This window comes from Pristis pectinata, chromosome 2 (genome assembly GCF_009764475.1).
Source record: "Pristis pectinata isolate sPriPec2 chromosome 2, sPriPec2.1.pri, whole genome shotgun sequence".
Taxonomy (NCBI): domain Eukaryota; kingdom Metazoa; phylum Chordata; class Chondrichthyes; order Rhinopristiformes; family Pristidae; genus Pristis; species Pristis pectinata.
In genome coordinates, this window is record NC_067406.1 from 39,774,997 (window position 1) to 39,891,076 (window position 116,080).

Below are 116,080 nucleotides of genomic sequence, written 5' to 3' on the forward strand. Positions count from 1 at the left end.
GTCCATTTTTATCACATTGTAGCATTCAACCTCTCCTACTTCCACCCAATCACAGATGTTTTCTCCCCCCTTTTTCTCCTTTGTGTCTTAAAACATTTTATTCAATTCTGATGAAAGGTCTTTCACCTGGAATGTTAACTGTGTTTCTCTTTCCATAGGTGCTGCCTGATGTATTCACATTTCCAGTACTTTCCATTTGTAATTACTTTGCATGAAGGAGGCATATCGGTCCACAGTTGAAGCTAAAGGATACAGAGTGAAACACTGACTTTTGATGCATGAAGTGGATTGGTTGGTAAAGAATTATATTCCTCAAACAATATAAATTATGGGAAGGTGGCTGAAACCTTGCAAACCACTTTCCCAGTAAGATCTCACAGCAGGAAAACTCTTATTTGAATTTTGAATCTAGAGCACAGCCAAACATTAATTGCAATACATTGTCTAAGAAACTATCTCCTAAAATATGCAATTTTCCCTTTATTTTATCAATTTCATTATTGAAAAAATACTGCTTTGAATACACAATGATTTAGGAACAGCTTCTTCCCTCCGCTATCAGATTTCTGAACAGTCCATGAACACTACCTCATTATTCCTTTTTTTGCCCTATTTATTTATTTTATAATTTATAGTAATTTTATATCTTTGCACGGTACTGCTGCCACAAAACAACAATTGCATGACATATAAATCAGTGATAATAAACCTGATTCTAGTTAGGATTCTGATTAGAGCACCATAGGAAACAAGATTTTAACAGCAATTTCCAAACACCGACAAAAGTTAATTTGCTAAAAGTACTGGAGATAAATGAATATAGAGTGGGAAATAGCAGAGATTATACTTAAATACGATGAATAACCAATTGAAATACGTAGTTGCTAATTAAGTAATAAATAAATTAGGTTAGACATGGCAGGGCAGGTGAAGTACCTGTGCTATGTGGAGCTGGTGGAGACCACCATGATCCATAGCACAAGTGCAGTGTGTCTACAGTTTAGGAACTTAGGAGTTGATGATCTGGGAATCCAAGCTTTGGAAGAGAGAAGTGTGTTCCAGGAGATGCTTTGTTCCAAGAGACAGTCGAACTGCTAGGTTAAGTACTGTAGATTTGGTCAATGGTTAGGGACAAGATGATATAACCACAAATGAGTTAGGTATGGGCATCGGGATGGTAGAGATGGAGGAGCCTAAGGCTTTGCATTTGTCAAACAGGTATGAGATACTTGGATTGTCGATGAGAGCGAGGACTGTGGGGAAGGTAAGATAACTGATCACAGTACCATGGCACAGGGATTGTTAAACATGATGGAGTAAAAAGAAAAGGTAGTTGTATAAGGGAGTGTATAGTTGAGGGGATAGACACTTTCCTTTGCAGCTGTGAGAGTGAGTCCTGAATGCTGCATTGCCTGTGCAGTGCCAGGCATACCTCCTTGTGTCTTGAGAGGAACTTTGAGTGTAGGGGAAGGATCCCATTGCTGTGCCCCAATGACATAGTAAGACTAAGGAAGAAGTTCTGCTGAGGGAGTATGAAGAGCTAGAGTCCAAATTAAAAAGCAAAACTACAGAGTTGTATTTCTGAGCCACATGCAAGTTTGCAAATTGGAATGGGGCCATCAAGACTAGTTGAATGTGTGGCTCAGAGATCAGCATGGCAGGGATGGGATTCAATTTATGGGACATTGGCTCCAATACTGGGGACAGAGAGCCAGTACCATTGGGATGGGCTTCACTTTAATTGGGATAGGACTGTTATCCTAGTGACTCAAGTATCTGGGGCTTTAACTAAGTAGTGGTTGGAGGGTGAGTAGTCTTCAGGTGAAAAGAAACAGAGAAAGGACAGGTAATAGTGCATTGTAGTTCTATGGGTAATGATAATCAAAGTGTGACAGGAAGGGACAGAATGTTTGACCATAAATGATGCATCTACAGAAAGGGTCAGAGTAGAGAAAAATGGTAAAAAGATCATTTCCGAAAGCCATTGCAAAGATGTGTTTGAAAGGGAACCAAGGCTGTGAACAATATGCCTGGGTAGTGAGTATTTTGGTGGGATAAAAGGAAGCAAAAGGAGGTGGAACAACTCTGTTAATAATGATGAGATCAGTACAGTAGTGGCACAGAAGATTCAGAACTGGAACATTTCTCTTTCCGCAGATCCTCCTGACCTGCTGAGTGTTTCCATCATTTCCTGTTTTATTTCAGATTTCCAGCATCTTCATTTTTTTTCAGGTTTTCACACGTAGTGATAACATAATGACCAAACAAAATGGAGATGATTGGGTAATTCCCCCATAAATCAAGCAATGTTGTGAATAAGTATTCTGTTTAAAATGTTTCTTTGTCTGTTGGTTCACAGTTAAAAATTAGCCTGGACTGAAATAAACCAAACTTTGCTTATATGCATAACCAAGTAACAAATGTTCATGGCTTATTCTACTTTTGCCAATGACATGTATTTTTACTGTTTGCTCTGTGAGCTTCATGCAACCAAGGAATTTAATTGCACCCTGGTGTATATAACAATAATCTATTTTGTAAGAAGAATAAGAAATAGGAGCAAAGGTAGGCCATACTACACCTTGAGCCTGCTCTGCCACTCAGTGAGATCATGGCTGATCTGATCTTGCCCTCAACTCCATTTTTCTTTGTATTCCCTTGACTTCCTTATCGGCCAAAAATATATTTCAGCTATGAATATATTCCATGACTCATCTTCCACAACTCTCTGGGGAAGAGAATTCCAAAGTTAGCTTGTATGTACAACAAATAATTGGGAAGGAAAATCAAATATTGGCCTTACTTCAAATTGGATAGGGTTTAAAAGTAGGGAGGTTTACCGGAACTGTTCAGGGCATTAGTGAATTCGCTGCCAGATCTGCATACAGGCTTTATGTAAGGAGGAAGATACCTGCACTGAAGGTAGTTCTGATACGATTCACTAGGTTGAAGGAAAAGTTGAGGATGTTGGGCAAACATTCATTAGCATTTAGAAGAATGGAAAGTGATCTAATTATAACGTACAGGGTTCTGAAGAGATCTGTCAAGGCAGATACTGAGAGGATAATTCCCCTATGAGGGAATCTAGACTGAGGACATCATTTCAGAATAAGATTTTCCATCTGAGGCAGAGATGAGGGAGAATTTCTTCTCTCAGAAGATTGAGATTATTATCTCATTTTGGGTAGAGATAATAAATATAAAGGGAATGAACTCGCTGGTCGGAATAGTCATCTACACTATATGGTAGACCATAAATCAAGAAATAATGGGGCTTGTAAGAAAGGGACTGTGATAATTATGAGCAAATCTAATCTTCATATCTGTTGGATAAATCAGACTGGTAAAGATAGCCCAGAGGAAGCCTTTTCTGAAAGTTCCTTAGAGCAATTCGTTGAGGAACCACCATAGAATGGGCTGTTTTAGATCTTGTCACATGTGTAGCATTTTCCCCACTGCTGATGCTGGTCAATAATTCCCTGTTTTGTCATTACCTCCTTTTTTAAATATATAGATTATATTACATTATTAATCTGTTGAGACAGATTAGTGATGTAATATAACCTATATATTTAAATATGATTCAGAGTCTATGGAACTTTGGAAAATGACCAAAGGGATCAAAGGATATGGGGAGCAGAGTAGTGCATTTGGATAGTCAGCCATGATGATATTAAATGGCAGATTAGGCTTAAAGGGCCAAATGGTCTACTCCTCTTATTTTTTATCTTTCTACATTTCAATGTCATGAAATAAGATTGATGATTTCATAGGAAAGGAACCCCTGGGGAGCAGAGATCACAACATAATAGAATCTCATGTTGGTGTGAAAGTGAGCAAGATGGATGTGAACTTAAGATTTGCTACTGTATTTTTCAGGGATAATTTGAGATCTAATATCACGGGATGTCTTTGGCTATTCGTATAGTACCATAGGGCCTCCTGTCATGACAGTTTGGTTCACAGAAAGTCCTAATGGATATTCATTCACAGTACTACCTTGGTTTTACCTCCTCGTGTACACTTCTGAGGAATTGGCCAGATGCCTAACTTCTGTCTTGGTTCTGAGAAATGGCTGTCTTTTGTTGGTCAGCTCCAGCCTACTTCTCCACTAGTTCCTGTGTCTGTATGTTCATCGGTAACAAGGAAGGCAAGACTAGTTGCTAATAGATCTGAAAAGCCTTCAGGGACATTGGCCTGTATTCTGACATACTTATTGCTTGCACGTTACTCGCCAGTATGTTGTTGCTCTCTCCAAAAGTGCCGCATTTAAATGTCATTACTCAGTGTTATAACCCCTGCCCCCAAGCCGAAGTCAACCTCCTGCAATATTGGCAAATATTTAAATAAGCTGACACTGCATTTTTCAGTGTCATAGAGTAATACAGCATGGAAACAGGGCCTTTGGCCCAACTCATCCATGCCAACCATGGTGCCCACCAAGCTAGTCCCATTTGCCCACATTTGGCCCATATCCCTCTTAAACCCCTCCTATCCATGTACATATCCAAATACCATTTAAATGTTGTTATGCATTTGCCTCAACCACCTCCTCTGGCAGCTCATTTCCATATATGCACCACTCTCTGCATGAAGAAGTTGCCCCTCAGGTCCCTTTAATATCTTTCACCTCACACCTTAGACCTGTGCCCTCTAGTTCTTGATTCCCCAACTCTGGGGAAAAAGTCTATGTGCGTTCACCCTATCTATACCCCTCATGATTTTACCCTCTATCAGATCACCCCTCAACCTCCTACATTCCAAGGAATAAAGTCCTAGCCTGCCAACCTCTCCCTATAACCCAGGCCCTCAGGTCCTGGCAGCATCCTCATAAATATTCTCTGCACTCTTTCCAGTTTAGTGATGTCTTTCCTATAATAGGGTGACCAAAACTGTAAACAATACTCCAAGTGCGGTCTCACCAACATCATGTACAATTGCAACATAATGTCCTAACTCCTATACTCGATGCCCTGACTAATGAAGGCCATCATGCCAAATGCCTTCTTCCTCACCCTGTCTACCTGTGATACCCCTCTCCAGTGCGGCAAAACTCCTGCTTCTTACCTTCTTTGAAGCAATTGGCCTCAGGGTTTTTAAAATTTATGATGAAGATTTTAAATACCAGCGAACAAAAATTAATAATTAGCAAAATAGGACTAAGCCGAATAAGTTAGTAATAGCCTGTGGAATAAATTACTAAGAAAAGCCATTAAAGTTGACATAAATGGGCTTAGAAGGCCATGAGTTATTTCTGGAGGAGAATTTGGCTGGAACATGATGAGATGAGTGGTAGATTGTAATGATATGTGATAATGGATAATAGTGAAAGAATTATATTGAGATTAATGTTCTTATTATTCTCCTAAAAATTATTGTTATTATATAATGCATATGAAAGGTTGTCATCCAAGTGTGGATAAATGTGAATTCTTGTTGTATTAGGCAATACAGTTCACCTTTAGTTAGACATTTTGCCAGAATAAATTACATACATAAAGATGTCTTCCAAATAATGACCCCTTCTAATGAAGCAGATACTTTTGATCATAAAATTTTGGCAACCTAAAAGCTCCCAACAACTAACATAGCAAATAATATTAACATTTGGCAAATGGAGAGAACAAATTAACTTTTCAAGAGTGGACACTTCAAAAAACTTGCAGATATTCCCAAGAAACTACTTACAACAACAATGTGTATTTATCTTGACTGACAAGCAATAGATAACTGGGCACTGTCTGTTAATTGTGGCTGGTGGTGAAAATTCGTTTTAAAGAATCAAAGCTTTAAAAATCCAGGTAAACACTTCTGGTGAGTCTACACCCTAAGATACATATCTGTGTTGAATCTATTTATTTTGTGAAGATTCAACCTTTCCATATTCTAATGATGTGAGTTTGAAGATGACACAAAAATTGGTAGTGTTGTGGATAGTGAGGAAGACTGTCAAAGGATATAGCAGGATATAGATCAGTTGGAAATCTGGGCAGAAATGGCAGATGAAGTTTAATCCAGACAAGTATGAAGTGTTGCATTTTGGGAAGTCAAATGTAAGAGGAAAGTATTTAGTAAGTAACAGGATCCTTAGAAGTATTGATGTACGGAGGGATCCTGGGGTGGAAATCCATAGCTTCCTGAAAGTGGCGACACAAATAGATAGGGTGGTAGAGAAGACATATGGTATACTTGCCATTATCAGTCAGACCATTGAGTATAAAAGTTGGGAAGTCGTGTTGCAGCTGTATGAACCTTTGGTTAGACCACTTTTAGAGTACTATGTGCAATTCTGCTTGCTGGATTACTGGAAGGATATTGAATGTTTGGAGGGGGTGCAGAAGAGGTTCACTAGGATGTTGCCTGGATTAGAGAGTATTAGCTATAAGGGGAGGTTGGACAAATTTGGATTGCTTTATCTGGAGTGTCAATGGCTGAGGGAACGACCTGCTAGAAGTATATAAAAGTATGAGAGGTATAGATAGAGCAGATAGTCTGTCTTTATCCCTGGGTGTATTAGTCAAATACTAGCAGGCATAGATTTAAGGTGAGAGGGGGAAATTTTAAAGGTGATTTGTGAGGCCAGGTTTTTACTCAGAGAGTGGTAGGTGCCTGGAACGTGCTGCAGGGGAGGTGGTGGAAGCAGATATGACAGCAACATTTAAGTAGCATTTAGACAGACACTAGACAGGCAGAGGATGGCAGAGTTTAGACTATGTGCAGGCAGATGGGATTAGTTTAAATCATCATCATGGTCAGCACAGACTTCGGGGCTGAAGGGCCTATTCCTGTGCTGTACTGTTCTATGTTCTGTGTATACTATGGATATCATTTGTTGCCCTCAGTATTAACCTGTTAAAAAGAATGTATTGTGTCTGGGGCACACAGATTGGCCATTCTTTCAGCAATCTGCCAGATATTCCAAGAGTATCGACACGACTCTTTGCTTTCTACATCTTAGGTACTTGCAGGACTTCCTGAGCCTGAAACTAGCCCTTTGAAAATAAGTCACATTGTAACACAGTTACATTTAGATGCATTGAAATGTTGCCATGCAAACTGTTTTTAATGTGTTTTCCAACCAGCGCTGAAACTGAAGCCCCATTCACAATGGTAAATAAGGAAGCACTTTTAAAGCCAACGCAGCATGTTGTTCCTATTATAGTTAGTTGTTTACCGATTGAGGATTACGAATCCGTCGATTCAGTCACTGTTTCTGCTGACCGTTACATGATGTTTACTGAAGTTCCACCACCGACCTCCCCAAAGCATTAATTACAGCTGTTTAAAGACAATAGTTTCGATTGCTAACAATCACTACTAAGGCACTTAAAGATAACGCCAAAATCATTGAAACTTGTTCCTTTTCTAAATCATACTAAATCATTTTCTAAATAATAAAATTCTAAATTCTACTTTTCTAAAGTAACTTGTTTTACAATTATTTGCTACAAAATTAATGTTAGGGTGTCCATTACATTTGTTCAATTAGAAACTATTCACAGAGGGAAGGGAGTAGCTGTGGCGTATCCTCACGGCGGTGCCATATCACGATCAGATACAGCCTCCTCACCACTCAAGATCGCAGTCCCACACCGGGTAGTGGGAGCAGCTGACTGGGTACGGCGGGTTGTCAATCAAGGCCAACTCCAGCCCACCCCCGCGGCAGGTTCAGTTGGGTCTTTGGGCGAAGGGCGGGACCAGGCGAGCTCAACGAGCGCAGAAGTGGAGCAGCGGCATCGGCCGGGGGTTTCTCCTGGAGGGTCGCAGAGAACATCTGTTCATGTACAAAGCTGGAAGTTCGGAGGCGCGATTCCTTCTTCACTCACCCTGTCCTTAACACGACTGCTGATGAAGTAATTGGGGTGGAACTAGTTAAGAAATATGCAAGCATGGGTGACATAGGGACAATCAAAACAGTCAAATACATGAAAGGAAAACTTGGACCCAAGTAACAGGAAGGAGAGTGGAGTGCAATTTAAGGTTAGTGATTATTTACATATGTTGTGGATGTTGATTGACGGATGTTTTGCTCCTTATCGAGGAACACAAAGTTTCGAACAGGGATTTTAAGTTTGCTTACGTTATTCGGAGTGATAGTGGAGTTTTGGATTTTTGTTAATTCATGGGCTGTGGACATCGCTGCTATTGCTGGCATTTATCGCCTATCCCTAATTGCCCTGAACCGAGGAAGCGGAGCGATTTCATCAGTGGATCTGAAGTGACAAATAGGTCAGATTTGTCAGGTTTCCTCTCCCGAAGGACTTCGGTGAACCAGGGGGGGTTTTATGTTAGTTTCCTGGATAATGTCGTCAAACTATTTCATTTAAGTTCCAGATTTCCTGACGCTCAGTCACACACTATACAGGCAAACCTAAATGAATTCACAAGACAAGGGAGCAGAAGTAGGCCATTCGGCCCATCGAGTTTGGGAATTCTGTCCCCAGAGCATTGCTTGAGAGTGGCAAAGGGTGATTTAAGTTTCGGTTCGGTGATGCAGTACAGCACAGTGGTGCAGCTGGTAGAGCAGCTGCCACACAGCTCCAACCACCTGGGTGTAGTCCTCACCTCCCTGTGCTGCCTATGTGGAATTTGCACGTTCTCCCTGTGGCTATGTGGATTTCCTCCACATCCCAAAGATGTGTGGGTTGATAAGTATGTGTGGGTTGATAAGTATGTGTGCATTGTAAATCTATCCTAGTATGCAGATGATTTATAGAAAACAGGGAAGTTGATGGGTATATGGGGAGAATAATATGTGATTAGTGTAGGACCAGTGTAAATGAGCACTTAATGTTTGGCGTGGACAGTGGGCTGAAGGACCTGTTTCTGTGCTGTATGACTCAAAACTCGCATTTATGTTGTGCCTTTAACATAATAAACATTTCAAGGTCCTTCAGTGGAACATTATGAGACAAAAATTGATAAAGAACCACAAATGGAGAGAACAGGAGATGTGAACACAAGACAGCTCAATCAATTTGGTGTGATTTAAGGAGTACCTTAAAGGAGAGTAGGGAGTGTAGGGGTTCAGTGGGAAAAGAATCTGGATTTAGGCTGAGGTTATTAGTGGTGGTGCAGTTAAATTAAGGGATGAGAGAAGGCCAGAAACAGAAAAGCATAAGAGATTTGGTTCAAAACATTTCTTGCCCTTTGAACTCTTAAGAATAACTTTTTTTCTCTTGTTATTTTTTTTCAACCTATTCCTGGTTAGCAGTACTAAATTCCCTTTTCTCTCTTTGACTTTCTGGGAGAAGATACAGGAGCTTGAAAGTCCAGACCTACCAACAGCTTCTTCCCCACTGCTGTCAGACTCTTGAACCAGTCATCTCTTTCATGCCCCCTTCCTCGTGGTGCTGCCACATTCTCGTACTCTTAACTCTACCTCTCTCGGTTATTCTACTATGGTCACTTCACTTTTTTTTGTTGCATTACTTCAGATTTCACTACAATCTTTGCACCATTTTGCTGTTTGTGCTTGCTGTTGTATTTATTATTACCATGTATACTGTTTACTCTGTGAGCTTCATAGAAACAAGTAATTTCATTGCATCCTGGTGTACATGACAATAAACTAATCTTTTCTAATATATGTGAGGAAATAGTACATGAAATATAGAACAGTGCAGCACAGGAACAGGCCCTTTGGCCCACAACATCTGTGCTGACCATGATGCCAATCCAAACTAATCCCATTGCCTTGCATATTTGTCTGTATCCTTCCATTCCCTGCCTATACAATTAAACATGATAGGTAAATGACATACACCTTTGCTGTTTATCAATGAGGGTTTCCCAGTTTTGGTTGTAGTATTTCATTGCCAGATATTGCTGTTTCATTTTCTTTTACTGTTTAGAAAATTGCTAGACTGACTTCCTGAATGTGGAGTGCTAATTCTAGGTCTTCATGGTGGTAGGAGCTGAGTTCAGCAAAACACCTACAGCTCCAAAGGCACAATATCACAGAAGCTGCAAACCTAAAATAAAAACAGAAAATGTTGAAAACACAGGGCAGGTCTGGCAGAATCTGTGGAGGGAGCACAGAGTTAATACTTCAGATTAATGACCCTTCATAAGGATCATTGCACAGCTCTTTCCACAGATGTGGCCTAACCAACTGAATACTTCCAGTTTTTTTTTCTTTTATATTAAAACATTTCCAGGCCTTCATGGTGGTAGGAGTTCATAGCAGCATTTTGCTTTGACAATTAAATTATATAAATGTGTATCCCACCAATCTGTGTAATTTATCAAAACTTTAAAAGTCTTCTTTAGTTCTTGGTGGGAGCTTACTAAATAATAGTCCCTAAAAGATGTCTATAGTGTTATTATGGCTGCTTCTCTACAGAGGCATACGAGAATGATAGATGCTAATTAGTATAGTCTTCACTATTTTTAAAATCTTATCTGCAAAACTAATGTCATTTATGTTCCTTCTGCTCATTTCTTAGTCTCAGTTCCTAATCCGTACGCTACAAATGTTACTGTACTTCAGAAATACTACAGTGGTTGTAAAGTTCTTTGTTATGATGTATGGTTACAAAACACAAAATATAAATGCGAATTTTCTTTTCTTTGGATCTCACTTTACATAATCAGTTCTGAAACCAAGAGCTGTGTACACACGAGCCAGTCCACCTCTAGCTTTTAGGTCTTTCCAGCCACACCCACTGCTTGTTTGTTTTATTTTAAACAGTTTGGTAGATGGTTTGTGGGATTATTTTTGATTAGGGGTTCCTCAGTCCTTAGAGGCCCACAGCGCATGCCAGACCTCTAGATGGTTGTGTTGGCTTTGTAATGATGAGTGACAGGTAAACTTATTAAATTTGCCTGCAGTGCCAAGGTGTAATTATAAAGTTACTAAGTTAGCAATTTCGTTAAAAGCAGTAAAAAAATAGACACAATCAACCTTTGTTCTGTCCAGGTTTGTTGTCATGGTGAGGATATTAGTTTTAAGATACCTCCAAAACCCTTACAGTTAAGTACAAATGTAAGGGATTGTATAAATTATCATTTTCCATATTTCCCTACGATGTAGAGGAGGCAGTTCAACCTATGTGGTCCATGCCTGTTCTCAGAGCAACCGCATTCCCCTACTTATTTCCCTGAAACCTATTCTCTCTCATGTGCTTCTCGGTTGTGATGATACTGAGAGTTGATAGCTGGTAACATTTATTAAGCACAAGACAGGTGAGGCCTAGATGAGGCAATTGCAAAGTAATATCAGGACCTGGTACTTGCTTCAGTGCTGACAAAAATTGAAATGCTTATTATGTAGAATATCTCCACATCACAGGAAACAATAAGTAGAAAGTGGAATGCTATTATTTAAAAAGAAGCTTCTTGTATCCATTTAACTACATAGGAACTCAAAAACCAGACTGTCCAGTTCCAAACAAAATCTTGTATAGATTGTTCGAGGAACACCTGAGACCCCCTGTAGCTAATGAATTTGTCTTTGTCCTGGGGTGGCACATTCAGCAGGGCCTGAAGTAAAGAATATTGTGTGAAAAATATGAGGCACAGATTTATGCATGGAACATATGAAATCAAGGCGGGGATAGGCCTTGTGCCTGCTCCACTGTTCTAAAGATCATGATTGATCTTTTACCTCAGTGTCACTTTCCTGCATAAACAACATATTTTTGATTCCCTTAATATCTTAAAAAAAATTAAACTTTTTCTTGAATATGGTCAGCAGCTGAGTACATTTGGTCCTCTTTGGTAGAGAATTCCAAAGATTCATTACTACCTAGGTGAAGAAGTTTCTTCAAACCTCTGTCCCCTTAGTTTGAGATACTGTTCTGCAGTTCTAGACTCTCCAGCCAGGGGAAACATCAACTTTACATTGACTTTACTCTGTCAAGACCTAGAAGAATTTTGTATGTTTCAATGAGATTATTTATGTTTCTCATAAATTCAAGAGTACAGTCCCAGTCTCCTTACTCTTGCCTCCTACAACAGACATACCATCCTAGGAATCAAAATAAAACCCTGCAGATTCTGGAAATTTGAAATAAAAATGGGGTCTCATTATTTCTTATGAAGAGGCTTCAACCTAACATATTAAGGTTCTTTCTAAGATGCTGCCTGACTTGCTGAGTGTTTACAGAACTTTCTGTTCTTGTCTCGGGAATCATTCTGGTGAAACTTCACCACATAAAATGGTTGGAGCACAGGAGGAGGCCATCAAGCACATCATGTCCGTTCCTGCTCTCTACCAGAGCAATTCTCTAGTTCCACCCACTAACTTTCCGTATTTATCCAATTCCCTCTTAAATGCCAATGTGGAATCTGCTTCCATCACATCTGCATACAGTGCATTCTAAAGCCCAACCATATGCTGCATGCAAAATTATTTTTCCTTAATTCTCTTTCCCTGTATTTTATACCTGAGATGCTTCATAATAGTTCTTCCCTCAGCCACGTCTCCTCCAAAGAAAACAGTCCCAGCCTCTATAATGTAACCATGGTTCTTCATCCCAGAAACCATTCTCATAAATCTATTCTGCACCCTCTTATGCCTATATGTCCTTCCCACAATGAAGTGACCAAAGCTGAACACCATACTCAAGCTGAAGCTGGACCAATGGTCTATAAAGCTTCAGCATGACTTCCTTCAAAGAGTGTTAAGCACGGCCCAGTCCATCGCAGGCTCGTCATTTCCTTCCATCCAGTCCATCTTCATGGTGCATTGCTTCAGGAAGGCTAGAAGTATTGTCAGGGCTGCTACCATCCTGGACATTCCCTTTTCTCTCTCCTACCTTCTGGGACAAGATACAGGAGCTTGGAAGCCCAGACTTGAGAACAGCTTCTTTCCCACTGCTATCAGACTTCTGAACCAATCACCTCTTTCACACTGCCTTCCCAGTGGTGCTACCATGGTCTCGTAGTCTTAATTCTACCTCTCTGGGTTATTCCGTTATGGTCACTTTAGCATCTTTTTTATTGCACTACTTCAGATTGCACTGCAGTCTTCATATTATTCTGCTGTTTTGTGCTTGTCATTGTATTTATTATAACCATGTATACTATTTTACTCTGTGAGCTTCATACGAGCAGGGAATTTCATTGTACCTTGGTGTATATGACAATTAACTAATCTAATCTAACCTGCGTTTATACTCCATGCTTCTGTTGATAAAGACCAGAATTGTGCATGTCTTATTAATCACTTTTTCAACCTGGTTGGCCACTTTCAATGATTTGTGTGCCCTTACCCTCAGGCCTCTATTGCTCCGGCTCGTTTAGAACAGTATTCTTTATTCTATATTGCCTCATTATTCTTATCAAAATATATTGGCTCATGTTTCTCTGCAGTAAATTACATCTGCCATGTATCTGCCCATTCCACCAGCCTGTTTGTCTTTCCATGTGTATATTCTTCCTTGCATAGGGAGACTTGATCTGTAGATATTGTTCCAGATGTAGTCTTACCAGGGACCTATACAGTTGGAACACAGTGTCTCTTGATTAGTCTTCTTGCAATAAAGACTAATGTACTGTTTCACAAGAGATTCTACAGAGGCTGGAATCTAGAGCAACACACACAAAGTGCTGGAGGAACTCAGCAGCTCAGGCAGCATCTATGGAGAGGAATAAACAGTCGACGTTTCGGGTCGAGACCCTTCATCAGGACTGGAAAGGAAGAAGGCAGCCCGTTATTCCATGGTCTACCGCCCTCTCCTACTGGATCCCTCCTCCTTCAGCCCTTTGCCTGTTCTACCTATCACCTCTCAGCTTCTTGAATTCCACCCCCTCCCATTCCCCCCCCCCCCCCCCCCCCCCCCCCCCAAACCTGGACTCGCCTATCACCTGAACTCACCTATCACCCACCTGCATGTACTCCTCCCCCTCCCTTGACCTTCTTATTCTGGTTTCTGCCCTCTTCCTTTCCAGTCCTGATGAAGGGTCTTGACCCGAAACGTCGACTGTTTATTTCCCTCCATAGATGCTGCCTGACCTGCTGAATTCCTCCAGCATTTTGTGTGTGTTACTAATGTACTGTTTGCTGGCTTAATTGTTTTCTGTACTTGCATGCTAATTTTCAGTGACTTGTGTACACCGAGGTTCTTCCGAACATCAATACCTTTCAATCACTATCATTCAAAAAAGAAAGTATTTTTGAAAAACTATTACTGTTGTAATGTAGGAAATGTGGCAACCAATTTGGTTATGCACAGATCCTAGAAGCAGCAGTTTGATAATGACCAATCTGCAGTTATAATATTGATGGCAATTGATTGTTCAAGAAACTAGGAATAGCTTCCCTGCTATTCATTGAAATTGTAGGATCTTTCACATCTACAGAGACAGACAGAGCTTTAGTTTACTAAGTTATCCTAAAGGTGGCATTTCCTGACTGTGTAGTAGTCCCTCAGTATTACATTGAAGTTCAGCCTGGATAGGTATTGGTTGCAGGTATGGGACTTGACCCCATGTTGTCAATGTTTTCATGTCTTTCCTTAATTACTCTTGAAGGTTGTGGTGAGATGCTGCCTTGAACTGTTCCAATCCTAGTTATAAGGTACTTCCAAGTAGATGTTAAGTGAGGACTACCAGCATTTAAACTTGGTAATGATGAGTGAATGGCAATATATTTTCAAGTCAGAATGACATGTGACATGGAGCAGAACTTGCAGATGGTGGTGTTTCCATGCGCTTGTTGAGCTTGCCTTCTAGTTGATAAAGGTTGTGGTTTTGGCAGATGCCTTTGAGGTGGTAATGGCAAGTAACTGCAGGGATTTTGTCATGGTACATGCCATGGCCATGGTGGAGGGAATGAATTTTTAGGGTGGTAGATGGGTTGGCAACCAAGCAGACTATGTTGTCCTGGATGGCATTGTTGTGTTTTTGGAGCTGTGCTCACTTAGACAAATGTTTTCCATCACACTCTTGACTTGTGCCTTGCAGGTGGTGGAAAGGCTTTAGGAGACATGATTAGCAGATTTAAGATTTACCGTAACTTTCCTAGAACCATTCCTGAGGATTTTCAATAAACTACATTTTATGACTTTTGCCATTCATATTTAAACCGTCTCCATAGAGATAAATATCTTCTGTTTGACTCAAGATTCCAAAGCGTTATCTCTTCAATTCAGCTGCAGCTTTATTCCAACACTAACATCTTGCAAAATTCTCACTGGCAAGGAGGCACTGGAATTTAAATTTGACTGCTTTTGTGGGGTCATAAATGATTGGCATTTAAAATGTGTCTGTTTATTAAATGTCTGAATCCTAAATATGTTTAATGATCTTTGTGGACACTTGTACCCTAACTAGCCCTCTGCCCCCAACCTCACCCCAGCTACACAAGCATTGTGTGTTCCTTGTTGATAAATCTTTTCATTGGTTTGAAGTGCCTGTGTTTCCAATGTTACTTATTTCATTACATATTCTTAAAAGCAGAATGTTAAATTATATTCTTCAACTATGAAAATACTTAAACATGGAAATGAATGCTAGTTTTATTTTGTAGTGCAAATTTAACACTTTATTTTAATCAACTATAGCATTTTATTCTGGATGCATTTTCACATAGGCAGAAAATTTCACAGGCATCTACTGTTTGCAAAGTATACTGACTGAGACCCTAGTATTCATGACTTGTTGAGCTGATACCAGAGAGAGGATGTTATTGTCATTTATAAGTATTCCAAGTGTGACTTCGCAATCTCGTGTATACTGGAAGAAATATTAAAATGGTTGTTTCTGGTGAGTCAACCAGCTCATTTCTGTTTTGCATTGTGAGTTGATTTATGCTTGGGTGGCTTGACAAATTGGTACTTTGTGGCTGAGCGACATTGCCTTAGTTTCCTCCATGGGATTCTTTGCAATGAATATCCAGTCTCATCCAAGGCAATATTGAGTCTCACCCAAGGGAACCACCAGTGGGAGAATATAGTCAATTCACAAAGTGTTATAGAGTTACACAGCACAGAAACCAGCCATTTGCCTCAACTTGTCCATGCTGACCAAGTTACCTGCCTCTACCACTTCCTCTGGCAGCTCATTCCACATACCTACTGCCCAATGTGTGGGAAAAAGTTGCCCCTCACATCCCCTTTAAATTTTTTCCCCCTCTCACATTAAATCTGTGTCCTCTAGTTTTAGACTCCCTTACCCTGGGAAAAAGCCTGTGACCGTCCACCTTATCTATGCCCCTCATGATTTTGTCTACCTTCTACACTTCAGGAAAAATGCCCCAGCCTATCCAGTCCCTCCTTTACAACTCAAGCCCTCCAGTCCTGCTAATGCTTTTTTCTGCACCCTTTCCAGATTAATGACATCCTTCTTATTGCTTGGCGACCAGAACTGCCCACGAGGGAACTTAAACCAGAGCAGGACTTGCACAGTAAATGGCAGGGCTTTGGACAGTGTTGTAGAACAGAGAGACCTAGGGGCTGAAGTACATAGTCCCCTAAATGTGGTGACACAGGGTGGGAAGACAGTGTTTGGAACCCTTGCCTTTGTTGGTCAGGGCATTGAGTACAAGAGCTGGGACATCATGTTACAGCTGTACAAGACATTGGTGAGACCACAAAAAGGAAGTATTTTTGAAAAACTATTACTGTTGTAATGTAGGAAATGTGGCAACCAATTTGGTTATGCACAGATCCTAGAAGCAGCAGTTTGATAATGACCAATCTGCAGTTATAATATTGATTGCAATTGATTGTTCAAGAAACTAGGAATAGCTTCCCTGCTATTCATTGAAATTGTAGGATCTTTCACATCTACAGAGACAGACAGAGCTTTAGTTTACTAAGTTATCCTAAAGGTGGCATTTCCTGTACATCAGTAACATGATGTCCCAGCTCTTGTACTCAATGCCCTGACCAACAAAGGCAAAGGTTCCAAACACTGTCTTCCCACCCTGTGTCACCACATTTAGGGGACTATGTACTTCAGCCCCTAGGTCTCTCTGTTCTACAACACTGTCCAAAGCCCTGCCATTTACTGTGCAAGTCCTGCTCTGGTTTAAGTTCCCAAAATGCAACACTTTGAAGTTGTCCGAGTTAAATTCCATCTGCGCATTTTCTCAGTTGTCCTAGATCCCATTGTAATCTTAAATAACTTTCTTCACTGTCCACTATACCAATAATTTTTCTCATCAGGAGACTTACTAACCATGCCACCTACATTCTCATCCAGATCGTTAATATAGATGATGAACAACAGTGGGCCCAGCACCGATCCCAGCGGCACTCAGCTGGTCACAGGCCTCCATTCTCCGTGACCATCTTCTGACTCCTACCACCAAGCCAGTTTTGTATCCACTTGGCTAGCTTCCCCTGGATCTCTTGATATCTAACTTTCTGGACCTGTATACCATGCGGGACCTTATCAAAGGCCTTGCTAAAGTCCATCTGGACAATGTCTACTGCCCTGCTCTCATCAGTGCTCTTGGTCACCTTTTCAAAAACTCGATCAGATTCATGAGACATCTCCCATGGCATAAAGCTATGCTGACCATCTCTAATCAGTCCTTGCCCTTCCAAATACAGGTAGACCCTGTCTCAGAATCCACTCCAGTAATTTTCCCACCATTGATGTTGGGCTCACTGGACTGTAATTCCCTGGTTTGTCCTTGCAGCCCTTCTTAAATAAAAGCATAACATTAGCCACCCTCCAGTCTTCTGGTCCTTCACCCATGGCTAACGATGATAAAGATATCTCTGTTAGGATGCCAGCAGTTTCTTCCCTACCTATCCGCAATGTCCCAGGATACACTTGGTCAGAATCTGGGGATTTATCCACCTTTATGTGCTTTAAGACCATCAGCACCTCTTTTGTAATGTGGATACGTTACACACTTAGCAGATAGGATGGGATAGCAAAGACCCGAAACCTTTTAAGGAGAAATAGTATTAAGTTGGGAGAGGTAATTATAATCTTAAGGAAACTGGATTGATATTTTGCTCCATGACTAAGGCTGTCAATTAATTTCCATTAATGTGCACGATTCATATGTAAATGATTTCAACACATTGTTCATGCTGATGCTGGTAACATTGAACCAGAGCTATAAGAAGAAATACAGTCCTTCCTTCAAACATCGTCTGAATGTGAACAGTCCCAGCCTCGAGGCACGGAAATGAGGCTGTTGGTTGTGCCAGTGTCACATGACTGGGACACTGTGTTAATCCGATGGTGCTGTGTGGTCTGTGTGCCTCTTTTCCTCTCCTCCCTCTCTTTTGTCAACACCCAGAAAAATTCTCAACTGATGGGACCCTAGATCATGCATTGGCTTTTGGTCAGGTGTACACTTTCAGATTATGCTGTACTGTCCCATTCTGTATCAGTACTTTTACAGCCTGGTCTACTTACTACAGCTTAACATTACCAAGAGTCCTCTTTTTCCTGATCAATAGCAATGTGTGTGTGGTATGGCAAGTGTTTTCTTCACTTTTCTGTAAATGCCTCTGACTTTAATTGAGTAAGTACTCAGGCTGAAGTTGGGTTTGGATTGGCCATGGTCATCCTTGGATAAGCTCACCATGTTGGTTGGTCCTCTACCGTTATGGTATGTCATCCATAACCACCTCTTCCCCTGCGCCGCCCCCCCCCCCCCCATTATGTAAACCTAATAGTGATTGTAGTCAAACTGTCTGATAACGGTACATGGTTGTCAGTTTTTGGACAATGGAAACTGGGAACATGCAAAAAGCTTGAATAGGTGGAATGCAGAGGTTTGAATTTGAATTTCTAGAACTGGGTGTGGTTATGAAGATCAGGAGAAAGCCAGAGATAGTTGGAATGTGTTGAGAATTTAAAATTTCATATCATTTTTTTCTTAAGGCACAGAAGGAGGCCATTCAGCCATGTGGTCATAGAGAGAATGTGCAAGTGTTACACAGACAGTACAGTACATCAGGATTGAACCTCCATCCTTGGAGCCACTGTGCCATCCATACATCATTACTGCAAACTAAGGGAAAGCATTTTCCACTGCTTTGAAGGCAAAGGTTTTCCTTTGGCTCATTGAATAATATTGTTGTTCTATTATTGCTTAATGGTGCTGTTAAAACTGCAGTTAAATTTTTTTTTTAAATTGCTCCATAGTCCAGGTCATGACCTTTTACCAAAACCCTGGAATGTAGGGAAGGTGAAACTAAAGCAAGTTAGCACTAGTGTTCAACAGTACTTAAAATATAGAATGTTTAACAGATAATTGCCATGAACCCTGGAGGAAACTGAATAGTAGTTCTTGTGGAAATGACTTGTTGTTTGCTTGGGATGCTTTGGTGTAAGAATTCAAAGACTGAAAGGTCTGAATAATTGCTTCATTTAAAAGAGACTTTAACATAGATCCAAAGGTGACAAGATAGAAGTATATTACCACAAGAACTGTTTGGTACAGCTTGTAGAATCTAAATGGCAAGAGTAGCAGCATTCCTCCAAACATTTATGAACAGAGACAAAGGACAGACTTGTAGATAAGAGTTTTGTGGACTAAATGCCAGCGAATTGGCAATTTTCTTCTGGTGTCCTAATTAAGCAAGAGTACAGTTAAACATGTTGTGATCATTTCAATGTAATATTTAGAGAAACAAAGGACTGCAGATGCTGGAAGCTAGGTGAAAAACGCAATGATTTCCTCCAGCGTCATTGTGTTTTTCAATGTAATATTTATATTGAAATGAATAAGAATGAATTTTGCAGGAACAAGTAAACTATGTACTCATAAGAAGAGGTTGAACAAACTTGGATTGTTTTCTGTGGAGCATCGGATGCTGAGGGGAGACCAGACAGACGTTTATAAAATTATGAGAGGTATAGATAGGGTAGCTAGTCAGATGAAAAAACAAGAAGATGCTGGAGGAACTCAGCAGGTCAGGGAGCATCCGTGGAGAAAAGCAGATGGTCATCGTTTCGGTTCAGGACTGAAGGTAGGAAAAGGGGAAGCCCTATATATAGGGGGGAAAGCAGGGCAGTGATAAATGGACAAAAGAGGTGAAGTGGGGTGGGCACGTGGTGATAGGTAGATGCAGGTGTTACGGACTCAGTGAATGTCCCTTTAAGATAGAGTTAGTTGTGTGTGTGTGTGTGTGTGTGTGTGTGTGTGTGTGGCATGCTTACGTCAACAGAAGGTAAAGGACGTAATGATGTTGTTGAAGAGGTGAGTCGAAGCCGAAGGAAGAGAGAGAGAGAGAAAAAAGGGAGAGAGACACCAGTCTGCTAGTTTCTTCCATCGATGGATGAGAAACAATAACTATGTCTGCCACTGAAATCCATGTATGGAAATTGGAAGTAATCCGGTGGAGTTCACTTTGTTGCTGATCTGTAGAAGGAAACAGGTATTTGTGTGGACGACCACGATTCGGATGCTTTTCGGGGTGAGGAAGTCACTACCGAGTAAACACTGAAGTGTCATTTGGGTTCCATCGTGGAACATTTGGATTTCATAATTACTCTCTCTATGTTCTCTACATCTATGTTTTATCTTCAGACAATGGTGGTTGTTGAAGAAGCCTTTGCTCATGTTTCACCTTATGGCTTGCGGAACTGAACTTTAAGAACCATTCCTGGACTTGGAGTTTGGGACTTTGCCACACACACATATGAAGAGTTTAGTTTTTGGGGTTAATGTTCAAGGTTTAACATTTTTGAATTCTAACATACTAACATTTTTACTTCTATTTTTCGTATTATTATAAGTAGTGATTAATAAAATAGTTTTTAACACTGAATCATGACTCAGTGCGTTTCTTTTGTTGCTGGTTCGTGACACAGGTAAGAGATAGTGATAGGCAGGTGTGGGAGAGGAGAGCAGATCCACCGGGGTATGGGTCAAAGGTATGGAGGTAGACGGCATGGGGGGAGGGGAGTAGAGGAAAATGAGAGAAAAAAAGTGGTGAGGAGAGAAAAAAGAGAGAGAGGCTAGGAAAGGGAAGAAAAGAAGAGGCAAGGTGAGGCGTTGGTTTACTTAAAGTGGGAGAATTTGATGTTCATGCTGTTGGGCTGCAAGGTCCCAAGATGGAAACTGAGGTGTTGTTCCTCCAGTTTGCATTTGGACTTCCCTCAGCCATGGAGGAGGCTGAGGACATATCAATGACGGAGGGGGAGTCGAGGTGACTAGCAACGGGGAGATGCAGATCGCGTTTACGGGCGGAGCGTAGGTCTTCTATGAAACGGTCACCTAGTCTGCGTTTGGTCTCCCAAGAGTCTTTTTCCAAGGGTAGAAATATGAAATACTAGAGGATATGGCTTTAAAGTGAGAGGGAGAAAGTTTTTTTTAACACAGAGTGGCTGGAATGCTGTCAGGGGTGGTTGAGGAAGTGGACATGATAGTAGCATTTAAGAGGCATTTACACAGGCACATGCACATGCAGGGAATTGAGGGATATGGATTATGTACAGGCAGATAGGTTAAGTTTAGTTTGGCCTCATGGTTGGCACAGACATTGTGGGCGGAAGGACCTGTTCCTGTGCTATACTGTTCTATGTTGGAAAAATGTCAATTTTTGGATGGGTTGTTAAACTGACACTCCATTTGATCCTCTGACCAAGAAAAACTCTACTTGAATAGGGAGCAGAGATGTGTATTGGTTTATTATTGTCATTTGTACTAAGTACAGTGGAAAAACTTGTCTTGCATACTGTTTGTACGGATTAATTCATTACACAGTGCATTGAGGTAGTACAGGGTAAAAACAATAATGGAATACAGAGTAAAGTGTTTGCAGGCTCCTCACTTCTCCCTGCTTGCAGTATTTTATAAAGAAATTGTGCTTTGTCTGATATTCATCCTACATTTCTAAAATTGATTACCTGGCTATGATCATTATGTTGTGGGAAAATTGACCGCCACACTACTTAGGGGCAACAATGACTTGCTTCAGAAGTATTAGTTGTTATGAAAATGAGTTGAATGTCCAGTGATCCTGTAAAGCACTGCACAAATATGTCATTGCTTTCTTCACTGTGACAGCAGGAGCTGTTCTATTCGTTGTGTACATGTTATCAGAAAATGAACTTTGGGTTGGTCCTGCTTCCTAGTCTTGGTCCATATGTTTGTAGGTTATGGCAAGTGTCCTTTCAGGTACTTTTTAATGTGGTGACAATCTCTAATTTTACTTGGCTATGAATGCCAGACTCCACTACTTGTTGAGTGGGGGAAAAAAACCATTTCTTAAATCCCCTCTAATCTTTCTACCAGTTAACTTAAATTGATGCTTCTTGATGCTATCAGAAATATATTATTCCTTTTCGGCCTGTCTGGGCTCCTAATTGTATTCAATTCAATTATCTCTCTCTCTCTCTCTCTCTCTCTCTGTTCTAAAGGAAACAATCCTGAACTGAACACTTTCCTTAAGACTATAATTCTCCATCCCTGGCAATGTTCTTAAGTCTCCTCTGCACCCTTTTCAGTGCAATCATATCCATCCTGAAGTATGGTGACCAGAACAAGCACACAGTTCTCTAGCTGTGGCTTAACTAATGTTCTCTACTGTTCTAGCATGACCTCCCTGATCTTGTGTTCCATGTCTTGACTCCTAAAGGGTAGGTATCTGAAATGCTGCCTTAATACAACATTCAGGGATTTGTTCATATGCACTCCAAGGTATCTTCTGAACTTTTTTGTTATCCTGCCATTTATTATTTAATCTTTTGCTTTGTTTGCCCACCCCAAATGCATTATCTTGCAGCTCTCTGGATTGAATTGCATTTGTCAGTTTAGAGCCAATCTAATCAGTCCTTTGATTTCTTCCTGCAGCCCAGAACTTTCTTACTCTCAACTACACTATCATTTTTAGTGTTATCAACAAACCTCCTAATTGGGGCCCTACAGTTAATCCAAAACATTTTTCTATACCAAGAAAAGCAAACTGACTAGCCTGTGCACTGGGAGCCCTGCTCTGTTCGCCCTCCACTAATATTCCTGTTACCATTATCTTTTGATTTCTCTCACTGAGCCCATTTACAATCCAATTTACCATTTTCCCATTTAGTCCAGGAAATGATTTCTTGGTATAAAATGAGAAAATCCTGGAGGTGCACAGACGGTTAATCAGTAGCTAAAAGGAAAAATCAAGTTATTGTTTTAGTAGACATTAAACAACAGATTTTATTCTCGTAGAAACAATGTCTAGCTTTAAACAAAACAGAAAATATTGGAAATGCTCAGCAGGTCAAACAGCAACTGTGGAAGGAGAAAAGGTTAACTTTTAGAACCTGGGACTCTTTGTCAGATTTGGGAAAGGGAAAATACAAGCTAGTTTTCAGTGGAAGAGATGGTGGGTAGAACAAAGGGAATATCTATAATAGGTTGAATCCAAGTAGCTCAATGGGGCAGTTACCAGCACATCAAGTTGTGTAGTATGTTATTAATGGTGAGGCTCTGGGACATGACTAGCAGGCTAGATTATAAGAACAGAATAAGAAAAACTGAACCAATGTGATGACAGCAGAAATAGCAGGTTCTGATAGGGACAGAAAGCGTGAGCTAGCTAAAGTTGGAGAATTTGATATCTAGTCCAGAAGGCTGCAATGTGGCATAATGAAAGATGGGGTGTTGTTCGTCAATTTTGCATTGAGTCTCATTGTAACAACGCAGGAGGCCACAGACAGGGTGGGATGGTGAATTAAAGTGGAGGGATCTGGAAGTGCAGGGTTGCTCCTGTGGACTGAGTGCCAGAGCTCCACAGAGTGATTGCTCAATCTGGGTTTGGTTTCTTAATAGTGGAGACCACATTGTGAACACCAAATGCACTAGATTGGAAGAAGTGTAACTTTTGCCTGAGGGTAGTGAATTTCTCAGAGGACAGTGAATCTGGAATGGTGGAAGCCAGATCATTAGATATATTTAAGATGGATAAATATTTGAAAGATTGAGGAATTGAGGGTTAAGGGGAACTGGCAGAGTAGAGGAGTTGAGGCCAGCCTGGATAAGCTATGATCATATTGAATGATAGAGTAGGCTTGATGACCCTGGTAGCCCAAACCTACTCCTACTTTCATGTGTTTGTAAAAGGACTATTTGAGAACCTAGATGGTGGTAAGGGATGAGATGAAAGGACAGGTGTTGCATCTTCTGTGGTTGCATGAGAAAGTGCCTTAGGATGGGGTCTGGTTGGTGGAGATGGAAGAGTGGACTGAGGAGTTGTGAAGGGAATAACTTTTGCAAAATACTGAGTGGGGAGGGGAATATGTGTCTTGTGGTGGAATCTTGTTGGAGCTGATAGAAATTGCAAAGAATGATCCATCTGAAGGACGTCTCATCATTGGAGCAAATGCAACACAGATGGAGTGACTGTGAGAATGGAATGGAGTCTGTGCTGGAGGCAGTGTGGGAGGAAGTATTGTCAGTACAGCTGTGGACTTGTGATAGATATTTGTGGCCAGCCTATCTCCTGATAGGAAAATGGAGAGACCATGTGAAGGTGTGAGCAGGGTAGAAGTTGGCAGCACCAATGCAGACATTGATGCATAGGGTAAAAAAGTGGGAGAGTGTCCCAAGTAGGATTGAAACAAAGTTCCACACATCCCACAAATGGTCGGGTCTAATTTGGGCCCATGTGAATGACCATAGCTACACATTTTGATCTGGAGTGAGTGAAGTTGAAGGAGAAGTTGTTCAATGCAAGTTTAAACACTAAATTCATTTATTTTAGATTTCCATTTTTTTTACTTCCCCCCTTCTTGCTGTTATACCATTGTTTATGTGGTTATCTTGCTAGCTTCATGCACATCTCAGTATTTTCCATTTCTCATGAAAGGAGTTTAACTTTTGTGACAATGCCTGCTTATCAAACAGAAGTTTAATAGGTCAGGTAGTCCCATTTGTTTTAATAATCTAAACCCCATTTAGGCGTTTACTCTAAAGAAGTGTGGATTGCCGAATGGACTAGCATAATACCATTTAAAACTACAATCTGGATTTCCTTGCTGATAAGATTGGACCATCCCTTCACTGTGTACATTTAGCCACTAAACTGCCTATCTTTGTGAATATATTCAGAAAGCGCGTAAGGAGTGATATTGGAATTGGGAAATTGGAATGAAGTATGGTGATATGAGATGGGAGTGAAGTCACATTGTTAATGTAGGGATGTCTGTTTTCTCAAGGGCATGAGGGTTCAGAAGACTAATTACTTGGGGTTGGAAACCAGGGGGTTTTACCTTTTTAATAATGTTTATCTCTACCACCTTTTGTCTTTTAATAGTTTTTACCTCTACCCTAGTGATGTTGCCCCAGTTTTTATTTTTGATGTCTTCAGAACACTTCAGAACATTTTGCTCTCTGATCAAAGACTTTCATCAGCCGAACCAAGCAAGCGTGAAGTTTAACTCAAGTTGATGAAGGTTCAAGATAGCAGTAAGAAAGGTTCTAGAGCAGAAATGTTTTGACAAAACTTAAAAAGGAAAATCTTTGCCATCATCAAATTTTGCTAGTCTAAATCTGTGTTTTATGCAGCATAATGTGACAGGTATGAGAGCCGTAAAACTTCTCTGAACTGAGGTAAATTTGGATTCAGATACGCACTTGCATGTGAGGATCCTTATTGCATATATCAAAAATTTATTCCACTCTTCAAAAAAAAATCAAATTAAAGTTCTGGTTTGGCCAGGCTATGATATTAACATTAAACTAGACAATTAGAATATCATGTGCAATATGAAGTGTCGTTACAAAAGAAGGATATTTGGGCTCCAATTACAATGTAGATTCATAATAATTTTTGTTTTGAAAGGAAATAAAAGTCCAGAACAAGTTTTCAAAGTGTGGTCTTTTGTCATTTGAGAAATGTGGACTAGAGATTAATAATGTCACTTCACTCCTATCAATATAGATGTTTTAAATTGTGGAAAGATTAGACAGTAAATAGAACTGGACAATTTCTAATAGTCATGAGGTCAAGGATAAGGGGCTATAGGCACATAGCTAAATTTTTAGCTATTTAGAACAGGACTGAGGAAACTTGCATAGAGAATTATGAGGAAATGGAGTTCATTGCTACATTAGCAGAGAGGCAAAAAAGTTCAAGGTTAGATTGCATAGTGATAAAAGTAAAAAGTGTTGATGGTATAAAATGGACAAATATATTTAGAACTACTTATTGGTGTTTTACTATCCATGGCAATAGGCATTGGTTGGACTGAAATATTAATTTCAATTTATTTCCTGGAAAGCCCATCCATGCGTAATTATGTTATTTCTGCCATTACAGCACCCTTCCCCTAAACCTGGCTCTACCCCATCTCCAAACTGTTAAGTGAGTGAATGGGGTGGGGGAAGTGGGCAGAGGGGCAGAATGTCATTTAGCTACATAAATTTACATTCACAATTTTCATTGTGACTGTCTACAAAGGAAGTCATTGTGGAAAAAATTCTACAATACATTTATAAATTAACTTTATAGATGGGAACACTTTAAACATGATTTTTGTTGGTTGATTTCATTAGCTGTTTGTTGATTCAATTTTAAATGTGGCTAATATAAAACAAAATCCCTCCAGATTAAAATGACCACAGTAGAAAGATATTAATTTTTTTGTATCACATCTCGGGATGCTACACAGTTTTTAAGCTATGCTTGATGTGTCATTACAACTGTTTTGAAGCAATTTTTTTCAGTCTATAAGAAACTGCAAATAACGTGAACTAAATGACTGCTGTAATTTGTTGGCATTTTTATGTAATTTAACAACTTAATTTTTTGAATAGAAGAACTCTGTCAAAATGTATTCTATTGAATTGCTTTGAATCACAATTTGCTGTGGTACTGTGAATACAATCAGTGGGTTGGCTATTTAATGATACCCAAGTGATAAATATACATATGACATAATGATAAATCTGCATTCCTACTTATTTTGAGTTCTACACTTGTGCTAGGAAATCTGGACAATCAGTTGAAAGTTACTTGTCAAATTGGAATTCTGTTAACGGGTGTGAAATGTTTGGGAAAATTCAAAACTTTTTTCAGGAAACCTGGTGATAGAAGTACATGGGAGGAGATTTAATTAATAGCTGCTGAAAGGGAAAATAAAAATTAATGATTCTGTTGTAGATCTATTGTCTAAATGGACATTTTGGAATTGGATTTCTTTTGGAGTTGTCAATAGGGACAGAATTTTCTCAGAGGTGTTTCTGTCTGTAGACTATAACTTTAGAAAAAGTGCATGAAATCTCTGGGAAACCTAAAACTGGATTGAAAACCAACAAAGATATGAGCCTAAAAATTTATTCATACAATTCAGGGGAAGAAAAAGTACATTATACTGTGCTAACCTGATTTAAAATAACATAAAGCACATTTCTACAATTCTTAGTGGCCACTAGGAAATTTATTGAATCACACAGAATGGTTACAGCACAAAAGAGGCCATTTGGGTTATCATGTCTCTTTTTGTTTTATATACATTTTAATTTGTTTTGGTTTGCATTTCTTTTTCTGGCATAAAATTCCCCTCAATGACCTCAATAATAATGCAACACACACAATTTGTTTGCGCTTAAGTTTTCCTGGCTTCCTAAAGATTCCATGCGAACACGTGTCCCTTCTGAAACGAGCAGTACATAAGGTTGAACCTCAGTAATGCCCAGTGCAATTGTAGCAAAACTTGTGCTCCATTCCTCTTGCAATAAAGGCCAACATTTCATTTGCCTTCCTAATTACCTGCTGAAAATTTGTTATCCTTCTGCATGTCTTACTCCACTGTAAGGCAGAATTCTATCGTCTTTCCATTTAAATAATAATCTGCTTTTTTTTTAATACTTCTGACCAAAGTGAATAACATCACATTTTCCACATTATTCTCTATTTCCAAATTTTTTTTTTTGCCTACTTGCTTAACCTGTCTATATCCATTTGTAGATTCGGTGTCCTTCTCAAAACTTTCTCTCCCTTTGTATTATCAGCAAATTTGTCTGCAATGCTCTCAGTCCTTTATTTAAGTCATTATAATGGATTGTGCATAACTGAGCCTCAGCACTGATTCATGTAATACTCCTCTCTGTTTACAGCTTGCCAATCTGAAATGTACCTACTTATCTTGACTTGTTTTTCTGTTGTTCATCAACTGTCCTCTCATATGTTAATATATTAACCATGAGCTCCTCTGACAGTTTTCCAGGTCCTTCTGACATTTTAGGATTACTCTCCCCATCATTACTACTGACGAATGCAACAACTTTCTGTAGCTGGAAGTATTATTTGTGTTGTAATGTGTCCCTTTAAGTGCTGGCTGCAAAAATTGCACCTGCTGTGCTACATGCTGAGAACTGCGAGATCCTGCAACACGTCACTAGGGAATGCTGTGCTGAAGCCAGCAGTGTCAGTCTCTGCATGGTATTGCATGGGGAAGCTAGACAATGATATTCTGTGAACTTCACCATTGAAGTTCTCACTCTTTATGATTTTTGTTTTTACAAACAGGATTAGCGTAATCCGTGATGATGTTTTAATGCCAGAGAAACAGTTTCCAGCAATTACTAGGCCAAGAATGGTATTGGAATCGGCTTATTATTGTCACTTGAACTGAGGTACAGTGAAAAACTTGATTTTTGCATGCCATCCAGACAGATCATTTCATTACAACAGTGCATTGAAGTGGTACAAGGGAAAAGAGAATGCAGCATAAACTGTTGCAGTTACAGAGAAAGTGCACTGCAGGCACACAATAAGGTGCAAGGCCATAACGAGGTAGATTGTGAGGTCAAGAGTCCATCTTGTCGTGCTAGGGGACCATTCAATAGTCTTCTAACAGCAAGACAGAAGCTGTCCTTGAGCCTGGTATCTTCTTGTTTTGTATATTTTGCCTGAGGGGAGAAGAGGGAATGTCTGGGTTGGGTGATTTCTTTGATTATGTTGGCTGTTTTACCAAGGCGACGAGAAATGTAGACAGAGTTCATGGAGTTTATGCTTTCTGCAGGTTCAGTCTCTGGAAGACTGATCTGACGTGGGTTCAGGTGCATTGAAGGCTGTCAGGGTGGGAGGTGACATTCCATTCCCCTTCCGTTCAAAACATGCATAGAATGTGTTAAGCTCATCAGGAAGAGATGCACTGTTGTTGGTGATGCTGCCCGACTTTGTTTTGTATTCTGTTATACCATCTAAGCCCTGCCACAACTGGCAGCTGGTCTGGGAATCTATTTTGGACTAGTCTTGTCTCTTGGCATTCCCTAATAGCTCTTTGAAGGTCATATTGTAGTGACTCACCGTCCAAACAAGCAAACCGGCTCGGCGGTCGGGTCGTGTGTCGTCGGAGCGGCAAGGCCCAAGATGGCGCTGGGCCTTCATCTTCCCCGAGCGACGGGGAGACCCCACACATGGGAAAAGTTTGATGACGTAGCGCATACGTCACTTCCGTTTTCGGTGGGTGGGAACTGTTCCTCTTAAAAGGCCCGCGCAAGGTGGGAAAATAAATCAGTTTCGTTCTGCAGCTTATCGACTAGTGTCTTACTTTCACGTCGCGGTAGCAGCCGCTACAATATCTTGATTTCTTGTATAGGTTAAGGTTAGCTGATTTGAACCCTGTAGTCCTGGACTTTAGTAGGGAGTGGATCTCCCAGTTCATCCATGGTTTCTGATTTGGGAATACCTGGATTGACCTCTTTGATACACAGTCCTCTACACACTTGCTGATAAAGTCTGTGGACGGTGGTGATAGACTCATCTAGGTTGGCTGCTGAGTCTTTGGATATGGACCAGTCCACTGACTCAAAGCAGTCACGTAGAAACTCGCCTATTTCCTCAGACCGGTTATTGAAGAGATTGGAAAAGAATTTCTTAGTTTCTTTTCCTTTTATAGACTTTTCTATTTTTATTTGTACTTTTCAGGTGGAGGGGGTTGTGGGGGTGGGGTGCAGCTGAAGGTGTGAGTGAAAAGGGAGGGATTATAGAAATTGTCTGATCCCAGTGCTCCAGCATCCAATGTGAGCCAGCCTTAGTGCATTACTTGTAGTTAGGGATCCTCTTGGAAAGAGTGATCACAGTATGACTGAATTTCTCATACAAATGGAGGGTGTAATAATTCGATCTAAGACCAGTGTATTATGCCTAAACAAGGGAGAGTTGGCTAGTGTAGACTGGAAGCACAGGCTATATGGTGGGACAGTTGAGGAAAAGTGGAAGACTTTCAAAGAGATTTTTCACGGTGCTCAACAGAAGTATATTCCAGTTAAAAGCAAGGACAGTAAGAGTGGGGGGAGCCAGTCTTGGATATCTAAGGAAATAAAAGAAGGCATCAAGCTAAAAGCTCATGCATCCAAAATTGCCAAGAATAGTGGGAAGATTGGGAAAACTTTAAAAAGCAACAAAGAACCACTAAGCAAGCAACAAAGGAAGATAGATTATGAAAGTAAACTAGCAGAAAATGTAAAAGCAGATAGTAAAAGTTTTTATAATTATATAAAGTGACAAAAGGTGGCTAAAGTGAACATAGGTCCCTTGGAAGATGGGAAGGGGGAATTACTATCGGGTATTGTGGAAATGGCTGAGGCCTTGAATGACTATTTTGTGTCGGTCTTCATGTTGGAGGATGCATCTACCATGCCAAAGAGAAGTTATGGATGCGATGGGAGGTGAGGACCTCTATACAATTGCTGTCACTAAAGAGGTAGTGATGAGCAAACTAGTGGGCCTAAAAGTAGACAAGTCCCCTGGTCCTGATGGAATGGTGGACGTTATAGTAGATATGTTTGTGATAATTTACCAAAATTCTCTGGGCAGGTCCTGGCAGATTAGAAGACAGCAAATGTCACACCACTGTTTAAAAAAGGATGTAGGCAAAAGGCAGGTTAAGCTAACTATAGGCCAGTTAGCTTAATGTCTGTAGTCGGGAAAATGATTGAAGTTCTCATTAAAGAAGAAATAGTGAGACATCTGGATAGAAGTGGTTCCATCAGGAAGGACAGATCCTGTTTGACACACTTACTGGAGTTCTTTGAGGATATAATGAGCGCAGTGGATAGAGGGGAACAGGTGGATGTTGTATACTTGGACTTCCAGAAGGTGTTTGATAAGGTGCCACTTAAAAGACTTATCCATAAGATAAAGATGCATGGAGTTGGGGGTAAGGCATTAGCATGGATAGAGGATTGGTTGACCAGTAGAAGGCAGCGAGTTGGTACAAATGGGTGTTTCTCTGGTTGGCAATCAATGGTGAGCAGGGTGCCGCAGGGGTCAGTGCTGGGCCTGTAACTGTTCACGATATACATTAATGATTTGGAAGAGGGGCCGAATGTAGCGTATCAAAATTTGCTGATGACACTAAATTGAGCAGAAAAGCAAATTGTGCAGAGGATGTGGAGAGTCTGCAGAGAGATATAGATAGGTTAAGTGAGTGGGCATGGGTCTGGTAGATGGAGTACAATGTTGGTAAATGGGAGGTTATCCACTTTGGAAGAAAAAATAGAAGATCAGATTATTATTTAAATGGTGAAAGACTGCAGCATGCTGTTGTGCAGAGGGACTTGGGAGTGCTTGTGCATGAATTGCAAAAGGTTGGTTTGCAGGTGCAACAGGTTATCAAGAAGGCAAATGGAATGTTGGTCTTCACAGAGGGATTGAATTTAAGAGCAGGGAGGTTATGCCGCAACTGTACAGGGTACTGGTGAGGCCACACTTGAAGTACTGCATGTAGCTCTGGTCTCCGTACTTGAGGAAAGATATACTGGCTTTGGAGGCGGTGCAGAGGAGGTTCACCAGGTTGATTCCGGAGATGGGGGTGGGGGGGTTACCCTATGAGGATAGATTGAGTCGCCTGGGACTATACTCACTGGAATTCAGAAGAATGAGAGATCTTATAGACATATACAAAATTATGAAAGTGATAGATAAGATGGAGGTAGGAAGGTTGTTTCCACCGGTTGGTGAGATTAGACCTAGGGGACATAACCTCAAAATTCAGGCAATAGATTTAGAACGGAGATGAGGAGAAACTGCTTTTCCCAGGGAGTAGTGAATTTGTGGAATTCTCTGCCCAGGGAAGCAGTAGAGGCTACCTCATTAAATACAGTATGTTTAAGACAGATAGGTTTTTGCATCATGGGGGAATTAAGGGTTATGGGGGAAAAGGCAGGTAGGTGGATCTGAGTCCATGGACAGATCAGCCATGATCTTGATGAATGGCAGAGCAGGCTCACCTGGCCAGATGGCCTACTCCTGCTCCTATTTCTTATGTTCTTATTAGGATTCCTCCATGCAGCTCCCTTTTCTCAAAAGTAGACTAAAATGTGTAGAAAAACTATTTAATTAAGCTAATTGTTCTGCTGGAAGTGTGAGCAGGAGCACACTCATGGAAGGCCAGACTTGCCATGAGCTGGACTCGGTACCAGAGGAGGAACTGTAAAATATTACTGTCTTTCTATTGGTAGGTTATTTCCCTTTTGGGTAGCACATAACTTTTCTGAGCCAATCTCTTAGCTGGGACTCTGGGATCGCTGATAGAATTGCCACCCTATCATTTCCTGCTGCCCAGAAACCACATCATAAGCTCTACCTGATCTTAGTTAGACTTATTGTTGTAACTCCAGGACTTGTCCCGATCAGTGTGAATCATCTGAGTCTCTATATCTTTTGAAATCTCGTTTTAGGGATTGAAATGTAACTTTGCTTGTATTTGAGTATGGTAGGAATATCTTTTGGGGGATTAGTAAAGCTTCCAATTAATCAAAAATGGACAGGCTACTAATCCTAGTAATAGATACGAGGTCAATTTTGTCTCTCCTACTTGGAGACAAACTAGCTGACTCTCAGCCACTTGAATCTTTCAGCGGAAAACACACTTCTCCCAGCAATCTGCTATTTATTTATTACCTAAATGCTGAAATCACAAATCCAGCAGGCGCTAGCTCAGTGATTTATTTGCAAGCTTGTTAATTCAGTTCAGGCTGCAACGTAGACAAATACTTTACTATTATTAAAATGTTGGTGCCTCTACCGTTGGGGTACTATGGACAAGTTATAAATGTGGCCTTGCTCGTTTCCTTCACATCTGAACCACAAATTTTAAAAAAATGTTGCCAAAAGCATTAAAAGACAGGTTCTAAACAAAAGTCTCTTGGTAATTGAAACTCGTTACATATTTTCCTATTACATGTTCAATTTTAATGGAATTGTTTACCAATTTATTTCCCATCAGTATTGCCTTAATCATGGAGGCACAAGAGACTGAGGATGCTGGAATCCAGAGCATCAAACAATCAGCAGGTCGAGTAGCATCTGTGCAGGGAAAGGAATTGATATTTTGAGTCTGATGCAGAGTCTCGACCCGAAATGTTGACAATTCCTTTCCTCCCCACAGGTGCTGCTCAACCTGCTGAGTTCCTCCAGCAGATTGTTTGTTGCTTTAACTGTGAATTCATGCTCCAAGGTAAACATCATAGATCCAAAATCAGTATGGAAAAATTTAGGAGAAATCAGCAATGGAATTGTCTAGTTTTCTCTCAAATTCCTCCCAGCAACATCATTATCATTAAGCTATAGGGTATTAATGATGCTATGTGGTAAACCGCTGGTAACCAGTATTTGAAATTATGCAGCTTTTGGTTCACAAAAGAACCAGCTACTGAAGGATAAATGATACTGGGTTGGTGCTAGGTTAATACTCCGACTGGAAAAATATATAAATCTGTACCAATGAGATTTAAAATTTGATGGTGAAACATATTGGGGTAGAGCTGAGGAAACTTTGCTGTGTACTATAACCCATTTATGACTCCCTGAAGTGTACAAAAAAGGTGAAATTGTTTTATTTTCAAGTGCCAATTTCTCTCACCTTGACTAGCACAAAATTATATAAACTTTGAGATTTTTATATATGTTATCTTGATAATTCATAAGTCAGAGATCTCGACACTTGCATTGAGGTTAGATTCAGTGATAGTCATCACTGCTGATGTTATTAAATTTTCTGAGGCTTCTCTCTAATTGTTTTACAAATGGCAGATACCCAAGGCCCAGGACATAGGAAATTGGCCATGTAAAGTGTGGTACAAGGTGGACAGGAATGTCTATCTTTTGGAAAGCACATGGACCTGTCCCCAATAACATGCAGTTCTGCTTTAAAATGTGTTTTAGTTGTTTTTAAAAGAAGTAAGGATTTTCCCTGGAGTCCAAGACCTTGGTGCTTGCCCAGACACACAGTGGATTTGTTTTGATATCCTGCTTGTGAGGTGCTTGTGATTTTTAGTATGGTTATTTAAAATACAAAACTTCAGGAGATGTAGATTTTGGTGTTCCCAACTGCATTACCAGCCCTCCCATATTGGTGCACTTGATGCTCAGCAGGCAGAGGAGCTTTTGAAAAAAACTTGTCAAATTAACAGTGCTGTTGTTGAAGAACTCAGTTATCAACTTGAGTGCAAAACATTTTTATCAGACAAAAAGGTTGAAATGTCACTTTGGTAAGCAAGAAACAAGGTGCATCCAATGTCAACTGACAGGTCTGTTGCAGACCTGCTGTGTGGGAGAGTTCATAGAATCTCATCTTTTACCCTGGTGTAGGGTGAAAGGTCATGGCTGTCATGCAACAGTGACAACACTGACCCCTCTGATCGGTTGATAGCATTGCTCATTGGATGGGAAGTGACACCACTGTCAATCAGGGTTTGGCTCCACCCCTGCCCCTCTGGGCACATCTAACCATTGGCTTTTGTAAAACACCTTTGCATCTGGCCCTGAGCGATTGGCTTGTGAATCACCTGGGCTGGCTCCACCCCCAGCCCTCCAGCAGTATAAAAAGTTCTGCATGTTGGCTTTCTCTCCCTCTCTCAGGATGTTGAGGAAAGCTGTGCACTACTTCAGGGTAGATAGTTAAAGATCCCGGGGAGCGTTAGAGCCAATGTTTGTCCAGATTCAAGGCATTCAGACATTGTTTATTCCTTGATCATTTGTGTGTGTGTGTGTGTGCATCTTACCCCTGCGATTTTTCTTTTCCCCCACGTCTCGCAGTCACCTGTGTGTGTGTGTGCGCGAGTGTGCATCCGTTCCCATCCATTCTGTCCCCACGTTTGTCTTTGTAAATAAATTTTCCCTTTTTAAAATACAAAGACTTGTGTCTGAAGCCTCTGCCTTTAAGACCCGAAAGAATCTTTTCTCACAACACCTGGCCATGATCTGATCCTCCCTGTTCTATAAAATGGACATCCTTGAGATCTAGGCCCCCTTATCTAGACTAGGATCTACACATTACCTTGACTTCTTGTTTATGGGATTTTGCTGGTCTCTTGCTGGAATTATGGGTGGAGAGTGGTGAAATTCCCAAAGAACATTTGGAGCAACCTCCTTGACCTATATACTGTTAGCTATGTAAAGAAGATCCACAAAGAATTCAATAAGGTTCCATTGGACACACTAAATTCAATGAAGGGAACAATATAGAAAAGTTGCATTTGTTGAATAAACGTCCTGCCTAGTGAGAATTTATCATTTTGCCATTAATATAACTGAAGGTAGTTTTAAAAAAATATATACATTTTGAACTGCATGTAGAAAAGGTTCACCGGGATTTTGCCTGTATTGGACTATACAAGCTGTAAGGAGAGGTTGAACGAACTTGGATTGTCTTTTCTGGAGTATTGGAGGCTAAGGAGCAAGCTGATACAAATATTTAAAATTATGAGAAGCATATATAGATAGGTAGAGTCTATTTCCCAGTGTGGCAATGTGAAATACTAGAGGGCGTATGTTTAAAGTGAGGATAAGTTTAAAGGAGATGTGTGAAGCAAGTTTGTTTTACACAGAGAATGGTAGGTGCCTGGAATGCTCTGCTAGGGGAGGTGGTGGAAGCAGATATAATAGCAATGCTTGGGAGGCATTTAGACAGACCATATGTAGGCAGATTGGCATCATGGTCAGAACAGACTTGGTGGGCTGAAGGCCCTGATCCTGTGCTGTACAGAGGATGTTGCTGGACATTGGAATGGGAAAGGCAACCATTGTTCCATGCAGATTGAGGTGACCATTGATAGCGATGAAGAATTTCTGAAGTAATGTAGTGGGTAAGAATTATTGCCCATTTTGAATGATTTCTAAACATTCCATACTGTTTATGACACTTGTGTTGTGGGATATAATGAAATATCATCTGTGGAATGAACAAAAAATAGCAGGGTTTGATAGTAGGTTGTAAATAGTCTGCAATTTTGTTTGCATATATATGGATGTTACAAAAATCTCTTAACTCTTCCTTGAGACATGAAATAAATTGAATAGGAAGTTTCATGTACTCCATATTAGTAGTAAGCATGAATAGCCAAATTCATTTTTCAGTTGCTGCTTTGTTGTGTTTCTATGTTAATTTTCTAATTTAAAATACCAGCCATAATCCCAAAATTGCCATTGTGCTGCGGTAAAGTCATTTAGTTTGTAATGTGGAAATTAGTACCTCATTATAGCCTCTCCATAATCCTTCTTGAAATTGATCCACCCACTACTATCATCAGATTAAGTCATCTGTAACAACTGCTTTTTATTTCAATATTATATGTGGAACAAATGATTTGTCTCGGAAAAAATAAGTTTCACAAGGACAGAATTTATGATTGTAGTACTGGGTAACAAGTCGTTAATGACTTTGGATTTTGTTAATGACAAAAGCATACTGATTAGTTTGGATTTCAAAAGATGATATAATCAAAACACATGATAGAAATTGAGGAATGGCATGAACTGAGGTATTAAATGCGCCTGCATTCATGTTGTGATTTTTTTTAAAGGCACATTAGCAGATTTTTTTTCATGGGTGCTGTACACCTGGAACTTTCTGAAAAATGTTTTATGATTACAAGTAAAGCAGAGTGTTCTTGTTTTTGAATAAAGTAGACAGATGGAAAAGTGTTGCCATGCATTATGGTTTATAGAGCATGTACAAAGCAATTTGCTGGCATTGCCTCCGAGATCCTGGTCATGGAAGCAAGTACTATGTATCTGCCAATTAGAATGATCTATATTTCAAATCTTTTGTCATTTTCTAACAACTTTATACATTTGGCACTACCTTCTGCATTAATTTGCTTTCGTCCAAGTGTTTCATGAATTGATTATGGTTTGCTAGCTTGACTGGGTCATATTCAGGCAGTCATAAATTTCTTCAGACTTGGATCCAGGATAAAGTTTAACCCTCACCTGCCATTTGCCAGCTTTAGTCATTTTAAAACTCTACATTGCTACAGTTAATTCTATTTTAGTGCATCAACACAGGACTACTTTTTTCCTCACTTATTGGTAATTACTTACATTTTTGTCAGTTAGAAAAGCTAAGTCTGGTCAACTATGCTGCTGCAATCCTGTTCAGCAATTGCTAGTTCCTGGTAAGGTAACTTAAATTCCAAATGAATTACTAGCAGGAGTAGGCCAGTTGAGCCAGCTATGCTATTTAATGAGACGATATGCTGATCTATTAGGCTTATAAAAAAAACTGATCTGATTGTAACTTCAACTCTACATGTAATCTTTCACTCCCTTGCTTATCTAGAAACTGTCTACCTCTGCCTTAAAAATATTCAAGGATTCTGCTTTAACTGCCCTTTTGAGGAAGAGATTTCCAAAGACTCGTGGCCCTTTCAGAGAAGAAAAACACTTTGTCTCACTTTTTAAATAGGAATGCACTAGAGGCTGCTGAGAGAGGTTTGGGGGGTGGGGGGGAGATGGAGGGAGAGAAATGTGTGCTGAAGAATAACCAATTTAATACCTATTTTTTAAAAAGAAAAACAGCTGATCCAGATATTTTCCTGGTGGTCATTCAGGATCATTTAAGTCTTTCGGGAATGAAATTGTGGAAACTTCCCGCCACAGTAAAATAGTAGCAATAGTGTAGGAGCCTCCCAATAGAAAATCAGTTCAATTTGGTTATACAACAGGCTGGCACCATTTTGCTGCCACTGCTGAAAGAGAAGATCAGATCCTATTTATCTTTTTATAAAAAAAGATAAAATTGACCTGCAAAGATTTCAAGAGGCAACTGTCTCTGATAAACCTCATTGACTTCTTTGAGATAATTACATGACTGGTAGGAAGAAAGTGGCGGGGGTAAGATATAAGGTTTAGATTTGGAGAAAATAAATTAGTTTAAGTAGCAGTTAGAAGAAACCAATGAATAGGCATTAAGGCAGTATTTCAGAGTGGTTCACTTGGTCTGTGAAATACCCAAGAGTACAATTTCTGTGTTTCTAAACTTAAACCATATTTAAAAAAAAAAGAGAGGTTTGCATTTGTGTGGTGTTTTCCTCAGGTTGTCCCAAAGTACCACACAACAAAGTGTTCTAAAGCAGAAAATAAAGCAGGTGTATTTTTTTTGTACATTAAGCTTGCTTAATCAGCAATATGGTAATAGCCAAAACAACTTGTCTTACTAATGTCAATTGTGGGATTAGTATTTGATAGGATGCCAGAGAAAATCCCTGTGCTATTCCTAAAAGTGATGCACTTGCTGTTGATTTGACATAGCACTCTTGGCCCTGGAATCTGAACCCTCACATGTGCACCTCCTTGTACTTTTTTTAAAAAAAAATCTGCTTGGATTATGAGCTGCTGTGTTGGGAACCTGATGCAAATCCCTGCCCCCCACTGGTGCTCCCGCAGCAAAGAATTTCCCAAGGGCGGGTGTGGAGAGGTTGCTTGTGAGAGCTGGGTTTGGGTCAGAACAAACAATGCAGCCACTCGGATTTGGGATTGCACACCAGCTGGCTAGTGTGGTGAGTGTAAACTATTAATGGGGAATGGCAGCTTTGTGTGATGCCAGACCACCCAAATCTCTCTATCTCTCTCATCAGTTCCTCTTGATTATGAAGGAAGTTGCTGCCTTCCCATCTCTTTGGCTGCACAGCTCTTCCCCAACCTGGAGATTTCGTTATGGCAGCAAGCTCATCAGTTGGCTGTTGCTATTGTTACCACTGGGAAATCTCAGATTTGTGGACAGCTGTGTAACCAGAGGGAGGAGAAAACAGTCTCTATTGTATCTGACAGGAGACGACGAGGAAGATGAGAATTTGGGCTGTTTAGCCAAGTGGACCAGGAGCTGCCTGCCACCAGAGATGCATTCACTCACTGTGCTGCCAAGATACATACACCCCTGACCCTCATGTTCTCAGCACCAAGTGGCCACACCCCTCGCCCTAGCCACCCAACACCAGCCCACAGGCATTCAATGCACACTAAACAGCCCTACCAGGTGAGGCAGTCATTCACATGCATCTCCTCCAACCTTGTTTATTGCATTCAGTGCTCCTGATATGGCCTGCTGTAAATTGGTGAGACCAAGCGCAGACTCAGTGAAAGCTTTGCTGAGCACCTGCACACTTTGCTATGGACAGCTGGAGCTCCCGGTTGCTAGCCATTTTAATTCCCCTCCCTATTCCCATACCGACATGTTTGTCCTCTGCCTCCTCCACTGTGGCATGAGGCTAAACACAAGCTAGAGGAACAATACCTCGTATTCCATCTGGGTAGTCAACAACCTGCAGGCATGAACATTGAATTCTTCAATCTCAGGTAACCTGCTCCCTGTATTCCTTTTCTCTCTCTCCTCCTGATCTACCCAGATCCTCCCACACCGTAGCCCTCCCCCCACCCACGCAGCTCCCCATCACCCTGTTTCTTTCCCCTCTCCCCTTTATCCATCCACTGCATCTGCCCATCACCCACACACTCCACCAACTGGGCCTCCTTCCCCTACTGTTCCCACCTGCCTTCCCCACCTCCCGATTTGGTTCCATTCTCCACCTTCCTTTCCTATCATATTCCATCACCTGCAGCCCTTTGTTTCCTCCATCTATCACCTCCCAATCTCTATCGCTATTTCCACTTTCCCTCTTCCATCTGTCTATCACCCCTCCTCACCTGGATCCAGCTTTGGGTTTGCCAGCTCTTGCACCACTCTTCCCTTCACCTCTTTTATACTGGCTATCTCCCCTCTATTTTTCAGTCCAGATGAAGGGTCTCGACCCAAAACATTGACCCATTTCCCTCCATGGACGCTGACTGACCCACTTGAGTTGCACCAGCATTTTGTTTTTTGCTTCATATTCCAACATCTGCAATCTCTTGTGTCTCCACACTAAATTGTAGGTGATCCGTTGCTGCAAGAGAACCAGGGGTAGGCAGGGATCTGCACCAGGTTCTCAACACAGCTGTCAATAACTCATTTCTCTATATACATTCCTATAATGATCCCTTAAGCACTGATTCTGTTACTGCTGTCATTCCTGGCAATGCATTCTGAGCATAAGTGAGGTATCAGTGTACCATGAAACCTTATAAGTTGACTTCTATTTATCATCTCTTCAAAGAAAACAGCAATCCCCCAGTACTGCATTTAAATTTTGTTTTGCATTCTTGCACCTATATCTCTGGGTGTTGAATCCACAATTAAGGAGAAAGCACTTACCAACCGAGCCAAAAGTGGTAATAGTGAAATACTGGAGTTGGAGACTTAAACGTATGAATTAGGATAGCACAGGGGACCAATGGATCTACACCCTCTTGTGATTTCTGAGAGTCCTCAGTTGGAATGGAGGCCTTTTGGGAATACCAGGTGCAGTAGGCTTGTTGCCTGGGGAAATAGTGATCTATCTGAATTTGTGTACAAACAAAAATCATAGTCTCATTGCATATGCTGAAAAAATACAGCACACTATATCATATGAGAACAATCTGTGTTGGTTTCAATGTAAAATTTCCTAAGATATGAAAGTATCAATAATAAGTTGAATAAACTATATGATAAGAGTTTGAATAAACAATAGGACCTCAAATGTTACATAGTGAAATGAAGAGCAGTGTAACAGAGGTGTGTCATATGACAAAGAATAACTGACTCTCAGATGGTTGGAAATAAATCTCACCAATAATAGACTTGGGGCCACTGACATCCTTCAATATCTCCCAACTGCTCCCTGATTGTCCATACAATAGAGATTTTTTATTTCTACATTTCGTGCATTAGGTTCTTGTGAGCATAAATTGTGTAAATTGATGGGGCCGCCTGGTACATAATTTCCAGAACCTCAACATCCTCGATTTTGCTGCCTCTTTTCTTTACCCACTGACAAATTTCACATCATATAAGACAGTGATAATAAACCTGATTGGGATCTCACCACCAGCCACATCATCTCTCCTCTTGCCCCTTTTGTATTTTCCACAGGGACCACTCTCTCTGTTATTCTCTTGTATGCTCGTCCCTTCCCTCCCACCCCTCGCCATCATCTGGTACATTCCCCTGTAATCATAGGAGGTGCTACACTGGTCACCTCCTTCGCCACCATCCAGGAACCTAAACAGCCCTTCCCAGTGAGGCAGAGATCCATGTGAACCTCTTCCAACCTGGTCTGTTGCATTCAGTGCTTGCAATGTGACCTCCTCTACATCGGCAAGACCAAATGTAGACTAGACAACCATTTTGCAGAGTACATATACTCTGTCTGCAATGGCCATCTTAACCATCCAGTTGCATGTCATTTCAACTTTCCTTCCAAGTCCCAAACCGACCTGTCTGACCTTGTTCTTCTCCATTGCCACAGTAAGGCCAAGTGCAAACTAGAAGTACCTCATATTCTGCTTGGGTGGCCTACAACCCGATGGTATGAACATTTGAATTTCCCAGTTTTAGGTAACCCACTATCCCCTGTGTTTCTTTCCCACTCCTACCAGTCCATCTAGAGTCTATCTCCTTTTCCACCCCCTCTATATCCTACCCCCCCCCCCCCATTACCTAGATATCACCCTCTTCCACCTGGTCCCACCTGCCCATCACCCACATACCTATCTACCTGGATTTCTTCTCCCTTGGCTCACCTTTCCTATCCACTCCCCCACCTGGGTACATCTGCCCATCATCCCTTCCTTATTTAGTTCCACTGTCACCTACCAGCCTCTATTTCTACACTTACTCCATCCCTGCCCCAACCTGGCTCCATCTGCCTAACTTTTTTTCTTATGTTTCCACCTATCACCCTCCAACACTCAACACTCTTCTCTTCCCTTCCCTTCCCCACCTCCACCTAGTTCTATTTGCCCATCATTCCCCCTACCCCCTGTTGTCTGGTTCCACCTGTTGCTTTCCTGTCTCCATTTTACTTCTATATACTGGCATTTTCTCTCTACGTTCTCAGTCCTCAATAGGATTGTGACCTGAAATGTCAACCAGCCTTTTGCATCCACTGATGCTGCTTAACCTGCTGAGTTCTTTCAGCAGTTTACCTTTAGCCCCTAATCTCATTCAAGTTAACTTCAGTTTCTGTGACTTGACATTCATTGTATTTATTGTTCTAAGATGATGCACAAACTCTGATTATAGTTGAGTCAAGACTATTTCAAATCTCTCTGGGCTTTGTACCATTTCTCTTCAGTGGTAAGTGATCAGACTTCATCCAGATTGAAGAGGAAGGAAATCGATTATATACTGCATATGTTTATATTCATCATTGTGTCATCATCATTCCAAAGCCATCAAAATTTAGAAATGATTTTTTTATTTGAAGAAATTAATATCTTTGTCAATCATTAGCAATGTTTGGACCATTGGGTATCTTGCACAAATGTTTAAAATCTCCATTGGGGAAAGAAATGGAGATTTTCAACATTTCTGCAACATACCAAATGGATAAAAATGAACTGATTTTTTTTTTCTTCTTCTGATGTGGTGCCCTGGATCTGAAAAGCTAACTGTTTCTTTTTCCACAGCTGCTGCCTGACCTGCTGGGTGTTTCCAGCATTTTCTGTTTTTATATTAGAAATATTTCACAATATGCATAGCTTAAATGCTTGTGGTTAAATGCATATTTCAAGAACCAATAACTCACCTATTCATTCAAAGCACACCAAGTAGGGAATCAAAGAATTCCTTCTCCAGTTCCAGCAGACTTCAGGTAAGAAAATATTTATTTAGCACTTGAAAGCTAAAAAAGGTTTATTTCTCCGTATCTGTGTAAAAGGTAAAGAGGAATCCATTTTTCAGTTAACAGTGGCCTATTTTTATTTCAATGAACATGGTATGAATTCTTGCTACTTGGATTACGATGGCTGCAGCTGTGTTTAAAATTCCATTCATGGTACAGGGGCTTCACTGGCGAGGTCAGCATTTATTGTCCCATGACCACCTTGTGGGGCAATTAAGTGTTCATCATGTAGCTATAGGTCTGGAGTCAGAGGCCAGACCAGATAAAGATGGCAGATTTCTTTCTTACAAGACACAAATGAACTAGTTGAGTTCTTAATCATAAAGCAGCAGTCTCATGGGCATTACTGAAACGAAGGATTTATTCCACGTGTATTTAATTAATGAACTTAAACTCACCAATTTGTTGTATTTGAATGAATAGATAGAGTGAAAAGTTGGCAAAAGGGGCGTCTGGACGAGCACTTGAATTGCCAAAGCATAGAAGTCTATGGATCAAGTAAATGGGATTAGTGAAGATAGGTAATGGATGACCAGCGTGGCATGGTCGGCCTAGGGGCCTGTTCTTCTGCTGTTCCGACTCTGTGAAACAGGGCAGAGAATACATTATAATAAAAAAAACTGGCTTCAACCTTGGCTTTGGATTCGGACATGGCAAAGCCACTTCCAGGCCTGAAGCATTGAGAGTTGCAAGAAAATGGAAGGTATTCTCAGTGGTGGACTTCAGTGTCAACCACCAAGAGCAGCTTGCTGTCACCACCAATTACTGAGGTGACCGAATCCTGAAGAGGTCTGCACAGATAATGTGTTACTAGCAGAAGGGATGTACCCACCTTGTCAATCTACCTGTTGCAGATACGTATGACTGTGATAGTATTGGCAGAAATGACTACCACACAATTCACACAGAGGCAAAAGCCTGTCTTTACATTGAGGACATCCTCCTGTATGCTTTGTCTCACTACTATCATGTTATTTGAGAGATTCAGAAGAGCTCAAACCTGGATATGCAACCACCACAATCTGTAACCCCTTGGCCTGGCACATCCAAAATTGGTATTGGTTTATTATTGTCACTTGTACCAAAGTACAGTGGGGAAAACTTGTTTTGCATACCATTTATACAGATCAATTCATTACACAGTTCATTGAGGTAGTACAAGGAAAAACAATACAGAAAGCAGAGTAAAGTGTCACAGCTACAGAGAAAGTGCAGTGCAGGTAGACAATAAATTGCAAGGTCATAACGAGGTAGACTGAGGTCAAGAGTCCATCTTATCATACTAGGAAACTGTTCAGTAGTCTTATAACAGCAAGATAGAAGCTGTCCTTGAGCCTGGTGGTACGTGCTTTCAGGCCTTTGAATCTTGTGCCCGATTGGAGAGGGGAGAAGAGAAAATGTCTGTGGTGGGTGGGGTCTTTGATTATGCTGGCTGCTTTACTGAGGCAGCGAGAAGTATAGACAGAGTCCACGGAGGGGAGGCTGGTTTCTGATGTGCTGAGCTGTGTCCACAACTCTGAGCTGGCTGAGTCTACAACCCTCTGCAGCCTCTTGTGATTCTGCATATTGGAGGCTCCATACCGAGCTGTGATGCAACCAGTCAGAATGTTCTCCACTGTACATCTGTAGAAATTTGTAAGTGTCTTTGGTGACATACCAAATCTCTTCAAACTCCTAATGAAGTAGAGCCGCTGGCATGCCCTCTTCGTAATTGCATCAATGTGTCGGGCTCAGGATAGATCCTCTGAGATGTTGACACCCAGGAACTTGAAGCAGCTCACCTTTTGCACTGCCGACCCCTCAATGAGGACTGGTGTGTGTTCTCCTGACTTCCCCTTCCTGAAGTCCACAATCAGTTCTTTGGTCTTGCTGATGTCGAGTGTAAGGTTGTTGTTGCAACACCACTCAGCCAGCTGATCTAACTCACTCCTGTAAGCCTTCTCTTTGGCACCTGAGATTCTGCCAACAACAGTGATATCATTGGCAAACTTATGGTGTTTGAACTGTGCTTAGCAATGCAGTCATGAGACTGTAGAGCAGTGGACTAAGCACACATCCTTGAGGTGTGCCTGTGTTGATAGCAAGGAGGAGATGTTATTACCGATCCACGCTGACTGTGGTCTCCCTGTAAGAAAGTCGAGGATCCAGTTGCAGAGGGAGGTACAGAGGCCAAGGTTTTGAACCTTGGTTGTTAGTACTGAGGGAATGATGATGTTGAACGCCGAGCTGTAATTGATAAACAGTAGCCTGACACATGTCTTGTGGTTGTCTAGGTGCTCTAAAGCAGAGTGGAGAGCCTGTGAGATTGCATCTGCTGTAGACCTGTTGTGGCGGTAGACAAATTGCAGTGGGTCCAGGTCCTTGCTCAGGCAGGAACTAATTCTAGCCATGACCAACCTCTCAAAGCACTCATCACGGATGTGAGTGCTGCTGGGCAATAGTCGTTGAGGCAGCTCATGCTGCTCTTCTTGGGCACTGGAATGATTGCTGCCCTTTTGAGGTAGGTGGGAACCTCAGACTGCAGCAGTGAGAGGTTGAAGATGTCCTTGAATACTCCAGCCAGTTGGTTGGCATAGGTTTTCAGTACCTGGCCAGGTACACCATTGGGGCCTGACGCCTTGCAAGGGTTCGCCCTCTTGAAGGATGTTTGGATGTCAGCCTCTGAGATAGAGGTCACAGTAATCAGATGCTGTGGGGATTCGCACAGGTGCAGTGTTATTCTCCCTTTCAAAGTGTGTATCAAAGGCATTGAGCTCGTTGGGGAGTGAAGCATCACTGCCTTTATGGTGTTAGGTTTCGCCTTATAGGAAGTAATGGCATACAAACCCTGCCACAGCTGTCGTGCATCCAGTTGTGTCCCTAGCTTCAAGAGAGACAAAAGACTGCAGATGCTGGTATTGGGAGTGATAAGCAATCTGCTGGAGGAACTCAGTTGGTTGAGCAGCATCTGTGGGAGGAAAGGAATTGTTGACATGGACAATTTCTTTCCTCCCACAGATGCTGCTCGACCTGCTGAGTTCCTTCAGCAGAATGTTTGTTGCCCAACAACCAACAGATCAGATTAAAGCTCTGCAGTCCTTTCATATCTAGTTGTGAATGCCAAAGGACAACTTAATGGCTAATGAGAGAAAAAGACTCCAAGACATCCCTTTCCTCAGTGAAGACCAGCCCCAGCCAGGTTGAAACATTTGTGGCCATGTTCAGCCAGAATTACCAAGTAGGTAAATATTCTTGAGTTCCTTCATCATGCAAGTCGGTCTTCAATTCTGTTCATTCCACATAAGGTCAAGAAACGGCCGAGAGCACCAGAAACAGCAAAAGCTATGGGACCAAACAACATCCTGGTGCTGAAGGTTTATGCTTCAGAACCAGCTGTGACTTTGGCTGAGCTGTTCCGATATACTTACGATGTTCAGGATCAGAATCAGATTTATTATCACTGACATGTTTATGAAATTTGTTGTTTTGTTGCAGAAGTACAGTACAAGACAAAAATGACTATAAGTTACAAAAATAAATTAATAGTGCAATAGAGGAACAACGAGGTAGTGTTCATGGGTTTATGGACTGTTCAGAAATCTGATAGTGGAGGAGAAAAAGCTATTCCTGAAGCATTGAGTGTGGGTTTTCAAGTTCCTGTACTTCCTGATGGTAGTAATGTGAAAAGGGCATGTCCTGGGTGGTGAGGATCCTTACTAATGGATGCCGCCTTCTTGAGGTGCTGCCTTCTTGAGGCCTCTTGATGATGTCCTTGATGGTGGGGAGGGTTGTGCCTGTGGTGGAGCTGGCTGAGTCTACAACCCTCTGCGGCCTCTTTCGATTCTGCACTTTGGACCCTCCATATTAGGCGGTGATGCAACCAGTCAGAATGCTCTCCGCTGTACACTGTTGGCATCCACCTGACACTTTGGAAAGTTGCAAGCTCTGTCATGCTTACAAGACACAGGACAAATCCAATCCAGCCTACCCACTCTCAATCAGCAGCAAAGTGAAGGAAGATCTCCTCAGCAATACTATTAAGTGGCACTTATTTGCCAAGGCTCTAAGGACATTTGTTAGGGTGCTGCAAGGACCAGAAGTGCTAAGTTGTTGTTCATGATGAAACCATGCACAAATGTTTGCTATAAAGAATGATCATTTGGCTACATTGCATTTCAGGCATGAGTTGGTATCTTGAGAGGAGAGCAGACAATAGAATGAAAATGAAAAGGTTGATTTTCAGATGGGTAACTACAACTATAGGGGTTTGACTCCTGTGTGAAGTAACTTGCTTTGACAACTAAATATTGAAGGGTGAAAGATTATTTTTCAAATATAACAATAAAGAAGTTCTTCAGATGAATTTGAGTGATGTAGAAAATTACAAGAGATCATGATGGAACCATATCGAAAGTCTCACTGATGAATATTAAATAACTCAGATATATGCTGATGCACATAATTAGTTAATTTAGCAAAAGTTGCAGCATTGATGCCTTTTAGATACAACACAAGGTTATGGCAATTAGAATCGGCTATTGAGGAAAGTCAAAGTATTCTGGATTCATTGATTGCAAACAGGATAATGTTGGCTGTAGCATTAATGTGTATAAGATCTAATTTGTAAACAATATCAAGTGCAAATAGAAGTGGATAAATTAGCATATGAGAAAAATTCTCACAGGGGCTATAACCAATGAGTGTGACCAATTATATTTAAAAAGAAAAATATAAAATATGTGGCCAGATAAACCCCTTGCCTGCCACATAAATGTGGAACTGGAAAGGAAAGCAGAACATTCCAACTTTAGGGAGGCCTAAACATGTGCCAGATGATTTGAATTTTTATCAACTGATTTGGCACATAACATCACAATTAGACATCCACCTTGTACACCATGGTCAGATTGTACTGAGCATGGGCAAGTAGTGTTTCTTGTATCTGAAATGACAAAGGCCCAGGTATGTTCATTGTAATGGAGGAACCCCTGTGTTCTCTTTCCCATTTCACTATCCACTAGATTAACTGGCAACAAACAACATTGTGACACTTCCATTTTAATTTAGGTGTGGAGCCTACTTTGTCTGGACACTGCAGTCTTCCTCATTTATTTCTCTTGATTAAAAAGAGGCTGTAACATATTTTGCCTTGCCAAGAAGACATTCAGTATATTATCGTTTTACCTTACTCTCAAGCACAGATTTGAATAAATATCCTGGGTGATTAAATGTTGATCTAGAGGGGAAGCTATGAGAAGCACTTGGGTAAATGTGAGTAGGAGCAACTGGTGAGGAGAGAAACTTAATTGACAAGAACTAGCTTATATTCCATATTGGCTGAAGACCCTGAGATGTGAGCCAGAGACAAACTACTTTCAGAAGCATTGAGAGCTATTGAAAATAATGTGATGGGAGCTCAGGTGAGATCTGCTTTGTGTGAGCAATACTGTTCAGAATGCCTTTACAATGCTGCAATCCCTTCTGGGAAAATGGTGGTCCTCAGTGACAAAGTCCTTGATTTTTAGACAGGTGTCAATGAGAGTCAGGCTTAAAAGCTTTAGACTACTAACATCCTAATTCTCCCATAAATTGGAAAGCTGCCCATAAGGTTCATCTCAGAGAAACAAAGGACTGCAGATGCTGGAATCTGGATGAAAACACGATGATGCTAGAGTTTCTCCAGCATCATCGTGTAGATTCACCTCAGACCCTTAGCATACAGCAACATCTCCTTGCATGTTCCACCTTGCACGTGCAAGCTCCACCTTCCTCTCCTATCAGATTCCATGATCTTCAGCCTTTTGTCACTTCTACCTATCACCTCCCAGGTTCTGATATCATTTCCATTCTCCCCCTCCCTCATCTGCCTATCACCTCCCTTACCTGGGATCTACCTATCACCTGCCAGCTCTCGCTCCACCCTTGCCCTCCACCTTTTTATACTGGCTATCTCCCATCTTTCTTTCAGTCCAGATGAAGAGCCTTGACCTGAAACGTCGACTGTCTATTTCCCTCCATAGATGCTGCCTGACCTGAGTTCTTCCAGTGCTTTGTGTGTTTCTCCTTCATTTGTTTTTGCTGTGCTCCAATTGTAGTGGGTATTTACCCAAGTCCTGATGTTGCTGTCTCCTTATCTAAGATTGTAAACAATAATGGGAAAACACAAGAAGAAAGGTAAAGAATAGAAGACTTTAAGGAAAGGAAGCAGAGGTCAGAAATGCAAGTCTAGGAGGAAAAGAAATGTAGATGAAGAGAAGTATGTGAAGTGAAACAGAAGATTTACCTTTGGTGTGTGTTGATTATTGTTTAAACAAATAGGACAACCAATGTGGCCTCAGCATGTTCCCAGAAGTACAAAATGGAATGAATTTTCAGTGTTTTTGGTGATCCTATTTTGGAGAGAATATTGGCGATTCTTTCAGGGGATAATCTAAGTGGATCTTTTGTGTTCACCTGAACTGCCAGATAGTGGTATCTATTGATCTATGGGTTTGATTAAATATTTAGTTGATGTTTAAGAGTTAAGTAGAAATTGCATACTTTGCACATTTCTAACAGCATGCCTAGTGGAATTTACTTCCATCAATGATTGCTACGATGTGTTTATATGTATATAATGAACAAAATAATACTGATAAATATTTAGAACTGATTATTATTCTTAAAGGAGAAATTGTATTGGTTGTCTGCAGCTTATTGACAGTTAATTGTATTCTTAGAGAATGAAAATGAGATTTTAAAATGGTTTGTAAACTTCTCCCTTGACATCTATTGCTGAGACTTCTGTGGTTTCAAAACTTCAAAAACTAAAATGAGTGAAAAATATGGGAGGACTTTGCAAAAGTTCAGAAAATCATGCTGGTTAGCATGCACTCCTGCAAAGGGCACAACACAATTTTCTTTTCTTCCTTTTAAATTAATGGAAACTATTCCCATTGATCTGAATATCTGCCTAGAAGTAGGGCAGTATTGGTTTTAAAATCATATAACAAAAACTGGACTAGAAATAGTTTGATGCCATTAGATATTTTCCGATTGGACATGGGCTCAGCCAGAAATCAATGGTATAGGAAGAGTTTCTGCCTAATCTTTAACATACTCATTCAATGTGGATTTCTGTGGTCAATATAAATAAGCCTCTATTATTCATGGAGTTTGCCCATTGATGGGTGAAAGATCTGGTGCTGTAAATATTAAATATTGTATGCCCCTGGAGATGATCTACTTCTTAGACCCCATGAAGTCCTCAAAAGAAGGTGAGGGGGGAGAAAAGGAGGACCACCTTTCAGAGTTGGCATCACAGATCCCTAAATAATATAGGACCGGAAGATTGTGTTGTGTTGGCATGATACAAGTAAATGCATTTAAAGCATGTAACATTTTGTCAGAGACCAGACTCAAAACGGTGTCCTTCATTTTATACTGCCAAATTGACCGTACTGATTTACAGATTTTTTTCATTTGATATTCTTGCTAGTTATGATGTTGACTGTGCTCCAAAGAATGGGGAAGGAGGTAAATACTGGAATCCAAAAGCAGCAGATGTTGGAAAGCTGAAATAAAAAGTGTTAAAGATTTTCAGTGAGTCAAACATTTATAGACCCTAAAGCAAAGTTATTGTTGAAAGGTCATCAGAAGTAGGAAAAGTTAGAAGTTAGGCACCTTAAGTCACAGAGAAGGTGGAGGGATGACAGAACAAGCAGAATGTCCGATAAGTGGAGATCGAGAGAGTTCACCTAAAGCATAATCTTTCTGTCGCCACAGTGGCTAGCCAAATTATGGGTATTTCCAGAATTTTTTATTTTTATTTAAGCTCAGAGCACTGGAATGGCTGCACGATTCGAAACTGGACTTCAATTGGTTCAGGGTTGGAATACTGCTAAACTACCAAAAAGTTACCACTATCCTTTTCCCTAAGTCTGCAAAGAAAGACTTTACATGAATTTAAAAGAACTGATTGGTTTTTTAAAAAAAATAGGACATTTTGCATAAGTTGAAGATCTGAAAGAAATAGAGAACATGCTGAAATTAGAGACCCTGGTAAAAGGAAGACAGATTTGAACTTTGTGTGCATAACCTTGTACAGACTTCTGGCATTTTAACAAATTATATTTTAACAAAATATATATTAACATTTTAACATTTCAGTTAAGCATTTTAGTAAGATCACAAAGGCATGGAAAGGAAAAGGACAAGCAAGTTGGAGGAAAACAAGTTAGATGACCTCCTAATCCATAACAAGTGATTTAAAAAAAAATCACCAATGCAAATACGTAGGTAGGAGTAAATGTTGAATAAATGTAGAAAGTGGATGAAAGGATTAAGTCTTTAAACATAAGTATGAACAATAAAGTCAAATTAAGAGGCTATATAATAAATAAAAGCTTAAAATGTGTGAACCATTGACCAATTCAGCAAATTTTAAAATATTAGAACTTAAGTAATTCTTAATTTTTTCAGCATTTTTTTTTGATTCTGTATTTAAGATTTCCAGGATTTTCTGTTTAATTTTAAATCTGAGTTGGAAAAAAATCTTCTCAGTCTTTGAAGCTCCATATTGAGGTCTTGGATCTTACCAGTGCTCTGCTCTGACAAAGCATCTCTTACCCAAATTACCCACATCCTTCCTCTGTTGCAAACTCTTCCCACATCACAGGCATGCTCTGCTATGAAGAGCACAGAGCATATATCAAATATCTGAAGTTACTAAGATCACTGTTAAGACCAGATGGCTTCAGTATGCCCAGAATACAAAAAAAAATGCAGATGCTGAAACCTAAAGCAAAAACAGAAAATGCTGGCAATACTCAGCAGGTCAGGCTGCACCAGTGGGAAGAGAAACAGTATCTATGTTTCAGGTCAGAGAGCCTTCATCAGAACTTGTTGAATGTGAAGGCTGGTGGGGTGCAAGGTGAGGACCAGGGGACCTCTATCCTTGTGTCCCAGGGGAGAGAGGGTGCGAGAAGAGACACAGGAAGTAGATGAGATGTGGTCAAAGCTTTCTTAACAATGATGGGGAGGGGGGGGGGGTCTGTTTTTCAGAAAGAAAGAAGATATTTTGGAGGCACCTGAAAGTCTCATCATTGGAGCAAACATGGAGACAAAGAAACTGGGAGAATGAAACAGAGTCCTTGCAGGAGGCAGGGCAGGAAGAAGAGTAGTCAAGGTAACTGTGGGAGTCAGTTCTGACAAAGGGTCTCTGACCTTAAACATTGTTTCTATTTCTTTTCCCACAGATGTGGCCTGACCTACTGAGTACTTCCAACATTTTCTGTTCTTAAGAACATAAGAAATAGGTACAGGAGTAGGCCATCTGGCCCGTCGAGCCTGCTTCACCATTCAATAAGATCATGGCTGATCTGACCTACCTGCCTTTTCCCCATAACCCTTAATTCCTCTACTATGCAAAAACCTATCTAACTGTGTCTTAAATATATTTAATGAGGTAGCCTCTATTGCTTCCCTGGGCAGAGAATTCCACAGATTCACTACTCTCTGGGAAATGTAGTTTCTCCTCATCTCAGTCCTAAATCTATTCCCTCTAATCTTGAGGCTATGTCCCTTAGTTCTAGTCTCACCAACCGGTGGAAACAACCTTTCTGCCTCTATCTTATCTATCCCTTTCATAATTTTATATGTTTCTATAAGATCTCCTCTCATTCTTCTGAATTCCAACGAATACAGTCCCAGTATACTCAACCTCTCCTCATAGGCTAACCCCCTCATCTCCAGAATCAACCTGGTGAACCTCCTCTGCACTGCCTCCAAAGCCAATATATCCTTCCTCAAGTACAGAGACCAGAACTGCACGCAGTACTCCAGGTGCAGCCTCACCAGTATCCTGTACAGTTGTGGCATAGCCTCCCTGCTCTTAAATTCAATCCTTCTAGCAATGAAGGCCAGTACTCCATTTGCCGCCTTGATAACCTGTTGCACCTGCAAACCAACCTTTTTGCAATTCATGCACAAGCACTCACGAGTCCCTCTGCACAACAGCATGCTGCAATCTTTCACCATTTAAATAATAATCTGATCTTCTATTTTTCCTTCCAAAGCGGATGACCTCACATTTACCAATGTTGTACTTCATCTGCCAGACCCTTGCCCACTCACTTAACCTATTTATATCTCTCTGCAGACTCTTTGCATCCTCTGCACAATTTGCTTTTCCATAATTTGTTTCTGGATGCACCAAAATATGATTAGTTACTAATATTGAAGTTTGCATTGAGCTCTGTTGGAAGATAAAAGATACAGTGGAAGAGGAGGTGGTGTGGCAAACCATAGGTCAGTTCAGTGCACACTGACAGAACCTAATCTTTTGTCTTCGTAACGTAGAAGAGATTGCAATAAGGGCAGAGAGTGGAATATACTCATGGAAAGTCTCCTTTCCTTTAGTAAGTAGCTTTGAGTACAGAAAAGTCATGAAGTTACAAAGAAGGCTCTATCTTAAGTGTGAGCAGAAAATGGAAGATGTAGTGAGGTTGCTCTCTGCAATTTGATTGTTGGCCTGTTTAAATTGCCCTATCAGGGAAAAGCAAAGTTGCTTGTTCTGAGTTAATAAGACTTACCTGAAAAACAAGTGAGGTTGAAAATCTCACTGCAGAATCATAGGTTGCACTACCATTGATATTATTTGGGAAATTTTATGCTGGAAAAATGTGCTTGAGTGAATAAAAGTCCTACTGCAAAACTAGGAGACAAATTTCCAAATGGTACTAAGTCACCTAGAGAAGGGAGCAAAATTGCTCCATTCCAGGTTACCCCAATGCTACACTGTTTTGGAGTTCTGTGAAATAGCTGCTTGCCCCAGGTATGCATATCTAGATGAATATATGAATCTGGAATTTGGGTGATTATTTCTTTTGAATTTGCTACCATTTACCAATGAGTTGGTAGGGATTGCAGATATAGAAGGTGCAGCTCAAGTTATTTTCTGCTGTGAATCTTTTGGATAATGCACATATCAGTGACTATGTGCTATTGATGAAGTGCTAGATGTATAACTTATTAGAACTGGGAGTGATCAAACAGAATACTTTGTCCTGGATTATCCTAATATCTTTCCACTTACACCAGCAACACCTCTGACACTTAGCCATTAACAATTTACAGTTCCATGGCTCCAGCTACTTTATTTTCACCACAAATATCCCACTCTACACCTCTAACAGTACAAGGAAGTAGAAGAAAGACTCGTTGAGCCTTTTGCTTCCTTGAATAGAGGTCCAATAAGCCAGACAGATCTAACCTTTTTCAATATTTCCAAGGGATCATGCCTCCAGGATGCTATGGTTCATTCTTGCATCATTGCTTGAACATGCTCCATTTCCTTTGGCAACTTCCCATGCAGCTGGAGAAGATGGATGTCTTCCCTGCCATCCAAGACTCCAAACAGATAATCCATGTGAAGCAATGATTTACTTGTACTACTTCCAACATAGCTCAGAGTGTAGTCTCTCTTACATTTAGTAGATTGGGTGACTGCCCTATGGAACACTGTTGTTCAGTGTGCAAGACTGATCTCTAGCTTCCAGCCACTTTATTGTTTTAATTCCCAAACTCAGTCACATCTGACTTCTTCGTTCCTGCTCTATTGCAACACACCTTAGTGTAAACTTAAGGAGACACATTACAACCTTCTGGACTCTCAGTGAGTTAAACAATTTCAAGCAATCAAGACGTCCAGCATTTTTATTTCAATTTCCAGTTTTCCTTCGTTCCTTTCATAACTTATCTGTATTTACACCCTACTGACTTCTAACCCTTTTGTCATTTAATACCTTCCACTTTATTCTCTCCTTCCTTTTCTGCACACCACAACTCAGAAGGAGACTGCTTGGCTCATCGTGTCCATGCTGGCTCCCAGCATAGCAACCCTATTTCCCCTCTAATTTTGCTGTAGCCCTACAACTTTCTCATATGCCATTAACCTCCCATGGATTCCTTTTGCCTCTTACCTACACTAAAGAGTAATTTACAGTGACTAGTTAACCCATTAGCACATCTTGCAATGTTGGGGAAATTTTTGGCTTGTGTCTTGTAGGTCCTGGAAAGTTTTGAGTTGTGAGAGTAAGCCACTGGGTGGAAAATAATTCACCTCTGATTTGTACTAGAAGTACAGTATTGACATGGCAGGTCCAGTTTGATTTCTGGCCAGTGATGAGCTGGTTGATGCTGGAGGGTTTGGTCATTGTAAAATAATGAACATCAAAGGGAATTAATCAGACTATCGCTTGTCTGATGCCAATGTTAATTGCGACTTAGGAGCTCAATGTGGTCTGTGTCTTACTGCATGGAGATATGTAAAGTTTCATAAACTCAAAAAAACTGCAGATGTTGGAAGAGTGAAATAAAAATAGAAAATGCTAGAAATACTCAGCAGGTCAGAGAACATCTGTGGAAAGAGAAACTGACTTGACAATCTTGGTCAGTGATTTCTGATCAAAACAAATTGCAAATTGACCTGAGGCTTTAACCCTGTAATTCTCTCTCCAGTTGCTGCCTGACCTGTGGACTGTTTCATTCTCTGAAGGTTGTCAACAAGCAGCCCAGTATTGACCTGCTGGAGGGAAGGCCATTTTTGAATTGGTTGAAGGTAGTTGCTCGTAGGATGCTATTCTGAGAAACATAGTATCATGAACCATTTGGCCTCCAACAACCAGAACAATCTCTTGATTTCATTGCCTAGAGCTTACCAGGATTCTTGGATGTTGTTTCAGTTGAATGTTGCTTTAACAATGGGGGCAGTAATCCTTGCCTCTTTCAGCTCTTTTGTCCTTATTATAAACATGGTCTAAATGTTTCTATGACCTGGAAGTTGTCTGGGAGAATTAAAATGTAAGTAAGTATACTAGTGGACAATGCGAAAGATTTGACTTAATACACAGGTGTTTGCTTTAGGAGAAGCTGTAATGAAAGACAATTTGCCAATGACTTAATTGACAATTTGTTCTTTTGCAGAACACCTCTGTTATCCACTTCTGATTAGTCCTTTGAACTTGCCTCCTTATAAGATGTTGTATGCAGTATTAAGGATTTCTACTATATTTAATACCTTAGACCCAATTAATTTAATAACAAGTGTTTTGATGGTGCAGGGAAGATAAATGAATATGTGGGTTGGTCATTGAGAAAGGGGGATGTGAAGCAAAATGGAAATGTTCTTTTTTTGAAGCTGATGAGCTTAAGAAAATTTTAATATTTATCTCAATTACAAAATCTTGTTTTTATTTTCTAGCTATTGAATAGCCAGCTACTGAATACCTTATCTAATATTGCATGCAGCTATGACTGCAATTATTCTCATAATGGTTCACCACTTGATTGGATGAACATTGACTTTCAGAGCTACAAATTTATTTGCTAATTGCACCATTAGCACTTTTCAAAAATTAGGTTTGTGGTAAAACTTGAGGAAACAATAAGTCTGATTTAATAGGATTGGTATTAAGAGATGAAAGAGGATGCTGGATAGATTTTTAAATGCTATTTGGTTGGCATTTGAGAGATGTTAGTGTACATATAGAGAAGTTGTAGCGGGTAATGCAGAGTTGGAATTATTGTTATCTGATTAACTGCTTTTATAGATTTAATAGCTTGAGCTAGCTGCTGCATAAAAGTAGCAAATCATCTCTGATAGGTTTTAAGACCTTTTTATTAGTTGGGTCACTGGCAATTTGCCACTTTTATTTAAAGAATGAATAGTCTAAAAACAGTTCAGAAACAGCATTAGTACAATATTTCAGAGATTCAAGTAATAGTGGGGGAAATCTGTCAGTGCGATTCATTGGATGAAGAAAAAATAGAACTTTATTGCAAATGAGACTCTCAATGGTGAAAAGAAAAATAGACATTGCATGTAACTGTGTGTAGGGTTAGAAATTTAAACCACTGGTAGTTATGTGGTTTTGAGGGGGTGGTGGGTGGAGTGGAAAAGGGGAAGGTTGGATCTATTGCATTGTTCATTGGACTGTATGGTGCTCATGCTTTTGTTGAGAATTGCACTTACTCGCTGCTAATTTAGTTTTGTACACTGATCTATTTCCAACTCTTCACATTGCTTCCTTCCCCCCACCATTGAGTGTCCCATAGGAAAGAGAAGTAGGAGTAGACAACTTGTCCCATGTGCCTGCTGTGCCATTCAATGAGATTATCTCTCATAAGAATTGTGGAGTAATGCAGCATGGAAACAGACCCTTCAGCCGAACTTCTCCATCCTGACCAAGATGCCCATCTAAGCTAGTCCCATTTACCTGTGTTTGGCCCATATTCCCTCCAAATCTTCCCTATCTATGTATCTGTCCAAGTGTCTTACAAATGTTGTTATTGTACCTGCCTCAACCACTTCCTCTAAAAGCTTGTTAAATATATGATCTTAAGTCCCTTGGTATCCAAAAATCCATCACTCTCGAGCATGAATATACTTGATGACTGAGCCTCCTCAGCCCTCTGTAGTAGAGAATTCCAAAGATTCATTCTCTGGGTGAAGAAATCTATTTTCACCCCAGTCCTGAAAGGCTAACCCATACTTTGATATGATGACCTCTGGTTCTAGACACCCAAACCAGGGGAACTACTATCCCTGCACCTGCCCTGTCAAGTCCCACAAGAATTTTGTGCATTTCAATGAAATCACTTTTCATCCTTCTAAACTATAAGAAGTATTGGCGCAGTCTGCTTAATGTCTCCTCCACGTGACAAACTGTAGTCACACCCAATCAATTTACTTTACCACCCACTTACTTTAATCTCCTGCATCCCTTCTTCAAGTTTCTTATCACCTTTACTCCCTCTTTGTTTCTGAAATTCCATAGACTTCCTAGGTTGAAAATAAAAATCAAGGGGACAACATAAAGCATCTCTGATTTCAGTTGTAAGGGTGGAATTTCAATCTGTCTTGTATAAGTCAAGTGGTGGACCTAGTTGCAGTGGGAACTTCTTAAGTTGGGAATTCCTGCTTGTGCTTTGGATGTGGACCTCATGGATGAATGAAATTTGATGAGAGAAGGAAAAAATGAGATGTCCTAAGGTATGACTTGCAAAAGGCTGATGCGCAGATACAGCAAGTAATTAGGAAATCTAACAATGTTGTTGTTTATTGCAAGGGGATTTGAATAAGTAGGGGGGTTTGAACTTCAGTTATATAGGGCATTGGTGAGATCACATCTGGAATACTGTGTATAGCATTGGTCTTTTTGAAGGAAGGATGTGAATATGTTTGAAGCAGTTTTTACTAATACCCAGTTGCCTTATGAGGAAAGGTTGAACAGAACACAAAAATGGGAGTAGACCAATTGACCCCATCAATCTGCACGCACCCGCCCCCCCACACCCTCAACGTGATCAGGGCTAATGTGCTCCAGGCTCAATCTCTTCTGTGCCAGTCCCCCATAACCTTAAATTCCCTGACTCTCTCAAAAATTGATCTACTTCCTCTTTAAATACCCCTAATTATCAAGCCTTCACAACCCTCTAGGGATTCCAGATACTCGCCACTCTCTGTGAAAAGAGCTTCCTACACACTTCAGTTTTAAATGACTACCCCCCCATCTTGTAACCATGTCTTCTTGCTTGACAATCTCCCACAAGTGGAAATGTTCTGTCGTGCCCCCTAAGGATCTTGTATGTTTCAATAAGATCACCACTCTTAAATATAATCTTCTGAAATACAAATTTCTTTAGCTGCTCAATATAGGACAACCATATCATTATAGGAGTTAGCCTAGTGAATCTCCTGCGGATGTTTTCAATGCCAGTATATCCTTTCTGAAATAAGAAGACTTAAACTGTGCACGGTACTCCAGGAGTGGCTTCCCTAGTACCTTGTGCAATTGTAACAATACTTTGCCATTTCTAAACTCCCACCACTTGCAATAAAGGCCAATTTGCCATTTGCCTTCTAACCAAAGTTGGAACTTGCCTAAAGGTTAACTTGCAGGTTGAGTCAGTAGTATGGAAGGCAAATGCAATGTTAGCATTCATTTCAAGAGGACTAGAATATAAAAGCAAGGATGTAATGCTGAGGCTTTATAAGGCATTGGTCAGATCACTTTTGGAGTATTGTGAGCGGTATTGGGCCCCATATCTAAGGAAGGATGTGCTGGCATTGGAGAGGGTCCAGAGGAGGTTTACGAGAATGATGCTGGGAATGAAAGGGTTAGCACATACGGAGCATTTGATGGCTCTGGGCCTGTACTCGCTGGAGTTTAGAAGGATTGGGGAGATCTCATTGAAACCTACCAAATATTGAAAGGCCTGGAGAGAGTGGACATGGAGAGGATGTTTCCAGTAGTGGGAGAGGCTAAGACCAGAGGGCACAGCCTCAGAATAGAAGGGTGTCCCTTTAGAACAGAGATGAGGAGGAATTTCTTTAGTCAGCGGTTGTTGAATCTGTGGAATTCATTGCCACAGACAGCTGTGGAGGCCAAGTCATTGTGTAGATTTAAAGCAGAGGTTTTTGATTAGTAAGGGTGTCAAATATTACGGGGAGAAGGCAGGAGAATGGTGTTGAGAGGGAAAAATGAATCAGCCATGATTGAATGGTGGAGCAGACTTGATTGGCCGAATGGCCTAATTCTGCTCCTATATCTTATTTGTTGCTGAAACCCTCAAATGTGCCTTTGTTACTTTCAGATTTGACTGCTCCAACAGAATCCTGCTTGGCTAAATGTAGTGAGGTTATCCAAAACTCTTTTGCCTGTCTCCTTCACACCTGCACTTAGTGATTTACATTGGCCCCTGGTTGAGCATTTTAAACATTCTCTTCCATGTTTTCAAATCCTTCCATTGTTTGGAGTTTCCATAACCCTTCCAAATTGATCCTCCCTTAAATTCTGGCTGCCTCGTCATCCCCGAAATTTAGTCACTTCAGTTGCCAAGATCCCATCTCGACAATTCATGAATAATGCTCTTTGCCTCTCTACCTGCCTTGCTTCCATGAAGACGCTCCTGAAAATCTGCTTGATTAATCGTGTGTTTGGTCTTATGCCCTTGTATCTCTTCTTGTAACACGGTTTCAATTTTTGTTTGATAATGTTTTTGGAGCGCACTTTGAAATATTTTGTTATGTTGCGACTCTAAGTAGGTGGAAGATATATGATGGTGATTGGAATTTCCGGCTGTCTCTGTGTTTATGATTCCTTTTGTTGAACTCCTTGGAATACAGTACATTGTGAGTGATAATAGGTCCATGACAAATAAAAGGGATTAAATGAATAATCTTTCTCACAAAGACATGTCTTTCATCTGCATTGCTTCTAATTATATTTGTTTGAAGTTTCTGCTGAAAAATATCAATTGGGCTGCCTAAGTGGTTTCCTTCCTAGGAGGTGTATTTAAATTAGGAGCACTTCACCTTAGCTGGAAAAAAATATGAAAATGCAGCAATTATTCTTAGTACTGCACACAATCTGAAACTGCCAACTGAATATGGGTATGATGAGTGAGCAGCTTTCTTAGGTGAAAAATAATACAATAAGAAGAAAGTGAAAAACAGAAGTTCATTAATGTCCTGGCAGATGGAAATAATTAACTCTGCCCATGCAGTGCAGCTGTTTAAACTTATGATTTCTTTCATCTTTCCCATTCCCCTCTCTCCCTCCCTTTTCACCCTCCCCTTCCAACTGTCATCTATTCATCTAATTAAAATCAGTTAATTTCAGGAGCTGATTGTTCTCTTTGCGAAGAGCGACATTCTAATACCAGCTCTAACGTTATCCTTCAGTAGTTTGAATACTTCTGCAGAATGAAAATTTTCCATGCCAGATAACATGTTCTCTCTCTAGGATGAAAACCACAAGCCACCCTTGTTTCCTGATAACTAGGAATTGAACTTGTTGGTTTAGATTGTTTTTTTTCATTTGTATTAGCAATCAGCAAAGTCAGTTAATTCCATTATTTAAAAAAACACTTGAAATGCACTAATTTGAGACCTCTATGAAGTGCAGCTCAATTAAACGTGGCAAAATTACAGTCATATAGTTCATGCAATTATGAACACATTTCTATTTTTCCAAAATTTTGCTTCTCTGGTCTTTATCTCCCCCAACATGCCACAAATATGATCAGTCAGTCCTGTGTGCAAGTATCCTGAAAGTTCCATGCAACATTCTTAAAGCAAAATCAATGAAGATACCGGTTTTGCATTTTTGCAGACTATTCCATAACTGCCTTTCTAGTTGCACTTATTCCATTTTTTGTTATGGATTAAAACTGAAAAAATCAGCAGGAAATTCACACAAAATGACACAGAGATCAGTCTCAAGGCTCTCTCCACTTGTCCTCTGTGTTTAAAGGCTTTCCTCCTTCCTCAGCAACCAGAACAGGACATGTTTTTCAAGGTGTGGTCAGACCAGCACACTATACAATTTGATCATAACTTCCTTTGACTTGGCAATTGTCAAAGCAAATGGAATGTTAAACCACATAGCCAAAACAGTAAGCTGTAAGTCATGTTGACATGCAATTTAATGTTCTATTGGCTTTGTCAGTTGTGATGCTACAATATTGCCCACATTGAATATTTAGATTGCAGGTCTTTTATCTCATTCTTAGTTGTTCATCCAACATTCATGGAGTAGGTACATCTCATATTTTTCTTTCTGTATGCAGTACTTTCTCTTGCCTACATTCCAAAAAAATTCCTCTATGACCTCACTCCTCCCAGTGTTATTACATACCTTCATTCCTGTAGCACACTGAGATCTTTGTTTCTTTAATTTAGTTTCTCGTTTATTTCAGATTTTCTTTATTCCTTCATTCACTATTTTTTCTTCAAAAGTCCAGGCTAAGGTTTAGAATTCTCTTCCTAAACCTCTCCTCTTTACTTCTCTTCCCTCCTTGAAGTTTCTTTTTGAAATGTACATTAATGAAACTTTTAATTACTCGTCCTAAAATCACTTTTGTGACTGATTCTCTAACAAGTGAGACATTAGAGGAGTTAAGAAAGAGAGAGTGCAGGCTATGCATGGATAGACCTCTATTCAAGAGCAGATAAACTAGGCCTCCTCCTCCTGTACCCGCTCACTATTGCCCTGCACTTTATTTCCTTTAAAGTACTTATCCCATTCCTTTTGAATGTCATGATTGAATCTGCCATCACTATCTCCTGTCCAGAGCATTCTTGATCCTAGCTATTTGAAGCCCTTTTGTTTTAAATAAAATGCTTTCCTTCATGTCATTTGGCTTTTTTGCCAATTACCTTCATTCTATGTTTCAAGAACAACCTCACATCCTCCAGTCTAAAACACATAAATGAAGTCCCTCATCCCTGGGATCTCTTTTGTAAGACTTTTCTACAGACTTGTTGAGACCTTCATATCTTTTCTAAAATGTGGTGCCCCCCAGAGATAATTACAAGTTTCGATTGTGGCAATCCAGTACCTTGCATGGGTTTATCATAACTGCTTTTGTACTCTACATAAGATGCACATTCCCATGTTCTTTTAAATGCTCTCAACTTGCCCTTCCACTTTGGTTTTTGCACATATACCAAAAATCTGTGTTCCTGTATGCCTTTTTATTTAGAATTGTGCCCTCATCTTTTTGCAGGGGCAGGCACAGTAATATTAATACACTAATAATACTGTATTAGTATTTGCTGGCTAATACAGCACCAGCAACCTGGGTTCAATTCCAGTCACTGTCTGTAAGGAGTTTGTATGTTCACCCCGTGTCTACGTGGGTTTCCTCCAGGTGCCCTGGTTTCCTCCCACATTCCAAACATGTACCAGTTAGGAAGTTGTGGGCATGCTATGTTGGCGTCGGAAGTGTGGCAACACTTGCGGGCTGCCCCCAGCATATTCTACGCAAAAGACGCATTTCACTGTGCGTTTCGATGTACATGTGACTAATAAAGATATCTTATCGTCTATGTTGCTTCTCCTTGTTCTTTCCAAAATATGCCACTTCGCATTTTTCTGCGTTAAATTGCTTGTGTCTGTCTACTTCATCACCCTACTCCTCCACTGTCACCAATCTATTTTCTTTCGAAATCATATTACAATCCTTCTTGCAATTCATTCACTTTCTACCAGTCTGAAAAGCAGTATTTGACTAATCCAGCCCTTTTCTTGTTACTTTGCCAATTTTTATTGGTACTGCCGCTCCCCTGTTATTCCGCACTCTTGAATCTTGATAACAGGCTTAGCACGTTATCAAATTACTCTTGAAAGTCCACTTGTACTATATCAATTGCAGTTGGTAGCACAGTTAATGAGGGAAACGCAATAATTCCTTTTGAGCAGAGAGGCAGAGGAGAAGCTTTGAAGCAGGATGATGAGGAATACTCTATCAAAAAGTTGAAGAGAGGACGAGGTGGGATAGGAGTCAATAGTCACAACAGATATCTTTCAGAATCATAAAGGCAAATAAATTTAGATTCAAACAGAGCTTCAACTTAGACTTCTAATAGGGGCAAGTAAACTTAAATACAAACAGATTCAAGTTTGTTTGATTTTTAACTTTTCCAAGAACTGATAAAATGTTAACTCTGTTTTTATCGCCACTGTTGCTGCCGGATCTGATTTTCAATATTCTGTTTTGTTTTAGGTTTTCAGCATCAACAATATTTTGCTCTTTGGAAAGATGGGCATGATTTGCATGGTGCAAACGTATTTAAGAAAATAGTGACTGGAAATGAGCTAGTAGTTCATAAGGTGAAAAAGTCAAATTGGGTTTTTGATAGGTTTAAATATTTAGGTTTATTTCCATAGAAATATTTTGTTATTAGTAATTTTGATACACCTTGGACAGAACATAACTAAAATGGAGTATTTTTGCCAAATAAACTAATATTAGGCTATCTTTAGACACCCATCACAGATAATTTAAGTATGGAATCGGCAGGTTTTTTTTGGATCCATATAGTTGCCAGTTGGTTAGCAATGCCCAGTCACTCATGAGACACCTGACACACTGGTGTTGGTTGTATGGTTTAGCATATTTTTAAAATAGGCATTTTAATGATGAACTGGGCACCCAAAGTAGATAACAGAGAAAATGAAAAATGGAGAAAAATCAAAGGTCTGCAGAAGTGTTACTGTAAGCACATTGTCTGTAGTCTATTTGGCAATTCAAGTGTTTGCCCAGCTGCTTCTTAATTGTTGTGAGAATATCTGTCCCCACCATCTTGTCAGGCAGTGTTACAGATTGCATCCATCCTAGGTGAAAAAAATCTTCCTTGTATCCCCTCTAAAGCTATTGCACCTCATCTTAAACTTGTGCTCTTTGGTCTTAGAAACCTATGCCATGGCAAAATTATCTATGCTTCTCATAATTTTGTATATCTCTGTCAGATCACCTCCTTGGCCTCCTCTGCTCTAAGGAAAACAAACTCAGCCTGTCCAGAGCAACAAACCATCTGCTGGAGGAACTCAGCAGGTTGAGCAGCATCTGTGAGGGAAAAGGAATTGCCAACGTTTTAAGTCAAAACCCTGCATGAGGACTGAGTGTGGAGAGGGAAAATGGCCAGTATAAAGGGAAGGGTGAGGCAGGGTCAGTAAGTGATTAGTGGGCTGAAGATGAGTGAAGGATGAATGTTAGACTAATTTGCCTATAATTACCTGACTTATCCTGATGAAGCATCTTGGCCCAAAACGTCAACTGTTTATTTCCCTCCATGGATGCTGCCTGACCTGCTGAGTTCCTCCAGCACTTTTTGTGTATTGCTCCAGATTCCAGCATCTGCAGAATTTCTTGCATCTCTGGCTTATCCCTGCTGCTTTCTGTGCAAAACAAGAATTAAAAATGTCTCCTGAGTGGGCTAGTCTATGTGTGTTCTTGGTTTTTGAAGGGAAGTTGAACTAATTGCTTAATAATATTTAATCATATTAATTGTATGAGTTGCACAATGTGGAATCATGCAGATTAAATATTAAATCAAACATTGCCATACCTTGTATTGACTGGAACCTATTGGTGAGCTTAGAGTACCTTCCTTAAGGCATGCAATCTAGTTCAAAGTTGCACTTTTGGGTTTTGCTACTGGTAGATATAGAGCAGTGAGAGCCAACATCCATTTTTTTTAAAAAAAAAGGAAAAAGATGATTATTTCACGGGGCATTGACAACTTTGGTGCTGCAGCATCAACCACACCCTAAGGAATGTTCTTGTAAGGACAAAGGTGTAATGATTACAGGAAAACTAAAAGCCACCTTCCCCAGGGATTTCTTCTGTTTTAACAATAACTATATTTCATATTTTTTTTAAATGGGAAATAGTATTACAGGAAATTTGTGTATGCCTTAATCCATCACAGTCTGATTGCATTAAGTTCAATTTTCATTGATCAGTGCTGAGATCTTAAAACAATCCTAATGTAATCGTCAAAAACAGTGTAGGCATTTCAAGTGCTTAAGGGCTTGCTTTAGTTTCATCCAGTGTTTTTAAGAGATGGCCAGTAATGCTGTGCTGACTTAGGAATTCTCATTGAACGGAACTAACTTGACACTTTCACCGGATAGGCAGTTATTGATAAAACACTGCAGATTTCTGTGGATGTTTCAATTTAAAATCACTAAAGTGATTTTTTGTTTGTAAAGCCCCATTGATTACAGCTAAAACAACAAAACAATATCATACTACAATTGAGCTCAATGTCCTAGAAGAAAGATGAGGAAATATTTGAGGCAGACTCCCATCTGTGATTCCTATCCAGTGACAGATACTGGAAATGCATGTGGAGTGCCAATTATGAGGACTAGACAATTTCTGTGAAATAACTGGGCATGAAGAATGCCCAGTTAGATGAGGTACTGGAAGGTTGCCACTGCCTGAGCCCATAGCAAAAGATGAACCACTGGTGTAATTTTTTTTAAAATTATGCACTTGAGTGTTGCTGGCGAGCCTGACATTTAAAGACTAACCCTAATTACCTTTGAAAAGACAATGCTGAGCTGAGTTTTGAACATGTCTGAGTTCTCTCACAGTGCTGATTAGCAGGGGATTTCAGTGTTTTGATCCAGCAAAGGAGAAGGAACAATGACGTTTCCATGACAGGGTGGTGTGTGACTTTGATGGGAGCTTTCAGATTGTGGCATGCACAGTTTACTTTTGCCCTTCCAGATGACACAGATCACAGGTTTGGGCGATGAAGGATGCTGAGGTCTATTGCTGTTAAACAAACTCCCTTTATCTCAGCAGCAAGTAGCTTTCAGAATGTAGCAACTACACCTAGTAAAACATTATAACCTCTGAGTCACCATGGGAAAACTCACGGGGGTATGTATTGTGTATATATAACGAATTTTCTGTTTAGACTCTTTCTCTGGAGTTATCTGACATTTTGAGATATGTAGAACCAATGAAACCTTGTGGGAAATATTTATGGATAAAATTAGTTTTGTTATTGTCTTTACCATTTTCTGGTAATTTTAATTGTATTTAGTTTTATTTTACAGCAGATTTAATAAATCCTTTTTGGAATATGCTTGCTGCACTTTAGTATTATCTGAATTATTTACTACAGAGTTTTATGAGGCTAAGTAATGAGTCTTAAGCATTTTAATAGTTGAGCAGTAATGTATACTTGCCTGCAACATTTGAGTACAGGGGATTTTGTTATTAAAAAGCTGTGTAACAAGAGGATGTGATTAATACACAGGCATTCTATATCCATGCAGAACCCTGCCTGTGTGTCCCAACTCTTTCCACTGGCTGGGGGAGATGATCCCTGAACTCTTCAAAGCCCCTTGATGAGCAATTAACCTGCTGTTATAATTTGAGGCATTTTGTTGAACCGATCATGTCCAGTTTTTGAGTTCAACAATCAGATTCCAACAATAGGAGAAAACTTGTCACTGGCTCACTGAAGGTTGATATTCAGCAAGTGCCTTTTGTTTACACCTCTCCAACCATGCCTGAATTTTCTGAGCTCTTGTTCCAGTGATGTTAATAAATTGTGAGGACTTATTAGTTGGGTTAATTGGTATTTGATTTATTATTGTCTCATGTACTGAGAGATGGTGACAAACTGTTTTGCATGCCATCCATACAGATCATTTCACAACATAAGTACATTGAGATAGTACAATAATAGCAATAACAACACAGAATGTAGTGTTACAGTTAAAATTACAGACAAAGTGCAGTGCAGGTAGACAATAAGGTGCAAGGGCCGTGACAAGGTAGATTGTGAGGTCAGGAGTTCATCTTTATCGTACAAGAAATCCTTTCAATAGCCTTATAACAGTGGGATAGAAGCTGTCCTTGAGCCTGGTGGTGGGTTTTTTCAAGATTTTGTATCTTCTGCTCCATGGAAGGGGGAGAAGAAAGAATGTCTGGGGTAGGGGGGTCTTGGGTTAGGGTTCTCTGAAAAAGCCAATGCCATCTGTTTTGCACTAGGGTAAAGGTGCATTGATCTGCAAATGTGGAATAATCTTAAAGTAGTGCACTGCTTTTGCAGATAGTTTGTACACAGTTTGCTGCTTCATGAATAAAAGTTAATGTCTTGGCCAACATTGGTGAGGCTCCCAGTTGCAGCTTTGCAAAGAGCCAGTAACATTTTATTTAAAAGACTGTCACTTCACTGTCAGCTGGATTCACATTAAACTTCTGTTACAGTAAATATATTTATATGTTAGGCATTACATTTGTACATTGAGCAATCTTTTTTTAATGAACATAGCACATAACATGTGAGGGGACATACTCTGTGGGAATAGTGGTTTGGTGGGGGTGCCACTGCACCATAGTCTTTCCTATGAGTGCTTTGTATATATGCCACTTTGCTCAAGATCCTAGAGCTTAGAGTGTGGTGGTCAGCAACATTATGACCTGAATTATACCTTCCAGGGAGACCAAGGAGCCTCTTTCACTGAATTGATGGTCTTCCAACCATTATTAATAACCATCTGGATACGAAACTGGAAGCAGCTGGTTCAGCAGGGTTGTTTCCATACCTTTTCATCCAAAAGGATGATGTGTGTGTCTTGTCCCTACCAAAGCCATAAAGACAGCTCAGACTGAGGTTCTAAGCATGTTACAATGACTGTGGCTTTTTATTTTAAAAATAAATTTTATTCATAAAAAAATATACAAGTGTAAAACAAAAAAACAGTGCATGGCTCTTTACATTTGTAGTGTCATTCAGTCTATACATTCCCAGTGTTATTGGTTCTATACGTTAGTAGTGTTAGCACATTATTGTGTATGTGGCACCATTGCCACTCATGTGGCCCTCTGGGGTGACACCAACTTCAGTTGTTTGCCAGGCTTCTATACCGGACCCAGCCTCTCAATGTCCAGTGGAAGAAGGATCCTAGACTGTGGTTCTTCCCCACAATATCTTTGCATTGGCTGCACCAAGCTTCAGTGCATCCCTCAACATGTATTCCTGTAGTCTGCAATGTGCAGTTGGTAGCATTCCCTTATGATCATCTTGTTGTACTGGAAGACCAACAAGTTTTGGGCAGAGCAAAGAGTGTCCTTCATCGAACTGCTGATCTTCCAGCAGCACTTCATGTCCATCTCACTGTGTCTTTGGGAACAGCCCATAGATCAGAGAGTTATGCAGCTGCTTGGGACAACCGCTCAGCATCCAGCTATCATGTCTTTGTCCTGAAGGACATTCCGTGCAGCCCACTGCCTTGCAGGCTTGTGGTCTAAGGTGTTTTCCTGGAAGAATTTTTTCCATGACGACCAGGTTAGTGCAGCAATCTCCAGATGACTGGAACATTTCATTGCATTGGGGCCATGCCCACTGTTTGCAACACTGGTGACAGGTAGAAAGCTGCTTGGTGAAGTGCTTCTTGTACCTCATTGAAGCTGCAGTATAGTGTTCTCCACTGAGGCATTGTATCCTGTGGTAATAGTCTTCACTGCTATGACGAGTGCTATGTCTCTGTACTTAGATTGTTGTCTATCAGTGGGAGTTCCTCTTGCATATAATGTTGCAAGATATACTCTTCTAAGATTTTAAATGGAGAAACTTGTTTCAGGCTTCATTAAAAATATTACTATAAAAATATTTCGAAAAGATAAAGGCTAACTCAGTTTTTGTAAAACAAATTTTTCAATTGTTCATGAATTGGCCAAAAATGGACAACAACACTTTTAAATATCATCAATTCTTTTGGCAAGCTACTATATCTGTTTTGCATAAGAACACCTAATGTCGTGGACAGTGGAAACAAATGATAGTAATTTGATGTATGGATTTAGACTTTTCTACTTTTCCTTTGGATCATCCAGGTGCCATGCAAAGAGGAAAATTGGCAGGGGGAGAATCTGGTGTGAAAGTCTGCCTGATTTTTTTTCCCCCAAACAAAAATGGACAGGAATTTGGGCAGGCTATGCAATACCCACAGCAGTAAGAATGTAAAAAAAATAATATCTTTGATAACATCACCCTGTCATTGCTACCCCATCAATTTATATCTACGTGAGATAATTATATCTACGTGGCAATAAGTGGAGATCCTGCACAACCAGCCCTCTCTGATACAGTTGGTGATTATTGTACTGGTCTATATAGTCAGTTGCATTCTAGGTTGGGGGAAGGGGTTCTTTTTGCTGAAATTTTGAAGTCACAGGAGAGTGGTGGGATCAAAATGTGACCGGTGATAAAGCACAATGCTCACAATAGTTAAGAGCAATTTTTAGACAGTTTGTTATTTATACCTGCATTCAACTTGTCTCTGTGACATTTCAGCCTGTTTATAACATGCCAGTGTTATTTTCCTGACTTTTTAGATCAATAAACCTTTCACAGACTATGTACAATAGACTCTAGTTCATCTTGTGAGGAAAGGATCTGCAAAGATTGGACTGACATAATCTATTTTGGTGGCTGCCCACTATCAAAGACCCCACCGACCCGGGACATTCTCTCTTCTCTTCTCTCCTCTTCCATCGGGTAGAAGATACAGGTGCCTGAGGGCACGTACCACCAGACTTAAGGACAGCTTCTACCCCACTGTGATAAGAGTATTGAACAGTTCCCTTATACAGTGAGATGGACTATGACCTCACGTCACTTGTTGTGACCTTGCACCTTATTGCACTGCACTTTCTCTGTAGCTGTGACACTTTACTCTGTACTGTTGCTGTTTTTACCTGTACTACATCAACGCACTTTGTACTGACTCAATGTAACTGCACTGTGTAATGAATTGACCTGTATGATTGGTTTGTAAGACAAGCTTTTCACTGTACCTTGGTACAAGTGACAATAATATACGAATACCAAATCATTTTTAAGATCTCTGCAATAGAAACATGGCCTTTTATATCAATGGGGGTTACTATTTATCAACCTTTATCTGATTGCAGCAAGACCCAAGTAAAATTCATGTGTGGCAAGGGATATTTGTGCCAGGACCCTGGCCATCTCCAGCAAGACAAAGTCTAGCCACTACCCTTGACATACAATGGCATTGCCAGTGCCAAGTCTCCTGCCATCAATATCCTGGGATGTCACCATTGACCAGAAAGCAAGTTGCACCAGCCACATATATATATTGTAGCTACAAAAACAGGTCAGCGGCTGGGTATCCTGTGGCAAGTGGCTCACCGCTTGACACCCTAGATCCTTTCCACCGTTTCTGTGCAGGACTGCTGCACACAAATCTGGTGATCCTGATCTGTACAAGAAATTGAGGTATGACCTTCGGAAAGCTATCAGGGATGCTAAGAGGCAATACAAACTCAAAATAGATTCCCTGACCAGCCATCAGTCATGGCAGGGCTTGCATGCCATAACAGGCTACAAGACGAAGACTGGCTGCATAGTTAACAACAGCACATCCCTTCCTGATGAACTTAGCGCATTCTATGAGCGTTTTGAACAAAAGGAAAGTGAGTTGTCACCATCCACCCTGACAGCCACCCATGAAGCTGAACCTGTGATCACAGTGGAGGACGTAAGATCAGTCTTCCGGAGAGTGAACCCAAGGAAAGCACCTGGCCCAGATGGTGTCCCTGGCCGTGTGCTCAGATCTTGTGCTGATCAACTGGTAGAAGTATTTGCAGACATATTTAACCTCTCCCTGCTTCAAGCTCAGGTTCCCACCTGTTTTAAGAAGACCACCATCATCCCGGTGCCGAAGAAAAGCAAGGTAACATGCCTCAATGACTACTGACCAGTGGCTCTGATATCCACCATCATGAAGTGCTTTGAGAGGTTGGTCATGGCATGCATCAACTCCAGCCTCCCAGACAACCTGGACCCATTGCAATTTTCCTATCGCCGAAACAGGTCTACAGCGGATGCCATCTCCCTGGCCCTACACTCAGCTCTGGAGCATCTGGACAGTAAAGACACCTACGTTAGACTATTGTTTATTGACTACAGCTCTGCCTTCAATACAATAATCCCAAGTAAGCTTGTCACCAAACTCCGAGACCTAGGACTCAACACTTCCCTCTGTAACTGGATCCTTGACTTTCTAACAAACAGATGCAATCAGTGAGGATAGGCAGCAATACCTCCGGTACAATTATTCTCAACACTGGTGCCCCACAAGGCTGCATCCTCAGCCCTCTACTCTACTCCCTATACACTCACGACTGTGTGGCCAGATTCTGCTCTAACTCCATCTACTAGTTTGCAGATGATACCACTGTTGTAGGCCGTATCTCAAACAGCAATAAGTCGGAGTACAGGAAGGAGATAGAGAGCTTAGTGGAATGGTGTCATGACAACAACCTTTCCCTCAATGTCAACAAAACAAAAAAGAGCTGGTCATTGACTTCAGGAAAGGGGGTGGTGTACATACACCTGTCTACATCAATGGTGCTGAGGTCGAGAGGGTTGAAAGCTTCAAGTTCCTGGGAGTGAACATCACCAACAGCCTGTCCTGGTCAAATCACGTAGAAGCCACAGCCAAGAAAGCTCACCAGTGCCTCTACTTCCTCAGGAGGCTAAAGAAATTCGGTTTGTCCCCTTTGACTCTCACCAACTTTTACTGATTCATCATAGAAAGCATCCTATCTGGATGTATCATGGCTTGGTACAGCAACTGCCCTGCCCAGGACTGCAAGAAACTGCAGAGAGTTGAGGACACGACCCAGTGCATTACAGACACCAGCCTCCCCTCCTTGGACTCTTGTCTTTACCTCTCGTTGTCTTGGCGAAGCAGCCAGTATAATCAAAGACCCCACCCACCTGGGACATTCTCTCTTCTCTCCTCTTCCATCGGGTAGAAGATACAAGAGCCTGAAGGCACGTACCACCAGACTTAAGGACAGCTTCTACCCCACTGTGATAAGATTATTGAATGGTTCCTTTTGTACAATGAGATGGACTATGACCTCACGACCTACCTTGTTGTGACCTCGCACCTTATTGCACTGCACTTTCTCTGTAGCTGTGACACTTTACTCTGTACTGTTATTGTTTTTACCTGTACTACATCAATGCACTCTGTACTGACTTAATGTAACTGCATTGTGTAATGAATTGACCCGTACAAAAGGTTTGTAAGACAAGCTTTTCACTGTACCTCGGTATGAGTGACAATAATAAACCAATACCAATAAGGCTGTGGGATAGAATACTCTCCCTGTGTTTGATTGATTACAGCTTCAACAGTGCACAAGAAACTCAATGCTATCTGGGACAAAGCTGTCCATTTGATTGACACCCCACACATTGCCCTAAGTATTTATTCCCTCCACCACCTACTGTCTACGAAATGTAGTTACTCACCCAGGTCAGTCCTGAACCTGTGATCGTTACCATCATGAAAGATGAGGGCCACAAGCACATGAGGGGACCACTTCCTGCAGGTTTGCCCTGCAACATTCTAAATTGTCTTGATAGGATAGATGCTCTGAGGATGGTTCCCCTGGTGGGAAGGAATTTTACATCTAGGGGACATAACCTCAAAATAAAGAGACCCCCATATAAAACTGAGATGGGGAGGTATTTCTTCTGAGCTTTGTGAATTGTCCACCCAGAGCAGTATTTGTTGAGTCTTTATACATTGAAGGCTGGAATGGTTTTTTGGCCTATAGGGGAATCAATGATTATAAGGATCAAACACAAAAATATTCAGGTCAAAGATCACCTATAACCTTATCGAATGGCAAACCAGGCCTGGAGCTTTTTTGGCCCACTCCTCCTCATTTCTATGTTCCTGTGTTTCCTCTAGTTCTATAGAGCCAGTATGTTCTGTGTCACATTACAAAACTTGTACATGTTCTGAATGAACATAGAACATAGAAGACTACAGAACAGTACAGGCCCTTTGGCCCACAATGTTGTGCTGACATTTTATCCTGCTCTAAGATCTATCTAACCCTTCCCTCCCACATAGCCCCCTATTTTTCAATCATTCATGTGTCTATCTAAGTTATTGACTCTGGTACCAGTGGAAGTAGCTTTCCTCATAAACATTGCTGTTGGATTTCTTCCTAGTTTACTTTGTTCTCATAATAATGCTTCAGTTCCCCTTGTCTGAGTTAAAGGGTTCAGTATCCCCTCTAGTTCCGTCATATTTTCCTAAAGGATAGCATGCAATCTAAGCCAGACAATTCCTGGTGTGCCCTAACTAGTGGCTTATGTGGTAAAATTTCTGAACTTTTACACACTTGTCTTTACTCATATCGTGTAAGATCCACAAAACTTGTCCTAGTTTTAAAGATTAATAGACCTCTGTTTTTGTGTCTGCTAAGGCACTTGACAATGTTAATTATCAGGCATGTTACATTCCTTCCTGAAGCTGGTTTCCTATTTGGTAGCAAGTTGATCTCATGGTCTAAATTTGAGGCTATTTTCTGTCGGACTAAACATCAAATCATCTGGAGAGGAAGGAGGAATCATTAAAGATAGTGTGGTTTACAGTGTGATACAACTACAGTGAAAACAAGTGCTTAAAAGTCTCTCTACAAGTGACTTAACATTGGGAGAAAGGAATATTAACATTAAAGACTTCAATTATCATTGGTGGTAAAAGAGCTGAATAGCAATATGCAACTGGCAAACTATCACGCCACATATATCATCAGGCACCTCCTGCACAATCTGTGCAAGAGTCTGCAGAACCCATATTGATCTCATCAGGCACTTTGGAACCCATAGAACCAGAGTGAAAAGAAGACATCTTTGATCCTGAGGGATTGCCTGAGAAGATGCGTTGTTGTTTGTTGAAGGTCCCTTAAGGTTTTGTCTGTGCCTGTGAATCGCCATGAATTCCATGACTCCTTATCTCGTATAATAGTTTTACAGGGCATCAATCTAAATATGCTACTTCCATTGGTTTCTCTAACCTTAAACAAAACTCTAATAAATTTGTTAAATAGGACTGACTGACTTCAAAAATATTGTGTTGACTTTGGCTTATCATGTTACGTCTTTCAAAGTTCCCTGTTACCATTTCCTTAATAACAGATTCAAATATCTTCCTGACTTTCAGTGTCAGGTTAATTGACCTGTAACTCCCTGTTTTTCTCTCCCTCTTCTTAGATAGTCACATAGCATTTAGTGTTTTCTCACTTTTGTTCACAGCATAGGAGACCATTGCTGCCCTTCAAGTCCTTGTGAGCTTTCAGAGCATTTCCATCAGTCCCATAACTCCCACTTATTTCTTTTAAACCTATTCTCTCTCATATGTTCATCACCTCCATTCTCCCGTCACCTGCTTACATTAGGGGTAATTTACAGCAGCCAATTAACATACTGATCTGTTAACAAAGAACATGAAACATTGAATAGTACAGCATAGGCCTCCACAATGTCTGTGCTAACCATGATGCCAAATTAAACTGCATATTTGCCTGCACATGGTCTATATCCCTTCATTCCCTGCCTGTTCATGTGTCTATCGAAATGCCTCTTAAACGTTGCTATCATACCTGCTTCCACAACCTCCCCTGGCAGTGCTTTCCAGGCACCTACCACTCTCTGTGTAAAACAAAAACTTGCATCGTAAATCTCCTTTAAACTTTCCCCCACTCATTGCCTTCTACTATTTGACTTTTCCACCCTGGGAAAAAAGATTTTGTCTACCCTAGCCATGCCACTCATAACTTTATTGGCAGGCACGGGAGTGTAGCAGTTAGCATAATGCTATTACAGTGCCAGTGACCTGGGTTCAATTCCAGCCACTGTCTGTAAGGAGTTTGCACGTTCTCCCTGTGACTGCGTGGGTTCCCTCCGGGTGCTTTGGTTTCCTCCCACGTTCCAAAGACGTATGGGTTAGGAAATAGAGGGCATGCTACGTGGCGACACTTGTGGGCTGCCCCTAGAACACTCTATGCAAAGATGCATTTCACTGTGTGTTTCGATGTACATGTGACTAATAAAGATATCATATCTTGTCTTATTTACTTCTGTCAGGTCACTCCTCAGCCTCTAGAGAAAGAAATCCAAGTTTGTCTAAAAAGAAAATACACTGCTGAAGGAACTCAGTGGGTCAAACAGCATCTGTGGTGGCAAAGGGACAATTGACATTTCGAGTCAAGACTCTGCATCAGACTGAAGGTGTAGAGGGGAGGTAGCCAGTATGAAGAGGAGAGAGGGGTGAAGCTGGGGTTGGCAGGCAATAGGTGGGACCAGGTGCAGAGGGGGATGATAGGTAGATGGAGCCAGATCAGGGAAAGGGAAGGGTGAAGTTGGGAGATGGTGGCTGGTGGATGATAGGTAGAGACAGATGAGAGAAAAAAAGGGGTCAGATGGAGCCAGGTGGGGGGAGGGGAGGGTGGAGGTCGAGACAGAAGCTGAAAGGTGATACATGGAATCAAGAGGCTATAGATCCTGGAATCTGATAAGTAAGGAACCAGATAAGGGAGGGATGATGGGCGGATGGAATCAGTTGGGGGAGGGGATAGGGGAGCCAGTAGGTGTAATGTACGGATGAAACAAGGTGACGAAGGTGGGGTGGGGTTAACCAGAAGGAGAGAGAAAGGAGCACAGGGAGTGTGGGTTATCTGAAGGTGGAAAATTCAACGTTCATACCATTCAGTTGTAGACTACCAAAGTGGAATACGAATATCAAGAATAGTACCTAATATTCCACCTAGGTAGTCTACAACATTTACAGTATTCTTTCCTCTTGCATTTAATCTCCGAAGAGAAACTTACACTTGTCCAGATTAAACTCTATCTTCCATTTCTTTGCGCATATTTCCAACTGGTCTATTTCCTGCTGGATCCTTTGACAAGCTTCCTCATTATCCACAATTCCACGAATTGTTGTGTTGTCCGCAAACTTTGCTAATTAGCCCACCTACATTTTGTCCAAATCACAAACATTAGAGATCCCAGCACCAATCCTTGTGGAACGCTGCTGGTCATACACCTCCAGTAAGAATAATACCCCTTCACCACTACTCTCTGTCTTCTATGGCCAAGCCAATTTTGAATCCAATCTACCAAGTCTCCATGGGTCCCATATATCGTAATCTTCTGGATCAGCCTACTATGAGGGATCTTGTTGAAAGCTTTGTTTTGTACACGAAATCCACTGTTCTACCCTCATCAATCACCTCTGTCACCTCCTCTAAAAACTCAATCAAATTTGTAAGACCTGTCCTGCACAAAGCCATGCTGACTATCCTTAATCAGTACATGCTTTTCCACATGCAAGTGGACCCTATCCCTCAGAATCTTCTCCAGTAATTTCCCTGCCACTGATGTAAGACTCGCTGGCCTTTAATTTCCTGGTTTGTCCCTATTGCCCTTCTTAAGCAGAAGAACAACATTGGCTATTCTCCCATCCTCTGGGACCTTGCCTGTGACTAAAGAGGATACAAATATCCCTGTCAATGCCCTAGCAATCTCTCCTCTTGCCTCGCTCAGTAACCTGGGATAGATTCCATCAGGCCCTGGGGACATCCACCTTAATGTTCTTCAAGAGCCCCGACATCTCTTCCTGCTTGATATCAATGTGCTCTAGAATATTAGCATGCCCTGATCTCATGTTTTTCCATGTTCTTCTCCTTGACGAATACCAATGCCAAGTACTTGTTTGAAACTCTTTTGGAATTTATGGAATTTTGGTGGATCACGACTAATGCTTTCACTATCTCTGAAACTATGGATTTGTTGGCTTTTAGACCCAACCTATCCCTTTTAGCTTTGTAATTGACTTTGAGAAGAATATCATTATTGAACTCTGTGCAGATCTGTCGTGTCCTTATCATTTTTCCTTAGAGGATCCCTTACTATGAGATTACAAAATAAAGCCGGGCAATATCTAAAATAGCTTGTTTCTTGGATATTTCTATGTTCTTTTAGGAAGATTTCTCAATTGCATTTTGTGAAGTTGTTCTCTCGACTACCCATGCCAACTTGATTCATCTAATCTTTATGAATCTCCCATGAATATTCTGTTAACTTGTTGAAAGTTCTTACTGTGTTTTGATTAGGACTCTGTCCAGTGCTGTAGCTACTATTTGAAGGATGATAAAGTACACTGAAGTAAGGAGTTGCAGAGTGAAATAACCAGAAAAATTAGTCACTTGATGGTGTGAGTTTGTTACTGGACTAGTATTCCTGAATTAATGATTAGATGACCCGAGTTTAAATTCCACAGGGCAATCAGGGAATTTAAAATCAGTAACTTAAATTGATCTGAATACAAAGCTACTAATTGTTTTCATTAAAATATCAGTGTTATTTAAAACAACCAGTAAATTTGCTAATATTCTTTGGGGAAGTTAATCTACGATCGTTAGCCTGATTTGATCTCCAAATGACTCGAGGCCCAGAGTAATGCAAATGACTTTTAACACCTGTCTGAAAAGGCCATGCAAGCCACTCCATTGAACAGCAAATTGAGTTGGACGATGAATGCTGACTTTGTCAGCAATGCCTCCGATACAGGAGTGAGTAAAACCAAGCTGAGAGTGCAGATTTTGTTTGGCCTCATGTAGAGCATCAATATTGGTGCTTGAGTGATGTGAATCACTGAGAGGATGTATGGTAGAACTATTGCCATGAGGCCTGGTGGTCGCATAGTTTGGAGATGGTAGTTGATTTTTAACCTTTACTTCTGCCATTAGTACTTAATTGTCTTATTGCATGGGGAAAAATAATGACTTGATATGGACCAGGAATTTTGTAAGAATTATTTACCCTCTACAATTCTGTTTGCTGAATAAAGACCACGAACACATTCCCAATCACTCATTTCATTCTGAAATTATGCTTTCCTGCAGGCTACGAACAGGTTAGACCACACTTAGAGTACTGTGTCCAATTCTGGTCGCCTCATTATAGGAAGGATGTGGAGGCGTTGGAGAGGGTGCAGAGGAGATTTACCAGGATGCTGCCTGGATTAGAGAGTATGGATTATGAGGAGAGACTAAAGGAGCTAGGGCTCTGCTCATTGGAGAGAAGGAGGATGAGAGGAGACATGATAGAGGTATACAAAATATTAAGAGGAATAGATAGAGTGGACAGCCCGCGCCTCTTTCCCAGGGCACCAATGCTCAATACAAGAGGGCATGGCTTTAAGGTAATGGGTGGGAAGTTTAAGGGAGATGTCAGAGGGAGGTTTTTTACCCAGAGAGAGGTTGGTGCATGGAATGCGCCGCCTGGGATGGTGGTGGAGGCTGATACATTGGTCAAGTTCAGGAGATTGTTAGTTAAGCATATGGAGGAATTTAAGATAGAGGGATATGTGGGAGGAAGGGGTTAGATAGTCTTAGGTGTGGTTTGAAGGGCGGCACAACATGGTGGGCCGAAGGGCCTGTATTGTGCTGTATTTTTCTATGGTTCTATAGTTACTTAATATAATTGGTATATTGTTCTTGAATAAACTTTTCAAATGTGCTACTAAAGTAACATAATTTTAGAGCACAATCATGTGTATGCAGATCCAGCTCCATAATACTTATGGCTTCAGTTCCACAGAACTGAAATTGTTAGCATTGGTAATGTAATTTCCTCTGAGTCAGAAGGTTCATTGTTCAAGTTTCCCTTTAGTGACTTGAGTCTAAAATTTAGGCTGCCATTTCAATGCATATCAAGGGAGTGCTGCATTCTTAAAAGTCCTGTTCTCTGGATGACGCATTAAACTGATGACCTCTCTGTCTTTTGCCCTCTAAGGTTGATGTAAAAGATTCCATGGCACAATTTTGAAGAAATGCAAGGGTGTTATCCCTGGTGTCCACGCAAGATCTATCCAGTCAAAATCTGAAATCCGGTCATTTTCACACTGATGTTTTTAGAAGCTTGCTATGTGCTAATTGGCCCTTATAAGAATCCTGAAGGCGAATTAATATGTTGTTGCGATCCCATTGTTCAACCTGTAGTGGTTGAAGAATGTCACAGAAGCAGACATTAAAGCTGCCTACAAACAATCTGCTGGAGGAACTTAGTGGGTCAAGCAGCGTGTGTGTGTGTGTGTGTTGGGGGGGGGTGGTGGTGGCTAAGGAATTGTTGACATTTCAGGTCGAAATCCTGTATCAGTCCTGAAGGCTGGCACACTGTTTGCTGCCTTAGCTGCTTGCTATACCTGCATGCAGCTTTACAGTGACTGGTGTACAAGGACACCCAGATCCCTTTTGTGCAAAAGTGTTCCGTGCTGACTTGATGGCTGGGACATTGAAAGGATTCAATTCTGGCCCCGACTAAATTATCCTTCCTGTAGAGGTTTTGCATGTTAGTAGGATATGTTTGTACATCGATGAGCAACCACTGTGGCATTTGCTGTACTGCTGCACCTTCTGGGCACCTCTACAGTAGCGATTCTGGCAAGTGGGAGAAGCCAAAGATAAAGTGAATAACTTGATGCCAAAAGGTGAGGTGTCAGAAGGGACTATCACTAACACCTCAACCTCTTGTTCTTTCACAGCTACAGGTTGTTAGGAACTGACTGGTGACAGGACAGGACAGAGCCCCGTGCTAACCTCACCCAACATCTAACAGGCTGCAGTGGTTACTGGATAGGAGTTGTAAAGAGGAGCCCTGGCAAATTTCCTTTTTCTTTAACCGAGGGCAAATTATAATACACTCCTGCAGTTTTCAGTGGAGTGTATTGAATCTTTCACTGACCAGGATTGAGGTTGGAGATGATTTCTCTTGATCACTCACCATGACTTTAATGAAAGATCAGCACTGGAAAAATGCAGTGTTTCTTTAGGCTAGAGCTGACCTTTCATCAAAATAATGCCAGGGCTGCTGTACTTGGCGCAGGTGTGGCCTGTTCCTCGCTCCTCCAGCTTGGAAATCACCCGTGCCGTCTTCCAGTTCATCTGGGGATCCAAGATGGAGCGGGTCTGATGGGTCATCATGCACAAGTCCCTGGACAATGGGGGTAAAGGTGTCCCCAATGTCGCCCTCATCCTGACGACCACCTTCGTCTGCGGCTGCATCAGGCTGGGCGTGGAACCCAAGTACGTGGGCACCAAGTGTCACTACGTACTGAGGTTCTACCTGTCCCTGCTGTTGCGAAGGATAGGCCTGGCTCCGTGGCCACACAACATCCCAGTCAGCTGGACGCTGCCGCGCTACCTGTCCTTCATGGAAAAGTACTTCTAGACTAACACCTTTGACCACAAGTCCATCAGGCAGTGGTCAGCATGGAACATCCTGCAGACACTGCAGGAGAAGGACTCAATGGATATTGTGGGATGGTTCCCTGAGCAGACTGTCCAGACCATCTGGCAGAATGCCTCATCGCCAGAACTCACCAACAAGCACCAAGACCTTGCTTGGCTGGCAGTGAGAGGGGCCCTCCCAGTCAGATCCTTCCTGTATGGTCGGAACCTCACTCCCAGCATGTGCTGCCCCGGCAGGACTGCGCTGGGGACGAGACGGTCGCCACCTCTTTGCAGGCTATGGGTTTGCAAGGAGAGTGTGGCGAAAGATGCAAGGGTCCTTGTCATGGTTCATCCCTAGCAGCTGAGTAACAGAGGATTCTCTGATCTACGGGCTGTTCCCGGGGACACACACACAGACGGACATCAACTGCTGCTGGAAGGTCATCAACTCGGTGGAAGACGCCCTTTGGTCTGCCCGAAACTTGTTGGTCTCCCAGCACTGCGAGATGTCCGTAGGGGAATGCTGCCGACTGGCACATTCCAGGCTGCAGGAATACGTGCTGAGGGATGCACTGAAGCTGGGTGCAGCCGACGCAAAGGCTCGGTGGGGAAGGACTACAGTATAGGGTTCTTCTGCCACTGGAGAGGGAGGGGCGCAGTCAGGCGAGAAAGCCCCTTAAGTATTGTAAATATGGGACTGGGTAGCCCCCAGGGAGCCACATGTATGGCATAGGTGCTGTTTTTAACACTAATGAATGATCTGTACAAGAAAGTAAAGGCTTGCACTTTTTTATAATTGTATATAGTTTGTCTTTTATTATGAATAAAGTTTATTTTGAAATAAAAAAACAACGGAGAAAATTTCTTTTGCTCTGTTGAATTAGTTTTTAAAATTAATAGGGCATTAAGACTGCGCATAAACAAAATTGCCTTGATCAATTCCCTGACTTTATCATGGCCTGCTGTGCTTCTGGGTTAAGGAAGAGAAAATCTACCAGGAATCCCAAGACCAAATAATATCCACTGTTACAATGTGGAAAAGCTGGATTTATGGATAATGGAGGAGGACACAATTAGGCTTGGCTGTAGTGATTTAACTGTGCTTTCAATACCTATTGTTAAGACTTGAAGGGTAATTTCATGAATGACTGGCAGCTCCACTCAGAAGTAGTACAGGTCAGAGAGTTGCTGTCCAGGCTGACTTCCAAAATTTGCATTATGTTTAGCATGGCTCCTCTTGGCAGAGAAGAGCTGGCAAATTTATCTGATGAAGGATTATCAGACATTGAAGCATTGTTGGCTTTAATGAATTGCATTCCAGCATATCTCAGCAACTTCAGGGGAAAACATTGAAAATTGAATCAGATAATGATCACCCTGAGGTTAGACCTGATTTCAAGCTAAGTCCTTTAAACCCTGTTATGCTCGAAAGGAAATCTGACATGTACAGTTCGAGAGATTTATTTCTCCAGGAGATGGAAAAAGCAAACACCTTTTTCAGATTACTATGATATGGTAGTATCCAGCCTTAAAGGCCTAGGTCAGCATACACTGAGAATGCAGATGAATAATCTTCCGTGGTACAATTAGAATAGTGATTCTTGGGCAAAGATTTAAAAATGAGCTAATACACAAGGAGTAAAGGCATTGTCATAGTTGAATTCTATATACACTGATAGGATTATGTATTCCATTTCTTTCATTTTTTAAATTTTAACTAGCATCTATTTCTGTTTGCTAATAATAGACATGATTTTGGGCTTGACAGTATCCAGTTATTTAAGAGAGGTATAACATTTCAATGTTCCTAAAAACAGCCTTTGTAGAGCAAAAAGTGTTGGGTATAATATTGATTAAGGGGTTGGTTTCTGCATCCTGAGCCTGTTGGAAATAGGTAGAGAGGTGCAGGCAGATAATGTTTCTGATTAGATACCAATAGCTGCCATTTGGGAGATCCACACATTCCAGCCACTCATTTCCCAGTTCTGATGGAAAGTCAGCCAGAGGAAACAATGACTCTGTTTCTCTGTCCATAGACTCTGCTGCTGAGCATTTCCAGCATGTTCTACTTTTTACCTCTTAACCTTGCACTAGTGACTGCGATGTTAAGGAGCGTGGAATTTAGAGGGATTATCAGCCACTTGCTTGTTATTTGTCGGTTGATTCTGGCTATTGTTTCAATTCTGCTGACTTGGAAAGTTGTATAAAAAAAACAAACTGCTGGAGGAACTCAATGGGCAAGCAGCTCCTGTGGAGGGAAATGGACAGTCAATGTTTTGGGTTGAGACCCTTCATCTGGATTGGACTGGACAAATGCTGCCTGACGTACTGTGTTCCTCCAGCAGTTTGTTTTGTGCTCCAGATCTCAGCATCTGCAGTCTCTTGTGTCATAGAACATAGAACGCTACAGCACAGTACAGGCCCTTCAGCCCACAATGTTGTGCCGACATTTTATCCTGCTCTAAGATTATCTAACCCTTCCCTCCCACACAGCCCCCTATTTTTCTGTCATTCATCTGTCTATCTAAGAGTCTCTTAAACATCCCAAATGTATCTGCGCCCACAACCTCTGCTGGCACCCACCACTCTCTGTGTTTAAAAAAAAACTTACCCCTGACATCCCCCTTATACCTTCCTCCAATCACCTTAAAATTATGTCCCCTCGTGTTAGCCATTGTTGCCCTGGGAAAAAGTCTCTGACTGTCCACTCGATAATGGTGTCGCCATGGAACTTTGTATAGTTTCTTTAGAGTGTGGTGGTGGGTACAGAAGTAGCACTCGATGAATTCAAGGTTTACGCAGAAACCAGTTGCTTCCAGACAGTGTGAGGCAGCCTTCCTCTTGGAATAGAACATGGCGGGAGAAGAGGAAGCGGCTAGTCAGAACAAGACAAGCTGCTGAAAAGGAGAGGAAACAGAGGTGCAGTAGTACAGCTCTCAGCAGCTGGGAATATTTGCCAGGAGTATTTAGAGAGTCATTCTCCTGCCTGTACAATGTTTCAGATATTCTGTGCTTCACTAAGGAGGGCGTCACAGAAATTCTACCAGCTGCTGCCACCATGACAGTAAATTCTTAGAAGGGCAAGGACTGCATTTCCAGTAACTCTCAAGGTGACAGAAGCGGTGACCTTTTGTGACCTAGTTTTTACAGGCTGCAACTGAAGATTTCGGCAAGATACTGCTGTTTGCAATATTTTACTTCAAAGATAGAGAACTTCATTTAACTTTCTTTTGCTAGAGTGTGTTTGCAAGGATTGAGGCTTCTTCACAGTGTGTAACACCATTGACTGCATGCACATTGCTTTTCATTTACCTCATGTCAACACTACTCCATACCTGATCTGCAAAGGATTCTGCTTCATGAAATTGTAGCTGATGTGTGACCTTATGCAGTATATCATGCAAACGAGTGCAGGCATTTTGACTGCAGTCATTCCACAACATTTCTCTGAGCCAGCTATATTTTGGCTACCAGGTTAAACCAGAAGGAGGCTACAGGGTAGCAAGCCGAGGAGATGACTCAGGACTTTGATTGGCAACCGACAATCAGGATATGTGTACGATAAGGGCCAAGCTGCCACAAGAAATATGAGATCAAACTACTGGTAATCTGAAGCAATGATTCTACTGCCTGGACTGCTGTGGAGGAGTCCATCATTATTTGACTAACCAGACCTCGAGATTTGTTATTGTGAAAAAGGCATTTAGCACACTGGCCTTCTTCAGTCAGGGCACTGAGTATAGGAGTTGGGACATTATGTTGAAATTGTATAAGTCGTTGGTGAGGCTGCACTTGGAGTACTGTGTACAGTTTGGTCACTGTTGTAGGAAAGACGTGGTTAAACTGGAAAGAGTGAGGAAAAGATTTACGAGGATGTTGCCAGGAATAGAAGGCCTGAGTTATAGGGAGTGGTTGGCCAGGCTAGGTCTTTATTCCTTGGCGTGTAGGAGAATGAAGGGTGATCTTATAGAGGTTTATAAAATCATGAAGGGCATAGATAAAGTGGACGGTAGCAGTCTTTTCCCCAGGGTAGGGGAGTCCAAAACTAGGGGTCATAGATTTAGGGTGAGACTGGAAAGATTTAGAAGGGACTTGCTGGGCAACTTTTTCACGCAGAGGTTAGTGAGTACATGGAATGAGCTGCCAGAGGAAGTGGCTGAGGCAGGTACAATAGTATCATTTAAGAAACACTTGGACAGGTACATGCAGGGGCGGGGCTTAGAGGGATATGGGCTGAATGCAGGGAATTGGGACTAGATGGGTAAGCATCATGGTCGGCATGGACTCATTGGGCCGAAGGGCCTGTATCAGTGCTGTATTGCTCTATGTCTCTTTGACTCTGTGCTGTGTGCTGCATAACCATTTTATAGTGAATATGCATGTCTTTGGTGTTGCTGCAAGTACAGGTCCTCCCCAGCTTTTGAATGCTTGACTTGTGTACAGCCTGTACAGATGAACAAGCATTTGGGAGAGCAGCAGGATGGATTTGCTGGTTGCTGTGGAGCTGCAGGCATCTTCTGCCACTTGGGAACTTGGTTCATGGCTGCATCTCCGACTTGCGAACTGTTTGGGTTATGAACAGTTCAAAGGAACGGAATCCTGCCATAACCTGGAGATGACCTGTATTGTCACTCAGATTAAGCAGAGCTAATGATAGAACACATTTATTGAATGAAGCCGTTCTCAAAACAAACAGCAGTGTCTGGTAAGACAGTGTACCAAGGTCGTACTACTTCTTCTTCTTCTCCTTTTTCTTCTTCCTTCATCTTCTTATGCTCCTCCTTCTTCTTAGACAGTCCCTTGGGATTGATGATATCTTGCCTCCACTCCAGTTTTATGGGTTCTGAGGTAGCTCATGAGGCCAATGTGGGAACCCCAGACTCTTCCAGAGTTGGGGCAGGAAACAGCTGATGGGCATGTGCATGGTGCTATCCATCTGCTGCTTGCACATAGTTTATGTGCGTTCTTGATGCAAGGCCTGGAGGTTCTCCATACCATTCCAAATGGTCCTTCTTCACTTTGATCCATCACGGAGCATAGGTAATCTTGCAGATACAGCATTGATGATATTTTTTTCTGTACCCTGATAGTCCAAGTTTCAGAAGTATATAGAAAGGCAGGATTTCTGCTGCCCAGTCGGCATTGAATGTTGTGCCAGGTATGAGGTCTTGATCTTCAAAGACTATGCTGGTGCATTGAAGACAGTGGTGAACTTCATCATCAATGTCTGCCTTTGCTGAGAAGTGACTCCCATATTTAGAAATGGTCCTTGATTTCCCGGGTCTCATCATGAATCTATTGTCAGAGGGCAGTGTAGTTCAGCAGGGGCAGGCTGATAAAGGATGTCTTACATATGTAGAGCATGGCCCATCCTCTCATATATTTCAGTGAACAAGGTGATGATGTTTTGGGTGCCTCTGTGCATGTGCAAGCCCAAGCATTGTCTGCCTTTTGTAGCTCAGTTGCTGAGGTTTGGGTAATGTTGGCTCTGGAGTGTGGTTGCCATGGGTTGAACAGTTTCCTGTTAGCTTTGAAGATTTACTCCACTCTCTTGTTGGAGGTGAGGTGTACCATTGTGGGTGAGAAAGATTGAAAAACCTATTAGGGCAATGATGCAGTCTTGTTTGACACTAGTGTTCACTAACAATGGTTCTGTTGTAGATTTGTTGGTTAGTGTTATTGCTTGAGGGACCATGTAGCCTACTCCTGTTCCTATTTTCTTGTGGCTACTACTTTCTAGTAGACTACACGATCCCCTTGTGGAGCAAACTTGAGATAGAGACAACCTTTGTGTGCAGCTGAATTTTGGGTGTTATGCAGTCCCTCCTGTGATAGCATTAAAGGGTTTAGTGAGGTTGAAAGAGATTTGGTACAGTGGCTGGTGCTACTCCCTTCATTTTAGTTGAGGGCAATTCTGCCCCACATTATGAGGAGAAGCTGAGAAACGAAAGGGAACTTGAGGACAAGGGAGGGGGCAATACTGCAAACTAGACAGCATTTTTTCCCCAGCCACTATGTATAGAATTAATTCAGTATTAACCCAATAACCTCTACACCAATTCTTCATTCATAAACAGTTGACTACTGCTAATGCCCTGTTGCTAGTCAACATATTTTCATCTTGGCCACATTGTAAAAAAAAAACTATATACCGTACAATATGCACATTCCAAATATAATAGACCAAGGAGTACAAAGGATTTCTCACCTATTGGATCAGAGGTCCATGAATAAATGAATTTCTCTCTTCTATTTAAATATATATTATAAAACATATAAAAGAGTTTTCAGAATATTTATCACACTTCAGATTCCAGATGTACCACTCAGAAATATTTTAACAACTATTGTTGCTATTGTTTCTGACCTAGAAGGGAAACTTGCAAGCTCCTGGCAATTTGAAAACTTCCTCAGCAACGAACAAATAAACTCTGATTGACTCCAGAATCTATTCAGGCAGCTTCCTCACAGGAAATTCCTCTGCAGGAACTTTAAAGAAACAGGTCAGGAAGGTGACTGAGTGTTAAGACTGTGGTGCAGAGCTTACATGGCACTGAGGTAAAGGCAAATATGATCAGCTGGTAGATTAATAAACTGGCAAGACTTGGGCTTCTGTTGTGCTATTTTTAGATGAGGAATATTTGGGGGGTGGAGCCTCCAAAAATGTATATGGATTCCAAATTAATACTGCTTGACCTTCTATTGTACTGTGCTATCAACTGTATGGAGAGATTGATCTTGGTTTGTGTGCTGTGAATTAGTATTCACTATGGTTACTTTGATAGCAGCAGTAGTTTGCCATAGAGCCATAGTCTTGCTTATCAGTAAAGCCACAGAAATAAAAACTTTGCTGTTTCATGCTCCCCTAGCTAATATGGACATAGCAATTTGGACATAATAGCAATTATTTATGGGTTTGCTAGTTACAAGAATTCACATCAAACAGGAATTCCCTGATAGGAGCTTTATTGCTAATATTGCACAGGAATTTATGGAAAGATTTACACAAGAACACAGAAGAAAATAGGAACAGGAGTAGGCCACCTGGCCCCTCAAGCCTGCCCCATCATTCAATATGATCATGGTTGATCTGCCTCAGGCCTCATCTCCTCTTCTGTGCCAGTTCCCCAAATATCTCAATTCCATGACCTTTCAAAAATATTTACTTCATCTTTAAATATCCCCAGTAATCTAGCCTCTGCAACCCTCTGGGTTAGAGAATTCCAGAGATTCACCACTCAAGTTCCTACACACCTCAGTTTTCAATGACTACTTTCTAATCTTTAAAGTATATGGTCTCCCCTAAACGTGTAACTCTGTGGCCATCCCCAACTTCTTTTTAAACTCTCCATAGAAAGTTGTGCTTTGCCTTCTTGGGAGTGACCATATTGGTGGGGAGCAAGTGGCTGATCCTTGGCCTACACCTAACAACTTTAATGTGAGGTATCCAAGATGTACGCAAAGTGACATGAGCATCTGCCATTGCCATAAGAGAACTCCTGGATCCTAGTGAGTCACGCAGGATCAATGGCCAAAATTCTCAACACTCAAGGCCACTTATACCCAGGTGCTCAACCCATGGAATTTTAGTCCCTGGGAAATGAAAGGACAGTACTTGGAGTTATCAGTGAAGAGTTCCTTTTGTGTCCTGGGAGCATTTTTTCTTTTTCATGATTCTACTCCTAAAATAATGCATTAATCCTGCTCTATGATATTAAATTAGGTAGCATTTTTCTTAAAATATTTTTATTTCGACAAGTTCAGGCAGTCACCAACATTGCACTGTTGTGTTAAAAGGACCTTTAAACCACTATTATAAAAGAGGCTACAAAGTTCATTGATCACAGCAACTTCAAGTCGGGAAGGAAAACACATTCAAAACCTTATTCTGGGAAGGGATAATGTTTCATTAATGTATCTTGCATTCATACTCTCTAGTTCCTGGAATCATTGGTGTGGACATATTCTACTTGACTGAAAATATATGGACCTGTCTTTCCAAACTGGAATACTGATAACAAAATATCACTTTAACTGTAGCCAGGACAATGCCATTGTGTTTTTCCAATAATTCTGTTTGCATTTGAAAATAATACTTCACTGTGTACAGTGTAATTTGGCTTGACTGTTGCTGAAAAGGACAGTATTTATTGCCCATTGTTGAACAGCTGCAGTCTACGTGTGAGGCACTTACCAGGTGCTTATTCAATATTTTGACCCAGCGACAATGAAAAAAGTAGCAGTATATTTCTATGTCAGGATATTCTGTGACTTGGAAAAAATTTGTAGGTGATGATGTTCCTATCTGCCTGCTCCCCTTGTTCCTCAAGCCATTAGAAATCACTGGCATCAGAGGTTTTGTTGAAGAAGCTTTGGTAGTTTCTTGCAATGCATCTTGTAAATGATTACACTATTGCCATGGTGAGCCAATGAATACTTAAGAGGTGCTAATGATCTGGATGAAGTCAAGCTTTTATCAGCCAAATTGGAAATTCCTAGAAATGGCACAGACTGTGTTTCTGGGGATGTGAGTAATCCTCTCATTACGGTTACGTAGCTGGAGACTGGCAGAGGTCCTGGGCAACATTAGCGCCAAGGTATTTGCAGTACACAACTGAGTTATGATATCATTTATATATTCTTTTACTTAGTAAAAGTAGTCACTAAATCTGTAGTCTGTGAAGGACATGGCAAAGTCAACCTGTTACTTCCATCAAACAAACTGTATAGTAATAAGAATTTATAATGTTTTTAGGTTCATTCATATCAGCCAGTATCTGTGTCAACCAGTTTTTGTTAAATTGTCAGCCAGTCCATACATATAAACACCAGTACCTATGTTAGCCACTTGGAGGAGCTCACGCACAGCTGTTGTCAGTTAAACGGAAAAAAAACTCAGATTGTTAAAACAATGAGCCTGATGGTACCGACTGAGGATGTGCAAATCTTTTAGCCACAGGGTAGATTTAATTGCTCTAAAATCAGAATGAAGGAGTGCTTTTTGCACTTTCTTCCTATTGCGTAATAATGTGGCAACACAACTACTGCCACATGTACCAGCCTCAGTTATGTACCAGCCTCAGTGGACTACCCAGAATTTTGTGATCATTCTAGTTGTCACATTCTCTGTGCTCTATTTGCATTAAAAATTACCAATAGTTCTGTGAAGGGTACAGTCCTAAAATGTCAACTTCTTGGCTGTCTTTTTAGATGATGTCTGTGCGTTGTGTTTCTAATGTTCTCTGTTTTTGCTTCTGATTAACAGTATTCACAGCTGTCTGATCAGAAGAGCTTACATCATCATACTGGTTTAATATTGTTGTTGTTATTGCACTGGAGGTGAAGTCTGAAGGAGAATGAAAGTGGAGTTGGAATTAATGAAGGAGATTTTTGAGTTTAAATTAGGTAGACACTTGACAGCTAAATCAGGCAAGTGGTTTGTGCTTTGTAGATGGCAGAAAAGCTTTGGGGTTTGTCACTCATCACAGGATACTAGCTTCTCACTTGCTTTTCTAGTCATTGCATTCTCTTGACTGGTCCATTTAAGACTCTGGATAATGGTCACTTACGGCTTGTTGATGGTTTGGGTTTCGATGATGATAATGCCATTGAATATCAAGGGTAGATGGTTGGATTCCTTCTTTGGAAGTTATTATCTGGCGCTTGCATGGTGTAATTGTTACTTGCCAAACCATGCTGAAATGTTATCTAGGTCTTTGTCATGTAGGCATGGACTGTATCAGTTTCTGAGGAGTTGTAAATAGAATTGAACATTGAACATGTGCAATCATCAATGCACATCACGCTAATGATCTTATGATGGAAGGAACTTCATTGATGCAGCAGTATGAAAGTGGTTGGGTTTAGTAAACTACCCAGAAGAACTCCTGCAGCGATATCCTGGGGCTGGGATGACTATCTCCAACATCCACAACCATCTTCCTTTAAGTGAAGTATGACTCAACTAGTGAAGTGTTTTCCCTGATGCCCATTGATATTAGCTTTACCAGGGGTCTTTGATGCTACACTTGCTAAAGGTTGTCCTGACGTCCAAGGTGGCACCATTCTATTCATCACTGCTCTACATTCCCTCCGCATCTGCCCATGGCATAATTTTTCATTTGAGGAATTCCTGTCCTTGTTTTCAAATCAGCCTTGATGCCTTCTAAATTTCTCCAGCCCTATAGATATACAAGATCCTTCACTTCTTGAATTCTGTCCATCTGTGCATACAGCATTTTAAAACCTATTTCACTGGTGGCCATACATTCAATGGCCAGTCCCTACGCTCTAAAATTTCCACTATAGATCTCTCTGCCTCTTTACGAACTTTTTAAAAACTTTTGATCAGGTGTCCTAACATTTCTATTCATGGACTAGAGTCAAATTTTGTTTGATAATGCTCCTGTTAAATGCTGAGGTACTTACCTACCCTAACAGTACTATATAAATGAAAGATTTTGCTCTTTTCTGTTATAGGATCACATATCTTCTGACCCAAAGAACCACTTCATTCTCCACAGCAGGATTTCCATTGCAGACAGAAATAATAGCAAAACAAATGGTCTGAGCAGTGCATCATAGACATGGAAATTCTTATTCATTTATTAAAATATATATTTAATGTGATATTCAAATGCCACTTGTGTAAGTCATTGCAACATGGCCTGTGGGCATTTTCACATTGCCAAATAGTAATTTAAATATAAACAGTAGTCTAGATATAACCACCTGAGACTATTAAATTTGATTTCATTATATACTAACGCAAACTGTCATTATTTCCAATTGTGATTGTGAGTTGTTTACAAACTTCACTGCTGAACTATATATTTACCACTGGTGTTTAGTGCCATCATTCTACTAGTACTCATTAGGATTATTGATACTTAGCCACAGGCAACTATATATGTAAAAAAAATATTAGATGTAGTTCAATTGAAATAATGCTGGGGTTAGCAATTCCAGGTTTGAATTTGATCCTCACTGATTTTTAGTTTCTGGCATACACTATCGGTAGTTTTGACAAAGTGTTTGATTTCTGGAAAGATGGAAGGAAAAGCTGGACATATCACCCAAGCATGATTCCTGGTGATCAACTGAAGAATAGTGTTAATTAAACCTACGGGCACAATTGTAGAGAGGATTGCTCCAGCTTGTGTTACAGGGTAGTCATATATGCATGTTTATGCATCGGAAAGGAGAGAGGACTCCAGTCTCATTATTCTCTTCCCATTGTGTGGCTATAACATTGATCTTTCAAAGAGGCATTTGTATTCAGAAACACAGTTCTAATTCAGCTCTAACATCCTGGGAGAATTAAGTGAAATAGTTTACTGCTGATTAATTAAACTATTGCCAGGACAAATAGGTCTTTATTAGTAACACAACTCAGGTGAACTGTAGTGGTTTAGTACAAGAAAACATGTGTAAGTGTTGAATATTTCCATTCACAAATGTTTATTTGTCTGGTGCAAAGAGACATTCCAATTCCTTATTCTTAGAAAATGTCCCACCTGAAGAAAAGAAAGAATACTTAACAGCCCACCTTATTTAACTTTTTGATCATTTTGCATTGCTGCTTTTAAGTGAGCGAATCGAATCTTTAACATGAACTTTGTGAAATGTGGATTCTAAAAGCTCAGGACATATGACAACTATTAGATGGAATTCAAATGATACAATGCTCAGCTAGCAAATTTAACACAATTGGGGAGATGGTTGGAAGTGTGGCTTTTGCTGTGACCTAGGACCCTTGATTGTGTACAGGTCTTGATCTGGAGCATCCTTGGACCTAATGGTCAGTGATTCTAAAACATTGACCATCTGCTTTTCCCCATGGATGCTGCCTGGCCTGCTGAGTTCCTCCAGCATCATCGTATTTTTCATCTAGATTCCAGCATCTGCAGTCCTTTGTTTCTCAGTATTACTGCTCCACTACGAAGTCTCTTCAAGGATGCCCACTTTGAAGAAGTTTTCTTCCTCTCTTCGGGAGCTTTGTGAGTCTCTCACTGCTCCACCTCTGTGATCTCCTCTGCTCTCCGGCTCCTCGACCAAGTGCTCACTTAGACTCGGTTCCACAGCCGTTGACCTTCCTCGCTTTGGTGGATCTGCTCTCCCTTCTTCCCCCGCACCCGCCTATCGCTATCTCTTACCTGGATCTACCTATCGCCACTTTGTGCCCACCCTGCCTCCCCTCTTTTGTCCACCTCTCACTGCTTTGCTTTTCCCTCCTATATATTGGGCTTCCCCTTTCCTTCCTTCAGCCCTGAAGAAGGGTCCTGACCTGAAACATTGACTGTCTACTTTTCTCCACGGATGCTGCCTGGCCTGCTGAGTTTCTCCAGCATCACAGTGTTTTTCATCTCATTTCCTATAAGGTGGACAAGTTGGCCAAGAAAAATGCAGCAGTTCAGGCAACGGTTAAAGAGAAAATAATTGCAAATATTCCAGAATTTTCTGCTTCTGTTGCTTAAGTAAGATTTTCAGCTTCAGCAATTTTTCTCCTGGAATGGTTAATTTTTGTATCAACTTTTTAAAAAAATGCCCCCTTTTTTGAACATTGAGAGTGTTGGACTACGAACTAGTTTCCCTTTTGTAATGTAAGGATAAAGTCCTTTCCAATCAGACCTGCAAAGGTTAATCATAAGACACTCCTTCATTTTGTGCCTCTCGTTGTGTTTATATTGCTAAAACTGACTTGCTTTTTTTTTGAAGGCAGGGTCATCGTTTGGGGACCAATTCACAGATGACTTCCTCTTGAAAGAAAATGTCATATCTCAGGGCATCTAAAAGATTTTCACTATCATTAAATACTTCCAAAGTATAGTCACTGTCATATAAGCAGGGGAGGTATGGTAGTGTAGCATATTACAGCGCCAGCGACCCAGGTTCAATTCCAGCCGCTGTCTGTAAGGAGATGGTATGTTCTCCCCGTGACTGCGTTGGTTTCCTCTGAGTGCTCCGGTTTCCTCCCACGTTCCAAAGACATACGGGTTAGGAAGTTGTGGGCATGCTATGTTGGCACTGGAAGCATGACGACACTTGCAGGCTGCCCCCAGACCACTACACAAAAGATGCATTTCATTGGTGTTTTGATGTATATATGACTAATAAAGAAATCTTATCTTAAGCAAGGATGGAAGTCAACTTGCTGCTAATGAAACCAAGCTATATTCAATAATATTAATTATATGATTTGGTGACAATATCTGAGGATAAATACTGATCAGAATACCAAAAGAATTCTCAATGTCTTCCAAGTGCTCTCATGGGTACTTTCATGGGACTTTTGCTTAATTTTGCATCTGAAAGTCAATATTTGTGATTTAAGGATCGCCTCCTGACTGTGGCCAATGTAACATCTTTCAGTTCCCCTTTTGTGCAGCATAGTAAGAAATGTAAGTACTTTCATGTTGTGGGCAGTGAATGGTATGAAATAGATTGAGTTTGGCCAGATTAATTTTGCTTGGAAATATTACAGGTCATAGAGAGAGAAAATCAACCTTTAGGAAAGCTGATCAAGGTGTTGGTGATGTATCGGCTCTTTGCAAACAGTATAGCAAGAGAAATGAAAGAGTCCAGAGACAGACATGTACAATCTGTGCAAACTGTGCTTCCAAAAACAAAAACTTCTCCTTTAGGATTATTAACCCATTTCTTTTCATAAGCTCCTATTCCATTCTTGAATTTTCCTTTATAACATTGAGAAAAATAATGAAAATCTTTCAGGGAAATGTCAGGTTGTGACAACAGAATACAAGTGCAAAAGTATTTTTTTTCAAAGCCTAAACCTTTGATACGTTGGAATTTATGTTATTGTAATTTCAAAATACCTGTAAAATGTTATGTAATCCTGAGTTTATTCATGTCAACTTATGGTCCAGTGATTTTTCTTCATTTTTGGAGTCTTTTCCTGATACTTTGTGAACTTGCCACGTGAGGTATTGTGTTTGTAGTCTCCACTATATGGAGAAATATTAAAACAACAATATCACTTGATTGTCTATTTAGTTTCCCTGCATTAAAATGAAAAACCATTTGGCTCAGAAGGCCAATGATGATAACTCAATTGGCTACTGAGTAGAGATGCATACTGCTGTAACCTCCTCTTTACCTGCACTGGGTTCTGGAAAGGGAACTGAATGCTTGCATAAGAAGCTCCCCAAGTTCTTTAATGTCTACATTCATCTTTCAACTGATGCATCATTAAACCATTCTTTCATTACCTGTATTCTTAATCTTCTGGGCATTCTGTCAACTTCCATCTTTCCTAATCTGCAGTTGATCTAATCTGCAGCCGTCCTTACCTCACACCAAGTCTGATTTCCCTATCACCCTTGTATTTACTGCCTACATTGGCTCCTGGAAATTTAATAATATCCTTGCCCTTAATAACATCCAGGCTTTGTCCCTCCCTAGCAAGATCACCTTCTCCAGGCCACAGTTATCCAAAAGCCCCGCATTCCTTCCGTTCTGGCCTATTCCACATCCCTAATTTCCTTCAACCCACCATCTCTTCAGCAAGCTTGCTTTTGATCTGGAATTTCTGTTGGAAACCTTTCTTACTCACTGTCTCCCTTCAAGATGTTCCTTAAAGCCTATCTCTTGACCAAGCTTTTGTCATCTGTCTTAATATTGCTATGTGGTGCTGTGTTAAATTTTATATTGAATATACAGTGCTATTTGGCCCAACTGGCCTTTGCCAGCATTTATTCTCCCATGACTCTTCTTCCAATTTCCTTCATCTAACTGTTTCACCATATCTTTGTCTCTGTCTCCTTAAGCTTACTCCTCTGTTTCCCAAATGCATTTCTGCAACTTACTTCCAATATTCCTTACGGTAGCACATGCCACATTCTTTGCAGAATACTATCTCTCTGGCATTTCCTTCTCCATTTATGGGGACAATTCTTTATTTATATTCCTTGGTTCTGCACTCCTTTGGAAGTGGAAACATTTTCCTTCTACTCTGTTAAACTCATTAATTAACTCAAAAGCCCCCAACTCATCTTGGCCTTCTTTCTTCTGAAGACTATTTATCCTATCCTGAATAAATTCTGGTAACACGCAAGTTCAGATAAGATGACAGCAATGATGGGGCAGGGTGCAGAAGGCAGCCAAAGGGTATATATTTATATGAACATGTTTTTTTCCCTTCTATTTCTTATCATGATAGAAGATGATATTAGCATAAATTATTCTGTTAAGAAGTGGAATTTGACTCAAAAAGTTATAGCTGTTTCAATATCCCTTGAAACACAATCTGAAATAGTTGGTTGTTCTACAAAAAAACTGAACAAATCATAGTGACTATACGTGGGTTTGTTTTCTTCTCAACATTTCTCGTCAACCTTTACCCTGAAAAAGGAAAGGTGATCAGTTGTGGTCCCGAACAGCACAAATTTCAACATTTTTAAAGAAACAGATTCCCTGTCCAGTTTGCTCAAAGGAAATGGTCTCTGCATCATGGTTACAGGATTCCAAGTCTTGCAACAGATACATCCCTCCCTTCTGGAGGTGAGTTGCCTGCCATTGGCAGGAATATTGGTGGTTTGAAGATTATTATGATGACAATGGTGCTACTCATATCCAGTTAAGTTATCCAGTAGGAATTAGCAACCTGCAAAAGGGTAAAATAATCATCAATGCTGTACTAGCACTTTATCCCATGGAACACTCAAAGCTGTGACAGCAACATTCAGGATTCATCAGACTTCAATACAAAGGGCATTAGTGGAATAAATTTGAAGACAACCACTGTTTATCACCACTAGTCAGTCCACAAGACCATCTCCAAATGTTGTAAGACTCAATCTATTATTACACATAAACTGTACCTTGTATACTATTGTGTGAGAGAAGAATTTTGATTAAAAAAACTTAAACACTTCTAAAGTGGAAAATACAGCTGTGAATATGCACATATGTAGTTAATTAGCTTTTTATAGGCAAAGATAACACTATCAGCCAGTTCTGAGGATGCAACAAACGGCAAAGTACTTTCCAATCCCAGCCAATCCTAAAGACTTATTATTTACTGCTTTCAGTTTAGAATTATAACCAATGATCTGAGGATGTATTAATTCTAGTATGTCCATTCAGCTCCCTTGTTTAAGAAAAATGTGTGTGGTTTCATGTATAACAAAATGTTAAGATAATAATTTGCAGCATACTCTTGTGTGGGATGGTGGGGAGAGTGAGACTGTGTTTCACTACTTTTGTGTTCACTTGGAAGATTTGTACATATTTAATAGGTACGACTGAAATGAAATACTTGTTGGTATTGTAAGAATCTTAAAAAAATTATATTTACAGGATGAGATTGATTTGCAACTCTCAGCAAATATTCATTTTAGACTTACAGCCGTACATTTATTGAAAAGGGGCACTGTTGTCTCAGTGCCAATGCATGTGATACTCAACTGACAAAAGAAAGTATAAAAACTGAGAAACTGTTTTAAGGCATTTTGCCAAGGGTGGAGCCAAACATTTTAGTAACACTTTGTTTTATTTTTTATTTTTTTCTCTCTGCTGACTGGTATAGTCCGAAAACTGTGGCAAACCAGCATTGCCTGAAAGCAAAGGAAAATACTTCAAACAGGTGATTCCCAGGCATCTGTGGAGACTTGAAATTCTCAGGTCTGTATTTTCAATTCTTTAGTAAGCTGTTAGTGACAACAGATTTCTGGCCAGTTTAAAGGAGGCCTGCATAATGTAAGGTCTTTTACTGTAACACAGAGCAACTATGTTGCTGCTTTAGTTTTCAGAATACAATGAAGGCCTTGTTATTGTGTTGTTATAACTGCTATGATGTGTTCAATAGGGAACATGGAAAATGCCTCAATGTACAAAACCCAATAATCCCTATTAAACTCGCAAAGTTCATGAGGTATGGTAGTTGTTATTGTGTTCCAAATTGATACTTGACAGAATTAAATATGGCTGAGTGATACATGTTGCAGCTTTAAGTAGTTCACAGCAAGGTGGTGAACTCAAACTTTTTGATGTTACTAATAGTGTTGTAGAACCATATTCACAGTAAAGACGTGGATTAAGACAATCAAGAAAAAAGCTGGTAGTAATATTAGATCTTTTACTATCGATGGTAATAGATATCTGGATGGCTTGTAATGTTATCATTTTGCACACGAATTAAAGTTTCTGTATTAGTTCCTGAATTTATTATTTCCTCATGTCATAGCGTCTCTGTCTCATTTGTTTGCCAAGATCTTGTGTCATCTTCGCATTTGTCTTTAATTAAGTTCTTCAATGTCGTGAATAGGAATTTCCTTTGAGAAATTCTACCATTGCTGTCATTGGGGGTGGTCAGCTCTAATGTCATGCACAACTGTTCAGTCCCTGCCCAATGGGGCCATAGCCAGCTTTAAGGCAGACTGTTGGAGCACATGATTGTGGAATAGGGGTAACTACTGTAAAGGCAGTAGTGCATTTGGAAAACCCAGATTATAATTAAAATATAGCTGTACTTAACAAATGGAGATTTTCCATCACCTCCACCTCCCCCACCCCTGCCATCCGAGGAAACAAGCAGGTTTGGAACTCTCTGTCTTCTGACTGGCTGAGTCTTTGCTCTGCTGCCCACTCAGATCCCTTCCTCCCTACAATTCTTCTACTATTTTCAGTACCACTTTGACATCTATGCCTTTTGCCCACCTCTGAACTCCTCTCCCAATCTACTGCCAACCCTGAGAAAATCTTACATCCTCTCTGGAGCACAGACATGGACAATACAGTCCAACAGGTCCATACTGATCTTTATGCTCCATCCAACCTCCCTCATTTAACTTCATCAATACATCCTATAATGTGGTGACCAGCAATGAACCCAATATTCCAGTTGAGGCCAGACCAATGTTTCATAAAAGTTAAGCATAACTCCCCCAATATTATACTTTACGCTTCTCATGATAAAACCCAGAAAATTGCTTATCTTATTTACTGCTATCTCAACTGCTTTCTGGTGCTTTCAATAATTTGTGCATTGAGGTCCCTCTGCTCCTGAACCTCTTTATTCTATATTATCTCTCGTTCTTTCTACCAAATGCATTACCTCAAATTTTTCTGCATTAAACAACTGTAGTTCCACCAGCCTATTCATACCCTGCTGCAATTTATGCTCATTGCACTTCACAGTACTAACAAGTTTCATGTCTTCTGCAAACTTAAGAAATTGTGGCTTGCACCTCCAGTCTAGGTCATATTAAAATAGATGAAAAAGAAGCAATGATCCCAAAACCAACCCCTAGAGAATGCCAGTATCTTTCCTCCTATCCTTCCTCCTACCTGAAAAACAATTATTCAGCTCCTTTATCTATTACTTACACAATTTCATATTCAGGCTAGCAATATCCCTTCTATGCCATGTGCTTCAATTTTACTGATAAGCCTGTAATGTAGCACTTTATCAAAAGCCTTTGGCAGACAATGCACACCACATGGACTGCATTACTACATCAAAAAATCTTATCCTTGGTTAAGCACAACTTGTCCTTAACAAATCTGTGCTGGTTTGCCTTAATTCATTTTCCTCCAGGTGAGCATTAATCCTGTTCTGGATCACTGTTTCTAAATGTTTTCCCATTCATTGAGATTGAACCAACTGGCCTATAATTGTTTTGCTCACCTTTACTCCCTTTTTTTGAACAAGGAAGTAACATTTGCTATTCTCCAGTCTTCTGGCACCACCCTGCATCCAGAGAGCATTGGAAGATTGTGGTCAATACCGCCAGAATTTCCAGCTGAGTTTCCCTTGGATGCATCCTGTTTAGTCCTTGTGAATTACTTACTAGATCAGCAGGGAAAGTGGGCCAAGGAATGGCAGATGGAATTTAACTCAGAGCTGTGTGAAGTGATGCATTTTGGGAAGTTAAACCAGGGCAGGACATACACAGTGAACGGCAGGGCCCTGGGGAGTGCTGTTCAACAGAGTTCCTTGAAAGTGAAGACACAAGAAGATATGGTGGTGAAGAAGGCGTATAGTATGCTTGCCTTCAACAGTTAGCACATTGAGTATGGGAGTTGGGACGTCATGTTACGCTGTACAAGGCATTGGTGAGACTGCACTTGGAGTATTGTTTGCAGCTCTGGTCACAATGCTACAGGAAGGATGTGATTAAGCTAGAGCGAATGCAGAAAAGATTCGTGAGGATGATGCCAGCACTGGAAGGCTTGAGTTAATTGTAGAGACTGGATAGGCTGGGACTGTTTTACCTGGAGCAAAGGAGGCTGAGGTTTATAAAATCATGAGGGGCATAGATAAGTGGATGGTCACAGTCTTTTTCCTAGGGCAGGGAAGTCTAAACCTAGAAGGCACAGGTTTAAGCTGTGAGGGGAAAGATGTTAAGGGGATCTGAGGGGGAAGTTTTACACAGAGAGGATGGAGGATGTATGGAACAAACTGCCATAGTAAGTGAAAGAGGCAGCTATAATTATAACATTTAAAAGACATTTGGACAGGAGTAGGAGTAGTTTAGAGGGATATGGGCCAAATACAGGCAAATGGGACTAGCTCAAGTAGGCACTTTGGTTGGTGAGTTCATGTTGGGCTGAATGGCCTCTTTCTTTGCTGTATAACTCTTTAAGTTCTGCCAATCTTTCTAATACCTCTGCTTTTAATTTTTAACTCAACTATCTCCTCCGCTAATACTTAGGAAGCATGCTCTCCCTGGTGAGGACATGCAAAGTACTCAATTAGTACCTTAAATGTGCCATATGCATCCATGTACATTGTCATTTTGTCATTATTCCTTATTCCTTTATTATTTATATGTCTTTCAAGCACTTTTGGATTCCCAGTTACAGTCTTTTAATGAGGATCTGTTAAGCAAATAGATTTTGGGAGCAATAAACTGCCTTTAATGTGATAACAGATTTTTTTTAGCTACTTAATTCAATGGATTTTTGCAATCTGAAAAATATTTTGGGGCTGAATCCATGTTTCTTTCTATAGAGGACTTTTAGAAACATTGACAGAATGCAACCAATTTTTAAACAATTAATTCCAGTTCTAGATTCTCCCATAAGATGAAACATCCTCTCCACATCCACCCTGTCAAGACTCCTCAGGATCTTGTGTGTTTAACCAAGTCCCCTTTCACTCTTCTAAACTCCAGAAGATATAATCCTGCCTGACCCAGTTATTAGTCTAATAAACTTTAACTGAACTGTTTCCAAGGCGTTAACATCCTTCCCTAACTAAGGCACCAATATTGTTCACAGCACTCTTGCCAATGCCCAGTATAACTGATGATTCTTTAGGATGTCTTCTTTCTCTGTGTCTGCCTCTGACTTGTATACCGGGGACTACAGTTTTCATGTTGTTGCTCAGGCTCTTCCCTCCAGGTCTATTGATCTCACTTAAAATTCATTGCAGACCTTGATTTAGTTCCCCACAGAATCCCACTGCTTCTCACTTCCAGCTATTACAGTGGAATAGCAGGTATAGTTTCAAGCAATTCTTGGCCTTTAGTTTCTTGAGCCATATTTTGTCATGACACCTCATAAGGTAGGAGATGCGTGTCCAACTGATGCTATTGCCAGGATCCTGCCATTGCAGCTGCAATCCTTTGTTTACTGGCTTACTTCAATGGTTCTAGTGTTAGCAGGTAGGTGAAGCTCTCTGTTAGGGGGTAGGGGCAGCAAAAACTAAACAGACATTTCAGTAAGAATGTAAAAGAGAGTAAAGTTGGGGAAGATCATAGGGACAAACATGATAACCATCACACAGAGGGAGTAGTGTCTTAAATTAACTGCATGCTGCTAATTAGAAAAAGGGTATATGAAGAAAAGTATCAAATGAGATAAATAATATACCAAAATCAAAAGTTGCAAGTAATGGAGGGTGCAAAGACACTCCATGTACAGAAATTCATGAGAAATAATACAAAAGGAGAAAGTACAGTATATCTTTTTAAAAAGCTACTGATACAACCCAAAGTAAAATTAAAATAGAAATTGTAACCAAGATAAATATGCCGGTCACAAAAAGGAAAGAATTGTCACATACAAAGAAGGGTTGAGATCCAACTTCTGCTGCCCTCTAGTGATTGGGATACCAATCCAGATCTCCACTGTAGACACAAGAGACTGCTGCTGCTGAATCTGGAGCAACAAACAAGATGCTGGAGGAATTCAACAGGTTCGGCAGCATCTGCGGAGGGAAAGGTTGATGTTTCAGGTTGAGACCTTTCAGCTGTCCTTATTCTTTCCAGACCCCGCTGAATGCTCATCAAACTACAATGCCCACTGTAATGAAAGGAATGATAATTGTAGCTAAATTCTGTAGCTATCAGTGTCAGTGTTAATCCCAGATGATTGTTGACAAGCAGGAGATAGCATTTTTCAAACTTGTTTCAAACTTTATTGGAATAGTTTAAAAGATTAGAGCTCAAAAGGTTGCATTCGGACTGGGAGGTCAAAGTGTCAAGACACAATGCTGCACATGGAAAAAGATATCTCATACTCAAGGAATCAATCTTTGTCTGCAATTTCAGGGGTCAAAATTAATACAGGGTTGCCAGACTTATTAACAGTGATGCACATTGTATATGCAGAAAGTTCTAGGAAATGCATGCAAATCCATTTTGTAAAAGTCTCTCAAAAAGCATATAAAATACGACGTGCGCTCCAGCAGTGAGAGGTGGAAATCGGGTTACATTAACGGAAGCACATGCTGTGATTTTATGGAGTCAGATTCAGTGCCCCTTTTTATTTAAAACACCTGTAGCCTGAAGACAGAAGCACAATAAAGTCCAATTTAGTTTGGTAGTTTATGCTAATAACAAATGCACGATTAGATAATACCAAAGAACAGCACAAGAAAATACAGAAATTGTTACCAGCTTACACAGCGTCACTAAAAAAAATCTTGACTGCATAAATTGCTTTCATATGGAGTTAAGGGTTTTGGATTTGTTTGTGTTCCCACTTTAAGGTAACAGTATTTTTTTCACAGTGAACCAAATGAGAAGGATTTTGAGAATTGAATCCATCCAATGTTGCCAGACAGTGATTAAAATGAGTCTTACTGTAGGAAAGGAGCAGTTTTGTACTCACTGTCCTGTTTGCACCAGGGGTCCTTTTCCACTAATAAGTCAGCTGTATGTTGTCAGTATTTGTCCTGTAATAAACTGCAAACCCAATTCATTTACAAAGTAAATTACTGGAATACAATATTACTTCCACACTTGTATCCAAAAGATTCATAATAATTTACTTGTTCTTCATTATAAATGGTACAGTTGGTGACTTAAAGTTGATACACTTAAAAAAAATACTATTTTGAAGAGTCACTTAAATCTTGGTGCTCATCTTTTGGCATGGGGCTTGAACATTGGACTTAGATACTAGAATTAAAGCCATGCCTGACTCAGTTTTTTATGGAGATGATAACTTGCTACATTTGATGCTGTAATTTAATGTAATCCAACTTTCCAGGTCTACATACAGGATATATGTCTTTTGTGTTCTTGAACTAGTTGCTATGAAATGAAATAGTACAGAATGAATACTCTTTCTTTTCTTTTGGCTTTAGTATATGCTTTCCCTAAATGTTCTAACAGGTAATGGATGTTTCAGGACTCACAGGACTATTATCAGTGGTATGGATTGCCCTGTGAATTCTTTTAAAAGTCCAAATTACCTTGGATACTTGCACCACTGTGTTTACACCTATAACAATAGGACCCTCAAATGATGCATAAAAAAGGGAAATTAAAGAGTAACTGACTTGCACCTTTATTTCACAATTCTGTATCTTTCTGGGACTTTATTAATACTCTACCATTATACCTCACCAAAAATACTGAGAAGATGTTTATCTTATCTCTCTTCCCAGCTAAAATCATTGGTAATTGCCACTTGTAACTGACTAAACTGAGCCACGCAGAAGCTGTAACTGGGAGATATAGAAGTCTTTATTCAACACAGTAGATCTTCTGGAGAGAATCTGGAATTGTCTCCCAACACAATGTTTTATACTTTTTAAACACAAAGATAACAATAAACTATTAATTACAGTTTGAATGGCTATAATCACCTACTTAACTTTAATATTTTGAATGTAGACAGGTAACTTTACAGAATTACATATTTACAATGGTTGCACATCCCAACTAACAGAACTGCTTTGAATATTCAATACTGGTGGCTGGTCCAAAAGCTTCTCAGCACAAACTCCAGACACCTAAAATATACCTCTTTTGTTGGTGATGAGGGATGGCTCCCTGAATATACAACTAGCCAGAATATTAAGTGGCAAAACAGACCTGTCCTGAACTTCGTATTAAGTGGCAGGGATATGCCTTTAACGATGTGTCAATACAGCAGATGGCCACTTAATGCCTTCCCTGATCTCACCCAACTATTAGTTTTGATGACCTTAAAGTATCAGTTGAAGTTAAATTGTGAACATGTTTTATTTCCTGAAGACTGGTTCTCATTTTAATTAATATCTACTATCCATAATTTCATAACTCTAGAATAATCCCTAAACCACTTACCCATATTTAAGCATGTTTCTAGATGCTAACAATAGTTGAAGTAGCTTAGCGACAGTGGGATATTAATGTTATAATACATTCATCAAATTATTGTGGATCCTCTTGGTACTTTCATGTTACAATGGTCGTTGAGCCTTAACTCTCAAATGTATTGTGCTTGAAATGCCTGGCTCATTCATATCTTGTCTGCTTTTTGTCATTGGCTGTTCTCAGCTGACTAGTAAATTTCATGCTGGTTTACAGTATATTCATGATATTTTACCTCTTATCTATATCTCATCAGCATGTCTCAGTTTATTGTTTTGATGTGCCTGTCAAAGTGTTGATGTGGATTCCTGTTATCTCAACCCTTTGTCTCAATTGTCTCAAAGTGGCTGATTGTGTTCCATTGTTCATTTGGCTAATGGCCATGCCATATTTGCTACCTGACCCAACATTGAACAAATACATTTCTGTATATGTATGTCGAAGATCAGCATTTCTCCTATTGCAACTTCAATATAATCAATTGGAGTCTGTGTAAACTGTGGTTAATTTCAAGAACCCATCAGGTCAAATTCCTGTGTAAGCATCATGCAGCTGCAATTCTAATTGATAGTGGTCTTTGTTGACACAAGCACGTTCTGGTGATTTCAACTCTTGATTGTGGCTTGTGACATCAATAGAAGGCTGGGGGTTTTGTGATATCAATACAGATACAATAGAAATAGGATGAAGGCTTGCCTATTATCAATGGCTCCTATTAACTCTATACTCAGGATATGTCTCTCCTTCTCTCTATATCTCTCTTGCCCCTCACAACATGAATTACTCTCTTGTCTGGGGAAAATTGACTGTATTTTTAAAAAAAGTTAACAAAAGTAATAAATGCAATTATTATTTCATGAATATAATTGAAAATGTCATAAAGTAATTCTTGAACTGTCTTCTTGTGTTATGTTTTCAACTGTTACATGAATTGTGTTTTTCTCTTTTTAAAGATGCAGATAAAGATGACCAACCATTTTCTTCTGCGGTATTCCAAATCATATGCTGCTCATTGTCAGTGACGTTACTTTTTCAGTTCATGGATTTGAGCTGCCTCTCCCCATGTAACCTCTGGCATACCATTGTATTCGTTTTGTTGTCCAATATTCTTTCCCAACATCATGAAGCACTGAGGAAGATTTCTTGCTGATCTTTGATGCCATTTGAGCCTAAACTGTGTTGTGTTCCCTAAAGAGAACAACCACAATTCCTTGAAGATTTATGACCTGACAGATTTCAATATGTTTTCCAGTGGCTGGGATTTTAGATAATGTGTGAATACTGGGTGACCCACAATGCCAATAACTTCAGAAAGTGCCAAGCTCTATCTTCCTCTCCTAGAACACTGGCTGGACATTAGACTGAAGGAAGAACAGGAAACTCCCGGACTTCAACTGTGCCAGTCAGCTATTCAGATGCTTTGTGAATACATACACTTGAATTTTGGAGTGGGAGCAAGTGCCAGACAACCAGGTAAAAAGGAAAAAGAAGATTTTGAAATTTCTGTAGCTTACTTGATCAGAGCAGAAGGAGACAAAAATGATCTTGGAGTGCGTTTTGGGAATGTCCCAATCTATTGGGATTCTCCAAGTGAGCATGACAGCAAAAAGAGTAGGAAGAAAAAGAAAGATAGCAAAGGGCCTATGCTGGATGTTGGCTATATCTGGGTTACAGAAGTCGAGAAGCACAGTCCTGCCGCAAGGTGTGAGAAGATTAAAATTCGAGATGAAGTGTTGATGTTGAACGGACAGTTGATGGTTGGTGTTGATGTTGCAGGTGCCAGGTAAGAACTGGAGTTGCTAACAGTACATTTCAAACATTTTCCAATCTATTATCTTAGTTACACAATGGTTGAATATTAGGATAATATATCTTTAAGGTTTAATATGCCTAAATAAATACACAGAAACAAACAGAATCAAGTGAAGAGAAATTAATTTATGTGATTTTATTAACTAAATGTACATTTCCCATAGTTTTAATGGCACAACCTAAAATGGGGCTAATTGTTCATCGGGGGGGGGGGGTGGAGGGGGGTGATGTTGTTGAAAATTTCTGAAGGAGAGTAATTTACACTTTAACTCTAGTGTGCAATTTGAATCGTAGGTGTTGACAATGAATTGTTCTCACATTTTTGGTGTTTGTGAAGGAGACTCGGGTGTCGATTATGAAGAGAAGGATGTGTGAAAATACTATTTTGCATTTAATTAGAAAAGGAGTTGGAATATCTTCTGATCTCCAATTTACTCTCTCTGTTCAATGTTAAATCTTGCTATTCTCTGAATTTCAGCTACTTTGCATTCATGATGTGGTTAATTATATCATCATAGTTTTGCATTTCCAATATTAACAATTGCATAATCAAAGTACATTCTATACCATATGGTTCATCAGATTCTTTCATTTTCAAGTAAACAAATGCACCAACTTGAAAACTGTTTCAGAGACAAAAAGCCCTGGAGTGTTTAGAATGTAGAATAAAAACAAAAAATGCTAGAAATGCACACAGGTCAGGCAATATCTGTAGGAAGAGAAACAAGAGTTAAAATTTCAGGTCAGAAACCTACCTTAACTCTGTTTCCACAAATGCTGCCTGACCTACTGAGTGTTTCCAGTATTTTCTGTTTTTATTTCAGATCTCCAGCATTTATGTTTTATTTTGATGGTTGTCTTTTGTTTAGAATGTGAAACTTGCTATTAATTTGGAGTAGTTGAAACAAAAAACATGCATGGATTTACAGGAGGCCTGAACTCTACATAAGAAAAGAAGAGAAGGATCTGTCATTAAAGTTAGATGAAGACAACTGATGCTCCGATGGAAGCATGAACATTATTTCTGCACGTTGGTGAACCCCAAACCCTACAGTTCACCTTTCCATGTCTAACATTTGTGTCTCTTTTAAATCTAAATAGTCCACTGAGATGCATATCATATAACCTTGTAATATTGCACATGTAGTGGAACATTGTGGTTATTTAAAAGCTTCTATCTGAAAAAAAATTAACTCTGAACTGAGGAACACTTAAGGCTGTGCAGAATTATAAATTACGCTCTCAGGGTTAGCTGACATGAGTTGATTTTGTTTCTGAATGGTGGTGCACTCAGTTTCCCTCATAGCTTTTCTTAATGCCTGTCCTTCATTTGCCTAAAGAGGTCTTTTTTTTTCTTAGACGATCCCTCGGGGTTGAGGATGATCTACTTCCACCACAGTTCTATGGATTCTGAGGTGGCTGATGAGGTCAATGGGAGATCTACAGTCTCCCAGTGAGAGACTATGGGAGGTGGTGTGATCTTGTCTGGGCTCCCTTATGCTCCCAATGGAAGGACTTGAGGTTCTCAGTGCCACACTGGATACATGATCTTCATTATAGTCAGTCATGGGCCAGGGAATCTTGTGAGATGATGTTACACCTTGCACTTCCCCCCCCCCCCCCCAAAATACTTTGAGAACATTCTAGAAACATTTCCTCTGTCCTCTGGTGATCGTGCACTGTGATGGAGCTTGGAATAGAGTGCCTCTTTTGGTACCCTGTTGTTGGGCATGCGAATGATGCGGCCTGCCCATCAGAGCTGGGTGTAATTAGAGCTTTGATGCTGCGGATATTAACTTGGCAGAAGAAGCAGACATTGGTTTGGCTATCCTATGGTGAATTGAGAGGATTTTGCAGAGACAGTGTTTTTCGTATCTCATCAGTGCTTTGAGATGCCTGCTGTAAGTAATCAATGTCTCTGAAGCTTGCAGGAGTGGGGGTTTCCCTGCTACCTGGTGGGTTATATGCTTTTTAAGTCTCAACAGTGTAGGCAGCCTGTAAGTGAATGTTAGAAGGCTATGCTCACACAGTTCCTTTGGCTGTGCCAGATAAACTACTCTCAGAAAACAGATGTTTATGAGCTGTCATTTTATTGTGACCAGACTTAAGGGATGGGCTGTTATTGTTAAAATATGTTCTTATTTTTAAATTTTGAACACAGGTTTGCTGCTTCTGTGCTTGCTGCAGATTGCCAACAGTCATTACAGTGGTAGAAGCTGTGTTCACTAATGTGCCACATTCCCACAATCCCCTTCTCCCACGCCACACCATATGACTTACTTGGAAGCAGATGGGAGAAAATGAGCATGTCCCTTTTACTGCTGATGAAATCCTTCTCTTTAGACACAAACAGCTGTTTCCCTACCACAGGGTAGGAATCATTCCCTTACCCTGATATTTGCCCCATGTATCGGTCAGTGCCACCACATGCTGCTCTTGAGGTGGCTGTGGTGCTGATGAGGCTGCTATCCACCTCTTTCTGCAGTGTGCATTTGGCAATAAGGTTTGGAGAGTTTTACAATGGTCTTTGTGGAAGTTCATCTTGAGCAGCTGTGTTACACAGCACTCTGCTGTATGGGTTGTTCCCAGGGATGCATCAACTGCTGCTGGAAGATCATCTCAGTGAAAGGTGCCCTTTGGTCTTCCAGAAACACGGTGGTCATCCAGAGCAAAGAACCCTCCATCACCGAATAGTGCAGATTGGCGAATTCCAAGGTGAAGGAGTATGTGCTGAGGGATGCAGGGAAGTTTGGTGAAGCTTCTGTAAAGATCCTATGGTTCCACCTGAGAGAAAGAGAACCTTTGATTGTATGTTGTTTTATCAGATCCTCAGAACATCACAACATACTTCACAGTCAACCAATATCTTCTTAATCTTTCTCTCCTCACTTAAGATGCATCTTAAAACCTACCCTTAGTTATCTTTTCTGTAACTCAAATTTTGTTAATGCTCTTGTGAAGCATCTCGGGATATTTTCTCTTCTAAAGGTGTTATATATATCCAAATCATTGTTGTAATTCAAGGAAATGAAATACCTAATTAATGCACAACAAGATCCTGTATATCTTAACAATACTAGCCTAACATTTAAGCTTGATTGCAATTAAAAGATCACACCATTTAATAATTTTTTGGTGATATTGATTGTGACAAGTTTGTCAGCCACAACATTAGGAACAAAGTCTAACTGTCTTTGAATCACAGGGATAAGCAGATGGGGAGTCTCAGTTTTATGTTTTTTAGAAGATGATTCACTACATTCTCCTGTGATCTTCAGGTGAAATGGTCAAGGATAAAGTAACATTTGATTGGTGAGACTTATTGCTGTTAAACTTCCCAACCTGAGCTTCTCTATCCCACTGGTGCATCAGTTTCTGGTGAGGCTTATAATGCTGCAACAACCTTTGGGTGCTTCTGTCTTTAACTGTCTGGCTTTCTAGTGTGAGTCTGGTGCATGTGCTTTAATTTGACAGTGGGGTGCTGTTGGACCCACTGTTAGTGGTGGGAAGTATTACCATGCTTTTGCAAGAAATTCTTGACTCAGGAATCTGCTAGAGGAGTGTGTACATAGAACAGTACAATACAGGAACAGGCCCATCAGCAATGGCTGTGCCAACCATGATGCCAATCCAACTAATCCTATTTTCCTGTATATGGTCTATATCCTTCCATATCCCTGCTTGTTCATGTGACTGTCTAAATGTTGCATGAATGTCGCTATTATGTAGAATTCCTGTTCTGCTGGATTGCAATAATTTAAATGAAAATCTGCACTACTATCTCCAACATGCGGCACTGGTGCTGTGCTCAACTCCTAGACTATAACTGAGCAGGTGTGAAATACGATTAAACCATGCTATGAGGTTGAGAGATTTAGTTCAAAATATTTCTGGAGATTAACAGCAAAACATTTCATAGACAGTTATCTGTGATTTGTTCTCTTGGCGACACTTCACAATTTGGTAAAACATACCGGGCTCACAGAGATAATAAGTTAGATTTGTGAATGTCATTTTCTTTTTTTATGTAGTTGCTTATGCTCTCTTTAAGCATCTGCTACATTTAAAATTGTTGTGACCAGTGTGAATCTTGCTACATGTGCACTTTTGAAATGGATTTAAATATTATGTTTTCATAATTTATAATTATTTGCAATAATTGTCATAGCTCAGTTGACTGACCCATTGCCTGAGTAAGAATATCGTGGGATGAGTACCTTGAACTTTGAGTCATTACAGTGTCAAGAACTGATCTTGACTAGGCAGATCATAATGTAGAAATAAAATCAGTTCGAGTTGAGCTAAGAAACAACACAGGGCAGGAAATAGGGGTGGGTGAGATTTGTAAGCCGCTTGTCACGAACCAGCAACGAAAGAAACACACCGAGTCATGATTCAGTGTTAATAACTATTTTATTAATCACTACTTATGATAATACGTAAAATAAAAGTAAAAATGTTAGTATGTTAGAATTCAAAAATGATAAACCTTGAACATTAACCCCAAAAACTAAACTCTTCGTGTGTGTGTGTGTGGCAAAGTCCCAAACTCCAAGTTCAGGAATGGTTCTTAAAGTTCAGTTCCGCAAGCCATAAGGTGAAACATGAGCAAGGGCTTCTTCAACAACCACCGTTGTCTGAAGATAAGACGTAGATGTAGAGAACATAGGGAGAGTAAATACGAAATCCAAATGTTCCACGATGGAACCCAAACGACACCTCAGTGTTTACTCGGTAGTGACTTCCTCACCCTGAAAAGCATCCGAATCGTGGTCGTCCACACAAATACCTGTTTCCTTCTACAGGTCAGCAACAAAGTGAACTCCACTGGATTACTTCCAATTTCCATACATGGATTTCAGTGGCAGACACAGTTATTGTTTCTCATCCATCGATAGAGAAAACTAGCAGGCTGGTGTCTCTCTCCCTTCTCTCTCTCTCTCTCCTTCTGCTTTCTTCAACAATGTCATTACGTCCTTTATCTTCTGTTGACGTAAGCACGCCCCACGCATACACACTCTATCTTAAAGGGACATTCACTGAGTCCGTAACACGCTAAATATTAGTTCAAGTATTGGTCATGGTATAAATTGCGGTGGGGGATTTGTATAGTGAACAGGCTGCAAAATGGTTTGTTGTCTTTGCCTGCATTGAGGTCACACATTTCAAAGTAATTGATTGTATTTGTGTTTTGTAATCATTGGTGGACTTCATTTAATTTCGAGTTATGGTGTTATAAATAAAGGAGACCAATTCTCTGTGTTTACTTACTTCCTGATAGTGGAGTTAGCAAGCTGATTAATAAATCTTTCAAAGCGGTGGACCTCGTACCACATCAATTGACGTTCCAGCAGCTGTTTCTGATTTAGCTAAATTATAATGAGTGATGACAGGTATTTCTGGTACTGATTTGCGTAAAGTTGGCAGGCATTTCTTTCAACTGGACCCACTGCAACCGCATCTATGGTTTGTGGGAACATAACTAGTACAATTAATAACCCTTGTTAAGTAATCTAATCACGCGGCCAAACTTCTTTTCATATTATTGACCTTGGTGCAGCAAGTTTTTGTTTTGTTTATGCACCTTATTTCTTGGCTTTTTCAATTGGCAGGAACAACTTTCAGAATTATTAGTTAAAGGTAGGTGGAGAGTAAATTTAGTCACTGATCTTATCCAAAGGCCCACCCTTATAGTCAGTATTGAGCAGTGCTGCCCATGAAAGTCTCAGCTTCGAACCCTCAGCCAGGGTTTTTATTGATTCATTTTCCCGGATCTGGGTATTGCTGGCATGTATTGCCCATCCTGAACTGACCTTGAGGAGATGATGGTGAGCCATGAAGTGCTGTAGTCCTTCAGCAGGGAGATCCAGGTTCTGAACTAACTGATGATGAAAGGATGCTGATGTATTTCCAAGTCAGGATGGATTGAGACTTGGAGTGGAACCTGCAGGTGGTGATGTTCCCATGCACTTGATGCCCTTGCCCTTCATTGTGGTAGAAGTCACAGGTTTGGGAGGTGCTGTCTCAATAGCATAGATGAGCAACTGCAGTGGTCTTTGCAGATGGCACTCACTGTAGCCACTGGGTACTGGTGGTGGAGGGAATGAATGTATAGGATGATGGATGGGTTAAAATTAAGCATGCTACTTTGTATAAATGGTATTGAGCATCTTCTAGGAGCTGCACTCATCCAGGCAAATAGAGAGTGTTCCATCATGCTCCCGGTTTGTAACCTTGTAGATGATGGAAAGACTCTGGGGTGTCAGGAGGTGAGGATACTGCAGGATACTTGGCCTCTGACATGCTCTTGTAGCCATGACATTTATGTGGCTTGTCCAGTTTCTGGTCAATGGTGCTCCCAGAATATTGATAGTGAGGGACTCGGTGATATTAGTGCCATTAAGTGTCAAGGGTGGGCCAGACCTCAAAACGGCAAAGACCTGACATCCCACTTGGATTGCAATGGAAGATGTGGAAAACTCTGGAGAGTAATGTCTGCCGCCTCACTGCTGCAATAACTGGAATTCCCGTTTCCTGTCCCCCTACTGGGACAACAGCTCATTTGTTGGAACCTATGTACATCAGAGAATATTCTTCATTTGAATTAATGTTTCTAATCTCATTTACAATCCCACTTCTATATATCCTCTCTTCCTTTATTCACCTATACAATCTAAAGTTAGCTTTCAATATTGGTTTTGCCTCAGTCACTGACTCAGGAATTGAATTCCAGCATTGTAGTGACATTCTTTTTCTCTTTGTTCTAAATCTTTTGTATTTAATCATGCATGTACAAGGACTGCCATTCTAGACTCAGCAATATTAATTTTTCTGAAGCACTGGGTATTCTCATTGATCATAATCAAGATTTCAAAGGTAAGTCTGATGTCTATAGAAATCTGCAATAAATGAAAATGTCTCCATAGAATTGTCCACACATTTTGTTCTATCAATTACCTCTGGGTAGTTTTCATATGTGGGACTCTGCCCAGTTCAAAACCCTGATTCAAAGAGTTCAATTGTAATTACTTTGTTTGTAGTGCTGTTTGTAATATGCTATTACAATAACAAATTGCATCATTAAGGTAAATTAATACCTCAAGGTACTTCACAGATTTATAAAGAAAGTGAAGCTGAAGAGAAAGAGATGAGAAGAGTGAACAGGAAAATATTTACAGAGTATGTTAGAGATGCAAAGTGCAGTGGAAGGAACTGCAGAGAATAGATTCTGTATATCTGATGGGAACACAAATACACAGGAGGAATGTTCTAGATCTGGAGGAGTCTACAGAGTTGGTGAGGGATGAGATCATAGAGGCTATAGCATGAAGATGAAAAATAATAAATTGTATTTTGGTTCTGAGAATCATGATGGATCTCTGAGGATGTTGTGATGGGATATGAGAACTTGGAATGAGATAGGGTATGGAAAATATTTATTTAATGAAATTAAGGAAGAGAACTATTTGAATGATCTAGTCTGGAGGTGAGAAAGGCATGAATGACAGCTTCAGCAGTGGACAGACTGGGATAAGGGCAGAAATGGGTAATGCTGGAGCAAAATTTCCAATGCAACAGCTAAGCCAAAACCACACTGATGTTTATGGATTTTGTCAGAATTTTCAACCTGTTGAACAATATGAGAGTTACCAGGAGCTTCTATTATTTTACTAAGTTAGGACAATTAGGTAACAGTTTGAAGTGTAAATAGGTTCCCAAATCTGAACCAGGTCAGCATGAGAGGATTGCCCTATTGGGCTGCTGGGCCCTGGTCTTCATAGAAAAGTTATTTGAATTACCGAAGGTGTTCCTAACTATGAGGTTCCAAAGCCCTGAAATCAGGATCCATTTTTTCTTCATGCATCTGGGTTGTGCTTTGGAAATCTTTTCTACATAAATGTGAATTACTGTTATGTTTTGGTTGTTATGAAATCAAATTTCATGAAATGAGAAATGATATAATTTAAGGTGCTTTTTAGAGGTATTTATTTAAAACTTGTTCTTCAGTTTTTTTTGACCTGTCAGACTTTTTAAAAATCATTTGTCAGCTTTTCCAAATTTTATTGGTTTCTATTTGCAACATGACTCAGATACTATTTTTGGTAAATTTAAATACAAACAGCAGTTTAAGGAGCAATGAAATGGACTGTATTGGAAGCAAAGGATAACATTTCTGGAGAGCACTATGGGAACACACATATGGTACTCAACCCCTCCAGCCTTTTCTGCCATTCAGTTTGAGCATGGCTGATCAGTACCTGACCTCCACTTGATATAAGTTTCTCAATACCACTACCTTTTAAGATCTCAATGTTGTGTCTTGGAGAGCCCAGAATGATAATTAGATGTTATATTTTATTTTGTACATTACACTCAGAACATAGATGGGCTCCAGATGCTCAACAGGATAATTAGCCTTAACGTGACATTGAAGCAAGAGATTTCAACCAACTTTTTTCATCGGGGAACAAAGAAAATTAACAGCTCAAGCTAAACTTGCATGCAGTTGATTACATGTGAATTGATTATGTAAACTCTGGAGGAGTCGATCGTCTCATGTCAAATATCTTTTAAAGTTAAGCTCTACATTCCTAGCCAATTGTTTGTAGCTGACATTGATCTAAGCTGTGTTACATTCTGAAAACTTTCAGCACTATTTTATTTCTTAAAAAAATATGAGGTTAATTATTGTTGGCTTAATTGGGTTTATCGGTGAACCTCAAATACCTTCATGCAGTCACATAAATCAAAAATTACACATAGACGTCAGAAACAAATTAAAAGTACATTTACTGTTAAATAACTTATTGAGGTCCATAGAATCATTTCTGAATGGAATGGTGTAGTTTAAAGGGGAGACAAACAGCTCTGAGGCTGGCCTTGGGAATAGCCTAAACGAATGGTGGTTGAAAATATTTAACAAATGCAAAAGAGTTCAGAAAGTGTTTAGGTTTTCTTCTTTGGCCGATCTTCTCTATCTACTGGAATTTGAATTAATGTGCTCATGTTATTTTTTTAACACTTCAAATATTATGTTTTGTGCATGATCTTTGACTGCGTGACAAAATTGGCAAAGCTTACGCCAAATTGTAAGCCTCCCCAGTATTAACATTTAAAGAGCATAAAATTCAACTCCTCCCCCAAATCCAGCAAAATAGGGAAAAACAGACTTCAAAAAATATTTTGCATATAATTTTGAAAGATCATTTGACATGTGCACACCATATTTGGTGAACATTGGACAGCTACTCAAACTGACTTGGAGAATTTGAGAAGAGTGCTTTCTCCAAAAGGTAAGTCATAACCCATTATTACTATTTATCCTACAAGTCTGAATAGACAGGAACTTTGGAAAGATAAGCATTTTAGAAATTGACAATAGAGCAGAGAACTTTTAATTATTTGCAATATGATCATTACCTAATGTTCATTTGGTAATCAAAATTAAGAGCATTGGATTTTTTATTTCAGTGAAGAAAATGGAAAGATTTCAACAGGAGTTTCCTGCAAAGTGCGTGTGTTTCTTCTAAGACTGGACTGGCACTATACCATTGAATAAGATCATGGCTGATCTTCTACCTCACTTGTTTCAAAGAGCTAATATCTACAGGGTGTTTTGTGAGAGACCTTGAAAAGAGAAACAGAGTCAATGTCTCAGGTCAAAGACCCTTCATCGGTTCTGCATGACCTGCTTCCAATGTTTTCTGTTTTTATTTCAGCATTCCCTCTTGCTAGAAATCAGTAAGTGGAGAGACAATGGGCCTGTGCCAGGATTGCAGTGTTCATTGCACTCATGTTGCATACTGCGTTGTCAACTCCGCTAGAATAAGAACTGTCAGGAATACCATTCCTTCAATGTCCAGCTGGTGCATGACCACGGGTAGTGAATAATGCAGGTTAATCCCTAACATCCTCACAGCAAGTGTGACACCTTCATTGTGAAGTACTCCACTGCCTCAGCTACTTTTCAGTTGTTAGAACAAACCAAAGGTAAGATATCTTTATTAGTCACATGTACATCGAAACACACAGTGAAATGCATCTTTTGTGTAGAGTGTTCTGGGGGCAGCCTGCAAGTGTCACCACGCTTCCAGCGCCAACATAGTATGCCCACAGCTTGCTAACCCATACGTCTTTGGAATGTGGGAGGAAACCGGAGCACCCAGAGGAAACCCATGCAGACAGGGGGAGCACGTACAAACTCCTCACAGACAGCGGCTGGAATTGAACCCGGGTCGTTGGCGCTGTAATTGCTATTATTATGCTAACCGCTACATCTAGGTAACAAAGACGATCTATTAAATGTGGCCCATGATGTGGTGTTCAATGTACGTGCAAAAGAGGAACATGAATGCAATGAAAGCCATGCTGCCATAGGAAATGTGTCAGAGCACACCACTGGCATGCTGAAATTACTCTTAGGCAACCTGGACAGCTCAGAGGAGCTCTGAAGTACTTGGCAGAG

The 116,080-nt window shown here is 40.4% G+C and overlaps 1 long non-coding RNA gene across 1 annotated transcript; it reads left to right on the plus strand.

Moving 5' to 3' along the window:
* The first annotated feature begins 7,723 nt into the window (after positions 1–7,723).
* LOC127567491 (uncharacterized) lies at positions 7,724–105,580 on the plus strand. The gene is made up of 3 exons (XR_007955884.1): positions 7,724–7,980; positions 96,801–96,895; positions 104,757–105,580. It is a non-coding gene; the product is annotated as an uncharacterized LOC127567491 (long non-coding RNA).
* The last annotated feature ends 10,500 nt before the right edge of the window (positions 105,581–116,080 follow it).